General features: G+C 38.2%; 5 protein-coding genes across 6 annotated transcripts; 2 read left to right on the top strand and 3 right to left on the bottom strand.

Annotated features, from left to right (window-relative positions):
• Positions 1-15,038: 15,038 nt before the first annotated feature.
• LOC145779914 (uncharacterized) lies at positions 15,039-27,143 on the bottom strand. Its single transcript, XM_082591587.1, has 12 exons — positions 25,680-27,143; positions 25,259-25,479; positions 24,391-24,538; positions 23,355-23,438; positions 22,767-22,904; positions 22,415-22,547; positions 22,111-22,330; positions 20,706-21,863; positions 20,076-20,238; positions 17,929-18,737; positions 16,099-16,271; positions 15,039-15,786 (listed from the first exon to the last, which is right to left on the bottom strand). Exons 1-12 carry the CDS (start codon positions 25,888-25,890, stop codon positions 15,510-15,512), a joined length of 3,735 nt encoding a protein of 1,244 aa, XP_082447713.1. The 5' UTR covers positions 25,891-27,143; the 3' UTR covers positions 15,039-15,509.
• A 15,211-nt stretch (positions 27,144-42,354) lies between these two features.
• On the top strand, positions 42,355-43,948 carry LOC145780154 (uncharacterized). Its single transcript, XM_082591864.1, has 4 exons — positions 42,355-42,532; positions 43,014-43,065; positions 43,192-43,339; positions 43,649-43,948. The coding sequence occupies exons 1-4, from the start codon at positions 42,355-42,357 to the stop codon at positions 43,946-43,948; spliced, it is 678 nt and encodes a 225-aa protein (XP_082447990.1).
• Positions 43,949-69,849: 25,901 nt separating this feature from the next.
• On the top strand, positions 69,850-81,143 carry LOC145779644 (uncharacterized). Of its 2 annotated transcripts, XM_082591281.1 has the most exons (5): positions 69,850-70,007; positions 74,863-75,014; positions 77,481-77,567; positions 77,825-78,001; positions 78,108-79,077. In XM_082591281.1, exons 1-5 carry the CDS (start codon positions 69,976-69,978, stop codon positions 78,869-78,871), a joined length of 1,212 nt encoding a protein of 403 aa, XP_082447407.1. In that variant the 5' UTR covers positions 69,850-69,975; the 3' UTR covers positions 78,872-79,077. The 2 variants fall into 2 exon arrangements, with proteins under 2 accessions (XP_082447407.1, XP_082447408.1); XM_082591282.1 differs by lacking the exons at positions 77,481-77,567; positions 77,825-78,001; positions 78,108-79,077 and adding an exon at positions 80,365-81,143.
• A 658-nt stretch (positions 81,144-81,801) lies between these two features.
• LOC145779658 (vascular endothelial growth factor receptor kdr-like) lies at positions 81,802-95,219 on the bottom strand. The gene is made up of 12 exons (XM_082591297.1): positions 95,110-95,219; positions 94,384-94,493; positions 93,835-94,078; positions 90,791-90,904; positions 90,097-90,394; positions 89,753-89,906; positions 86,212-86,405; positions 85,427-85,567; positions 85,033-85,138; positions 84,449-84,601; positions 83,669-83,807; positions 81,802-83,331 (listed from the first exon to the last, which is right to left on the bottom strand). Exons 3-12 carry the CDS (start codon positions 94,016-94,018, stop codon positions 83,177-83,179), a joined length of 1,638 nt encoding a protein of 545 aa, XP_082447423.1. The 5' UTR covers positions 94,019-94,078; positions 94,384-94,493; positions 95,110-95,219; the 3' UTR covers positions 81,802-83,176.
• LOC145780153 (vascular endothelial growth factor receptor 1-like) lies at positions 95,102-100,311 on the bottom strand. Its single transcript, XM_082591863.1, has 9 exons — positions 100,308-100,311; positions 99,700-100,065; positions 99,123-99,268; positions 98,572-98,734; positions 98,316-98,470; positions 97,009-97,192; positions 96,446-96,760; positions 95,774-95,914; positions 95,102-95,226 (listed from the first exon to the last, which is right to left on the bottom strand). The coding sequence occupies exons 1-9, from the start codon at positions 100,309-100,311 to the stop codon at positions 95,102-95,104; spliced, it is 1,599 nt and encodes a 532-aa protein (XP_082447989.1).
• Between the last annotated feature and the right edge of the window lie 19,658 nt (positions 100,312-119,969).

The following is a 119,969-nucleotide window of genomic DNA, read 5'->3' as shown; positions in this document are numbered from 1 at the left end:
GGCGTAGCCAGAAAAAAAATTGGGGGGGGGGGGCAAATATTTGATGAATTGAAGAGAACGGCAAAGTGTTTGATTTAAGACATCCAGGGCCGTAGCCAGACCGCAGAGCAAGGAGGCCAACTTTTTTTTAAGGGGGGCCAAAAAAATTGAATCATTATAATTGTAGCTTAAGTTATTTTGGCAGCCGATTGTAGCATCGAATAGACAGCGATAGACACGTGTTTCACCCATGAGGCTGGGCTCATCAGTATCGCACCGTATTCTTGCCACTTGAGTAATCGACCGCCGCTTTACCAGTCAGTTTAACTCTTATCTTTGTGGAAAGAAAGAGCCAACAAAACCAGCAGGTGCCAGGGGTAGGTCAATGTGAAGAAAGGCGTTCTTCCCGGCTATCAGCACAAGGCTGATTACTCACTAGCACAGCGAGCTGCAGTGACGCTTCGCTAACCAGAACGGTGTAGCTTCCACGCCAGCCATTGAGTCCTCCAATTAAACGTTTAAGTTATTTTGGCAGCCGATTGTAGCATCGAATAGACAGCGATAGACACGTGTTTCGCCCATGAGGCTGGGCTCATCAGTATCGCACCGTATTCTTGCCACTTGAGTAATCGACCGCCGCTTTACCAGTCAGTTTAACTCTTATCTTTGTGGAAAGAAAGAGCCAACAAAACCAGCAGGTGCCAGGGGTAGGTCAATGTGAAGAAAGGCGTTCTGGCACCTGCTGGTTTTGTTGGCTCTTTCTTTCCACAAAGATAAGAGTTAAACTGACTGGTAAAGCGGCGGTCGATTACTCAAGTGGCAAGAATACGGTGCGATACTGATGAGCCCAGCCTCATGGGCGAAACATGTGTCTATCGCTGTCTATTCGATGCTACAATCGGCTGCCAAAATAACTTAAACGTTTAATTGGAGGTCTCAATGGCTGGCGTGGAAGCTACACCGTTCTGGTTAGCGAAGCGTCACTGCAGCTCGCTGTGCTAGTGAGTAATCAGCCTTGTGCTGATAGCCGGGAAGAACGCCTTTCTTCACATTGACCTACCCCTGGCACCTGCTGGTTTTGTTGGCTCTTTCTTTCCACAAAGATAAGAGTTAAACTGACTGGTAAAGCGGCGGTCGATTACTCAAGTGGCAAGAATACGGTGCGATACTGATGAGCCCAGCCTCATGGGAGAAACTCGTGATTAAAGTAAAATTAGTATAGTAAAAGGAGATATATATGTATGATCTTTGTGTTTTGTCTAGTTTAGCCTAGGATATTAAATATATAGAAGTGAAGAGAGTAGCCTACGTCAGCTGGATCAGTGGACTCTGCCTTAGGCTCCACTGATCTAGAGTGTTTACTTATATTTTGCTTTTTTTTCCTTTTTGAGGCAATCAGCTGGCTTCTTTTCCCTGAGGCTTTCTGCTGATTTCTTCAAAAAGGAAAAACTTTTATTTTGTTGTTGTGAAAAGGAAAGAAACGCCTTAAGCAGTTTCTTTCGAAAAGGTTGGCAGTTTTTTTGTAACTAATTAGAGCGCCAGCAGCGTTCTCACTGCCAACGTGGCAAAACCTGCAAGTGCTAGTTTATAATACTACAAACTGTTTAACTTTTGCTTTAAAAATTTTAACAAATACTCGTACACACAATTGTGATCTGAGAATTAAAGCAGTAGGCTATAGTAGCTCGAAACAATGATACCAAGCGAGCCATACAACTTCCAAAGAAGACTGATAGTGAAAGCTGAATGCCAAGGTTGGCTGAGCATAGACAATTTTATTAGCTTCTTCATGGAAGATGGCTTTCTAAGAAAATATTCTAAAGGACTTGAAGGAGTGCGCACGTTGAACCTAAAAGAACACCAATTTGTGATTACACACACTAAAGAGGAAAAAGAAAACCTGGAACAACTAGCAAAAGACCACCAAACTCCCACTGCTTACCAATTCCAAGGAACTACAATAACAATCACAGCGTGGAAGCCAAAACCACCCTGTGACATTATCACACTGTATCCAGTTCCAGTAGAGTGGCCGGTAGAACTTTCAAGAGACATTGCGAACGACTGTAAGTGGGGAAAACCCGAAAAAATCTTCTTTGGGAGATTTAAAAAGTTCCCAAACATAAAAAACGAATATGTTCATATCCACCTGAGGGATATAAACCTGGAAAACATCCCAGACAAAATCAAAGTACACGGTATATGGATATATATAACAAAGCCAGGAGAGGAGCATCTCCCCCTGTGTAGAATATGTAAAAAGCGAGGTCATTGGGCAGCAGATTGCGCCCAGTGCGATATATGCAAAAAGAAGGGGCACACAACCCAACAATGCCGAACGACACAAAAAATGAACAATACACCCCAACGTCATCTTTGTCGCTTCTGCAAAGGACTGGGCCACCTCGATGCAACATGTCCCATGAGAATATTGTGTGGGTATTGCCAACACCGAGGACATCAAGGTACGGAATGCCCAAAACGTGCCCTCCTAACTCAACAAAGAAACGCCGAAACAGAAAGTGGTACTACAAGCCCTAACACAGAAGGACCATCCTCAGATAGAGAGTCCACTGACATAGCATCAAACCCATGGGAAAAGAAAAGCACACGAAGGAAGAAAAAGAAAAAGAAAACAACACACAATCAACAAAGACATCCGATATCTAAAACAAGAAATGCACCTGAAAGTCACCATTCACCAACATCTACCTACATCAGACCTAATAAGCGACCTCTTGAAGATAGTCCGCCCTTAGAAAACAAGACCCAAAAAATAGATCCAAACTACTCAAAAAACTCATCCTCCGATTCAGAACAAAGCATAATGCCTCTGATGATTGACACATCATCCCAGAATCAGACAGATGAAAACCCTCTCACGCCATCAGAAAACGATGAAAAATCTACCCTTGAACCAAACAAAGAAGAAGAGCTGCCAAGAGACAACGAAAATACTTACTAACTATAATATTTAAAACGAATTTTTATTGAATCCTTTTATCGCCTAAAAACCGAAAAAAACAAAAGGTAATAATAATCATAGTGTTAAATAGCCTATAATATAGCCTAATGTGATTGTGCATCATACTTTTGACACCTAGTGAAATGCTTTCTGAGGCAGAGAGTCAAACTTGTCACATGCAAGTTAAAAAGCTTAAAATTTGCTCAATCAATATAAATGGAATTTCCAAAAAATTTACCAACATTATAAAATTCTTTAAGCTTCATAGACTCTCTGCCTTAGCTATTCAGGAAACTCATCGACTTTTACCTAAACAATTAGAAAATTGGGAAAAATTTTATAACATAAAACTTTTCTCAAACATATTCCCTGATTCTCCAAGCTTTCGTGCAGGAACTATGATAATACTAAAAAATGAAATATATCAAAAGGGTCAACCCAGACATACTATTTTAAAGAACAACCACCTTCACCAACTACATATCAATATTAATGGTGAAAATATGCATATTATCAATGCATACTTTCCACAAAATCATAAAGACAAAACATCACTATCAGAAATACTATCCACAAACTTACAAAAATGGAATGATGACAAAATAATACTACTTGGTGACTTTAACCTGATCACAGACCCTCTAGATACTGCAAACCCTCAATCCTTCTCAAACACCTACGACAAAAAGACATTTAAAACACTAGTAAATAATTTTCAACTAATAGACATATTTCGATACAAACATCCACACAAAGCAATCTATACATATTCACACCCAAAAGCAAAAACAAGAATAGATAGAATATATATAAACAACAATACCTTGAAGCACTTTGAAAACATTACACATCACACAAATTTGTACTCAGACCATAATAATGCACCAACCTTATCATTAAGCTATCACACACACATAAAATGGGATCAACACACATATAAAGTAAATAACTCCATCTTTCAACATCAACATGTAATATCCGAAATAGAAACAACATGGACCAATTGGACAATAAGAAAACCAAACTTTCAAAATACTCTTGAATGGTGGGATAAAGGAAAAGAAATACTTAAAAATAAGCTGATAGAGCTCTCACAGCAACTTGCAACGATGCAACGAGAAGCATATGACACAGCAAACCAACAACTCCAGATCTTAAACTCTAAGATTGAAGACGAATTTCATCCAAACCTAGTATCTGATCGAGCAAAATTTACCGATGTTATTGAACAATTTCACAATAACACGCAAAGAGGAGCACAAATTCGCTGTAAAATACCTCAAAACGATTCAGAGAAAACAAGCAAAGGATTCTTTCATCTTGAAACGAAAAGAGGTAAAAACAATACTATCACCGAACTACATACAGAGGACAATAAAGTTGTAACCAACAAAAATGACATCTTAACAGAAACACACAATTTTTACCATAAGTTATGGGGAATTGATGGAAAAATTGATCCAACTGAACAAGATGAATATCTAAACATTTTGAACCACACCACAATACATGCAGATGAAGCACAAGAAAATGAAAGACTAATAACAAAAGATGAAATTAAGATCGCAATTGATACATTAAATAAAAATTCAGCCCCCGGCTCGGATGGCCTCAGCGCAATCTTTTATCAAAAATGTTGGCACATTTTGAAATATGATTTGCTTGAAATGTATATCATACTAACTGTTTTCTAAAAAACACTATGACAGTAACGATGAGAGAAGCCATAGTTAAACTTTTTCACAAAAAAGGAGATAAATCATCGCTGAAAAATTGGAGACCAATCTCATTATTGAACACGGATTACAAAATTTTAAGCAAAATCCTAGCCAATAGAATCACCCCCTTAATGAAAACACTGATTCAACCCAACCAAAAATGTGGTCTACCGAACAGACGAATTGAACACGCTACAATGAATATTCAAGCAGCCATCGAAGCAGCAAAACTAAAAAAACAGAAAATTATATATAATGGTAACAGACTTTGAAAAAGCGTTTGACAGAGTGGAACATTCTTTTCTGTACAAAATACTGCAAAAAATTGGATTTAAGCCAGTGATGATTTCATACTTAACTCTTATATACTCAAACATCTCTAGTCGAGTTGAAATGAATGGAGCACTAACAAAAAAAATCGACATTAGGCGAGGCATCCGACAAGGATGCCCTCTGAGCATGCTCTTTTTTATAATATGCGCCGATGTACTCACACGCCGCATAGAGAGCAATGCATCAATAAAAGGCTTCTCCATAAATAAAAAAGCAGTAAAAATCGAACAATACGCAGACGACACAACGTTTATCACAAATAACCTTAATTCTATTACTGAAATACTTAAAGAATTAAAACTTTACCAACAAATGTCAGGACAAAAAATTAACGAAAACAAAACACAAATGCTTGTATCACAACCTGAGTTACAAAGTGAAGTACAGCAACATTACCCACATATTCAAATTCAAAATGAAATAAAAATCCTTGGAATCTGGCTAGGAAACAACAACAAAAAACTAGACACTCTTAACTGGGAAAAAGTGATAAAACAAACTGAAACGACTGCCAACATTCATAAATTTCGACCACTCTCCCTTCTAGGAAAAATCACCATAATAAATACTCTCCTCGTGCCTATATCTCTTCACATGGGAAGGGTTCTTTACCCACAAAAAAAGCATATCCAATCCTTAAACAAAATCTTATACAATTTTCTATGGTATCCATCTCCAATTGAGCAATTAAGCAGAACAAAAATCATTGCAGAAGTTAAAAACGGAGGATTAAGAATGATTGACATAGAAACAAAATTTCAAACCAGTAGAGCTGACAGAATTAGACACCTGTCCACACTCGATAAAGCTACAGAATTATGGCATGAGTGGGCAAAGTACAATCTAAACTATAAAATAAGGCACATCAACCAGGGTTGCCAGATACTCAAGCTATAGTAAGGCCAAATCCATTATAAAATAAGGCCAAAAAAAGGCCAAATTTTTTATTTACTTCTAAGGCTAAATAAACGCTAACAACTTAATTGAAATAATTTTTTGAAAATGCCATTTTACGATCAAATATGACAGATAATAATTTAGCACTGTCAGAGCATAATGACCGGTTCGTTTGCATAATTTGATTAATGAAAAATTACTGTAGTAGCAGATAAACTAGAAACCATTATTACTTCAATTCATGAACAGTGCTATTCCGAACATCTAGCTAAGCAATAAGCATGAATTTGTCTTATTGAGTATATGTACCAGGGATGTCTACAACTACAGGATTGGAAACTATTTTCAGTGCTATCATACATGACTACAGAAGAATTATTAAAATAAAACACTGTTTGTATCAACTAAAGAATATATAAAATTCAATTTTGCAATAACAATATAAGATATAGCCTTCACTCACATCAAAACTTATTTGATGTATAGAAGTTTAAAACCACGAATCTAAAAAATCAAAAATAAACGAATGCAAAGATTCCCTGTCGTTCTGTAGCATTTTGCGTATTGCAAACCGGATCAGAAGTAAACGTGGAGTGTTCAACAGTCAGTGAAATGTGTTGTCGTAGGCTTTTATAATAAACTTATTCACAGACCAACCCAGTACGAAATCAATACGTTTAAGATGTCATAAGAACTAAAACTAATACTCGGTTTTGAAATTATTTAGCAGCAAACAAAATACGACAAGATTGCACAAACGGAATGCAAACACATCACATTAACAAACAAGGCAAGTGTATACTTTACGGTTTACGGCGGGTGCAACTTAATAGAACCGTCCTGTCCACCGCTAACACATTCTCTACTCACTAATTAAAATTAAAACGAATATAGGTCAGGCTCTAAGTGATGATAAGTGATACTTTTATATTACAATTGAAATTGAATTTCCTTAAAATAATACTTTTTAAACCGGTCAAAACTTGCAGCCATAAAAAGGGCCAAATAAGGCCAGATTTTCTGGCCTTATTTGCATCAATTTTTTTAGGCCAACTGCAATTTAAAAAGGCCAGTTTTCTGGAATTTGGCCTAAAAAAAGTCCATCTGGCAACCCTGACATCAACCAAAAATTATATAACCTAAGTGAACCACACTCTGATTGCCCAAATTCGTTTTATTCTGATATTTTCCGCACTTTTCTCCAACTCCGAAAACACAATCTTGACTGGACTGATATATCATATAATACAATATACACAACCCTAAAAACACAAAAAGAAACTAAAACTGAAATTAAGAGCCAAAACAATGAACCAATAAGCTGGTCAGAAACGCTCCTTATGAAGAAAAATATCAAACCATACTTTTCAAACTCTGACATATCGATCTGCTATCGAATAGCACATTCAGCTTTTAAATGGGGCGATTTTTACAAACAATCTAACTCATGGCGTTGCAGCCAGAACAAAATTACTCAGTGCAAATTTTGCAAAATGGCTGTCGACAATATAAAACACCTGTTAACTGAATGTACCTTCACGAAATCAATTTGGAAAACAATAGAAAAGCTATATCATTCAATAACAAAACAAAAGATTAAGCTTACAACTGATATAATCCTATACAACCATTTTCCAAGCAGACAGGCAGACAACCTACTGATTCTGCTGATCCTAAATACAGTTAAGAGTACCATAATTAAAAAGAAAATTTCACTAGACATTGGAGATAAATATATGTGGGACAACAAAAAATTTACCAAAACAACCCTCTGGGTTATTAAAACAAAAATTAAAGAATATCTTCAAAATGACACCTCTGTAATACCGACGCCCCTTACAAACTCCCCACACTGTAGCATAAGTCGAACATGACAACCAAGAACCCACTGTTCTCGAAAGAATTCTGCTATTAATTGTTATCATTTGCAGTGTATGTACCTGACTTGTGAATTTTATGAAATGCGCTATAGTAAATGATACTTATTCACACATACCATCTGCATGTAGCATCATTGCACTACAAGAGAGCAATGAGGCAACATGCAGATCCTTCTTCGTTTATGCAATTGCATGCATTACATTATATTCCTACTTATTGATTTGTTTATTTTTGGCTACAAATGTGCGTTGTGGGACGCACAGTAACATAGACACTTTTATTGTGACTGGTAATGTGTTACCTACCTGCCTGCGCAATGCATCTGATTTAATGTCGAACACAACAACGCCTTTTGGCATATGCATGATAAGAATATCTTTTGGGCTACTATTGTATGAACGTACTTGTTAGATGACCGTTATTGTGGAGATAAAACACTAGCCTCAAACATAAAAGTGATATCATAGCTACAGTGAATTTCCAAATCTATCGCATGCCTTTGATCTCATATTACAGGTATAACTTATACTGTGCAACAGATTGGTATCAGTGATATGATTGCATTCACCAATTGCTTCTTTTGTATTGTTTACTGTACAACTGTTTTTACTTTTCAATAATAAAAAAAAAAAAAAAAAAAAAACCAGCCTCATGGGCGAAACACGTGTCTATCGCTGTCTATTCGATGCTACAATCGGCTGCCAAAATAACTTAAACGTTTAATTGGAGGTCTCAATGGCTGGCGTGGAAGCTACACCGTTCTGGTTAGCGAAGCGTCACTGCAGCTCGCTGTGCTAGTGAGTAATCAGCCTTGTGCTGATAGCCGGGAAGAACGCCTTTCTTCACATTGACCTACCCCTGGCACCTGCTGGTTTTGTTGGCTCTTTCTTTCCACAAAGATAAGAGTTAAACTGACTGGTAAAGCGGCGGTCGATTACTCAAGTGGCAAGAATACGGTGCGATACTGATGAGCCCAGCCTCATGGGCGAAACACGTGTCTATCGCTGTCTATTCGATGCTACAATCGGCTGCCAAAATAACTTAAACGTTTAATTGGAGGTCTCAATGGCTGGCGTGGAAGCTACACCGTTCTGGTTAGCGAAGCGTCACTGCAGCTCGCTGTGCTAGTGAGTAATCAGCCTTGTGCTGATAGCCGGGAAGAACGCCTTTCTTCACATAATTGTAGCTGTTGCTCGAGAATGTTGGGATTTTGCCAGGGGGTAAGAGCAAATTTTTTTAGGGGGGCGAGGGCCCCCCTGGCCCCCGGCTAGCTACGGGCCTGAAGACATCCCCACCTGATGTGCAATGGCGTATCCTGGTGGGTAAAGCAAGGGAAGCAATAAAGCTGGCGGGGAGTTTTTTGCAAAATTACACTCAAATAATGGATTATAGCGCTTTCTGGAAACACTTTCAGGGTAATATTTGTATGAAATTTATAAGCAGATAAACAGCTATACTATTAACTTATTAAAGGTAGCTGTTACACACGAACGGGCAAAAACTGCGGCTAAAATTAGAGAACACAAAAAATTCAGCTAACACAAAAACCCAACAGAGTAAGCGATTCTGAAATTGCTTCCACAGATTAGTTAAAAGAAGAGTAAATCGCGTAAACTTTGCGCGATTTACGATTTGCAAAATTTATTGGTGTCTTTCTGTGTATTTAAAACAAGTCCTGGGGCGTGTTAATAGCCAGATATCTTGAAAAACGATATAAATCTATACAACTTATATAATATTTTCAACAAATGCTTCAACTTCGGAATCCAAACTTTGAAAATTTGGGGGGGGCATGGCCCCTTTTGCCCCCCTGGCTACGCCTATAGTCAGCGCGTCACTTCTGGAACGTAGAAGCTTCAAGAGCAAGCGGCGCTGGTTCGACTGTCGGGGTCGAACGGTGCGCTTGAACAACGCACGTTAAGGACTGCTCTCCATTCAGCGGCATCTAATGGATGGAATAGTTCCCAGGCAACAAGACTTCAACAATCGGAAACTTTACTCCAGTGGCGGATTCAGAACGTAATTTATGGAAGGGCCTAGAAAATATCTTGGTGGGCCTTCACCAATAATGCCACGGCGGGCCAGCATACAAAATTAAAGTGGTATAGTTGTACAAATGTTAAAGTGGTATCATGCTGTTGCTGTGAAATAGTGATGCCACAGACAATTCAGTGCCATTTGGTTGTTCTTGTGTTAAAAATTAATATGTTTTTTTTTCATGAATCTGATTTTGGGTGGACCCACTGTCAATCTGGGTGGGCCTGTACCAATCAGGCCCACCCGGTAGATCCGCCCCTGCTTCACTCTGTCAATCTCGGTGACCGGGCCGCGAAATTTTTTTTCTCACGAGATTTCTGTCTCATTTAAGTTACATATTTTGGTAAAAGTTTGTATTAAAACCGTGTGAATGCAACAGTTTCTCGTTGGCACGGTTGGTTCAGTGGTTTCATCCTCTGCCTAGGGATCGTGAGAACGAGGGTTCGACGCCCGTCGAAGTCAAACTTTTTTTTTTATTAATTTTGCGGTCCACTTATAGAGCTTTTCAAAAAAAGTAGGGTTAGACAAAGCTTATATTTTATTATCATTGCAGAATTTCATTAGCAAATAGTTATTTCGCAATCTGATTTAACCAATCTTTCAAAATAACTTTCGGAAAATCTTACTTTTAGAGTGACTAGAATCAATGAGACAGAAATCTCGTGGGAAAAAAAATTCGCGTCAGTGATTCAAGCCTCTAGAAGTAGGTTATGCGAAACTGCCAGGATTAAGCTCTGCAAGAAGCTTTCCTAGTCCGAGGATAAAGATTCAATCAATCAATTAATAATTATTTGAAAAAGGTAGTTTCACGCTTAATTCTTTTCAAACTGAATTTCGGAGTTGGAGCAGGAGTCAATACTTTCGGAGTGGGAGCGGAGCCGGAGTAAAAAAAAGAGTGACTTCGTTCACTTCTGCTAGGCATGTGGTGAATGCAAAAGTTAATGAAGAAAGGTTATTAGTCAGATGATTAATTTGAATACGTCTTAACAAGATGTTATGTTTGAGCCTTGGTAGAGAGCTTGACTTGTTGTAGCCTACCAGATTATATAAGACTCAGTAACGTTAGCGGATTTAAACATTTTTTATTAAACTCACAAAAAAAATAAGAAAAAAACTACTAAATCCAACGTTTTTGATACCACATAGTGTCCTCATCAGGAATAATGATAGGCTACATCTAAAAGAAATAAGTGAATGTATTTGAAAATTTTACATTTTAAAGCTGTACAAACCATCTCTGTAGGGCCTACCCTACAAACGACACCTCTCAACAGCACCATCAACAACTGACAGACGAATTCAATGCAGGATAGCCTACACAAAATGGCGAGAGACAGATCACATGATATGCACATTGCACAACACTAAATAATAAGTTAGTTTTACTGCAGCCTGATGCTATTACTGCGCACAGATGTCCAATTCTGCAGTAAAATGTTGTATGGTGTGCAATACGCCTAAGCAAAATCACGCGTTTTGCCAAAGACAAAGGGGGCCCGGAGTGAGAGGGGGGCCCGGAATGACTCTTCGTACCCCTAGTGAAAATTTCTCTCAGAGGCCCTGCATTCAGAGCACTGTGCATTTGCATAAACACAGTGTCATACACTGACTCCAGTGGCGTAGCCAGGCGCGGATTTATGGGGGGGGCCCAGGGGGCCCGGGCCCCCCCCGAAATGTTGTGAGGAATTATTGTTGAAATTCTATGTATCCGCATCAAATTGTTTGATGTACGTCTAAACAGCTGATATTAGTCCCACGGCGGACTTAACTTATCTGGGGGGGGAGGTAATTTTTTGTTTGTTACGGTATAATTATGGTTAAAATCATCCATCGATCAGACTCCTTTATTCCGTTATACAACTGTAAATGCATTTTAATAGCAACATTTGTTGGAGCTGACTCAGCTGAAACCAATGCTGAACCAAATGACGTCAGTTGAAACAATCTGAAACCTTGAATGGCTGTTTTATAGTTTTTAGCCTTCATTATAATTTCAATCAATTGCCGTCTATGCTTGCAAACATACAAACATCCAATTGGTCATGGACACTGCATACAGGATTTTAAACCAGATTTCAAGTTTACTTTGCATGCTTAGCAATTATTTTTATTCAAACAAAATGTATTTTTTCAAACATTCACAATTGATGAAATGGCTGTTTCTTTTAATGTCTATTTTATTTTATGGCATATCGTATATGTCGTAGTATAGTGGCGTAGCCAAGGGGAGGGGGGTTACAACCCCCTTTGGCACGCGTGTGACATCACGATATTGAGAATGGTGCTTTCAGTCTCTATGTCTCTAAAACAAAGTTTTCCTAATTTTAAACGAAACTGCATTAAAAGAGCGAGTTTTGCCAATACTAAACATTCAAATATTTCAGCCAAGAATTAGCAACAAGAAAACATAGAGACTTAGGTTTATTACCGAAAAATCCGAAGAAAACATGATCTTATCCTTTTGCTATGCCACCAGACAGCACCATTTTACAGGAATATTTATACCCACATTTTTGTTGAAAATGCTCTCAGAATGCACCAAACTCAAAGTAATTTTTCAAAAATTTCTGGGGGCTGCCCCCCAGACCCCCCTCCGCTAGGTGTCGTCTTTGGCGAAGACGCCGACGGGCTTCGCCCGCCGGCCATCAAAAACCCCCTTTTCAAAATTCCTGGCTACGCTACAGTCGTAGTATCATTTTTCACATCTGTTTTATCTTTTTCTTTCTGTTTAATTGATTTTCAAATTTTCTGGCCCCCCCCGAAAAAAACTCCTAGATCCGCGCCTGGGCGTAGCCAAGGGGGGGGTTTTGGGGGTTACAACCCCCCCTTTGGCACGTGTGTGACGTCACGATATTGAGAATGATGCTTTCAGTCTAATAAAAAATTGCCTAGTTTTAAACAAAATTGCATTAAAAGAGCGAGTTTTGCTAATACCAAACATTCAAACATCTCAGCCAGGAATTAGCAACAAGAAAACACAGAGACTTATAGCTTTATTTCCGAAAAACGCCGAAGAAAACATCATCTTATCCTTTTGCTATGCTACCAGACAGCACCATTTTACAGGAATATTCGTACCCACATTTTTGTTGAAAATGCTCTCAGAATGCACCAAATTCAAAGTAATTTTTCAAAATTTTCTGGGGGAGGCCCCCCAGACCCCCCGCCGCTGGGTGGTCAAAACCCCCCCCTTTCAAAATTCTTGGCTACGCTACTGACTGACTCCAACGAGTCTCCTACAAGTCAGCGGTTGTGAACTGAGCAAGTGACAAATGAGCTAGCAAACATTTGAGCAAGTGGCTGAAGTTGGTAAATAAATGAACTGAGTAAGTAACTACTGAGCATTGAGCAAGCCATAACTTGGCATGTCACAATGTAGCAAATGCAATTTGACAAGCGATTGGTTTTGAATCTTTTTCCTCGGACTGACAAAGCCTTGATTGGTTATTCCTGGTAGTGTCACGTGCTTGTAGAGGCTCTTGATGCAGGGCCGGTTACCGAGATTGGCAGAGTGAAGTTTTCCGATTGTTGAAGTGTTGTTGCCGGGGAATTATTCCATTCATTAGGTGCTGCTGAATGGAGAACAGTCCTGAAATGCATTGCTCAAGCGCACACCCCGAGAGTCGAACCAGCGCCGCGTGTTCTTGAGCGATGACCAAGCAAGTCCGACGAAAGCACGTAAATCTCATTTGCTGATTTATCAGTAGCTGAAATGTAGCCTAATTGCCGAGTTAAAACACTTGCCTATAGTGGTCCGACGATCAACTCGTCTCCAACACCATCTGTCATTGCACATGACAGGGGAACTGTGTTCCGAAAGCTAGTGCAAACTGCTACGACCACAGCAAAACACGCCGCATCAGGCTAAAAGAGGGCGTTTGCATCTACGCTTGTGAAATAAACAACAATCATGCTGCTAAAAGCGAACAAAAGCTATTGCACCACCGGTACGGTAACTATAGTTTTGCTTTCTTGTTGTAGCGTAGCCTATGTGAGCAAGTCTACATCCTTGTTCAATGTTCATGCCAGTGCTCCACAGCATTTTTTACTTGCTACATGGCCTACTTGCAAACTTTTAAAGTTCGAAGGCATGTTTTTACCTCGACCATAGAAGAGCTTAATAAGGACTGTATCCTCACCTGGGCCCCATCGAAACTGGCTTCTGTCTGAAGATGGGTGTATTTTAGAGGTGTAGGCTATCCTCAATGGAAGCAAAAAGAAGCATTGCTTCCGCTGTCAAAATTGGAAGATGATTGATTGAATCTTTATCCTCGGAGTGGGAAAGCTTCTTTGAGAGCTTAATCCTGGCAGTTTCGCATAGTTGTAGAGGCTTTGAATCACTGACGCAGGCCCGATCACCGAGATTGACAAAGTGAAGTTTCCGATTGCTGAAGTCTTGTTAGGCTACTGGGAAATTAGCCTATTCCATTCATTCACTAGTGATGGAATTTGAGCCACCCATTACATGGCCAAACACCAACACGCAGGCGATTGAAATCAAGAAAAAGTTTTCTTGCTTCAGTTGTTCCACTGGGTCAAGATGAGATTGCCGCCAATGTGCGGGTCCAACTGTGGAAGGAGCTGGCAGCCGGGCTGCGAATTTTTTTTCCCACGTACTTTCTGTCTCATTTACATATTTTCATAAAAGTTTGTATTAAAACCGTAAGAATGCAACATTTTTTCGTTGGCACGGTTGGTTCAGTGGTTTCATCCTCTGCCTAGTGTTCGTGAAAACGGGGGTTCGACGCCCTTCGAAGTCGAACTTTTTTTTCTTCTTGAAATTAATTTTTGCGGTGCACAAGAGCTTTTTAAAAAAAGTAGGGTTAGGGAAAGCTTATACAGTATTTTATTATCATTGCAGAATTTTATTGGTAAATAGTTATTTCGCAATCTGAATCAACCAATCTCTCAAAACACTTTTGGAAAATCTTACTTTTAGAGTGACTAAAATCATGAGACAGAAAGCTCGTGGGAAAAAAAATCGCAGCCGGGCTGACACCCGCCAATATGGACCATCATACTCAGTTTGCTCTAGCAAGTTGTTCAATAGTCTCCCTCATCTCAAGCATATCAATCAGTTCTTCAGTCTTAGTCTCCATTCTGGTTTTTACTCCACCCATTGCCCTTTCCGTTTTGCCTTCGATTATTTTATACTTATTTACCTACAGGGTGACCACAGGTAGCATCATAACTTAAGCACAGAAAATAATATTTAATTTGCTGTCGCAATGGACGAGGTGTGGAAAGAAAGATTTCGCTCTCGACAGACAGGTTAGGACCAACATGAAGACTAATTCATGGCCTGCATAATCAAATTTGGTTGATGATGAAACACTGCTGCAAATTTTGAACAAACCTTTGCAACCAGTTCAAGGTGGATGTGAAAGTTTTGCAAACGTTAAAATGGTCTTCAAGTTACATTTTAAAGAAGACTGTTTAATTTCAAAAAATACTTGGCCACAAAAACCTGAAACAATCGGGCAACACTGGTCAAGGGTACAAAGCAAGCAAGTGATGTTCGATGACGTGGCATTGAAGCGTATCTTGTATTTCTTAAACGAATAAGAAATGAAGTTTTTAAAAACGTTGTTAAAAGAATTCTCCACGCAGATGTGGAGATATTACTTAGCTGTTAATTTACAAACCGAAAATAAGAAAAGGTAAAACATATCAAATCTGAAAAACGAAATGGTTTTCATTCATCCGTCGCCCTTTTTTTCAATATCGAAATCTTGGCTATTGCACTCAATGCTCAGTTTCGGTGCAGACGACACAAAGACGGTTTCGTCTTCTTGAGTAGACCTCATCAGTTCTTGAAATTTCGCCATAAAATCAACACTGTTTTCGCTCATTAAACACTGCATTTGTAAATCGGTTTCTGTATCACTGAAGAATGAACTTGTTGCAACTCCGCTGCTTTCTCCTTGTAGTCCAAGTCGTTTTGATAAGTGGTGTAACGTGCTGTCCAACGAGTCCCTAAAAGTTGTACAGTAATACAAGCATTAAGCACGCAACTTTTCATTCAAGAGAAAAAGTAAAAACATTAACACTTCGTTTGTGCATCTCCTCAGTTTATGAATCACAAAAGTCGGATTATAAAAAAAGCTCAAAGCTTAACAAATTAAAATTGTAGCACAGTACCGGTACCAAGCAAAATCGCATCATCCACGATTATGTTGCGTTCTTTATTTGAAATAATGATTAGAATAATAAGCCGGTGTCTGCAACAGTGTAATACAGCGTTTTTCCACAACTACGCAATGCCAGGTGTTTTGAAATTGTACGTACTCATTGTCACTCGGAAGAATCCGCTGTGGGGTGTTGAGAGTAGCAAAACCACTCAGTCCATCTCGACTATTGGAATTGATAGACCATGGGTGCACAGGAGAAAGCTTCTGTGGGGTTTCAGGAAGATCTAAAGTTGGCATTGACAAGGATGGTGTGCCTGTGTTTTCCTGCGCCTGTTGATATTAGACACAAAAGTGTATATAGGCCACTTTGCGCTTATTCAATACCGCTGGCAGAGCAGTCACGTTGTTGTTTAAAAGTTTGCTTGAAAATCATAAAAGCAGTGATCGTACAATACAAAAATAAGTCAATTGCTTCTATAGAATATATTCTAACGCTTCGGCCCAAATTCTCACGCCCGGCAGCCAAAATAAAAAGTTCGTTAAAATTCGTGTTTTTAAAAACTCGTTAATTAATATCGTGTTTTGCGTTCACTCCGAAGGTAAGGACAGCGCAAACCAGGTGCTGAAACACTGCAACAGTTGTATTTTGCATTTGCACTTGTATTTAAATACACTGCTTCAAAGCAGGTTAGAGCTGGTCTTCGAGGTCGATGCTCAGCCTTTTTGCAAAACTTATATCAGCAACATTTCTCGTCGTCAGCAACATTTCTCGTCGGTGTGTGACTTTGCCTTGTTTGTGAAAAAAAGTTGTGAAAGCGAGTAAAAAAAAAAGTTTGAAATATTAACGGAGTGGAGAAATAATTGCCTTGTGCAAGCAGGCGACCAATCGTGGCCTTCCATGGCGGTAACTTCGGGAACCATTTCACAAATTCTCAGCGGCCATGACCGTCGGGAGCTTAGAGGCCTGCGCATCAAACTTTTCACAACACATATGTTGCATTGTTGCTTAACTGTGCAGAGCGCGACTTACTGGGAAAGATAGTAAAACTTTAGTTGTGAGAAGTACATGGAAAAAAGTGCATTTTCTTGTCCGCCTTTAAACAGAACGCATCAGGTGACATATACTTTTTCAAATGCGTTAAATTTTTTCAAAAGCTCTATCTTTTATGTGGTAGGGTAGAATTTAGCAACTGGACAAGCGAATGCAAAGAGTCTACTTTAGATTTCGTGAAAAGTTCATCCGTTAATTTTTGATTGTGTCAGTTGACTATAGATTGAAAATGTTACATTTACTGTACAGTGTACTACTGTACAATGTACAATACATCTACTCTATTTCCACTTTCACTCAAATAATGAAACTTAGACGACAAAATTGTGTCACAAACCATAGAATACGTAATTCTTAAAAAATGTGAGGCCTAACAGAAATCTAGCCAAGACATTTCACTATCCCCGTGGCTACTAATGAAGTTCTTACGGCAGCTGTTTCCTGTTAGTTTAGATGTTGTCTTTCCGCAAAGGTAAGCATTCAATTGATTGACAAAAGCAGCCGGTGAGAACTATGTGGCATGAATTAGTGGTGGGATACTTATGTTCGTGTTCAGCTTCATGGGCGAAACACGTGTCTATCGCTGTCAATTCTTGCTACACTCGACCGCCGAGAAACACAGCCGTTGCCTGTCGCCTTTGCAACATTATTAAACAAAAAGGAAATTCTTATAAAGCTTTCGCTCTGACACTTTTGCTTTGATAGACGTAAAAGCCATATTCTAGCGTGGTACCGAGTAAAAAAATATTGAAATATGTAGCTTTACACTTGTTAAGAAAACTACACCTTAGTTGACTAAGTAGCAGGAAAAAACACGCAAAAAAGCCACAGTTTATAACATAGAGTTGATACAATCAAAACCTTATCTTTTCATAACCGCAACTGTTACGTGAGGTAATCAGTACGGTCATTTCAAATCAAGTAAAAAAAACTTACGCAAGTTTCCGAACCAGCTTGAGAATTGGGTGCAAACTCTTTGCTTTTTTCGAAAATATTTTCAACAAAAGATTCCAACATTGAATCTACGCTGGGAGTAGGTGGTCGTCCTGGCAGAGCAACATCATTTCTAATAAATGCAGAATCAGCTTGAAAAGAATCTCTGGAGTCAGCAGTATCTTCCAGTGCTGCTTCCGTTAATGAACGACTCGCAGTTGTCACCGAGTCGGTAGCAGTTGCAAGAGAAGCGGTTTGATGTGTCTCTTTTTCTTGGCTAATGTTTTCGCTGAAATTTGATGCCAAGGGACCTAAAGACAATCCGGCTTCATCAACGGCCATTTTTAATAAATTCTGATTTGAATTTAAAGTCTGAGCTGGTTCTTGTGGATTTTGAATTTTTAAACCAAGTGCTCCTCCAAAACCTTGGCTTGATCCATTCCACTGGGAAGACGACGATTGGGAAGAGCTGGATGTGTATATTCCACACGTCGGGATCGTTGCTCCCACAGAATCAACATTAGATTGCACCTGATTGACCGAGTATGTACTGACAGCTGTTGCAAAGCCAACTTTATTACCACCGGTTGAGTCAATGGATAATGTCATCATTTTTCGAACGGCTCCAGCACTTGGCATCATCGCTCTTTGGACAATGAAGGGTTTGCGCATACTTCGGTTTTTATTTTGCGGACGAAACAAGTCAATGCGTCTGTTCAAGGCCTCCATTTGCTTTCGGAATTGAACGTCGCCCAGCCGAACTTGGATGCCTTGTGTATGTTTGACATCTGATCGACTAGATGATAGCGCATCTGCAAAAGAGAACAAATTGAAACATGATAGTCTTTCAGCATAGCTTCGTGAGGAGACATCAAGCAACTTACAAAACAAAATAACGGAACATCTTCAGTTCCTATATTGGAAAACATGTTAATTGGGATGGTACAAAGAAAACGAACAAAACAATGGCGAAAAATAAAATATTTTGTGACATCAAGCAAAATACCCGACTGAAAAGCAGGTCAGAACTACTAACAAAATAGACGGACGCAGACACTACGGAACCAGACAAACATCACCTTCTACAGACGATACGTTGACGACACATTCTTGCTGACCGGCAATAAAAGAGAAGCTCTCACCATCACAAATGCCCTCAATCAAGCTAACCAGCTATTAACTTCGAAATGAAACCACCAACAGCAGACAACGCCATCTCACTACTGAACTTCACCATAAAAATCGACAGAAACGGCGCAATCAACCACTAGTTCTACTAGAAAAAAGCAAAGACAAAACTACTCTCAGACTTCGACTCGGCCCTACCCACAAGAACCAAGAAAACCATACTCCTAAACGAAAAACAGAGAAGGATAGGAATGGTATGTTCCACAGTCCACACCCAACAGAGCAACACCACACTTGACGGAATTGGAGAAGACAACGTAAACTCCAAAGACTTTCTTAAGCAACCACCCAGACGACGACGACGACACCAGCAAAAAAGACAAAACTTTAAAACCCCGAAACACCATTATAACCTAATGCACTTTGAATTTCCGTGTATTAGCGCCGATGTCGACAGTAAAGCAAGTCTTCAAAGATCTGGATTTGCCAGTCCGCCTCTTTCGACGCTCACGAACCCTCCGAAACGCCCTTCAAAAACGACAAAAATCCGAACTTTGCCGGCCACAAGACTGCCCACTACGGAACGACATGTGTACCACCAAGAACTGTGTTTACAAGATCATATGCAAGAAATACAGGAAAAGCTACATAGGCAGCACGATACGCCCACTCTACTCCCGCCTAAAAATTCTGTCTTTAATCATCAACAACAGTGCCTCACTGACTTTGAATTAATCATTGCCAGAGAGAACGACGCGGTGCAATTGCGCTTCAAAGAGGCCGTTTTCATAAGTAGACAGAGTCCAAAGACCAACAACCGTACCGAAAGGGAAGAACTATGTCACCTAATCTATTTTTCAACTGATTTAACAAAACTTTACAACACATAAACTCAACGGACAGCATTCAAGACAGCTAACAATAACAACACAATCTCAACCATTTTTTTCGAGAAGTTTTACAATGTGAAGTATTAGCAATGTCCAAAAAGCGTGTCTGCGGAGTGCTTCAAGCTAACCAACCTGGGTTTTTTCTTTTTCGAGAAGGAACGTTCGGAACAGCAAACGAGGCAGTTGAACTGGATGAAATTGGAGTTGAAAACTTACTGGTACCTCGACCGTGCGTTTTTTTATGGGAGGCATTTGACACTGGAACCGTGCAACCTCCGATCATCGAAGAATGATTCTGAAAATTTTAAATTGCAAAAAATATGAGCTTAAATTGAACCACAAAAAGTATTAAAAAAAAAACTCTGCATAAAATGATATAACTTGATGACAGTAATATGGTTCGGTGTCACAATTGGCACCAGAGTCTTAAATTCCATGTGCACCAACAAGATCTTTATTTTTACACGCGACATTTAATAAGGCATCTGACGAATTAGAAATGAGTGCATTGCAGATATTGGTGAGAATATTATTCAGAATGAAATAACTGATAAAATTACTAATAAAAAGATGATGTGAATTGGATATGAAAACGCACAAACGATTACACGTTGTGGTGGGATAAATTTATAACTCAACACCAATTACCACATTCTGAATATATTCATGGCTGTTGTTGAAACATATGAATCTATCAAAAGTTACATAGAATTAGCCTTGAAAGTGAATAATTACCTCCAAGTTATTCTATGCATTACGCACCTTTTCTGCAATATTACATTGCACCCCAACGCTAACACTGTTTTTCTCTTTCTTTGCAGTGCTTTTAGTTTGTTCTTTGTGTAATGAATTTTGCTTTGTGTTTTCCGGCGTTTCTTTGTGAAGCTTTATAAGTAGCAGCGTGGCTGCTTGAATTAAGGCTGTCACACCAGGAGATATCCTTTCACGACAGTTCACTTTGAGATTTTGATGATCAGTTTTCTGCTTATGCTTTTTCCAGCAGTAACATAACTTAAAGCTTCCTGGCTTTCCAAGCATCAGAAAAACTTCAGCCAAAGTTATTTCTCCGACGTTCTCAGAACTCCACGACTTTTGTATCGCATGCTTTATCCTTTCTGGTGGGCTTTCTAGTTTTTCTGGAGAATCTTTGCTTTCAAGATCGGGATTCGACGCATTGCGACTTATTTCTGGTAGCGGAAAAGGTATAAAATCTAATGCTTGGGAAGTGTGAGGCGGGGGCGTTGAACCATCGTGGCAATATTCATCAATGGAAATGTCCTCTACCTTTGAAACAACTTTTTTTGGTGTCGAACTATCACTGCCACTTAAATTGTCAATCTTTTTATCAAGGCTATGTTGGCAGTCAGTCACCATCACTTCCTCGTTACTAATATCGTTTGTGAGACTGTTCTGAGAGATACTTTCATTCGAATCAGCGGAATCTGCGGCAGGAAAAATTTCTTCGTCGTAATTTTCGACACAGATTTCGAGCTCTTGTTCAAACGCGTTGTGAAAGCCATTACTTTGACCCGAAGTGGAAATTGAACCAGCTTTATCTTTACTTGTACAACGAGAGGGATCACTTTCTGAAGTGTTCATGTTTGGCTGATGGTCCAACTTCGGAGCTAATTCATCTTCTTGTGAAACAGGGTTGTTATCAATATTTCGAACCATCGAATCTACATTTGAACATATTTGATCGCTTGTATGATTGGTCAATATTGCGTTATCTTCTGCATCAGACAAGCGATCAATAAATCCACCTTCATCTTCAGAGCTCACGCACATTTCAGTAGGGATTGCCAGAGAGTTATCTGACGGCTCGGGATTACTTAAAAACTTCTTTTTCCTTTTGACAGGAGGCTTCGCAGTTTTGTGCATCGCGTATGAAACAACACAATGTGTCTTCGTGGCCATAACCTGAGAAAACATTCTAGTATAAATAAACTTGTTTTCGTCAACATGCTCTTAAATGCCTGGGGAACAGCCTCAATCAAGTTTCATGCTCTCTGCTTTATTTCTTGAAATAACATTGTTGGATTCGGTGGTGTATTTATGATGGCAAAGAAAAAAAACAATGGTTTGAAGTATTTCTTGCAATTATTTTTGCTATGATTTACATTATTGCATCTTTTAGTACAGCATATACCACTGTCAATATACCAACCTCATGTACATGAATGCGGGCCTTCACAGACGCTTCTGGAGGAATATGGATTTCTAAAACATCGGAGTCTTTGCTGGAAAACGAGGAGTGGTTTTGATCCAAAACGTCGTGATGATATCCTTCATCCGCTACTTGAAACATTTTGTCGCTCAATGACCGCCATTTTTTTGAAAGGTGTATCAACAGGTAAGAAAGCTGGCAATCTAGAGGAACACTAAACCTGAAAAGTGCAATTGAGGTAGTTTATTTCATCATGTGTTAAAAGGTATTTAGAAAGCTCTACAACATACTATTGACTACCTACCGAACTCTCGGGTTATGGGCCAACAAGTGCACATGGTTCCACGCACACATTGTGAGAGGATACATTTCGAGATTAACACGCAAAGGAAGCTTTATGCGACGTGTTTCCATCACACTAGACTTTTTGATGGCATCTGTCAAAAATAAACACAAAAGTAATATTATATGATCGTTGCAACAAGTTAGAAGCTAATTAAAGTAAGATAAAGACGTAAGGCTATAAAATAGACGGATTCTTTTTCTCTACATGCACATTGCACGTACGTGTATAATTGTATTTTTACAGATCACCGGAGAAACTATTTTAAGGGGCATATCATTAAATTTATAAGTCAGTGCTCAACTTAAGCTACCTTCTTTGTCGTGCATCCGCTTCAGAGCTTTGCACGATGGTGTTTTGATCCGGTAAGTTTTCCCTTTAATCCGAACACTGGTTGAACCGATATTAATCAGTTCATTCAATTTGATAATCCCCTTTTTTTTCAGTAAGTCTGAAATCATAAAATTTAGACATTAACATGTAAAAATACTTGTTCAGTTGCACAAAAGTGTTTCAAATCAAAAACTAAGAACACCAGTGAACTTAAGAAAAAGCATCTTCAATCCGCCGCAAGCGACAAGGCAAAATTGACACTTTGTCAAGGTCGACAACGTGATTAGCAGCAGCGGCGTCTAGCGAATTCTTTCCACAGTACGTCGGAATAATGAATATCAATATTACAGATATTACCCATATTGAAAATGGCGTTCTTAGATCTGTCTGTATACATCTCACACAGTTTCGTACTTCTACGTAGTTGATTATTCGTATAAAAAAGTAAAACAACTTTGAAATATTTGTAAAACACGTTATAAAAAGTTTGGTGAAGCAATTTTACAATCAACTGAGTTTGTTGTTGTAAAACAATTGATTGCTGTATTGTTATTTTCAATAAACCTACATCCCCCAAGTTTCTTTCTCAGTTCTCCATAGTTGATTACCGCATAAAGCTCTTGTATTCCCTTGGTAATGTGGTTCAAAGATCCTGCAAACCATGAAGCGTATTAATGTACAGATCGTAAACAGAAGCTCTTTGATAAAGTTTCGGAATAAACCAAACCATGACCAAACACTACTTAACCTAAATTATAACGCTCACATCCTTTAACCTTCTAAACATGAAAACATGTATCACAGATTTCCTACCACCAAGTAGCCTTTACCAGGTCCTTACTACATCCATACTAAGTTATGTCCAAATAATAATAAAAAACATAAAACGTACAGTGCTAAAATCCCACAAAACCAATCAACCATATGACAGGTAATAAATAACGGAATGGCCCGTTTCGGTGAGTCCGATTCGGTGAGTCTGATCCCTTAACAGGGGATTTTTTCAATTTTTTTTTTTAATTATCGGGTACCGTAGCCTAATTATCATTGCCGTTTTAGGGTTAAGGGTTAGGGGTTAGGAACTCACCGAATCGGACTCACCGAATAGTAGCAGACCCAATAAATAACAATGACTGATAAAAGCAATTACCGTTAAGCTAAGATAAGCAGACAAGAGCAACACGGTTTATAACAAATTCATTGAGCAAGCGCATCAAGTGAGATTGCAAATTGAATGTTAGATCATACAGTAATGCTTGATGTGCAAAGCCTCGTGGTTTTGCTTGAAACGTACATAACCATTCCAATAAACGCACTAGTGATCCATACTTGGATGCACAGCATGTCACAAAGTCAACAATAAAAAGAAACAAAGGATATTGGTAAATTCTTATTTATATATTCAAAACTTTTTGACACATCTCTGTGGTGGCTTCCTCATCATGCGTAGTTTAAAATTTATTCATCATTTAAAAACGATATTACTAGTACCGTATTTATATAAAAGCTGTTCTGTAAAAATAACTGATTTTTAACAAGACTCAAAACAAAAAAATTATTAGCAAGCTGTTTACTATAATGGAGACAAAACATCTATTGCACACCTTCATCAACGAGAAGCTTGCTGATTGTGGTCCATGTGCGATAATACAAATGTCTAACTTGGTCTTTTGTTTTGATAACAGTTTCATCACCCCTCTTCTTGTGTTTTTGAGCAATAGTTTTTTGAATGGCATCGAAGTCCTTACCATGCTGAAAAACAAATATCTATTTTTACCAGAAACAACTACAAAGTATGTTTGTTGTCATTTGTATGAAGCAGAATGGAAGGACCTGAAATCAATTTCTTGTTAAATTATCAAGGGTGTGTAAACCAATTATTTTGTTGGAAGGGAAAAAGATGGGGTAGCCTATCCAAGATGATGTGATTGGCATCTGTTCCATCACACCACAATGACATCCAGCAAAGGCCCTCATGCCTCAATGTATCAAGCAACCACTAAAATAACTGATTTCTACATAATTTTAGGCGGTTTAGTGTTACTTAACCCGGTCACTGAAGTCTGGAACAAAGTGGAAGGAAGGAGAGATACCAAATAAAACTAGGTGGGATGTTATGTTCGATGCAGAGGTCAGCTCCTCAGACCAAGCATCCAACATGTTAAAATTAGTGAGATGGACTTTTCCAGCATGCCTTACAAAAGAGTGCCATGGTGGTAAGCGCTGATTAGTCGGGACTTGTAATATATGATTCATATGAGCACAAGCTTTATTGACTCATGATACTTGTGCTTCTATGCATGCATGAGCAAGTCAGCAAGTGGGATGTCAGACAGCATTGATAGGTATTGCTGTGGTGTTGGCAGTTAGCACCCAGAAACAATAGCAATAGAGATAATAACACAAAGTATCCACAAAAAAAAATCATAAAACATCTCAAAGCAAAAGAAAATTTTGCTTTACACTACTTACCACAGATACAGCTTCAAAGAAGTGATCTTTATCTTCCACGCTCCATTGCTCTCGGACTCTTTTCTTCTTATTGCAAGGTTGAGAAACTTGAGGTATATTTGCTGGTTGCCGTTTTGATTTTGGCTCCATGGAGCCTTGTTCATCAGGGTTAGGTTGAGAGACAAGTTTTGTATTTACCTGGACACCTTGCTGTGTAACTCCTTGGGAAGTAGAAGCGATTGCTACAACAAATTAAACCAAATCTGGAATTTGTAATGTTAATACTATTACTCTCAATAGCTATCAGCTAATTTACCAACTATAAACTTAACTCAATGTTTAAATGTAAATTTGTTACAAGTGTTAATCATACAACTGGTATAGGATGTAATCATCGTTGCTCATCTCAACAATTCAGTTTTTACTTCAGAAACTAACTTACCAGTAGAGCTAACATTTGATATAAATCTTTTTACTGGCTTCACTGTAGCCCTTAAAACAGGACCATCAGTATTTTTTCTTATTCCCACGTTGTTGTTCTTCCATCTCCACACACGACCCTTTTCAGGAGTTGTGCTGTTTTCATTACCATCCTGATTATCAATAGAAATGTTTTTTCCACCCTCTGCTCCACCACTCGTCTCGCACGACATTGCTCATTTATGTTAATTTATCACCATCACATTTGTGCATTGTGCTGTAGAAGAAATAACAAGTTATTTTTTCATGAATTTTCACAATGTTTATTTCAAAAGGTGCAAAATTGGACAACTACAGCATGACATACAAAACAAACTTGAGAGGTTTATATTATGTTATAGTTTTATCTTATAGTTATATCATACATTAATTTGAAAATGCTTAGTTCAATGCTTTGAATCTTGTTTGACTTTAAATTTTTCCAATTTGAGGTGTAGGTATAATTCAATTAATTGAGTAACAGTAACACTCATTTTAGTGATTTTAACAGCCTTAATGGTAATAGCAACAACAGTAGCGGTAACACAAAAGATGGCTTAGATCTCGGAATGGCCCGTTTCGGTGAGTTCCCTATTAATTTGGCAATTTTTTTAAATTTTGGAAATGAAATTATCGGGGTATCGTAGCCTAATTATCATTGTCGTTTTTACATCGTTTTAACGTCGCTAAACGTTGTTAAAAATTAAAATTTGTCATGTTTATGTCTATAAGTTAGTACTTTTGAATAGTTAAAATGATTAGTTTGGATCAACAAATGTGTGGCCAACAGCTTGGATTGAAAGGAAATTATCGGGTAGTGGTACCGTAACCTAGTTATCCCAACCAGCAAAAATTTGCTACAAGAACCCAGTTAGCCTAACAGTTCATTTTTACATTGTAGTAACAGAATGAAAAGGCTAACCACATGTGTGGCCTACCTACAGCTTGGATTGAATAGAAATTATCGGGTAGCCTACCATAGCCTAGTTATCCCGACCAGCAGAAATTTTTGTTTTTACGTTCTTTTAACGTCTTTAAACGTTGAAATCGTGTAGAAAATGCACAGCCACCAACCCTAGAAAAGAAAGCAAAAAATAAAAACTTTTATTTCGTCGATTGTAAAATAGACCTACAATTAACACTTGCAATTGAGCAACAAGGGCGATTTAACACAAAAGAAATGTTTTACTTTGAGAGTCTCGCATCCAAAAATTTGGTTGTGATGTCATGAAAGACTCAAAAAAATAAACATTGCAGGAAACCGGCTCAGTATGACCATGCGGATTCAGAAAAAAGCAAATAACAATAGAGATATAATTAAACGTAATAAAATACAGACATACTACTTCTGTTCAAATAAACTTTGTTCAATCAATTTCAATTTCCAAAAGTTTTGCAAAAGTTACAAGTGAAATAATTTTATAGCGATTTAAATGCAATTATACCGCACTGTATTTTCACCAAAAAGGTAGTGATAAAAATGCAAAAAAAATTGCAGTCAAAAGCAAATTAAGGAGAAAGATTATAGTTGCAACAATTTGTATAAAACATTAAAGCTACAGAAGTAAAGTAGTTTTGATGATACAAATTTTAGTACAAAAAATAAAAAGGCCTGGCAGCACTACTTATAAAAATATAGTTAGGCTAGGTCACGGGTCGGCAACCTTTAGCATTGAAAGAGCCATTTGGTCTCGTCTCCATTCAACTAAAACCTGCTCGGAGCCGCACCATCTAACTGACAGCTTACAGCAAAAACCTAACGCTTACAGGAAAGCCTTTTGTTCGAGTTATTCGGCCGCACCCTGTAGAACTGATTTGTAGTTACCATTCCAACAGCTGTCAACTTTTAACATGACTGGGCAACACAACTAATCGGTTCATGGTCATTGGTCAGATTATAAACATACACATATTCTTTTAATGATTTGTTTAACGCAGTTAATGTGATTTTTGCTCCTAAACGCATCCGTGTGAGCCAGAGCGCAGAGATAAAAGAGCTGCATGCGGCTCCGGAGCCGCAGGTTGCTGACCGCTGGGCTAGGTAATTTGATGACAAAAATAACTAATATATTCTAAGTTTGCATACAGACAGTGACATAGGATTCAAAGAACCCAATTAGCCTAACAGTTTGTATTTACATTGATTCAATGTCTGAATATTGAATAATATTCAATCGTTGAATTTGCAGAAGGTGTCGTTGGATTTTCAAAAAATTGCCAAATAGGGAAATCGCTGAAAAATGCTAGAGCTTGCCAAATCGGACTAGCCGAATCGGACTCGACGAATAGTAGCAGACCCCTTAGATCTACATGTTGCTCTGGGAGGCATGATTGAGAATCATCATCTAAAGTTGTATCTTCAATTAGCCTCATGCTTACACATACCATCGCAAATACATTAAACCAACTTTCCTGCAACTTCTGCACTGAGTGTGATTGTAATGGCAAAAAGCTTAGACCACACGAATATAGGAAATTTGAGATCAATGGCGTATCATATTAGAAACCCAGGGGCAGCTCTAGCAAGTAGGCCTAGTCTTAGGAGAAATGGAATTTCAACAAAATACAAGAATGTGCAGGTCAACATCACAGAACTGAAACCGCTTTTATACACCAGTAGGATCACTGTTTTTGTGCACTGAGCCTGTGATAAAAGTTTCCATAAATTGATGTCAAAGGTCAGCAAGTAGCTAGTAAATGGCAGAGGTGGGCACTAGGGTGGCATGAAAAAAACTTTTTTTTGAAATTGAAAAAGTGGCCCCTCCAAAAAGTTGGCAAATTGTCCAAAACCATCTGTTTCACTAAAAATTTTCAGTTGCTCCCTCTAGTGGCCGAGCAACATCGCACTAAAGGTCGCGAAAAGGTCAAATTTTTGGAAAGTGCTCTAACTTTGTAGCCGATGGTCATAGAGAACTAAAACTGGTATCAAAAGAAGCAGAAGAAGCATGTTTCTATTTGTCTTAAGAGAACATTTTGCCATAAAATGTCTAAAAATGAAGTTATTTTCAAAAAACTCTATTTTGAGGCATTATCACAGTCCTACAGGTTGTTAAAATGGGCAAGGGTTCCATAAGCATGCAAAAGTGAAAAGGATGATAAGATCTTGACCAGCCATAGTAATCAGGTAACCACCATCAAATTTGACAATTTTTTAGGTTGCATCAAGATTTTTCAATAGCTCCCTCTAGTGTTGAAGTAACAAAACATTGAAAATTATAGAAGTGAAAAAAACTGGAAATGTGAAGTTTTATGTAATTCTACTAACTTTTTACAAGTTGTCATAGAGAGTTAAATATAATTATGTAATTTTAACGACCTGTTCAAGAATCTATTCCCAACTCACACTTTCCAATTTTACCTAACAACATTCTTGAAGTACTCAGTAGTCAGTACCGACCAATACTATGGTTACAAAATTTGTTGGGCTGTAAAGTGCGGTGAGGTTGATGATGATTTAAGACTTCTTGAAGTTGGACCGCTAGTTCATTCCAGGTGGCTGACTTTGGCTTGCAGGATTCTCCGCTTTTACATAGCAACTGAAAATCCATCACTCAACTTAGTTATGCTGGCTCACTATTGTTTAAATATACATATATTTTCCAACTTGGTTTGAAATAAGACAGAAGCATAAATTGCAAGACGGGTCAAAAAATTTCTACAATCTCATGCATAGGATCATCAGTATTCCAAATCAAACACTGGTAGATATCTGTCTTAAAGTTGTTTAAAGAAATGGATTCTTTGCACACCCAGAAAATGTTTTGCTTGGCATGTTTGGTGACAATGATGAGGATCTTCGCAGAATGGCTGTTAATAAGATATGTGCACTTCGAACAAAAGGCACAATCAATCAATCAGTCATTTTATTTTTCGTCATTAACGCGTCCGGGACGAAAAAGATACTAACTACAAAAATCGATATAAACCTACCAGCACGTTAACGAACGGGAAAAGGTGGCAAAACCTTGAAAGGTTTAAAACGTGCCTGAATGAAAAATTATGTAGTAGGCTATATATCAGTAGTTAGCACGGCCACAAAACCCAAAAAAACAAATAGCAAAAACTAAAACAAAAACAGAGAGAAGCACACATGTAGTAATAAATGACAGCCTAATGAAAAGTGTTGTGGATTGAATTTGCCAGTTCCAATATTGATGTGGATGAGCAGTCATAATAATAATAATAGGATGGAAAAACATTGAAAATGACAATTTTTCAGGGGGATTTATGGAAGCAGCATCTAATTCAGCAGAATTTCCAATGATTCGTAAATTTTTTATACCCAAGATCAATTTTAAATCAAAAGGATTTTATAAAATGTTGAATTTGAATCTTCCTGATGTTTATGAACCTCCAGCAACACAAAAGCTTAGTTACAAAGCCATTAATGAGTTACGCTTTCAACCATTAAGTCTTCATCATCCTTGCCACAATCAAGCTGTTGAACGGCATGTCAAGCTGGTATCTGGAGCATCTGCCTCCACTACAAGTTTTGAGAGACGAGATGGAATGATTAGGCAAAGAATTCAATCCAGAAAATTGATGAAATCCTTTGACTCAAAACATCAGTTTGCAGTTTGATTGATTTGATGTCTTTTTGCCATTGTTTTCGACATTATGTCTTCTGTCTGAGTAGTGATCTCACTATGATATTAGTGATTATTAAGTTTGCAGTTTTTTTAGTTGTTTTAATTTGACCAACTAGGCTACTGCTTTTAGTGCTGTGTTTAATTAAAGCCAAACAAAAGAGCCGCATAAAAGAACGAATCACTGACTTTAACACCATTCGTCATAGCACATGACTGGGGAACTGTGTCCTGAAAGCTAGTGCAATCCATTACCACAGCGAACTCGCAGCATTAGGCAAAAACAGGTCGTTAAAATTACATAATTATATTTAACTCTCTATGACAACTTGTAAAAAGTTAGTAGAATTACATAAAACTTCACATTTCCAGTGTTTTTCACTTCTATAATTTTCAATGTTTTGTTACTTCAACACTAGAGGGAGCTATTGAAAAATCTTGATGCAACCTAAAAAATTGTCAAATTTGATGGTGGTTACCTGATTACTATGGCTGGTCAAGATCTTATCATCCTTTTCACTTTTGCATGCTTATGGAACCCTTGCCCATTTTAACAACCTGTAGGACTGTGATAATGCCTCAAAATAGAGTTTTTTGAAAATAACTTCATTTTTAGACATTTTATGGCAAAATGTTCTCTTAAGACAAATAGAAACATGCTTCTTCTGCTTCTTTTGATACCAGTTTTAGTTCTCTATGACCATCGGCTACAAAGTTAGAGCACTTTCCAAAAATTTGACCTTTTCGCGACCTTTAGTGCGATGTTGCTCGGCCACTAGAGGGAGCAACTGAAAATTTTTAGTGAAACAAATGGTTTTGGACAATTTGCCAACTTTTTGGAGGGGCCACTTTTTCGATTTCAAAAAAAAGTTTTTTTCAGCCCACCCTAGTGGGCACCCGCTACTTTTAAAGTAGCGCACTACCCGCTACCGCTACTTGGACCAAAATAGCGTGCGCTACCAGCTACCAATTTACAAAAGTAGCGCGCTACCCGCTACAGCTACTCAGACCAAAGTAGCGCACGCTACCGCTACTTTTGTCTAAAATGACACTACAGTAGGAAACACTCTTCAAGTCCCTAGTGAAGAAAAAATGACCTTGAAAACGAATGGTATCATTCGTTTAAACAGCCATTTTAATGTCGTTATGAAATTTATTGTTACGTATCTTTCAAAAACACAAGCATTTCAAAATGTGAGTCACTAAGTCCTGCCTGCTTTGGCTTAAGCACATCTTTTCCAACAGAGAAAAGTCTCTCCACCGCAGCACTGGAAGGAATGGGGGTGTTGTATTTAATGAACAGATGCTTTAACTCGGTATTCAAAAAGCTCAAGGACTTGCTCCTGTTCGAAAAAAGGCGTCCACAATTGCTGTTTCCTTCTTCACCGACGTTTCACAGGATGGCGCCAACACACCAAAAAAATTCATCCTTGGAGTCGTGACTGGTGTTGGTGTCACTCTTCTCGGTATCAACCTGGCTTGATGTCTCCCGCAACAGTCGAATTACATCTGTCTTGACTTTTTCTCGCAGTGCGTCAGCATCATCCGAGGAAACGTAGTGCAGAAATTGTAGCCACGACGTTTTGAAGGAGGGATGAAGACATGATGCCATAACGCATTTCATGTCGTTGAAGCACTTGTTGAATAGTTTCTTCACCCCTTCAAGGACTTTCACTCTCAACTCCTCACAGGTCACAAGATCACTGATCTCGGTCAACTTCTTCGCACAAATTGTAATGGTTGGAAGCAAGACTCCGTAATACGCCTTGGACTCGCCCTGAGGAATGTCTAATAAAGCCTGGCAGATAGGCTTCATCACACGAAGATATTCGTTTGATGAAGTCAGCTAGAAATAAATGAGCTGTTTAGAAATTAGATAAACTATGTTGTAACTTCTAAGTTGTAAGCAAAACACATCACACAAAATTGCCCTGTAATGATTTCTTTTAACAAAAACCATTGTGTAAGAAAATTTTATCAGCAACAAATATCTTAGCTAACCATTTGTTAACACTTAACAGTTTGCTTTAACCAATATAATACAATAAAACCTTATTTTTGAACATCTTAGCATAGGTGATGACTGATGAGGCAATGCTCACTGCACGTAGTCTATATAGACCATAATATGCAACTTTACTTAGACTATTATTAAAATTAAAATGAACATTATCGATTTCATACCTTGATCGCAGGTCCATACCATAAAACAAGATTCCCAAAAGACCGAAACTTTGCAACCAAACCAATTATATAGGCTATATAATATAACTGCTTGACCACGCCAGCGTTGGAAAAAAAACGAATATTTTTTTCACTTTAAATTAAAAAGTAGCGGGAGTGCGACTGATAAAAAGTAGCGCCTCTCCCGCTACCGCTACTTTGGAATAAAAATAGCGCCGCTACTGCAGCTGCTACTCCAACTTTTACCAAAAACGTAGTGCGCTACTGCCCACCTCTGGTAAATGGACAAACAAAAGTGTAACAATCAATGTATATACCTCCGGTAAACTGTAAGGTCTACGCTTGCCTGATTTGTTCATTTGCTTGTATTTCATTGGTGCAATTGTGCTGTATATATTATGTTTACTGGTCAAATAATTTCTGGAAAGACAAAGCCTATTGGTTTTAGTTCAATTGTGACATTTTAAACACATTGATTTCGTGCTGGATTAATCTGTGAAAACGTTTAACATGATACAACAGCACATTTCACTGGTCTGCAGGGGTAAAATGGGTACCTGGGATAAAACGGGTAATTATATTATTTTAATGGTTGCATCATTTGTTGTTGTTAAAATGTAGAGCTGCTTTCAGTGATAGTTATTTATACCAATAGCTATAATTTAGCACAAAAAAAGTGAGAAGAGTTTAATTAATCTATTTATTGATTTTGAAGTATTTTTTGTGCAAGACGCTTATTTGGGTATTGTTTAAAACTTTTATGCTGTGTGGAAAGTTCAAAGGTTAGCATCAAGATATTGCATTAATTACATTTAGAAGGTGTTCGGCCATCTTTCTGTCAGTTTTTTTGCTTTCTATGCACAGTTTACTTGGAAACCAGTATCGTATTTGTAGAAGACGGGGTAAAATGGGTATGCTTATGATACTTTGCAGAAAGAAATACACGGACCTACAAAAAGAAAAAAAAAAACAATGTGAGAAGTGGGCTCCATCCATTTGATCCTACTAAAGTACAGCCTCAAATTGTTAACAGCACTCAAGAGTAGAATCTTCTTCAACAGTCATCTCAGTCTCCAAGAAAGCTGCTTTGACAAACCATCATTAATACAATTACTCCTGCAACATCTGCTCAAATACAAGGTGCTCTAGCTAACTCCAAAAGGAAGAGAAAACGAGTACAGGCCAAGACTGAGGAAGTATTGACTGCAGATACCAGTCCTCGAAATTAGCGGCGGCACACGGCAATTGCCGTGGTAAATGCCGCCGCAAACGTCATAATGGCCATTCTGCTACGGCAATAAAAATGCCGTGGCAAAATGAGCATTTAATTCGGACAAAAATTGTTCAAAATTTCTTCCTGTTTGATTTACTCGCAGCGTGAGTTTAATCAGCAGAAACATTGCACCAAGACATCACCTCGAACTATTTTACTTGCTGTGAACACTCACACAGTCTTCAAAATTAGCATATTTTTACTTCGCAAAAACGTTGACGAGGCCAAACGGCAACAGTTGAAATTGCCTCGGCAATTGCTGTGAACGTTTATTACGAAAAAATTGTACCAAAACATGCAAAACGAGAAGAGAAAAAAATAATCGAATAGTCTATCACGACCGCACTGTTTGATTTGTTGTGATGTAATAATACCAAAAGTAGCGATAAAAGTATCAACGCGATACGCACGCTGTTACGGTGATTCACGTTATAACTCATTGGAAGGGGGAAAGTAAGTTAATTTTGGGTTGATTCAACGTTCGAGTCAGCACAAATCAATTTAATTTTCCCGGCGAGTTATATCGCGTAACAATGCCCAATAAGATATTTACGTTTGTTTTACATTAATTCGACATCTAGCGACATTAAATTATCATAAAATAACGTTAATTACTCAATCAGGTACCGATAACAAATCAATAGCTCCCTGCGAGAAGATCGCCTCGATTTACGTATGCAGTACACTAACATATTTTCGACACAATTAGGATACTGCGAGCAACACAAAGTCTGTTGGATAAAGAACTAGTCAGAATCGGAATCATCGGAGGATGAGGTTGTCGCGTCATCACTGGAATACTTGAAGACGCACAACTGCCCGTTCATGAACGTGTGGTGCCATATGATCGGAGGCATTACTTTTCTTTACTGCCGAAGAACCATTAATCCAATTTTGTACCACTTTTTATATTCGCGACGACACCGGTCAAAAATAAGCATTCGATGAAAGAATAACTTTTGCGTAACAATTAAGCCAGTATATATTTATAAGGTTGCAAACTTTTTACAGTTCACAAAAGCATTGTCAGCGTATAAAATAGCGTGCGTGATGCTCTGGGCTACCGCCGTGTGACACACGATGAAGAAGAAGCGCATAAAATTTTTTTTGATTAAAGCATACGGCAATTGCCACCGCAACCCAAGGTTTGTTGATTTGGCGACGGCAATGTTTTTGCCGTCGTAGATGGAAGCTAATTTCGAGGGCTGAGATACTGCTGCAAAACGCCTATTTATGGAAGAACAACAAAGAAAGGTAAAAAAACTGCAGTGGCAAGGAAACAGAAGTCGAATGAAGCTTGTTCCAGTCATCAATCGAAGAGTCAGAGGATAATATCACTCATTGCATCACATGTAATGGCCAGTGGGAGATGGATACTTCAAAAAATAAAGTTGCATGCATGATGTGTGTGATGAATGGACCTGTGTCTCTTGTCTTCCTTCTGACTTTAACATAGACACAGAGTACATTTACAGCCAATGCCACCAATAAACTTCTTGTCATTTGTATGGCAGTATGGTGTTTGTGTTGATATTTGATGTTAAATAACTTGTTACTGTACTTATTTTGTATATATGCTTGTGTTTGTGGTTCTTTTTCCAGTTTCCATGGTCTTTATTTTTCTGTAATACAACACTAAAACGAGTGATACTGAGTACATATACGTATGATATATGATACCCATTTTACCTCGAGGCCTGGCTAAAATGGGTACCAAAATGCAGGTTCAAACTGATAGGCCTACAAGGTATCTAAGTGAATATTTTTGAATATCATAAATATGACATATCAAATGTTACATCACAATTTTTTTTTAAATATTACTTTATCTGTTAGGATTTTATAAAATTAAAAAAAAAATCGGCCAAAATCCTACCCGTATTACGCCAGTAGACCTGATCTGGTTTTCATTACGCACAACAGTAGGCGATATTTGCGTTGTTGCATTCATTTATTCTTTCAATTCATCATTTTTTTCTAGCAGTGTAAATAGCCCATATTTTCATACAAAAAAAGTTTTGATGTGAGTGCTCATCTTACATTATGATTGTGAAATCAAGTTTTAAATTTTTTTAGTTAACAAAAACAGTATATATTTTATTTTGTTAATTCTCCTGTAGTCATAGTAGCCTAATTTGATGAGCCTACTGATGTATAGCACTCAATACAGTTTCCAATTCCCAGAGATGTACGTATGCGCCGCAAATTCTACGCCGCATACATGCGGCGTAGACTTTTTGTTTGCGCTAACGCTTGCGGCCACATTTTTTTGGATAGTTTGCGCTTGAGGATGCGCCGTAAAGTTTTCGCGGTTTTTTAGCGCATAGCGTCAACGCATACTTTTTAATGTCTTAGTTGTTGTTTGCAATTTTTTTTGTCAAACTGCAAAATGTTAACGTCTTGCAATTGCCCATTGTTCTAGTGTTGTGTCACAGTGTCATCTAGTGTTCAGTCAGCTGGAGTTTGTTTGTATATCGCACTACTGCCTTTGACGCTAGAGTCCCACGTGGAGACTGAAGTCTTGCAGAAAAAAAGAAAGAATTAGTTAAAACAACTTAGGCCTACTGAGAAATTACGGGTCAAAACAGGAATGTAATGTAAGCAAGCAAGTAGGTAGGTTGGTAATGTCGCTCCATGTAAAATGTAAACAATGACTTGGCTTCGTAGTGTGAAGTTTTTTTAGTCAAGCAGTGTTGAAGGCGTTTGTAAGCAATTGTGAGCACTTTAATTTATATTAGTTAAGTCTTGCATTTTGGGGCAAATCAGAAACTTCTCAGGCAATGAGCAGTGCAGCCTATGTATCTAAACAAACTCAAATATTTGGTCTCCGACCGTGATTGCTTGCATGATGTTGTACTCTGTATGTTATATGTAGTACATTACTTTGCCGATTATTCTTGTTGTAGACTAGGCTATGTAGCATAGACTGCGTAGTAATGTGTAGGCCTACATACAGTAGGCTATCAAGCTAAGGTAATTTTTACTTGACAATTTACACATTCTGTTGCGTAAGTATGTAATTATATATGTTTTGTAACTTGATGAGCAATTTAGCAAAACATGCATCCAGGGGCCAATTGTGAGAGGCTTTTGAGTAGCCTACTGCTAATAACACTAGTAATGCTAACTATCCCTGAATGCTAATAACAAAGAGTTGTGCAGTTCAGAATCTAAACTTGCTTGTGTCTGGCAGTTTTGTCTTCCATTAACCCACTTTTTAAAAATCTTATCAGAAAAAAGCATAGAGCTTACTGAGAGAATTATGGCATTAAAAGCAATATTAGTCTTATTCAAACGGAATTATTTTAAAAAGAGTGTTTTTTATAATGGATTTTTAGGGAGCGACAGTTAGTATATTACTAGGAGCGACAGTTAGTATAATACTAGAATTTTCTTGATAGGCATATGCTACAGTTTCTTACACTACACTATTGTATTCAGGGAATAACTTACGGTAATAGCCTACTAATCTCCAAGTGAAATGGAGCATGATAATACAAATCCATGGCCCTACATCAGGGGTTCCCAAACTTTCTGTTCATCGGTACCCTTTGGTCAATTTATAGATTTGCTCGTGTACCCCCAAAATTTTCTCATATTTTTGGCTTTAGAAAGTTTATTAGATATTGCAACAAATTAACAGTAGAGCTGCATTAGAAGACTGCATACATGATATTTTGTACCAATCAAAGCACACAAAGTTATTCATTACAATGTAATCCAAGGTTAAACAAACACTACAATCAATCAATCAAACAAACAATATATCGGCTGAATAAGCCCAGCAATCCTAGCTAATGTGATAGATGAGCTTGCTTTTTAGCAAAAAGCTTATTAATACGAGGTGAAACATTAGCAACAGCACAACGAAGATCATGTTCAGGTGTTTTGAGCTGTGATCTGTTTTTTGATTTGATTCCAAGCAGCACTGAAAATGTTGACTCACACAACCATGTTGATGGAAACAACAGCAATGCATGAATAGCAGGTTCCGCAATCGTTTTGTACGACTTGCACATCGTAAACCAAAAATCACTTAAATTTCTCTCAGAGTACACATCGCGTGCAAAGCCATCATGTTGGAGTTCAATCAGTTCCACTTGTATCCCTGTTCCAGCCTGCAGTGTCTGAGCGTTCGCGGTGAAAGGATTGAAAAAGTTGCCAGAGCAAACATTTCCCCGAATTTTCCCGAAGTTTCGCCAGAAATGCTTTGACTTTAGCTATGAATTCACACACTGTTAGGTCTTTTCCTTGGAGACTCGTGTTTAGCATATTCTGAGAATCAAAAATATCAACAAGGTAGGCAAGGATCAAAATAAAAAAATCATCCCCCAACGAAGTGACAAAATATTTACATTTGTTTGATTGTTTAAAAAATCGCAGCAATTCTTAATGTACCCTTTGAACAGTCAAAATGTACCCCTGGGGGTACATGTACCCCAGTTTGGGAACCCCTGCCCTACATGGAAAAGTATTTTAAGCTCTTCTTCGAAAGGCAAAAACTTATATTTTCAATGCCAGATGTGCCTTCCGGCCAAAAAGATAATTTCTTGTAACGAGAAATCGCGAAGTGGCTTGAAAAGTGTGTTGTTTCGAGTGGTTTATACCGTGTGAATGTTTGGCACCTAGCAAACAAAATGAGTATGCGCTAGAGTATGCGCTAACGCTGACGCCGCCAACTTTTTTTATAAGTTGCGTTGACGCATGCGGCGTATACTTTTTCGAACGTTTGCGTTTGCGCTGACGGCGTCAATATTTTTTGTATGCGCGTACATCACTGCCAATTCCATAGGCTACCGTAGTTATACATATCCCTGGTCAACATTAACACGACTTTGCAAATATATGTGAATAAAGTTACTTTTCTGTGTTTTAGGGGGGCAATCGCTCCCTCCTTGAATCCACCACTGTGCAAGCCCTACAGTAGAATCTGAATGTGAATTATTATAAATGTAATTTCCACATATCTACAAAAAAACTAGCCTACCATATAGTTATTACCTCAAGAATTCAGGGAATTCCAAAAATGGTAGTATATTTTATTCTTGAAGAACATAACACGGGTTACCTCAAGAATATGATGGTGCTAACTGATGCCCATCTCCAAGGTCAGCCCATCGTACTTTACTGCAACCCTTCATATTTGCATGGCCTACAACTTGTTGTAGCTGTTTTGTACAACACAAATTATTTTTTTCAGGTGAATGAAGCCTATTATTTTTAAGATCCCTGACTTGGATAATCTGCAGGGTTTTATTTAATCTTTTTGTTTTATCGCTTAAACCTTCTCTCCTTGCCACAAGTCATCATTCCATTTTCTTTCTGACATTCCACGAACCTCGATACTTTCTGAGCTAAACTAAACTTTATCATTCTATCCTGAAAAAGTTAGTCACGCTTGGTCAGACAGAGTCGAATCATGTCACTGTCTCACAAAATTTGAAATCGTTTTCTTTGCCCATGACGCTATCGTGGCTTTCGTATTGTTCCCGACAATTTTCACCAAATCAAACGTCATATAAAAACCGTTATGGTCTACTTAACCTAGCTGGCATCTTACGTCATGGAAATTGCTAGAAAATGTCCAAATATTGCACCATCGGTCGTAAGACCTGATGAAATATTGCATCACTACCTTTGAACAACGGTTTGAATTGCGTGACAATGTCTTTCATTATTGCGTCACAGTTACTGTCTACATGCATTTGAGATATCGCAAATTATTCTGGTCATTCGTAAAATTGTTTGTTGGAAGTCAGTCGCAAGTTTAACTGTTTGCTTGGTGCTTGCTTGCTGGACAAATTTTCCGTCTTTTATCTAAGTAGTTTGTTCTGTAGTGACAGTTTTTTAGAGGTGTACGGCGTTACATCTCGATTTCGATAGCCGCGGGCTAATTTTACAGAAATACAAGTTTGAATATACGTTTCAAAGGAGTGTTTCTTGTTCGGTCATTACATTCAGACGAACGGATTCGGGAATCTTATGTTACAATTTCCCACAAAGAGATTATGGTTTACCGCTGTGACCACGTATCGAGATGATGAACTCTTTATTTTGATCAACAGCGTACGAGTAGGCCTACAAAATAAGTGACATTGCGAGAAGAACACAATAGCCTAAACATAGCCAGGTCAGAAACTTCAAAGAACCGGCCTTCAACACGACGCAGCGGCGAGGACGGCCTGATATCATTTTGGGGTGGCGATGCACCCGAAAGGGAAGTCTACCAACTTAGGTTGCAGGGGGCAGGCAAAAGAAAAGTGTGGTTCGAAAATTTTATACGACTCGTCTACAAAATTTAGAATGGCGGAGAGGGCCAGCCCAAGTAGCAAAGATTGGCGTCTAGCCAGCTCCACGCTAGCGAAGTTATTGGCGACGCGCCAGCGATAATCGCCAGCCAGCCGCCATCGATCTGTTCATCGCATAACCGGCGTAACGCTGGCGAAATTCGACAATAAAGTCGGCTGTGCGTAAGCGCCTCGATGGCGAAAGTCGCTCAAGTTAGTTAACAACGCGCTGTCTGTACGCCTACGAATTTCGCTAAACTTACTGGCACGTTTTTCCGGCTGCGCGCACTGTCGCTGGACTGACGAATGTCGCCCTGATGAAGCCCCTTTTTTTTCGGCCACCAGCAGCAGCTGTTGTTTTGCGAAATTATTAAAACAAAACACTAAAACTTTTTGAAGCATTTTGTGTATTAATTGTCTTTTTGTGGTTAAAGCCAGACGCAATTCAAAAATGTAAAACAACGAAAACAATGAAGATTTTTAATACACTGACTTACCACAGCTCCATTTTCGTAACACAATGCAAAAAAATGTTTCAGTAATTAATGAATGGTGGTTTTTCTGATCATTTGTAATACAAATAACAAAACAATTTACAAGTCCAAGCCATGGGAGAGCAAAGCTAAAGACTATAAACATGAGGTTATTTGTAAAAGCCCAGCAGCTGCATAAGTGAATTTTGACAGTTTTCGCGAAACAATAATTTTTAAGCAAAAAATTCTATTAAAAAAAACTTTCTTGGTTTTCGAAACTATAATGAGTTTGATTAAAATGTTTGCTTGCAAGATTTACCCTAGGCCTAGGGTAGGGGTAAGTAAAATTTACTCCCGGTTAGAAACCAATTGTGTACTACGTACTACAGTATCATAACTATAAGCATATATTGTAGGCTAGGTATTGCAATACGTCAAAATCACAGTACTGGAAGAAAATACACAGCAACATCAAGAACACTACCATTGCTTCCACTGTACTCTCTGATGTAATAAAGATTAATACGAAGCTAGCAGAGAAATTCAGATTAATGAGTTTTTTGTGCTATCTGGCTTTGCTATCTGTCACCAGCCGCCTTCAAATTAGTCTGAGCGTAAAATGCGAAAATATAGGGCCGCCTGGAATAAATTGCGACCTTAACAAATTTGGTATCGTTGGAAAGCTTAATTCCTCTAGTTTAGGATTATCACTCTCCTCCAACCAGGGACCCTTGGCAAAAAAAGTTGTGGCCGTTTTTTAAGCAACATCTTGCGCCGCTAGTGGCGCAGCTAATCTAGCTATGTTTTCAGCAGAAACAGCAAGCCGTGTAAAATTCTGGCAGTCGAAGTTGCTCCGGTGACCACTGACCAGCTTATTAGCCATGTAGTGGTATCCATCTTGAACTCTGAGCGTTGCGCAAAAAGAAAAAAAAAATAGCCATGAGGTTTGTAAGTAACTAGGCAGTACTGAGTAGGTTTGGGACAGCAAAGATTCTTGATCTACCACTCTGCACTGGCTGCAGTACTAGCCTAAATATCACAGAACTGAGTACCGTACCAGGCAAGCCTACCGTAGTTTAATTTGTTTTGGGAACTGTTTGCAAGAACATCATTATCGGTACCGTAAGTTATGTCAGGTTATTCATTTAATTTGGTTTGCAACAGAAGTCAAAACGTTAGATAGGGTACCGGGCAGCAGGCGATACACATTACACAGGTGCACTAGGCCTATAACAGTGTACAGTACGGTATGCTGGGCTATGATGAAAGTTAAAGGAAACAGGTCTAAATGTTTTTTACATGCAGCATGTCTTATCATCTCTAGCTTATGTTAAATTTTTGAATTTACTGTTGTTCTTTTAGTTGACTTCTCTTTCATTTAACATCTTGGATTTTAAATGGCATTGCATGCAGGTGTGAAGTATTTGTACCAATGAATGCAGTATGGTAGTAGTAGTAGGCCACTGTTACCAGTGCACTGGTGCACAAACTGACAAAGGAAGGGTGTTTATTGAGACCTGGTAGCTTCTAGTGATATCCATGCAACAATACGTTTTCTGGTAATTGCACACACTATCAGTTAAATAAGGAGGCCAGCCTACCAGTAGGAGCTATGGTTCTTGTTACTTCTGAGACCACCTGTAAAGGCTATAACATATTCAGATATAGATTAAGTTTGAAAAAGCAAATGTTCTGTGTGGCCATTTTTTTCCTAGGTCTGATGTTAGTTTTCTCTCTTTACAGCTTTAAAGATTTTTATGAAATACCGGTAATGATTTCTAAGTTGTATAGCTTAGTTTATTAAACAGTTAGAATTGATAGACTAGTTTTCAGATGTTATGGAGATAATTGAATAATGGAAAATCAGAATCAAGCTTTTTATAATGAAAGTTTATGCATCAAATGCCAATCTCATAATTTATCAAAGCTACAAGAAGTGAAACGAGGTGGACTGAAGACATTAATCAGCTATGCACAAAACATTGGTGACAGTCATCTTTATCAATATCTAAAAGAAAAAGAAGAGAGCGAAAGTAGTTGTAAGGTGCATGAGGTGTGTCAAAAATTACTTGCTGTTTGCTCATGCTTGGAGTGGATGTGATACAACTTCTGCAATATATCAACAAGGTACCAATATAATTAATCAGCTTTGGTAGCAGTAGGCTACATTTTAATCTTGCTTTCAGTGTTTTATCTATAGTGTTTGTTACAGTGTTTTATATATTTCTGAACTGCTTAAACCATGCTTGTCTGAAAGTACATTTTTACCATTTTCTGATCAGCTTTTAAAAGATATGCAAGAATTCAGATGGCAGTCATTACCAAATCCACTCAATATTATTCTAATATTGTAATACTTTTATTTGGAATGCCAATGTATGGAGTGTATGCACACATTATTTGGTGACAATGATTAATTATGTCATCTGTCTTGTTGCTTAGGAAAGCTAAAGATGTTCAATTACCTGAAGAAGGAAGAATTTCAACAATATGCTGATGTATTTGGGTGATTAGATTCTACACGTGAGCAAATAGCTGATGCTGGAAGAGATTTGTTATTGAAAAGGTTAGTTACTGGGACTGTATTGGTGCACAGTTAATTAAATAAGAAGAAATGAAAATGTTGCTGAGTAGCCTACCAGTCTGAATGAGATTCACCGATAGTAATGCTATATTTTGTTGATCCATCAAGCTTTAGTGCAAAACCTGCCGATTCACTTGGCCAACTACGGTACGTCAAGTACATGCAGATGGTTGCAACAGCTTCCACTGTTCATCCTGAAAGATTGCCACCCACCGAAGCTGCAATTCGTTTTCATTCCTTCAGAGTACATTTGCAGGTGAAATAATAGTGCGTAGCCTAATGGTATTGTAACACAATACCCGTAATCATTTAGTATAAAAGCGTCTTTGCTCTATAGATTATACCACTTGAAGATATTTTTCAAAAATTGTTTATTGTCGGTAACTTCAAAATATTACAGCAAATTGCGCTATTAAACTGCGGTAAGGAAAAGATGCAAGTTATAGCAAAACAAGTTGCGTTATAATATGACTAGCATAAACATGTGGTGTAGGCTACTACAAATCAAAAATTTTATGGCAGCAAGACTTGATTTATCTAAGTTGATATAAAACTGTTGCTTCAGGTATGTCAGTGGAAGCATCTTGACACTGAAATCTTGGATCTCACACAATGGGGATGGAAAGCTGACGCAGCAGGTGCAGTTATGCCAATAAAGGCCAATTTAGATCCGGCACCAGAATGGCTATTGAACGTTGTACGATGCAAATGCAAAGAAGGAACAAAAACTCAATGTGGTACAATGTCTTGCAGCTGCAGAAAACATGGCTTAAAGTGCGTACAGCATGTGGAGAGTGTCGTGGGGAAACTTGTTGCAATCTCAGTTGCGTACAAGAAGACTGCCCTGAGGATTGCGACGGTTTGATCATGTTTCAATAAATGATCTGTTCTGCCAACAAATTAAAATCAAAATTTTACAAGTGCTCCAGTGATATTAAAAACGTTCTATTCCGTTCATATTGTACTCCAATGTATGCGTGTCATCTGTGGGAAAATTATCATCAACGTAACATTAATCGCCTGCGTGTTGCCTTCAATAATGCATTTAGAATTATACACAATTTGCCTAAACATTATAGCGTACGTGAACATCAAGTCTTGTGCAACATTATAACATTTGATGCATTACTTCGGAAATATGTTTTTTCTTTTGTTGGAAGATGCGAAGTATCCGAGTGGTTAGCGCGTTGGGCTCGCATTCGAGAGCCTGCATGTTCGACTCCAGCCACCCGCACTTGCCATTGTTTCTCTGGGCAAGAAACTTTACGATCATTGCCTCTACCCAGTGATCGATTTCGAGTAATGGGTAGTACCAAATTTAAGTCATAAGTAGAGTAGACAACCGGAAACAAACATTGCCGTCGGTTGCAGCGTGGGTCAGGTGTATGTCGGAAGGCGTACACCGATGCATAGCGCTCAAGTCCGCTTTCCCGCAATGCAGGATAAAGATAAACAAACAAACAAACTCTATTGTTGCCTCCCTGATGAGGTCCGATTGCCATCGTATATCAAATTATCGTCTTCATTATAATAATTCTATGTATGCTGATATCTAGTTATGATGGCTGCCATGTCATCTGATTGTTTTTATCGTTCTGAATACTTTCAGTTCTTCTAACTTGCAACACTACCGTACTATTGTCTGTAAACTTGTAACATTAGATAGCCTATTTAGTGAGATTTTGTGCATTTGCAGTTTGTGTATTATTTCGTTGTTGTTGTTCGTTATTTGTGCATTTGCAGTTTGTGTATTATTTCTTTGTTTTGTATATTGACAGCTTTGTCTGATGCAAATAAATATTATTATTTGTGTAGCCTATTGCCCAAATTTGAGCTACCGGAAAGATTCCACTGGATAGTTGAGCTGTACTCCTTAGACATGGCATATCCACTAGCAGTGTGAGTCGAATTTTCACCGTCGACAAGAACAATAGTTACACGCCTTGGGCACTGGCAGCAGTGACCGAGTGGTTAGCGCGTTGGGCTCGCATTCGAGAGCCTGCATGTTCGACTCCAGCCACCCGCACTTGCTGTTGTTTCTCTGGGCAAGAAACTTTACGATAATTGCCTCTACCCAGTGATCGATTTCGAGTAATGGGTAGTACCAAATTTAAGTCATAAGTAGAGTAGACAACCGGAAACAGACCTTGCAGTCGGCTGCAGCGTGGGTCAGGTGTACGTCGGAAGGCGTACACCGATGCATAGCGCTCAAGTCCGCTTTCCCGCAATGCAGGATAAAGATAATAAAACAAAAACACTCCACGGCATAATTATTGAAGTAGAGTTTTAAAAATTTTCGCATTTTTTGTATAATGCCCATAATATACTCTAGCCACTTGTAGCGTTTAGTTTCGTCATTATACCGGACCTGGGGTACAAATGCCCCCTTGAATCATTATATGAAGCTCCGTTATGTCTAAAAACGATTTTTTAGAACAAATGTATTAGATCTGCAATTATCAATGGGCTGAGAGTAATAGGTAAGCAATTTTAATTTGATGACGTCAGAGTGACGTCATTTAAATATAAATAATATTTTATCAAATGTGAGTTGTCTCTTTCTTATACACATAGGAAAAAAAGTTAAAAATGAGCCTAAAAACTTGTGCAAAAGGAAAAATACAGTTTCGCCACTAGCGGCGCAAGGTGCTGCTTCAAAAACGGCCATAACTTTTTTTGCCAAGGGTCTCTGATTGGAGGAGAGTGAAAATCTTAATCTAGAGGAGTTAAGCTTTCCAACGATACCTAGTTTGTTAAGGTCGCAATTTATTCCAGGTCAATACGTTTTACGCTTAGACTAAATACCGCTTCACTGCAGATTCGATATCTTTGTCCGTCGCCTTGGCTTGCCTTCGAATCACATCTGTAATAATACAAAATGAGCTCTCTGTGAAAACAATTTCGCTCACAACAACAACAACTTAATTACACTACTAACTCATTATTAGATAGCACATCTTATGATCGTGGATGAAATGTCGAAAATATGTAGTAAGAGTGACGCAGAATTAGGTCAGCACGTCATAATCACCACTGTTGTATTGAGCGGGAACATTTGCTGTTGTATGGAATATATCCAGCTGCGATTACCAGCGCTGTAGGTCTTGTTTGCAAAGTGTTAATCCGAAGTGCTAATTTACATTGGCTGGCAATATTGTCGTTTTTATATCGATTCAATGTTGTCGGACATTGAATCGTTGTTAAAAAGGAAAACTAGGTTAGTTGACATCCGAGGGAAAAACACGTGTCTTCATAGTTCAGAAATGTTCCCGCTGTGGGTTAGTGACTTCAAACCCTCAATGGTGACATCATAACGGAATAAATGGTCAGATTTTATGAAAGGCGGTATGCAGTTGAAACGATTTGCTGAGCTGCGAGCAGTTGAAACAATTTAGTGATCGTTAGATGGTCCCGCAATACCGGATTACAATCCCGATAAAGCAGTTATTGCGTGGTGTAACGATTCTATTGCAGGACGTCGCCCAGACTTCAACAACGCTAAGTTATCATTTTAATATTGTTGAAAGTTTAATTTTATTTGCTTGTGCTATCGTTACTTTGGCCTCCAAGCACGCAAATTTGGCCGCCGAGAAGGAGCTTTCGGTAGGCCACGATGGCTGCCGGAAAAAAACACGAGTTTTGAGGCCTGCCCTAGTCAACAATTTGGGTCGATCCTTTCCTGAAAAGCATAGGCTAACAATATATACTGCATCATGTTAGCATCAAAAAAGGTTTTGCCATTTTTTACATCATAATAATAAACCAGTAGAGTAGTAGACTACTATTTCTGGTGCTTTCGTGTGTATCTCTAGTTTTAGAAGCACTGTGAACACAAATCAACACAACACTTCAAAACTAACCGCAGCTATATCTTCTTAGAAACATCGTCCATTTTCCAGGAATAGGTTGAATGCCATTCTTTGCTGCGTTTGTCTGGTTGAATGGCGGTTACCAGGTTTCAGATCCAACTATTATGGACAATTGCCATAGCACCATCCTCTCCATCAAACTCTATTATATGATATTGTTCCATTTCTGTATCTTTCGTCCAAGAAAACCTTGTATCAATAATAGGCTATGAACAAAACTACAGTTAGTTAAGAATAAACCTGTGAACAAAACACATGTAAAACAAATAATTCGTCATATGGTTTGTTCCGATCTTAATTTTGTAATATAATATATACAAAAACTAAATTAGTAATACACAATCTATACAGCAACCAGTATATACCTGTGGTCACAGCGGTAAACCATAATCTCTTCGTGGGAAAATTTTAACATAAAGTTCCCGAATCCGTTCGTCTGTATATAATGACCGAAGAAACACACACTTGAACTTCTTTTCAATAAGTGTATTTCTGTAAAATTAGCCCGCGGCTATCGAAATCGAGATGCAACGCCTTACACCTCAAAACTGTCACTACGATACAGATTACTTGGATAAAAGACGGAGAATTTGTCCAGCTAGCAAGCACCAAATAAACCAGTTAAATGTGCGACCGACTTCCAACAAACAACTTCGAGAATGAATCAGAAAAATTTGTGATAACTCAAAGGCGACGCAACATTTCATGTTTAAACCGGTTTCAACAGGTTTGACCCAGGTCTTACGGACGATGGTGCAATTTTGGCTCATGTTTTAGGAATTTCCATGACGTAATATTCAGTAGACCCGAACGGTTTCTACATGACGTTTGACCAGGCGAACAACCGTCTGGAACATAGCGGCCCCTAGTTATGACAGTCTGACATGGCATAACTAAAAAAGAATTGACGACAATTGTGAGCCAATGAATAAAAACACATGATACACAAATTGTTTGAATCACTCACGTTTAAGTTAATACGCAAATACAAAGGACATGCAAAGAATGAACAGCAATAAGAATAAACACGACGATACATGAAATTGGTACCATAGGTATTAGGTACACGCAAAAAATGACGCTATATACAATGGTTGCGATAATAACCGACTGTTCTGGGCTCATACAAGTGTCGGCCACCGCAGACAAAACCAGGCTCAAACCCTAACACTTAGGTGTTCTTTACGGGGGCGAGGCACGAAATATCCCTCAACACATAGTCTACTTTCACTTTCCCCGTACTCTCATCATAGTTGCAGACGGCAACTTTAGCTCTACGAACCACAGGCTTCCCTTTCCTAATTTGTGGAACTACCTCATGCACCCTCCCAAGTTGATACTTCCCACGTTTACCAATGTCCTGTAGAGAACCTACCACTACAAGTTGACCAGGCTCCAAATTCTCGGCCATTTTTAGCCATTTTTTTCGGCCCTGAAGACCTGGCAAGTAAATCGATCCATTTACTCCAAAACTGCTGAGAAAGTGACAAATTGAACCGATAATCCCTTCTTAATTGGTCACGATCATGTGGTTGCCCAACAGCACAGTATGGGTCTAAGTATGGGGTCAAAAGTGAGGCAGGGGTGATGACAGTAAATTCCCTAGGGTCGTCACTCAAAGGTACCAAAGGGCGTTCGTTCACGATCCGAACGGCACTGCCAGAGTTTGCAAAATACCATCTCGGTAACAAAAAATCCTTAAGCAGGTCCAAAGAGCGAAGCCACGACTCCCACTCTTTAACAAAGCTATCAGGGACCTCGGTGACCCAATCAAACTTGTCTATCGCCAATTGCTGAAGTATAAGGCGTGCTTTTAGAAAAAATGGCGCTCCAAAGCCTAGCGGATCAAAATTTTGTCCAAGCTGACTGAGCATACTTCGACGCGTGTGTTTAGCTAAGGGCTTTAAGGAACATCCCAAGTAGCAAAGATTGGCGTCTAGCCAGCTCCACGCTAGCGAAGTTATTGGCGACGCGCCAGCGATAATCGCCAGCCAGCCGCCACCGATCTGCTCATCGCATAGCCGGCGTAACGCTGGCGAAATTCGACAATAAAGTCGGCTGTGCGTAAGCGCCTCGATCGCGAAAGTCGCTCAAGTTAGTTAACGGCGCGCTGTCTGTACGCCAACGAATTTCGCTAAACTTACTGGCACGTTTTTGCGGCTGCGCGCGCTGTCGCTGGACTGACGAATGTGGCCCTGCTGAAGCCCTTTTTTTTCGGCCACCAGCAGCAGCTGTTGTTTGCGAAATTATCAAAACAAAACACTAAAACTTTTTGAAGCATTTCGTGTATTAATTGTCTTTTTGTGGTTAAAGCGAGACGCAATTCAAGAATGTAAAACAACGAAAACAATGAAGATTTTTAATACACTGTCTTACCACAGCTCCATTTTCGTAACACAATGCTAAAAAATGTTTCAGTAATAATGAATGGCGGTTTTTCTGATCATTTGTAATACAAATAACAGAACAATTTACAAGTCCAAGCCATGTGAGAGCAAAGCTAAAGACTATAAACATGAGATTATTTGTAAAAGCCCAGCAGCTGTTAAGTGAATTTTGACAGTTTTCGCGAAACAATAATTTTTAAGCAAAAAATTCTATTAAAAAAAACTTTCTTGGTTTTCCAAACTATAATGAGTTTGATTAAAATGTTCGCTTGCAAGATTTACCTTAGGCCTAGGGTAGGGGTGAGTAAAATTTACTCCCGGTTAGAAACCAATTGTGTACTACATACGACAGTATCATAATTATATAAGCATAATTATATGATAGGTATTGCAATACGTCAAAATCACAGCACTGGAAGAAAATACACAGCAACATCAAGAACACTACTATTGCTTCCACTGTACTCTATGATGTAATAAAGACTAATACGTAGCCAGCAGGGAAATTCAAATTAATGAGTTTTTTGTGCTATCTGGCTTTGAGGGTTGCCAACACGGCAACCACAATTATAGGGAAGGGCCACCTGAACGACGACCATAACGCATTTTCGTTTGCACATCTGTTGTGGCTGTCATGCTGGCAACCTTCAAAGCCAGATAGCACAAAATTCAAACATCCACGTAGGATACATGCAGTATACCAACAATCATGAGTGATTATTGCGTTCCGACATCCATTAGGTAAATATAAAAAAAAAATGGGAACAGGTCGTTTTGACGCCAAAGAGCTTTGGTTCGGGGTAATGTTAGGGATTAGGACTGGCGGCAAAACACCCCTCCGAAAACACGTTTGAATAACAACATTAAAGATATTAATTAAATGATTAATAACATTAAACTCGACTTCACCACAAGAATTAATATTAGTGCATAGACGGCAGTGGCACAACAGTGTTTGGCAATAGCTTGTCGGGATAAGATTTTCCCGAATACAACTACTGTACGAAGGAAGCAAACCGAATTAAGAGGCACGCAAAAATAATAATTCGCAGCAAGATGTTAAAAGAGAACACTAAAAGGTCAACAGACAATCAAAAAACAGATAGCGTTCATGTATCGTCCGAATTTTTATCTGCGCCGGAAGTTTTGTTTGCCCGGTTCTTTTTTTTTTATTTCTCTCACCAGCCGCCTTCAAATACCCCTTCACTGCAGATTTGAAAACTTTGTCCGTCGCCTTGGCTTGCCTTCGAATCACATCTGTAATAATACAATATGAGCTCTCTGTGAAAACAATTTCGCTCACAACAACAACTTAATTACACTACTAACTCATTATTAGGGATCGAACCGATGGCAAGTGTCCTTAACCTGCATGAGGACATAAGCGGGGTTCATTGCAATTAAATGTACTGTATAAACCCCCCAATGACGTAGCAAGACGGGTAGTAATAAAACAAAATTGTAATTAGGGAACGTTCAAATATTACGTAACGCCTGCGACGGGGGGGGGGGGTATGTAAAGCGTTACGTTAGCGTCACATCGGTGGGGGAGAGGGTTTAATATAATTCATCAGTGATAATACTCAGCATTATTGAAATATCTTTTGTGATAAGGTGCTGCTGAAACCAGTGTTTTATCCTGCAACAACAACCACGCATGTGATATTGGGAAGGCATGGCTAAATAGTAGAAACTGATATATTACAGGACGTTGTCACATTTTAACGTTTATATTACAGAAAAATATTCCATTCCTTGATAAATCTTCCAATTTGTCAATCCTCAGTTGATTTGATTTATATTTAACTTCCATTCATAAAAACAAAGAAGCCTGGCATTTTCCACCATCGTACTGTAGTATGCATGGTGTTAGCAATAGCATTGCAGCACTTATTACTGACGGTAGCTCGTAAAACTACTTAAATATACAATTATATAAATACAAACTTACCAAATAACACTTTTTTATTTTCAAATCAAGAAAGGCAGTTTTTTCGTTTTTTTCCACTTCAATTAAACTGAGCGGCCAGATCGTCATTCATTAAAAGTCGCATAACTCTCCACACAGTTTCCGTACAATCATTTCCTCAAACCGTTATTTTCCATCGCTGTTAAATGAACATCCACACGTTACTCAATAGTCAGTTTAGAACTGAACAAGGTAACAAGCGAAGTCTAGATCGTGAACTCAAACCAAACAACCACACGTTCTGTATATTGGTTAATCGTTAGGTTATTCTTTAAAAATCATCATAAATTGGTTTAATAAACATGATTCTATTTTACAAACTAAAGTATTTCTGCACACAAAATGTATGTGGAAGCGTTTAGAGCAAAACAAACAAGTTTTAAAAATTGTAACTGAGCAGTTGAATAATTAAAAGCCCAGACAGCAAAATCTGTCATTTTTACATTGGTTCAATGTCCGCAGACGTCACATCAATGTAAAAATGACGGGTTTTGCTGTCTGGGAGGTTCTAATCTTTTTTGAGTAGCCTATGATTTACGGTCGTTATCACCTGCAAAGCGAAAACAAACATGTAACTAATATGACAACAGTTACTTTATAGGTGCAATAACAAATATTTTGTCAACACGTCATGTTAGAATTTAACTGATCGGTTGTTGCATGACATAAGGCTGGTGTAGCCATGTCGGAATATGATTGCATGTACCTATTCCGACATGGCCTACCACACATGTAGCTTGTGGCATAAAAGTGTATAACAAATGAGTACAGTGACTTACAATAGCTGCCAAAGCATCCGCATCTGCTTCTAACTTTTCCTCCAGATCAAAAAGAAAGCGTTTGTTAGCTTGCTTAAATCTTCATGTAATTAAGGTTAAAACACAATAAACTAGGACACAGTTCCCTCTTTCGACACTTTCTTACATGCTGTAGGCGTAACCGGGTACAGCAAAATAAGTGCAAAGTAAGCTTTATTGTACAGCAGTCTACCCAATAACTGAGCAAGCGCAAAAGAGTGAAAAGACAATTAATCAGACAAACAGGCTCTTCAAATCAAATCAACCGCGTGTTTGAAATGGCACGTGACTTCAATCAAGCGCAACTAAATGGTATGATGACGAAATTTTTCTAATCAAGCGCGAAGCTCAACCAACACCATCTGACGAAACTCGACTGCGCGTTGCCAGCGGAAAGCGAGCGAAAATCGAAAGCGCGTCTCTCGCTCGAAAGTCGACGGCGCAGAGCTAGCAGAAAACGCTCACATTGGCGACATCGAAAATCGTTAGCTGTAGGACAGCGCCTGACTGGCGAATATCGTCATGACTTTAAAGAAAAAAAATCATGACGATATTCGCCAGTGAGGCGCTGTCCTACAGCTAACGATTTTCGATGTCGCCAATGTGAGCGCTCGCCGCCCTGATGACGCCAGCTGCACGCCGACTATTGCTACCTGGGATGCGATACGCATCTCGTCAGACTCGGTTTGCCACACACAACCCAATGTCTTCGCTGATGGCAAAGTCATATTTTCAGTCTGAAAGTCAATGTCACGAATCAAAGGTGAAAGCATCTCATTATCCAAATTTGACAAGACAATCATAGCCTCCTTGTTAGCACTCCACTTACCAAGTTTAAACCCACGGCTATCAAACAAAGCAATTGATTCATGAGTGATTTGCTGAGCTTCCTCTAAGCTATCAGCCAGGCGCGGATTTATGGGGGGGGCCCAGGGGGCCCGGGCCCCCCCCGAAATGTTGCGAGGAATTATTGTTGAAATTCTATGTATCCGCATCAAATCGTTTGATATGCGTCTACACAACTGATATTAGTCCCACGGCAGACTTTACTTATCTGGGAGGGGGGGGGGGTAATTTTTTGTTATTATTATGGTTAAAATCATCCATCGATCAGACTCCTTTATTCCGTTATACAACTGTAAATGCATTTTAATAGCAACATTTGTTGGAGCTGACTCAGCTGAAACCAATGCTGAACCAAATGACGTCAGTTGAAACAATCTGAAACCTTGAATGGCTGTTTTATAGTTTTTAGCCTTCATTATAATTTCAATCAATTGCCGTCTATGCTTGCAAACATACAAACATCCAATTGGTCATGGACACTGCATACAGGGTTTTAAACCAGATTTCAAGTTTACTTTGCATGCTTAGCAATTTTTATTCAAGCAAAATGTATTTTTCAAACATTCACAATTGATGAAATGGCTGTTTCTTTTAATGTATATTTTATTTTATGGCATATCGTATATGTCGTAGTATAGTGGCGTAGCCAAGGGGAGGGGGGGTTACAACCCCCTCCCCCTTTGGCACGCGTGTGACATCACGATATTGAGAATAATGCTTTCAGTCTCTGTTTCTCTAAAATAAAGTTTTCCTAATTTTAAACGAAACTGCATTAAAAGAGCGAGTTTTGCCAATACCAAACATTTAAATATCTCAGCCAGGAATTAGCAACAAGAAAACATAGAGACTTAGGTTTATTACCGAAAAATCCGAAGAAAACATGATCTTATCACCATTTTACAGGAATATTTATACCCACATTTTTGTTGAAAATGCTCCCAGAATGCACCAAATTCAAAGCAATTTTTCAAAATTTTCTGGGGGCTGCCCCCCAGACCCCCGCCGCTGGGTGTCGCATTTGGCGAAGACGCCGACGGGCTTCGCCCGCCGGCCGTAAAAACCCCCCCTTTCAAAATTCCTGGCTACGCTACTGTCGTAGTATCATTGTTAATATCTGTTTTATCTTTTTCTTTCTGTTTAATTGATTTTCAAATTTTCTGGCCCCCCCCGAAAAAAACTCCTAGATCCGCGCCTGCTATCAGCCGAAAATATAAAATCATCCATGTACATATTATTTGCAATATTGCAGAGAGTCAATTCACCAGCACTGCTGGGATTCTGCTCGATCATTTTCTTTATAGCCAAGCAAGCGATATACGGGCTACTCTTTATTCCCCAAGGGTGTACACAAAAACGAAATGGTACCATCCTACCATTTTCAAGGTCATCATCTTCAAACCACAATATACGAAACAAATCCCTTTGCGACTCAGGTAACTTTATTTGAAAGAAGCATTTAGTCACATCAGCCATGAGACCAAATCTACCAAGCCGAAATCTAGCCAAGACATCTACCAGAGGGTTTAACAAGTCAGGACCCGAAAACATTACATCATTAACACAAGTTCCTCGGAATTCAGACTTGCCATCGTAAACAATGCGCTTTTTTAATTGTGACGTAACAAAGTATGGTAAATACCATTCAAATCCCTTGACATTTCCTGCTTCACCAGTACGCTCAATATAGCCATTTGATTTAAGATCTTTCATGGTGTCAGTAAGGAAATCACGAAGTTCAGGTTGTTTTAAAGCTTTCTTTCTTAAAGCAGCAACTCTATCTGACGCCAACACAAAATTGTTAGGTAGATCAATATCTTCCTTCAACGGAACAGGTATCTCAAATCGACCATCTTTCAACTCAATATTCGGTTCAACAAGTTCTCTAGCCAACTTATCATTGCGAGACAATTCACAGGTTTCATTTTGCAAGGTCAAATCCTGAATGACTTTATTCAGGTCTGCTATTTCCATATCGCGAGACTCAATTTTACGCTGAAAGCCAGAGATGACATCCGACTCTGAAGACGTCTGCACTCTGCACACTTTAGCAACGCTTTCATCTAAGGGTGACTTACCACCACAAGCCAACCAACCGAGAGGAGTGAGTAAAGCATGCGGTTCACTACGATTTTCACCAACACGTTCTTCTTTTGCCCACATCAAATAAGCGTTGTCGTTGCCAATCAGTACATCTACAGTACTACAATCATTCAAATGAAACATATTCACGTCATGAAAATGACGGAAACCATTTAAATCTTGTTTATGCGGTAAAGTTTTAACATCATCAGCCCAAGCTGGGTTAACCACCGAAGTTATATCACAAAACAGTTCATCTGTCTCTAACGACTGGATGTTGAGTTTGACAAGGTCAGCACAAGTAGCTTTCTGACCAGCCAGGGTATCCATTTTAAACGACGCTTTATCGTACGGTTTAAGATCAAGTTCACACACCAAGTCACTCGAAACAAACGTCAACTGCGAACCAGGATCATGCTGACAATACACCAACTTCGATTTGTCAGTCATTGGATTCAAAACACGAGCAGCAGTAACGCGGTTAAAGGCTGCTTTAACATTTCCAATCTTAACATTACGCACAGGAACTCTGGCACGAGCATCATCTTTCCCAACAGAATCCAGAGAATCATGTGACGTCACATAAAAATCATGCAGAAGAAAATAGTGTTTCCTATCGTTGTTAGGCCCACACTTACGACAGTTATTTGCATGAACGCAATCCCTAACCATATGCTGGCGCAAACAATTCAAGCATTTGCCAGCTTTCACAATGACATCTCTCCGATCTTTAGGTGTCAAGCGCAAAAATTCTTTACAATTAGACAAAAAATGATATTCAACTTGACCACGTGACGAACAACAAATGCATGCCGGTAGGGTTTTACGTCTGGCTTCACCACCGCGCGGTGCGCCAACAACAGTCGAGTACTGCGAACTCCCTGACATCACATCATCGTGGGGTTTTACGGACGTCTGCCTAACCGGACATGAAGGCAATTTTCCTTTGCCAAACTTTTTAAAATGCTGCGACTCACCAGAATCGCCCATTAGCATAATGCTAAAATCAGTCGACTTACGCGTTTCCTCTCGTACAACAAAATCGAACAAACTCTGAAAAGTAGGCTCATTAGTGCCACCATACTGATCACCTAAAAAGTCAAGATAACGCTGCTTAGCGTCAAACGGGAGTCGCTTAGCCAAATCCAAAACAAAACGTCCTTCCAATTTGTCACGCTGACCATAAGCTTGCGCGTAAAGCAAACACTGCGATAATTCATCTTTAAACTCTTTCAGATCACTGGAAGAGGTCGAAGTCAATTTGCTACCATAGCGATACTTTCTAATTTCCGGTTCTGCAAAAAGACCTCCACGAACCCCAAAACGCTGGGACAAGCGAGCTAACGACATTTCTATCCTGTCTTCCTCTGACAAGCCAGGGGTGTCAGAAACCAAATTAGCAATCGTTTGCGCAGCTGTTCTAACACAAGCTGCTTGTAACAAAGTCAAACAAGTCCCCTTAAAGGGCGAAGCTGCCATTAAGGCCGTAACACGATTTTTAAAGAAGATAAATGGCATATTATTACCATCGTAACCAATCAAGGCCGCCTTATCGAAAAACGTCCTACTATTTTGGTATTCAAAAAAGCAATCCTGCTGTTGAGAACTCGATTTAGCGGGAGAAGACAAGCTATATCCCTTAAGGGGCTGAGTGGGCTCAGTCACGTGCACAGCCCGATCACGATCCTCACACACGTTAAAATCAGGAGACGCGATACGCCTCTCACAACCACTCAAATTACGTGTAGCTGGGCGACCAAAACCTAGCGGCGCAGAAAACTGTGAAGGGGGCAAAGCATTACTACTAATGGCGGCCCCGTGACCTGTACGCTCTGGGGGAGGAGTTCGGTTGTAATTCGCAGACCTTGGCTCTACAGCATTCGGAAGACCCTTAGCCGCGGCCCCGAGACCTCCTGAAACAGCTGGAAAACGTGTGGATTGCCCTGGTCCACTCACAGGTTGAACGGGCGTTTGGAAAAGGTTATGTAAATTAAACTGCGATTGATGTTCATTTCTGGAATGCCTAGAAGAGCTCTTCTTAGAGCTACGCCGAGAGCCCACCTCTGATCGATATTCAGCTAAAACTACCTCTTTACGTTGTTCAGCCCTCAACTGAGCGTCTTTGAGTGCGAACTCAGCAGCTCTCGCGGCGGCCTCAGCTGCTCTCGCTTCGGCCTCAGCTCTCGCGGCAGCCTCAGTTCGTATGGCCTCAGCTCGCGCGGCAGCCTCAGCAGCTCTCGCTTCGGCCTCAGCTCTCGCGGCAGCCTCAGCTCGAATGGCCTCAGCTCTCGCGGCAGCCTCAGCAGCTCTCGCTTCGGCCTCAGCTCTCGCGGCAGCCTCAGCTCGAATGGCCTCAGCTCTCGCGGCAGCCTCAGCTGCTCTCGCTTCGGCCTCAGCTTGTATCTGGAGCTCCTCTCGTCTTAGCTGCAGGTTAATTTGTGCCACTATCCGAGACGAAGTCCTAGACATCCTAGTGCTTACATTTGAGGCGCTATCCTCAGGATGTATGTCAGCATCCAACATATCTGAGAACTCACTTTCTTTTTGTTCAAAGTTATTTTTTAACGAGTTAAATTCGGGATCTACCCTATCACGAAGTTCTGCCAAGATTGCAGAGTTAAAGATTTTAGTCAAAAGAGCATGGAAATGCCGTAATTCCTCTTCTAAAGTAGATAACTTAGATCTAAAAATTAACAGTTCCTGCTTATCACTCAAAGAACCTAGGGCTACAGAAAGTTTCCCAATTTGAGTCAAAATATCCCGTCTAAGATGCCGGGCCTCTCGAACTGACTTAGCCTCATCGTTAATGGGTCCCTCCCCAGAATGGCCTGCCCGACCGCAAAGAACATCATCAGGCTTAAACTCAGTCGAGTCTACGGCGGTCGAGTCCTTGTCGCCACCGAGTGTAGACATATTAAATGTTGGGGCTAAATTAACAATTAAAAAAAATTAAGTTACACAAACACACAAATTATTAGGCTACAGTAGTTATAAAAAACTTAACTGCAAAGACCGTAAAAATACAAAAAAGAATTTAAATGCACGATACCGTAGCTGTACGAGTATGAAGTCCTAAAGTCCACAAACTTGCTTGGATTCTTCCACTTGAATCTACAAGCACAGATGGATTGTCTTTTAATCTTCTTTCTTGCCAATGATTGTCAAAGTTATTTTTCTTCTGTACCAAACTGAGAAGAAATGTCTTTACTTTTCTTTGCTTCTGTAAGAGTGTAGACTACCAACCAACAAATCTTCTTTTATTATTTCTTGTACTTCTAATTAGTTCTTCTGCACTAGCTGACAACAAACACGTCGTTTAATTTTATGCCTTCAAGTGCTTCTTGGCCTACCAGCTAACAAATTCGTCGTTTATTTTTCTTGCTTTAATTTCTTCTTGGCCTACCAGCTAACAAGAACTCGTCTTTTATTTTTTATTTTTTGCTTTAATTTCTTCTTGACCTACCAACTGACAAAAATCGTCTTTTATTTTTTATGCTCACAGCGGTAAACCATAATCTCTTCGTGGGAAAATTTTAACATAAAGTTCCCGAATCCGTTCGTCTGTATATAATGACCGAAGAAACACACACTTGAACTTCTTTTCAATAAGTGTATTTCTGTAAAATTAGCCCGCGGCTATCGAAATCGAGATGCAACGCCTTACACCTCAAAACTGTCACTACGATACAGATTACTTGGATAAAAGACGGAGAATTTGTCCAGCTAGCAAGCACCAAATAAACCAGTTAAATGTGCGACCGACTTCCAACAAACAACTTCGAGAATGAATCAGAAAAATTTTTGTGATAACTCAAAGGCGACGCAACATTTCATGTTTAAACCGGTTTCAACAGGTTTGACCCAGGTCTTACGGACGATGGTGCAATTTTGGCTCATGTTTTAGGAATTTCCATGACGTAATATTCAGTAGACCCGAACGGTTTCTACATGACGTTTGACCAGGCGAACAACCGTCTGGAACAACCTGTACCACAGACTAACTTCAGACTTAGGTTTTTATTGCATTGTAGCACTAAAGTAATTGCATTACCGAAATCTCTATCAATGTGCCTAAAAACTTGCTGAAAAAACACGATAGCCTAATTTGTTTTGTAGCTATTTCCTTATCTACTTTTGCCTTAAGTTCATTGGTAGTTACATCTTAAATGCAATAAAACATGTTCATATAAATTACGTCTCACATTATTTAGTGGTTTACCGCAAGTGACTAGAATACTGAATACCAGACACCATCAAATCAACCACTTAGTGAATTTGTTAGCAACACAATTGCATATCGCAGTAACCTAACGACTAACTAACGAGGTCCCTAACCCTAAGCTTTATTACACAGCAGTCTACCCAATAACTGAGCAAACAGGTTTCCACTCAATCGCGTGTTTGAAATGGCACGTGACTTCAATCAAGCGCAGCTAAAACGGAATGAAGCGCGGCCTTTCGTAAGAAACTCGACAGCGCGTTGTCAGCAGAAAACGAGCAATAATCGAAAGCGCGTCTCTCGCACGAAAGTCGACCGCGCGAAGCCAGCAGAAAACGATGAACTTTGAAGAACAAAAGTCATGACGATATTCGCCATGCAGGCGCTGGCCTATCGCTAACGATTTTCGATGTCGCCAATGTGAGCGCTCGCCGCCCTGATGACGCCAGCTGCACGCCAACTATTGCTACCTGGGAGGGAGACAGGCTTAGCTTTGCATAAACGCAAAAAGGTCTGCCCTCGACAAAAAGTGTAGCCTATGTTTGAGCATTGAGCCAAGCATGTTTGAGAACACCAGTAGGCTACCGGCTGTAGCGCACCCAGCATGGGACTAAGGGGGCTCAAGCCCTCCCCAAACCGGCCACCAAAAATGCAGTTTTTGTATGTTTCCCATTTATACCTTTTTCTTACATGTTAGATACAGTGGCGTATATTTAGGGTGTTCAAGGTGTTCACTGAACACCCCAAGAAATCCAGAAAAAAAAAATTTCCATCGGTTGTCGATGTTCTTTACTTTCATGATATTCTAACATCTTGCTGCACGCTGATTGCTTTCTTTTCAATTGCAAAACTCGTCCCCTTCTAATTTTAATACTCCAACGTTTGAGGTCATTGCCTTTAATTTTTTTCGGTCATTACCTTTAAGCAGTGGCGTAGCTAGGGGAATGTGCCGGAATGTGCCGCCCGGGGCGGATTCAGATTTTGCCGCCCCTTCAAGAAAAAACATTTGAAAATGAAATGCGTTTTTTTATCAGATTATAATCAAAAATCGTAGTCTGAAAGTGCCGCCCCCAGTTGTGCCGCCCGGCGCAACCTTGATAACGTCATGAACAGCGTAGCTTCTGATTGGTTCGTGGTTTATTAGAAATCTGCTTGTTAAAGTGCCTACCGTGCAGTGTGCACTGACACTGACAGCTTGGCGAGTGCTATTTAAAATAAACAATTAAGAAAAATGATGTCACAACCCAGGTAGCAATAGTTGGCGTGCAGCTGGCGTCATCAGGGCGGCGAGCGCTCACATTGGCGACATCGAAAATCGTTAGCGGTAGGCCAGCGCCTGGATGGCGAATATCGTCATGACTTTTTTTCTTCAAAGTTCATCGTTTTCTGCTGGCTTCGCGCGGTCGACTTTCGTGCGAGAGACGCGCTTTCGATTTTTGCTCGTTTTCCGCTGACAACGCGCTGTCGAGTTTCTTACGAAAGGCCGCGCTTCATTCCGTTTTAGTTGCGCTTGATTGAAGTCACGTGCCATTTCAAACACGCGATTGATTTGATTCAGTTGAAGCCTGTTTGCTCAGTTATTGGGTAGACTGCTGTGTAATAAAGCTTAGGGTTAGGGACCTCGTTAGTTAGTCGTTAGGTTACTGCGATATGCAATTGTGTTGCTAACAAATTCACTAAGTGGTTGATTTGATGGTGTCTGGTATTCAGTATTCTAGTCACTTGCGGTAAACCACTAAATAATGTTACACGTAATTTATGTGAACATGTTTTATTGCATTTAAGATGTAACTACCAATGAACTTAAGGCAAAAGTAGATAAGGAAATAGCTACAAAACAAATTAGGCTATCGTGCTTTTTCAGCAGGTTTTTAGGCACATTGATAGAGATTTCGGTAATGCAATTACAGTACTTTAGTGCTACAATGCAATAAAAACCTAAGTCTGAAGTTAGTCTGTGGTACAGGTATATACTGGTTGCTGTATAGATTGTGTATTACTAATTTAATTTTTGTATATATTATATTACAAAATTAAGATCGGAACAAACCATGAGGAATTATTTGTTTTACATGTGCTTTGTTCACAGGTTTATTCTTAACTAACTGTAGTTTTGTTCATAGCCTATTATTGATACAAGGTTTTCTTGGACGAGAGATACAGAAATGGAACAATATCATATAATAGAGTTTGATGGAGAGAATGGCACTATGGCAATTATGCATAATAGTTGGATCTGATTCTGAAACCTGGTGACTGCCATTCAACCAGACAAACGCAGCAAAGAATGGCATTCAACCTATTCCTGGAAAATGGACGATGTTTCTAAGAAGATATAGCTGCGGTTAGTTTTGAAGTGTTGTGTTGATTTGTGTTCACAGTGCTTCTAAAACTAGAGATACACACGAAAGCACCAGAAATAGTAGTCTACTACTCTACTGGTTTATTATTATGATGTAAAAAATGGCAAAACCTTTTTTGATGCCAACATGATGCAGTATATATTGTTAGCCTAGCCTATGCTTTTCAGGAAAGGATCAACCCAAATTGTTAACTAGGGCAGGCCTCAAAACTCGTGTTTTTTTTCGGCAGCCATCGTGGCCTACCGAAAGCTCCTTCTCGGCGGCCAAATCTGCGTGCTTGGAGGCCAAAGTAACGATAGCACAAGCAAATAAAATTAAACTTGCAACAATGTTAAAATGATAACTTAGCGTTGTTGAAGTCTGGGCGACGTCCTGCAATAGAATCGTTGCACCACGCGATAACTGCTTTATCGGGATTGTAATCCGGTATTGCGGGACCATCTAACGACACTAAATTGTTTCAACTGCTCGCAGCTCAGTAAATTGTTTCAACTGCATACCGCCTTTCATAAAATCTGACCATTTATTCCGTTATGATGTCACCATTGAGGGTTTGAAGTCACTAACCCACAGCGGGAACATTTCTGAACTATGAAGACACGTGTATTCCCCTCGGATGTCAACTAACCTAGTTTTCCTTTTTAACAACGATTCAATGTCCGACAACATTGAATCGATATAAAAACGACAATATTGCCAGCCAATGTGAATTAGCACTTCGGATTAACACTTTGCAAGCAAGACCTACAGCGCTGGTAATCGCAGCTGGATATATTCCATACAACAGCAAATGTTCCCGCTCAATACACAGTGGTGATTATGACGCGCTGACCTAATTCTGCGTCATTCTTACTACATATTTTCGACATTTAATCCACGATCATAAGATGTGCTATCTAATAATGAGTTAGTAGTGTAATTAAGTTGTTGTTGTTGTGAGCGAAATTGTTTTCACAGAGAGCTCATTTTGTATTATTACAGATGTGATTCGAAGGCAAGCCAAGGCGACGGACAAAGATATCGAATCTGCAGTGAAGCGGTATTTGAAGGCGGCTGGTGACAGATAGCAAAGCCAGATAGCACAAAAAACTCATTAATCTGAATTTCTCTGCTAGCTTCGTATTAACCTTTATTACATCAGAGAGTACAGTGGAAGCAATGGTAGTGTTCTTGATGTTGCTGTGTATTTTCTTCCAGTGCTGTGATTTTGACGTATTGCAATACCTAGCCTACAATATATGCTTATAGTTATGATACTGTGGTACGTAGTACACAATTGGTTTCTAACCGGGAGTAAATTTTACTTACCCCTACCCTAGGCCTAGGGTAAATCTTGCAAGCAAACATTTTAATCAAACTCATTATAGTTTCGAAAACCAAGAAAGTTTTTTTTAATAGAATTTTTTGCTTAAAAATTATTGTTTCGCGAAAACTGTCAAAATTCACTTAACAGCTGCTGGGCTTTTACAAATAATCTCATGTTTATAGTCTTTAGCTTTGCTCTCCCATGGCTTGGACTTGTAAATTGTTTTGTTATTTGTATTACAAATGATCAGAAAAACCGCCATTCATTAATTACTGAAACATTTTTTAGCATTGCGTTACGAAAATGGAGCTGTGGTAAGTCAGTGTATTAAAAATCTTCATTGTTTTCGTTGTTTTACATTTTTGAATTGCGTCTCGCTTTAACCACAAAAAGACAATTAATACACAAAATGCTTCAAAAAGTTTTAGTGTTTTGTTTTGATAATTTCGCAAAACAACAGCTGGTGCTGGTGGCCGAAAAAAAGGAGGCTTCATCAGGGCGACATTCGTCAGTCCAGCGACAGTGCGCGCAGCCGGAAAAACGTGCCAGTAAGTTTAGCGAAATTCGTAGGTGTACAGACAGCGCGCCGTTAACTAACTTGAGCGACTTTCGCCATCGAGGTGCTTACGCACAGCCGACTTTATTGTTGAATTTCGCCAGCGTTACGCCGGTTATGCGATGAGCAGATCGGTGGCGGCTGGCTGGCGATTATCGCTGGCGCGTCGCCAATAACTTCGCTAGCGTGGAGCTGGCTAGACGCCAATCTTTGCTACTTGGGAAGGCAGCGAAAACAGCAATGGTTTTAATTCAGCCAGGCTGTTCACTCGCTGATCTGAACACCTTGGCGCGTCATTGGGGGAATCCCAGGCAGTAGCAAGTTTTAGCTTGTTGGATTAGAGTTTGAGGTGATCAGAGTTGGAAACAAGATAAGATAAAATGTTTTGTATGCACCCAATGCCAGTAAATTAGGACTAGCTTGTCTGAATCTGCAACAAAGCTTATGGCAACAGCCAATATCATTGATGCACCATTCTAAAACAACACATCTAATCGTTTTGTAATTAGAGTGTTTGTATGTTACTGGTATTGTACCTTATTGCTGAAACACCTTAATTATGTATTCAATAGGCGTTCAAACATTCAATAGGCGCTGTCAAATAAATATCTATTTTGTATTCTTCTCCATTCCGACAACATTATTTTTGTCAGTTCTGTTCATGTTCAGAATTTGTGCTGAAAATGCTTTCATCAAATTCAATGTTAATTTTAAAAATTTTCTGGGAGAGGCCCCCCAGACCCCCCGCTGTTGCTTTGCCGTCACTGAACACCCTGTCAAAGTGATCACGGTACGCCACTGGTTAGATATTAATAAGACACAGCAATTGCCTACAACAGGGCTGAGCATTCCAACAATATATTTTACATATTTACAAATAGTTTTAGCAGTCGAACGTTTTCGGCTTAACTTAAGCCCTCATCAGGAACCTGAATATATTTTTAAAAATGCAACAAATTTCAACTTCTTCAAGGTAAAATTATATTAGGAAAAGGCAACTACATGAATAACTACAAAAGAAATTGCACCACAGGGAACGTGATACCTAGGCTAGCTACCGTAGGCTACATCAAGTAAATGTTGAGGAGAATAGACGCGCCTCCAGCAAATAAGTTACGGTAATTGTTTGTTTAAATTTGGGTTGTAGCATTTGATTAAGCTTTCTGAAATTTGGTGTCAAATTGTGACTTGCCTTTGCATAAAATTTAAAATGAGTCAGCAGAGAATTTTTGATCTGTACAAAAAGAACACTCCGTGATATGGTTTTTGATGGCACTTTTAAAGTTCAGATGCTCTCGTGGTTAAATATCTGGTGGACACCGATGTACCGTACGTCAATGCCAAATCACACGGACATGTAAAACTGTATACGAAATTTGAGCAGAGAGACGAAAACGTCTGGGACTTTAGTTGAAAATACGAACTAATTTTGAATGTTTTGTAAGTAGGAAAAACGTCCACATCAAATATATTGTTAACAAAATTAATGTTTTGTTTCAAACTGTTTTCGTGCAAGTTGTTGTTTTCGCACTTGTTTGTGTTGGTAAACAGAAAGCTAATTTTATTTTGTGATGCATGAGGAAAAAGTCGAGATCTATAGAAGATTGCGAGAGTAGACGTAGGAATGAGGATGCTGAAGGTGCTAGTAGCCAGTGCCTGATTAAGGGTCTGCTGGCCTGTAGGCACATTGTATAAGTGGCCCGAAATTTCCGAAAATCAGGGTGGCCAACTATAAACTATAAAACTTCTACTTTAAATTGCATACGAGTTGCTTACAATGACTCGTACAGAATTATCCACAGTTTGTCGAGATGCGACAGTGCTAGAGTGTATCAGGTACAGAACGACGTGTTAACATTTGATGCTCTATTAAGAAAAAATTGCTATGCATTTGTAGAACGTTGCAAAAGATCAATTAATCCACTGTTGCGCAATGTTATGTCTTCTGATTACTACTTTAATTCTACATTTTATATTCACTACTGTTCCAGACAATGGTTCACCTAATCAAACGTCATATAAAAAACCGTTCAAGTCTACTGAATATTACGTCATGAAAGTTGCTAGAAAATGTGCCAAAATTGCACCATCGTTCATAAGACTTGTGTCAAACCTGTTTGGGCCTGTTTCAGTTTGAAACCTGTTTAAACAGGAAATATTACATCAGCTTTAAACACCTGTTTGAATGAATTCATAATTGTCTTTCATTATTGCGTCACAGTACTGCATATGTGAGTTTGAGATATTGCTATCTATTCTGGTCATTCGTAAAATGATTGCTTGAAAGTTGGCCGCACATTTAACTGTTTGCTTAGTGCTTGCTAACTGGACAAAAGTTCCGTCTTTTATCCAAGTAATCTGTATCGTAGTGACAGTTTTTAGTGGTGTATCGCGTTGCACCCCATTTCGATAGCCGCGGGGTAATTTTACAGGAATACACTTATTGAATAGACGTTTCAAGGAGTGTTTCTTTTTCGGTCGATACATACAGACGAACGGATTCGGGAATCTTATGTTATAATTTTCCCACGAAGAGATTATGGTTTACCGCTGTGACCAACTACAACAGTATTTTGTACGTTGTTTGATGTAGCCTGCTTGATGTTGTGGTAGTCTGATATTTTGTGTGATGACTGATAAAAATTTGAATTCTATGGACTTTGAGTCTGATTGCAAATAAATAAATAAATAAATAAAAAAAAAAAAATTAGAATTATCAGTGTTGCCAAATCATTGTCACAAAGATCGTTGTTGCGACTATAATAATCAATCAATCAATGTTTTATTTGTCAGTAACAAGAACATAGGTACATGTTTGAAATATGCAATTAATATAGCTTACACAATGCAAAGTTACACAAGTTCCCATACCGACAGGGAGACAACGAGACGACCATACGGTCTACAAGTCAATTGCCACCCTATAACACAGAGTAGGCTACCGTGCAAAAACTTGGTCATATGCCTAAATAACAACTTTGCGCATTTTTGCGATTGAAAACGCGTTAACTAATTTTTGGAAGTCAATCTTACGGAGTAGATCGCTTTCAATACACAAAAGTCCCAGTGTACCAAGACGTTGTTGACACATTGTTGATCGTTTAACGTCTTCAATTCGTTTCAGTTGTGAAAACGAGCGTTTTCCCGAGCAATTCGTAGCCATTAATAGAGACAAGTACATTCTAAGTGCTACTTCAGAGTTCGGAAATGCATTATAAACACCAGTTTAACGATTTTTGCAACCTTTAATTCATCTGGAAAAACAGAGCTGTTAAGATAAATACTTATTAGTTTAGAAAATAATTATTTTGAAAACATGACTAAATTTCTACTGATTTTAAAGTGGCCTGGATTTTTGACTGGCCTGTAGGCACGTGCCTACTTTGCCTAATGGTTAATCCGGCATTGCTAGTAGCATGGGTTCACTAGGCCAACTTGTAATCTGATTGAGAAAACAAATCCTGATGTATCGGCAACCGGTGGGTTGTGGGCCGTGAGTGTCTTTAAATAATTAATCAAAGGAATGGGTATTGACCTATTGTCACTGTCACTACTGTCGCAAATCACGCGGCCGACATTTCTGAATTAGCTCCCCCCTAAAAAAATTTCTGGCTGCGCTACTGGCTACCAGTAGCCTATTTGTAAAGGCCTACGCAGGGGGCATGATTGGGCCTACACCTACGACTGATTGCATCCAAGTCTTTCCAAACAAGCAGCAAGCTATTCTAAGATAGTGATAACCCATTGGAAGCCGAAACCAAAGATGAAAGTTCAGTGTCTTTGTGGTGTTGTTCTTGATGTCTTCTTTGTTTTTATCAATCAGTTGACAAATTTCATTCTACCCTCTGTTCCAGCATTATTTGACAGAGTTTAACTAATGATTTATGGTTTATGCAAAAAGTAGGCTACACTCAAAATGTCCAATTTTACAGTATTTTTTTTTAATTTTCAAGTAAAGGCTGGGAGATCCTTCAGGCCCTCACTGGGTGTTTTTGTCTTGGCTTGGTTTTGAATCTTTATCCTTGGACTGACAAAACCTTGATAGGTTATTCTTGGTAGTTTAGCATAGGCTACTTGTAGGCCTAGAGGTTTTTGACGCAGGGTCGATTACCAAGATTAACAGAGTGAAACTTCCGATTGTTGAAATGTTGTTGCCGGAGAATTATTCCATCCACTAAGTAACGCTGAATGGAGAGCAGCCCTTAGAATAGTCCCATGAATTCGTTAGAACAGTCCAAAGAATTCGTAGCTCAAGTACACATCCCGAGAGTCGAACCATCGCCGCTTGATCTTGAAGCTTTTTCGTTCACGGAGTTTTCTTAGTCCTGAAGCTTCTTCGTTAACGAAGTCACGCGCAAACCAACTGCGCTATCGTGGCGGACTGTGTTTTGTTTTCGTCGACTCGTTACCGGCGTACTGGTTGGTTAGGTTAGTTCTGAATCTTCATCCTCGGACTAGCAAAGCCTTTAGTAGGTTATTCCTGGTAGGCTACTAATGGTAGTTTTGCTCGGATGCAGGGCTTGAATAGGCTACCGAGATTGACCAAGTGAAGTTTTCCGATTGTTGAAGTGTTATTGTCGGAGAGTTATTCCATCCACTATGTGTCGCTGAATGGAGAACAGTCCTGAAATGCGTTGCTCATGCAAACACTCCGAGAGCCAAACCAGCGCCGCGTGATCTTGAGTTAATTGGGCGTGTAGGCTAAGCACGGCACGTAGGCTACTGACACGTGGAAATGTTACTTAATGTTAATGTTAGGCTAATACCGGTAACTGGAAATGTTACTTAATGGAAATGTTAGGCTAAGCACGGCACGTAGGCTATACTGACACGTGGAAATGTTACTTAATTTGCACCTCCCAAAATTTTGTGCTGATTTTTGCATGAACCTGTTGCATGAGATAAACTTTTACCAGATCTCTAAAATTTTCTTATTACGCCTACCGATATAATTATTCAAAGCAAACCAAACGATGACGACAATTATTAACTAGTAGAAAGAGTAAGACATAGCGATGACAACAGTCACAGTCACTAAACAGATGAATGTTCATCTGATGAACATGTCCTGACTTGTGGCAAGTATAGGCTTACAGTTAAAAATTTTACAAATAGCAGTGAGAATTAGATATAATTATAAGCAGCCATGGTTCAACCTTCTTTGCAGTTCAGCAGCAGTAGGCTAGGCCACTTGGAAACGAAAACTGCAGTTCAGAGCACGTCATCTGCAAGCTTTCTTAAGCAAGGTTGCCAGGAGGCTTAAAAATTGGACAAGAATTGTTAGCTCTGTGGTTACCACGTTTGTTCGCCCCGTTAGCTCAGTACAGGGGCGCCGGAACGATTCTGGGAGTGCACTGTGCAGGATTATGAAAAAAGAGCACTTTTGTTCTTGAAAAACCAATTTTTTTAAAAGTTTCAAGATAAGATATAGCAATAATGCTTATACATCAGCTCATCATCGAGTAATGATAGCCTACAAGTGTCCAGTATACAAAGAACAATGACACCGGAGGGCATCATGCTGTGTTATGATGATGTAGGCTAATTACCTACTGTGATACAGAATTTGTGTTGTGAATATTATTTTGAGGCAGAAATGCTATAAAAGCTAATACCGGTAACTGAAATTTTTATATCGTATTGCAAAATGTGCAGTAGCTTACATGACCTTAAAAGGGCACCATTGCCCCCATCAACAGAAAAATTGAGGGCAGAGGAGCATCCGCCCCGCTTCCGGTGCCCCTGGCTCAGTGGTTACGCGCTCGGTTCAAGATCAAGCGGTGCTGGTTCTACTCTCGGGGTGTGCGCTTGAGCAACGCATTTCAGGACTTTTCTCCATTCAACGGCACATAGTGAATGTAATAATTCCCGGGCAACAACACTTCAACAATCGGAAAACTTCACTCTGGTAATCTCGGTAACCGGCCCTGCGTCAAAAGCCTCTACAAGTATGCGAAACTACCAGGAACCTATCAAGGCTTTGTCAGTCTAAAGATTCAAAAACCAATCCAAAAAAACATTAAATTGGCCTAATTTGTACTTTCTCAGCAGTCGAGTGTAGCAAGAACTCAGCGATGGACACGTGTTTCGCCCATGAGGTTGGGCTCATCAGTTCCGCACCACTAGTTCCTGCCACATAGTTCTCAACCGCTGCTTTTGTCAGTCAATTGAATTCTTACCTTTGTGGTTAGCGAAACACAATGCTTGCTGTTCTATAGTGAGTAGTTAGGTAGTGCTGACGCCAGGAAGATCGCTCCTTTTCAACTAATTTGTACTGCTAGAAATTATCCCCTCCAAAAATAAAGATACGGTTACCAGTCAGCTGGCATTCTTTATTACGTCATAAACGGCGTTTTTCTAAATATTAAAAAAATTGGGTAATTTTGTTACCACAGTTTGATTTGTTCAGTGACTGTGAGTTTGTGTACTGGTTTTGTTTACCGGTTGTATGTTATTCTGGTTGTGACTATTTGTTAATTCTAATTTCCTTTTGCCAAAAAAATGAATTACGACTGTGAACGACCAACATCCAGGTATGTTCATTGAATATCTTGAAGTATTGTGAATAGTGAATACCAGTGTTTACTTTTAAGGTACCGTACTTTTCTGTCAGCTAATCTATTCTTTTTTACGTTGAACCGACGCCTGCACATGTTAAATCAATGCAAAATCAGTTTAATTTTTGGTAGAAGATGGTTGTTAAGAAAAAACATGATTGAAATTTTGGAATTACATTACTAGGCCTAAAGAATAAATAATAGACTGTGGCTATATTTACACTATATAGTGTAATAATAGCCTCAGTAGTGTTGCCAGGTAAGGAATTCTGCCCTAATTTGAGAAAAATTTAAAGCTATTGAAAACAAAAAACTTGTACTTTGGAAATTTTTTAGTCCTGGGAATATCAAAACCCTAGCCTAATCTTATTCCTAACTCAAATCCTTACCTTGACCCTTCCTAACTTAAATCCTTACTCTGGCAACACCTGAATGTGTAAAAATAGTCACTTTTTAAATAATTTGATACCTTTTTTAGCAAACATTTGAAATACCAGTACTTATAAAATTGTGTTCCATCTGCATCTTGAATGCAAAATTTTTTAGTAGTACCGGTAATATAAGGATGCAACCTACTTCATCCTCTGAACATTTTGTTCCCCGATTTCGACTCCTGAAAAGATCGAGAGAAAATATAGAACAAAGTCGAAGTCTAATCAGAGTTCCCGCAAACATTTTAAAATTTTCCCTTAAATTAATCATTGAATTTTTATGGGCCACCACAAAATAAGTGTGACTTTTTGGTGTAACTAAATATTTATATGACTTTTTGGTTTAACTAAATATGGTTTAAATAAATAAAAATATTCCAAAATTCAGTAGGGACTTTAACGCTTCTGACAAAGTGTTTAGGCAGTGCTTCTCAATCTTTTCTGAGTCATGCCTTCCCAGACTGTGGCTCTAAAAGACCCTGGCTTCCTTGGGTGAAAACATCACAAAGCCACGCCAATGCTTCCTTTTTCGTAATAGACTACGGTACACCATTAAGTCAAGCGTATCCTTGATTGTTACGTTACAAGATTCACAAAAAATGATGCAATATGCCATAGGCGCCGACTTTTCAAAAAACCTTGGGGGGCGAGAAAGGTGATGACGTCATAACCATAATGCTATTTTACTGGATTAAAATAATCTTTGATTAAGCTTACCGTCTTGTTTATATTGACACCTAGATCGCAAACCGAATTTATTAGAACCGCTGCTTGAAACGATTAGTTTTACGCATACAGTACGCCTAGTCGTAATAATTTTGATATTATTAGCTCATAATTGGAACAGTTGGAAAACAAGCCGATTCATTTCCTTTTCGTGCGAGTGAATAACAACGACCAAGACAATGAAGTTATCGAAATAAAACGCAAAAAATCATGATCTCAAGCAGAGTGGAAACCCGCTATCAGTTTTATTAACCTCGTATCGCACGTTTTGCTAATTACTTACCTTCAAAGCGTTAACAACGGCGAAGTGTTTTCTCTTATGCTTTTTATCGAAAGTCAGTCTTTTATCGAATACCGTGTATCGCAAGTGATTTTCACCTCAAAAAGACAGGTTCAACTTATACACGGGACAAGCTGTTGTCCCCAGCTCGGCAGTTTTCAAAATTAACGCATTTTTGCTACGGCAAAATCATTGCCGACGTAGATTACGAAGTGTGAAATGGCGTCGGCCGAAGTAAAAGTTTTGAATACGTTTATTTGCAAAGATTCAAACTTAATTTTCAAATTTAATGATTCCTTGTCAATTCTAAACTTTATTCACTTGTTGAGCAATATACAAAGCTCACGAGACAAAACAGCAAAAAGAGCTGTTCTAGAGATCAATTTTTTTATTTTTGCGTGTAGGATATAATCGTTCTTATTACGTAACATTCCATGATCGTTGAAGTCGATGTCAAACCTTAGCGGCCGCATAAAACAATGATGTCAGGTTGGCTAGGTGATAATAGAGGTAAGAGACGTCGTTAATGCAGGCAATATCTGCGACCAAGACCATTAAACACCCTTTCTTTTATCGGTTTTCGATATAATTCTCACACATTGCGAACAAAACAATGCGTTCTGTTGAATCATAATTGATCTCACAGCGGGAAGACCTCGTTGAAAATAGCTCGTCTAATTTAGCTGGTTTACGTAATACTGCAGTGAACAGTTACGTGACTATTCCAGCAGCGTAAGTTACTCTACGCTCTACTTTGAAATTTCCATACGGTATGATTTCCAATCTGTATTCACGTAATTGTTCGGTGTGTCGTAGTTGCAGCTCAATAAAGTTTGCTAAAATCGATTTCATGTTTGAAGTCACAAAAAATCTAACGGACGTTTGGATAACTCGTGAAATGAGACTAATTATTCAACCTCGCATTCGCTTTTTCGCTACCACGCGTTTTGACTTTGAAGCTGCTCCTCACGAGCGGGAAGATAAGCAGTGTGTGACTGTGAGCGTGCGTGCGGTGTGCATGTCAGTAGTAATTCACGTTCCAGAGAAAGCCATGTGATCAGCTGCTGTTTTGCGGGCAATAGCGTCGCTTTCGGCATTCTCTAAGTCCGTTTAAATGATCTAAATCTCTCGTGAAGTATTTTATCTTTGAAACACCACTTGTAATAGCCATTTTTGTTGCCCCTCAACCATAAATTTACAGGGGGCGCCGCCCCTCGGCCCCCCAGGGAGTCGGCGCGTATGCAATATGCAGTGAGATAGAACATACCGTACAATGAAAATACAAGCTTTTAGCTAGCTTTGCTATACTAACACCTACATTGTGCTTTTTGTGTCACAATTCTATGTTTTTATCAATTAATGCATGTTATAGCCGGGTGCAACCTAGTTCGTACCCTGAACAGTTCGTACCCTCAGTTCGTACCCTGAAAAGATCGAGAGAAAAAATTCAAAAAGCTGAAGTTGCTGTTTGGAGTTTCCGCAAACAAACAAACTGAAAAGATCGATAGAAAAAAATAGAACAAAGCCGAAGTCGCTGATCGCAGTTTCCGTTTTTCCGCAGTTTCTGCAAACATTTTAAAATTTCCGGTAATGATCCTAAGAGTTTGCCGAAGTCGCTGATCGCAGTTTCCGTAAACGTTTTAAAAGAGTTAGGGTTGAGATCGGAGTTTCCGCAAACATTTTAAAATTTCTGGTAATGATCCTGAGAGTTTCTGTTTGTTTGCTGAAACTGCGATCAGCGACTTCAGCTTTGTGCTATTTTTTCTCTCGATCTTTCAAGAGGGAAAATTTTAAAATGTTTGCGGAAACTGAGTTCTGCAACTTCGACTATTTTAATTTTTTCTCTCGATCTTTTCAGGGTACAAACTGAAGGTATGAACTGTTCAGGGTACGAACTAGGTTGCATCCGTTATAGCGTAATTCATTAATGAAGCCTTTTATTGTGGCCCTCTGAGAACGCTCTATGGCCCCCTTGGGGGGCCAAGGGCCACAGTTGAGAACCCCTGCTTTAGGGGATGAAATAGGATGCACTCGTGATAAAATGTTGCAGCAAAATAATTTTTCAAAACGATATTGATGCAGTATAATAGGCAATCAGCTTGTAGATCAAAACTATTATAGAGGTTTTATAACCGTTTTAGGTACAGACATACCTGACTAGTAGCTACGTAAAGAATTATATTTTGGGGGGAAACCTATTTTGTACCCCGAACACGTCATCCCCCAATTTTGGCCCCTGAAAAGATCGAGAAAAAATACAACAGAGCCGAAGTTTTTGATAGGAGTTGCCGCAAACATTTCAAAAATTGTCTCTTAAAAAGATCAAGAGAAAAATGCAGAAGCGTCGAAGTCCCTGATCAGAGTTGCTGTTTCCAGGGTTGTCGAAACAGTTGACCACGCTAAGTATCTTGAAATAATAGTTGATAAACTGAATTTCAGGTTAGGCTTATCCAATTAAGATTGTAGCCCCTTCATTACAAATGGTCACAAGCTGCCACACTGGAATGATCTATTCACTTTCAACTAGCATTTCTAGACAAAATTACAAAGAAAAAGTCACACTTATTTTGTGGTTACCCATAAAAATTCAATGATTGATTTAAGGGGAAAATTTTAAAATGTTTGCGGAAACTCTGACCAGCGACTTCGACTTTGATCCATTTTTTCTCTCGGTCTTTTCAGTGGCCGAAATCGGGAGACAAAGTGTTCATGAGACAAAATAGATTGCATTCATATTTCGGCACATCTTAAACTTTTCAAGGTTTTACCACATTTTCCCGCTAGTACGGTACCATACTATCTTTTTTCACAATGTAGATACTAACAGCCTGTTTTACCCTGATGCAGCGAGTTCTCTGTGCGATTTGCACTAGCTTTTGGAACACAGTTTCCTAGTCATGTGCTATGATGAATGGTGTTGGAGTCGCGTGTAGTTGTTTTATGCTGTTTAGTGCTACTACCACAGCAAACTGGCAGCATCAGGCTAAAACAGAGCGATAGTACTGTATTTACATTGTAAAGACATATATATTAATCCAATTATATATTGTATTATATCCAGTAAAACATCCCATGTGGGGGCACCTTGACTTAGATAACCGCGTGGTTTTTTCGGTGCCTCCATGGTGTAGTTTCCATATAAAAAAAGCTATTTGTTATATCTCCTGATGTGTACTTTGAAAATGAATGTGGAGCTATGCCGAAAATAAACTTGATTGATTGATGAAAGTAAGCACTGATTGGTGATTAACTGATTATACTGTATATGCTGCTAAAAGCAAAACTCAATCTATTTTTATTCTGGCCGTGTTACTGATGAAAAATATAATGATGTGATAATACATTGTGTTGCAAACTTGCAAGACAGTCTGATCTTCTGACTAAATTTATTTAGGGTTATGCAACCACCTGGAGGAGGGACCAGCAACATATTTGGTGGAGCTGATACAACTGTTGCATCTACCAAAGCCAAGTCTAACAACCCAAGCTTTCAAAGTTCAGTTTTTTCAAAACATGAGGAAACTGGAAATCAGAAACTTACATCTGGTTAGTAAAACTGGATTATTTTTATTCAAACATTGATTTGTGTGGTACTGTAGTGGCAAGGCAACCATTTCTTTAGTGTTGATCTTGGTAATGTTAGCATAAGCAAATAATGAGAGGATAAAATTAAAATCTAGCAAATTTTTAAGAACACTTGTTTAATAGAAGCTGGGTCGTGCCATGCCAAATGAGCAAATAGGTTACACCACATGTCACAGATTTTATTGAAATTTGGCATACTTGTAGATGTCAAAGAAATATGAAGAATTCCAATTTTTTTAAAAATATTAGTGGAGTTATAGTCATTAAAAAAATCGTCATTTTTGCCTGTTCCGCTTCAGCGATTTTGTCCAATTTCTTGTCATATTTCTAATTTCTTAACCTATGATCATACAAAATGGCTGAAAATTGCAAGACAGACATTTTAAGACCCAAGGAATCCAAAAATATTATATATATATAGATTAAAAAGTTGTCAGAGAAATGCTTGATATGATTATAAAGGTTTCAATTTGCTACATGCATTTTTCGGAGACCAAACTTTGGGGGTCTATAAAAAATGGGGACAAAATTTAAGAACTGAAATTTACATGTTTTATACTTACACCAATGCTCTTTCATGTCAAACAAAAACTATGAATTAATTTTGATAACTGCTATGATGAAAGCTAAATTTTCTGAGACTTGCAAATTTTGTACTTTTTCACAATCTTTGTTCAAATTTCAATAAAATCTATGACATGTGGTGTAATTTTTCCAAAAAAATTGCTCATTTGGCGTGGAATGACGGTATGACCCAGCTCTAAATTATGAAAAAGGGAATTTTTTGGTATTGTACTGTATAATAATAATATCACTGCTGTAGCATGTGCATTATTATCAAACTATACATTTTTTTGTATCATACTCTATAACCTTGTATTTGTGTATATATCAGTTGAAAAGAAATGTATTTTTCTTTCCGGAATATATTTTTAGAATTCAAAGTTGATTCATTTATCATAATTTTAATCAATCACTGAATTTTGTCTATTCCTATCCCAATGTGCAAGGAGATTTCACCTAGGTATCATTCCATATTTTGTCTCCACATATATATATGTAACATAGTCTCCACATATGCAAAACCAGTTTTTTATTTTTTATAAATAAAAACAAAGAAATAAACAGGATGCGAAAAACAACATTAGCCTACCTTATTTCACTTCCGACACTCTTCCACGCTTATATATGAGTTGCCAAGAAAAAAAAGAATCACAAGCTTGCCACTCATAGTGAAATTCCAATAACTTTTTGCATTTTTGTGTGTGATTTTGTGTCAGCAAAGTTAATTGCTGATCATAAGTATTCAGGCCTCTAAGCACCCGGCCATGGCTGCCAAGAAGTCTTTAAATGGTCTACGCTTCCACAAGCTAACATTTCTCAAGTTTGTTGGTATTTGAAACTTTTTTTCTCCACCCACGTTTTTTGTGAAATTTTCTTATAACTCGGATTTGAAAACTTTTTATAAACAAGGCAAAGTTTTTCACAAACCGACGAAAAATATTGCTGATAAAAGTTTCACAAAACGGCTAAGCGTCAACTTAGAAAAACTTGAAGGTTAGCTCTAGTCTACACCTATTCGGGAAGCAGTAGACTCAAATACAACTGCAAAATATGTTTCAGGACCTTGTATACAATATACATAATAAATCAAATATAGTTATTACTATCTGAATCCTTAACAGCCTGTTTCACCTTTAACGGATCATCAGAAGGGTCTTATTCAAATAGAATTTTTCACAATTTTTTATTTCTTCACAATTTTCACAATTTTTCAAATAGATTCTATTTGAATAAGACCCTTCTGATGATTCGTTAAAGGTGAAACAGGCTGTTAAGGATTCTGATAGTAATAACTATATATATATATATATAATATAATATATATTTGATTTAATTCGCTCTGCTTTGCGTTTTTGCTTAGCATTGAGCACTTTTTGTAGTATTAATAGTTTTTATTGTTTTCAATATACCGTACATACATATACATAAAAAAATTAAAAGAGGACAATATACATAAAATAAAAAATTGTAAGATAAATTTGACTTTGCACTATAACTGTAACAACGCTCTGGACTGAAAAGTACAAACTGAACAAAGTTATAGTGTAAAGTCAAATTTATTTTACAATTTTTTATTTTATGTATATTGCAGGTTTCATTCCTGATGAGGACACACGTGCGTGTCGAAAACGTTTGAGTCATTATGTTATATATTTTGTTTTGTGTGTAATGCGTTATGTTAAACCCACTAAGGTTACTTTGTTTTGCTTGTCTATGGTTCAAAAATGCAAACTCTTTATCAAAGCCTTATCAAGAATGCATTGCAGCAGAACTACTTTCAGTGTCAGTCAGTTATGAAAAGGTATTCAAATAGTTTGTACTTCTCAGTTGTCTTTTCAACTGATCTTTAAAACACTATTTCAGTTCATGAAGGTTGTAAGCCAGAAATATCTACATTTAGAGAGGATGCATTTGGAGAAGGCAGAGAAGAATCAAAAGATTTTGTTGAAGGTTTGTTATCCAATTTATATTGTGTATGTATATTAAAGGCTATTATTTTCTGTAAGCAGTTTTTTTTTAGCATAAGTCTATCAGATTATTGAGAAGACCAAAAGCAGTGTTAGCAATACACTTGTAAAAGCAGCGCATGCATTCAAAGGAAGAAACCTTGATTAATCTTTTAAAACTGGCTCTTGCATTAAAGAGTATCGTATACTAAGCAGTGGTTAAGATAGAGGCAGCATTTATTTTTCGTCATATTATCACAGGTATGGCTTCCAGAAAAAGTACTGATACTTTCATTTATAACACAAATGAAAGACCAACAACGACACCTTTTCAGAATGTTAAAGTAACAGGGACTATACAGTCTACAGTGTTCAAGTATCTTGATTATCCTGAAAATGCGAATTACCAGCCAGGTGTAAGTCAAAGACCAAACACAGGTAGTAGGCTATATACTGTAAAACCAGAAGTGTCCGTATTCTGTAGCAGCTGTTTTTATTTCATGTGTATCATTTTCAATTCTAAACGAATTCGATGTATTTTCAGCTTTCAAACCAGCCACTAACAACACTAAGTCTAGCCTTTTTTGTGATAAAGAAAAACCTATAAATGAAGTAAAAGGAAGCTATCGAAAGCCTTTGTCAAGGAAGTCTACAGTTTTTGACGTAGCACCACAGCAAGTTGTCCTTCGTAAAGAAGTTAGTAAGACGTATCAGACTACCATGAATGAAAGTGAGTTTCCATCAAACGCGCTGTATCAAAAACGAGCACTGAAAGATTTTAACGACTCTTCTATGATCGGTAGCTCCTGTGATGTTGAAACTGACCACTTAAAACCTGTAGTAATGTCGTCTGACTTCAACGTTACGCCTTTGAGAGATACCGTTTATGCTTCAAGACGAAATGGCCATTCTCAGCCGCTTCCTGAAAATGGTGCAGGCATTTTTCATGGGCCAGATGATGACGCTCCAATTGCGAAACAGAGACAATCAGGTATGAATGCGAAATCTGACCCAAATAAAACAACAAACAACAGCTTGAAATCTGATGAGTTTAAAGTTAGCTGCGGTATGATGGAAGCACCTCAATCGCATTCATCTTTTCATCTCTGGTCATGTGACGGACACTCTTCTTGCAAGAATACCGAAAACGTAAAAATGAGGCAACATATGAAATCTAACGTTTTCTCTGCTAGCACCGACTCCGCTCAAGCTCCACTGTGGACTTCTGGTTTCTGTCAGTCAGTCTTGCCTTCTGACAGAAGATGCTCCAATGCCCGCAAAAACCAAAGTTCAAATATATTTTTTTGATCAAGAAATAACAGGAAGCATAATTTACTAGGGCATGCAAAAATTAATGAGTAGTAATTTTTGCAGTCCCCGTGTTATTTGTGTATGCAAACCTGCGTAGAATATATCTAAGATGAAACCGCCATTCATAATTTTACATTTTGAATGTCTGCATTTACGTGTAAATAATAATCAAAATACATGAAATAAACTTTTTGATGAAAGCATCTTGTGGTATTTTACAGGGAGCTGTTTTTGCCCTAACATACTGTAAATCCGGCGTTGGACATATGTTTTAAGGCTAGAAGTTTTGACAATAGGTTTTGAAGTCCCCACTCTGACGCAACTGTTTTACAACAATGCTGCACAGTTTCATACTGATGGTTTTTGAATGAAAACAACTTTATTAGAAATACAGGACTAGGCATCCCGTACACAAAATTGTCAATTTAAATAATCTTATACTAAAGGCGGCCGAGAGAAAGGAACTGGCCACCCTACTCTCGTTAGTGTCGAAGGCTTAGTATAATGAGTCTGAGACTCTGAGAACCTTATCTTCTCATCCCCCGATGTTTGGATTCGAGTATGGGACTCACCTTTACCTTAACATAAGTTTTGTGTTGTGATTGAAAAGTAAATATTTGTTGAATTGTGTTGCTTCTTAACCTTGCATGGTGTGATATAGTTATGTCTGTGTTGGCAGTAGGTTTTTGGTCTATGACTTTACGATGTGGTTCGAATGACACGATTCTTATGCCACCATGCCCGACAGGCGAGAGCTGTAATAGCTTCTCGTCGGAATGACGCGGTAGGGTGATAATTTCCATCCGAATGACGCGAGTCTTGTTTATTTCTTGTTTTTGATGCTGAGGTTGTGCTGTCACTGAATGTCTGGTTATACTGTAGGCCTACTACTTGTCGCAAGAGTATGTAAGCCAACTGAGCTCTTCATGAAGTAGCGGCGTAACGGATTAATTGGGGGAAGTCAGATTTACTGATAGTACACTCTACCGCTACTTGAATACTATCAAAAATTTACTTCAGAAAAATATCCACTGTCTATAGAGGTGCGAAATGAAAAATTAATTATTGGGACCTGTTCGATTTCTATTTTGTGACTTATAACTTGTCACATCTGTCTAGTGTTTATTGGTTTATGAGTTATTGATTAAAGTCAGATTGTTAAAAAAATGTTAATAGGGCTTTGGGAAGAGTTGGAGATTGAGCCTTGCCACTAAAACAGTGTAAGCGATGGCTCTGAACAACAGAAACATTAGGTGTAAGAAATAACCAAGACTCCTGTTATTCGGAATTTCGGATAAAAAGTCATTGTGGCTTCGTATTATTCGAGTTGAAGTCATTCGAACCACGTGATAAAGACTTGTTTCGATAAGTTTAAAGTAAATTAAGTGTGTTTCATTACAAAAAAAGATTGCTGCCTCCTCAGACGTGAGGAGTGCTCGTTTCATATTACGGCTTGTTTTACACCAGTACCTTAACTGCAATTTCGATAGCTGCCAGGCGTGATCCAATTACTGGGAAGATAATAGCCACTGACAACGGAAACAAAGATGATGCGGGAAAAAAGGAAGTCGAGCCAGAGGTGGCAGCGGAACCAGTACAAACTACCAAAACAAAAGAAGAAAAACCCGACACCTCAAAGTATGATCCTCATCTTGGCCCAGTGCGGAATATGTCTGGTGTTCGCTGTGCGCAACCCCCTGGCGGAAGGTCGTCTTTTACTTTCGGTTAAATATTGAAAGCAGGCAACATAATCAGTATTTTCATAATGGCAAGCATGTTTCACTTCAATGCAGAACCCAATCGTGTTTCCTATATCTCCTCTTTTGGTACTGTTTTCTATGTTTGTATTGTCGTAAGCTACTTCCCCACAGCTTAAGTTGAGGCGTGGTTGACTATTAGATTGATGTGCTCTATAAAATCTTAACTGCATTCTGTTAATCCGCTTTCGGTTCAAAAATGGGCTGCTGCTGATCGTAGAGTTGTTTGGGGTTAAATGTTCAAATAATTCAACGTAGTTCATGATCGAAGCTTCAGTTGCACCTATTTGCAGTGTTAGTGTGTTTGTCAGTGTTGTGTGCAGTTTGTCGAGATCGTATTCAATGATTTGGCGATCCATTTGTCTGCATTTTCTTCAACATCATTCAATTTGCATTAGAATTAATTGACTAACACCATGTGCTGACTGTAGAGTAAGTGATTTTGTGCCTAATTTGCTCAATAATTAATAAAATAAACAACAATAGTCTGACGAAAGTGATTCAATATTTTTGCAACAGCAAAAAGGCGAAGAAAGGTTCAGTTAAACAGAGATGTATATCAAAGACAGCTTTGAACTAACTGAAACTCCTGCCGACTACAGTTTTTCTCAATTTAGTAGAACAATGTAGCTCGGGTGATATTGTGTCCTGTTTCCATCGCAAATATATTTTAACCTGAAGATTAAATAGAAAAAAAAGCGATGCTGGAGCTGTAGTTGCTGAAATCTAGAGTTGTTATTTGAAAAACGGCTCTGCATCACATATATTCAATCGCCATCTCCGCTTGCAGTAGATTGCGCATCAACATGGGTTATCTGTCTCCAGTCACGGTTTTTAGCTATCTCGCCCAGTGTCGTCAAATTTTCGGTCCACGGCTGGATGTTGCATGCTATCGTCTTGGTGGTCTGCTTCTTTTTCTCTTTCCGTTAGGCCTAACTTTACCTTCCATGCAGGTTGTGCTGACTCCGCATTTTGATCTTTTAGTTTAGCCGAAAAATTTTAGAATTTTTGATCTTATTGTTGACTGCAATTGGGTGTAGCTTCGTTTTGCATTACACAAACAATGAAATTCCTACGAGTTTATTTGCGTAGGCCTACTGTTTTATTGGTCGTGAGTGACTAAAGACTGAGATGTTTAAGCCTGTTCGTTTCCTTCTGTGTTGCTTGGAGGTTAACTTTTATTAAAACTCAGAAACGACACATGTAATATATTTACAAACTCTCAATAAACACAGATGATCTTGCAAACATTAAACTGTACACAAAAAGCAAATATTATGTTGACGACGAATGTAAAAGGCGAATTGATTTTGAATTTACGGTGAGTTAATAATATTCAAAGGCAATTACAGTAGAATTCGCTTATAGTGACACCTGAAGGGACCACGGAAAAAGTGTCACCATAACCGAAGTGTCACTATAGCCGAATTCTACTCAACTGTTGCGAATGCAAACGGGACTTTGCAACAGGTGTCACTATAGGCGAATTCTACTGTACATGCTTCTACAAAGGAGGTATGTCCATTGTCCAACCACACATGTTAAACTTTCTGCAGTGTTTTGCAACAGTAGAAAAACATCCCTTGTCATAAGTATGCTATTTAGTAATTTTCAAATTTTTCCTGACATACTTTCTACATGTAGGCCTAGGTCAGAGGTGACGAACCTGCGGGCCGCATGCGGCCCGTCAAAGAATTTTGTGCGGCCCGCAAAACAATTTGACAATCGCTCACGCAAGACAAAAGACATCTCAAAGCTGTTTTATGCCTTCATTTTGTTTTATGCGTTTTATGAAAATCTTAGTATGCAGTTGAGAGTTGCCACATCGTCTGTTCGACCTAATATTGAACGCTTAGTCAAGAAAAAAAACTTTCCAAAAATCCCACTAAGCAAAAAAATTCAATGCTTCAATGTTATTTTTTAATATTTTATGCTTCAATGCTGCATTAGATAGCTTCAGCTGTATGATTCGCATGGGCTTTTGTTTGTTGTTTGAAAAAGAAATTTCATTAACTGGTTTGTTGTTTCGGAGCATAATGGTCGAAACATTTAGTCAACTTGAGCAAAAGGATAGAGCCAAGAAAAGAAGAAATCATACTCATATGAAAGCAAACGCTTCGAAAATTAAACTGTCTTCATTATCAGTGCAAGTAGGCGTACTGTTGCTCTATCCTTTTTGCTCAGGTTGATTTGTTTTTATTTTTTACTGTTGTATGTTTCGATTCTGCGTAAAATAATTTGAACTGTGTGGGTTTTATTACTTTCATCTGCCGTTTGTTACTTTTCATGAATAATATCTTGAGTCACTTCTAAAAGATTTCATAGTAGCCTAGGTTACGATTAAAAGTTGTGTGGCCCGATAACTCATGTGCAATTGACAAAGTGGCCCGCAACCACAAAAAGGTTCGTCACCCCTGGCCTAGATAGTATGCTATTGTTGCTTTTCCTCTTCTCTTTACAACATTTGACTCTTGGAGATTTTACGTTTCGTTTGGAAACATTGTTCAGTTTTCGCAACGTTGTGCTCGGTATTCTGAAAATGATGTCACACCAAATCCACTTGAGAAGCAACCACGTCGTCATACAAAGGAGGAGGTTCGCATAACGCCATTTTGTCGATTGATGTGTAATTCCCTGCCTCGGTATATGCCAGACTTCTATCTGTGCTGGCATACATTCCGCTGTCTTCCGATTGATTACCTAAAAACAGCAAAGTCAACAGTTTTCGTCTTTCAAATCAATCTTGAATCTTGACGCAGCTACAAGCTCGTTTAGATTTTTGTCTTGGGAGCTGTTCATAAAACTCGTCCGCAGTGAAGTCGGTTGCAAGTTGCGGATTTTTCTATGACTCAGTGTGTAGATTTTGGTAGGAAGGAGGGGTCATTTTTTGCAATTTTATGAGGACGTCTTTTATGGACAGTCCTTTAGTAAATACTGCTGGTAGGCTACTCAAATAGCTGATTAGGTCTTTAATTTTAACCAAAAACCAAGCTTATCGACAGAAAATTCGAAGAGTCGCTATAACATTATTATTTACCGTCTTCTGTCAGCAACTGGTCCAGGACGATGCTTTCTTGTGTTATTTCAATAAAGCTGTCCTCGTTGTCTTCGTGCGATTCTTCCACCATTGTGCTGGATGCTTCTGCACGCCCGTCAAACTTTCCCAGGACCCTGATCTATTAATATGAACGTGTTGTTTTAGTTTTATCGGTTTGTTTCGTAGAACAAAATTAAGACCAAAAATCGCTCTTGTAGTGTCAAGATATCCTTGGCTCTTGCAAAGGAAACCGAAAGTCTTAGCCACATATCAAATATGAATTTGACAAAGTGGCCACACGACGCATTCAAAATTTCTTTCTGATTCTATTTTTCTGATTGGTTCGTGAAACAGAAAGCTGTTTTGATTCATAATTCTTTTTTGTAGTTTCTGAATTATCCTATTCAGTATTCACTGTTTCCAAAGAAATTTCCAGGGCAAATTACACCAATTTTCTTTTTCATTTTTATACCAAACCTGGGATTTAACTACCTTGGCTTATGGTTCTTTCACCACCTTAACTTGCCTACATTCCATGAAACTGAGAATCTAAAATTGCAGCTGAATTTGTCTTCATCGAAGCAAAATAGAAGTTGCAGGATGTACAAAACTTTAAACTGAGTTCTGTAAAGTTTTAGGCGTTTATGTTTTGGGGATTTAGGCATGGTCCGGTAAACTTTTGCAATGCGTGTGATGGAGTTTGAACAAATCCATGATTTGCTTACTCTGATCTCAAAGGTCATATTGACATCGTTCAATTCTTGATCCAAAGTTACTTACTTCGACATCTGTGTAATCGTCAGATGCTGCTTTAGTTGGCGTTTTTTTGTTCAATTCAAATGTTTCTTCAGGGCTTTGCTGTGGTTTTACACCTCTAAGGGGTATTTTTCCTTCAACGTTTGTTGCAAATATTTTCATAATGTCCAAATAATCCTGAAACAAACAAAATTTCTACTGTTCGGAAGTCTGCGATTAGAATATTGTGGTAGCCCATTCACAACAATCTTGTAACCTACGAACAACCCTGCGAATGCGGTATGCCAAGGGTGACATAGCCTAAATTAGATTATTGTTGTTATGGCTTGGTTATTGTACAGTAATAGCAAACATGGGAAATTTTTTAATTCAAGTTTTGTTCATGTAGCCTATGGTCTGCATTCTTTTTCAACCTAAATCAAGAACTCAACATTGAGGCTTATCCATCACTTTTCTCAACATTTAGTCTACAGGTTTTGTTTGTCAAAGATAAAGTTAGCTCAATTAATTTTTTTTATCTTTGCAGCAACAATAGGGTAGGCCTATAGCCAAGTTTACGGACTAAACATGGAAATAAAGGTTTACACCAGCCTACGCCTTAAACTTACATGGCCGGCTTCGGTTTGCAGAACATCGCAAAGCTCTTCGCATAATTTAGTGAATGTGGGTCTCTCCTGCGGCGAATCAGCCCAGCAAGCAAGCATTGCTGAGTACCTATACACGACAGAAACATTAAAATCAAATTGAAAAGTTATGTAAAAAAAAAAAAAAAGGCTAGACCTAGCCTACCTTTGTAGCTTTGGTAGATCTATCTTATCTGGCTTGTAAGTGTTTGTATGTTTATTAAATCCAAATACTGTACAGTAAATTACTTCAAATTTTACAAAATTTCCCTGTTTTCAGTTTTATAAACGCCTGCGTGAACGAACTAATAAAACGTAGCTTAGGCCTGTAGCCTACATGCTTAATCATCAACTGCAGACAGTGGAGTCTATATCTTACATTGAATCATTGGAATATCTCGGCTTTCCCATACGTACTCCCCGGCGAAGCTTGTTGCAGAAATCTTCATCAATTTGTAATCCAGGATATGGCGACCCACCAAGACTAAATATCTCCCAAAGCAAAACTCCAAACGACCATCTAAAAAATTCAACTTTAACGGTCAATTTTAGCGCGGTAGCCTATGGGAACGTTCAAATATTACGTAACGCTTTTTTTCCGAATTTTTGACACCCCCCTCCCCCATGTAACGCCAACGTAACGCTTTTTTCAATCCCTCCCTCCCCCACGTAACGCTTTTTCACTACGAATTCAGCACAAAAAACTACCATTCCGTACTCGAAAGCGTTACGTAACGTTTTGCTTGAACCCCCTCCCCCCCCGATGTGACGCTAACGTAACGCTTTGCATAAACCCCCCCTCCCCCTCGAAGGCGTTACGTAATATTTGAACGTTCCCTATATCTACTGCATGGTAGCTCAATAATTGAGGGAATCTTTATTCTTGGACTAAAAAAGCTTGTTTGAATGCTTGATCTTGTCAATTTCGCTTACTTAAAGAGGCTTTGAACCACTGATGCAGGCCCGATCAAAGAGATTGACAGGATGAAGTTTCCGCTTGTTGTTTGTGAGTTATACCATCCACTAGTTGCCGCTAAACGGAGAGCTGTTCTTGATATGCGTTGCTCGAGTGCTCATTGTCCCATTACACAGTTTAAAGCGACAGTTTACTACACTTTTAGTCAAAAGTTGCAATCAAAGGTTGGTTTGGCGTAGCCTACTCACACATCACTTTTTGTCGTATAAAGCTTATCGAAAATTGATTCCGGAGCCATCCACTTCAATGGCAGTCTTGCTTCTCCTTGACGCACATAGTCTGGATCTTTATACACGTCACGCGCCAAACCGAAGTCGCATATTTTCACCACTTGGTAGTCAGAGAGCAAGATGTTGCGTGCAGCCAAGTCTCGATGAATGCACTGGAAGAGACCAACGGCAAATTTTAACGTCACAAAAGGCATCTATCATACCAGTGCCTTTTAACCTTTTTTCTGACACGCCCCCTTTAGAATGGATCACATGCAAGGCTTATGAGAGGGGTAGCCTACTGTGTATCCTTGAGGGGCCAGAAATTGTGATTATATAATTCACGCGAAAAAATATTTGGTTAAAACCATCCTAAACGACTAAATTCAATCATAAAAGTTGCTATTCTTTAGTCCTGGGGGGCATGTAATGTAGCAAAAGGGACCGGAAAGGTAATTGAGTGCATTGCGCGCAAATTAGGGGCCCAAAGTGGTGATTTAACGCTTTACGTGCAAAAATGGTCTGTTAAAGCACCCTAAATTACATCATAAAAGTTGGTTATTGTTGTGTCCTGGGGAGGGGAGAGGCTTAGCGTAGCAAAAGCAGGGTTGAAAAAAACCCGAGCTTTTTAAAAAAAGCCCAACACGCTATAGGTTTTTTTTAAAAAGCCCAACTATTTGAAAAAAGTAGTTTCATGCTTATTTCACTTCAAAATGAATTTCGAAGTTAGAGCAGTAGTCGAAGTCAATACTTTTGGAGCAGGAGCGGAGCCGGAGTCAAGAAAAGTGACTTCGTTCACCTCTGCTCGGCATGTGGTGAATGCAAAAGTCAATGAAGAAAGGTTATTGGTCAGATCAACGAGATGGTCAGATGATCAATCTAATTATGTTTTAACACGATGTTATGTTTGAACCTTGGTAGAGAGCTTGACTTGTTGTAACCAGATACTGTAGGCCTACATAACTTATAACACTCAGTAACGTTAACGGATTTAACAGTTTTTATTAATCACACAAAAAACTACTCAATCCAACGTTTTCGACACCACATAGTATCCTCATCAGGAATAATTATAGGCTAAGTTACATCTAAGAGAAATGACATGCATGATATGCAAATAATGCATAATTAGAAATGAAATAAGATGATATGCAACATAAGAATTTCTAACTGGAAAAATGCAACAAAAGAATTTCAAATTGGACTTTGTCTCATTTTTATGCATGTACTCTAAAAGGTCGTCGTTTATATTATAGTGTTCACATTTTTCTTAAGAGAAATGAATTTGAAAATTTTACATTAAAGCTGTAGCCTACAAGTGTTTGTATTTGCAAATATATTTTTAAAAATGCAGCAATTTTCCAAAAGTTTTGCCCACAATCGCGATATTTCTATAACTGGGAAACGACCCCTGCCTGCATCTCCATCTTCTCCTACGGCTATGTCCATGATCATTATGCTTACAGTTTCGACTTTTAAGCGGAGTTCAAAATGCAGTCCTGTGTTTGTTGATAGGCATATTAGGCTAAGTATGAACGTGTTGTAACGTTGCTTCAAGAGCCGTTTGCCCGTTTCATACGAATGCAACAATATTGGTTGGCGAGCTGCCTGTTCAACCGATCGATAGACAATTGTGAGATCCTATACGTCAGTCTCTTACAAACGCAAAGGTTAATCGGAAACGCAAATAGTTCGCTAGCCATGATTAACATGCCCAAGAAGTTACAGGTTTTGTATTCCATTGGCCAAACGCAAACTGGATTCAGAGTCAAAGCTAGACGCGTAGAATACCATGAAAAGGCCCCATCATAGCCTTCTCAGGCTACTGAGCTTAGAGTGATGAAAAGATAAGGTTTCCATCATACTAAGCCATCAGCACAAATGAGAGTAGGCAGTGCTGTATTCGAGGGTATACGGCAATATACTCAGTATACTCTCTGCTTTTTCGAGCAACTATTAGTATACCCTCTGGTTTTCCAAAGAGAGTGCCTATGCTGTCATCACTGATTCTTGACAACCACTAACTAACTACTTAACCCTTTGAGGACCAATGGTACACGAATGTACCATGAACTTAACCATTCCGTCGTCCAATTTTGATAATTCATGTTATGACTGAATAAAGATTAGTATTTGGCAAGTTGTGTATTATTTATTATTTTGCCAAATCTGACAGTAGGCTATAGGCTACCTTGTGCTTTTTTTACGAATAGCCTACAGCACTGAGAGTAGGGTGTGACAAGTTCCTTTCTCTCGGCTGCCTTTCCTTCAACACAACAACTATGCGCACCAAGCGTATTTCACCGTCGGTAGAGTGGTGCTTATCAACAACCAGCTTACGTCAGGTGCTGAACCAGATTTGCATTGTTGGGAAGTTTGCGCATTATCCCCTGCGCCATCGCACCGGTCCACCAAAGGAAAGTCAGCAAATTCAACTGGTAAACACTTTATAAGCATTGCAACGTACATTTTTGTAGCTAAAGCGTATCATTTTTATTATCACCATTGGTAGTGGTGGTTTAAACTAGTGTAACACGAGGCCGATCTTTTAACCACACAATAAGCCTACGCACGCAGGACTCATAGAATTGCCGCACGGTTAGCCTACACTTTGCAAGGTTACACCTACTAACACTGCGAGTTCTTTTCATGATTTTATCATTTACGTAATAAATCACCAGAAGTTTCGTGAAAGCATAAACAGAATTCCGATGCCCCTATTACCTACTATCAGGTTGTTTCTTGTTTAACATTGTCAGACCTATTTGTGGTGTATAAAATGGATCAATTTAACCTATAAGCATATTCGGCTAAACTGTAGTAACCCAGTCGGCTGCACGGCCGAGTGGTGAGAACCCTAGAACGGCAAACGAAAGGGCGCCGGTTCGACGCCGCTCAAGAGCATGCAGCTGTGTCTGTGGCAGGACACTTAAAGGCATACCTGAAGGTGGACACGAAGATTGGCTTCCTTGCCTTCCCGTCCACTTAATCTAGATCTTCAATCACCGGGCGTAAGCCTGGATACGACAAACAAACAACCTAACTCTGGCCTACCAAAATATCTTGTGCTTGCTTGCTTATAGGCTAGTTAACTTTCAAAAACTGGAAAGGCAAACAAGCGAAAATTGACGGCTACAAGAAACAGCCATTGTGTCACAGGGGGATATTTTTACCACGTATTTTTAAATTCCTGCCATGTATGAAACAATGGCTCATTGCGGGTGTTGTTGAGGAAGTTCTGATTTTGTTCTTGTTTGCTGTTTTCGCATCTGTATCAAATTGCAACTTTCCACACGCTTTATTTAAACTAAGCTGGGAAGCGCAACTCGTGTTACGATTTTAAGACAATAGGCTTTCCTACTTTAACAAGAAAAAATCTTTGTAGCCTAATATTTTGCAGGAAGGTCAAAAAAATATTATTTAAAGTTTTGTTTGTGGCCCGGGACTTAATTTGAGACAATACATTTTAAAGATGATGCTTCATGGTGATTTATAATACTAATTTGCAATGTAAAATTACCTTTTTAGAAGCAAGAAATTCCATTCCTCTGGATACTTGTAAGCTATATGAAAGCAAGTCAGTCAAAGTCAATGCAGTTTTTTTGTCGTTTTGGTCTTTTTGCTCTTCGGCGTTGGAGTTTTTACGCGAGCTTTTTTCGTTGCTTGTGTAATCACTGAAAACAAAAAAAACATGTTAGCTTACTTGAGAGAATGGTAAAAATTAATATGACAAAATCACTAAAAAAAGTATTTACAGCGAAGAGAAGGTTTTTCATTGCTCTAAGTTGCTATTGAGCAATAAAAAGTCTTCTCATCATAATTCAAATTCTGTACCACAAATCAACTCTTTAAAAAAATATTCACCGTGTTATTCTCATTGTGTCACTATCACTGGATCTGGTTGTATCTACTTCGCTAGTGCATGAAGTTCTGTTGCTGCAGTTGTTCGTCAACCAGTCAGAAGAACCAGTCTCTTCATCTATCACTGAGAATGCTCCATCATCTGCTGTTTCATTACTGAGAAGACCGGTCTTGTTAGTTTCCGCTTCATTTGCTTTTTCCCCTTGAGTGATCTGACTTCCAATATATCTGTCTCTACGCTCTCTCAAATATGCGGACAAGTTTCCATGACGGCAGTACTCGACAAGAATCATCAGTGGCCCTGGAAATTAAGGAAAATATTAAGGTATCCCTGTGTAAGTTCACGCAAATGTTTTTACGGTGCTAATTTTTACCGTTTTTAATAAGTAGAAGATTAAACTTACCATTATGTAATAGACTACTGTGAGTGACGAATAGATCGCGGTGAGCTTTTTTTGTTACAAGGACGCGTAAATTTTGAACCAATGGGTCTTTGATCACAGTCGTATTACCATGTTATCAAAAGTAAAAAATACCAACTTCATCCACTTTGCAGCCGTAGGTATTGGAAATTTCACTCGAAGTCAGTTCAAAAACTTATTATATCTCAAAAGAGAACACTTTTCAGTAAATTGAACCGAGCTTACTTCGATGATTACATTTAAATCTTATTTCTCAGTTTCTTCAATCTACAAACCTTCTTTCGTGGTGCAAGCTCCTAGTAAATTAACGATGTTGAGATGTGGCCCAAGATGGATCAGAATTTTAAGCTCCGACATGAGTGCATTGTATTCGCTACTTCGTGAGCCAACTGTTGCAAAACACGGTAATATAACCATTATATATAGTCACACTGTATATGAACTCACAAAAATTATTCCTTGTGAAAAAATTCCTTTCCGGTTAGGAACTAGGCGTACTGGTCTAGTGCTTTATCTGGTTTTAGCTTCGTTGGCGCAGGTTGCGCTTTATCAAGGATTATAGCAGAAATTCATAGCATTGCATCTAGATTATGTAAACTTCTTTACAAACAAAATGGCAGTAAATGTGCGAAATCAGCCTAAAGCGTCCTTAGAATAAGAAGAATACGTTTAGCTGGATGTGGTGTTGAGCACACAATCTTCCGTTTGAAATTCAATGCGCTAGCACCATGTATCAGTCAATCGACGTATGCAACTGGCTTTGATAAACTTTGGGGACTAAAATTTGTTTCAGATTTATTCCCACTTTAGAAGAGTGGCTGGTCGCATTTCTCGACCATCCTATCCAAGGCGTTTTCCAACATCATTATCTCCAAGTCCTCCTTTATGCAGTCTTTTGCTGTAATCTATATCCAGTGTTGTACGCGTCATTGAAATAATTTGACGGCGTCAGCGTCAGCGCGAATTGCTTAAAAGCTTTACGGCGTAAAGGACTGCGTAAGCTCTTAAAGAAATTGACGGCGTCAGCGTCAGCGCTAATTTCTAGCGCTATTTTTTGCCAGCGTCTCATAAAACGCAAATATTTCAACCAAGTTAAGGCTAACAATAGCTATAAATAAAGAGCAGGTATTATGTTTTGAGACTGTATTGTAATTAGCTGCTCAGCCTATTAGTTATTTCCTTTCAGAAAAACAAGCATTTCAAAACGTTTGTCTGACAATCTGCTGCGTATGGGACGCATATTCAGGGGCGCCGAAGCGATTTTTGACTGGAGGGGCAGGAGTATGAAATAAGGGCACTTTTGTTGCTGAAAGGCCAATTTTTTTTTTTAAGTTTTAAGATAAGATATAGCGATAATGCTCATCTATCAGCTCATTATCGAGTAATGATACAAGTATCCGCTACACAAAGAACAATGGCACGGAAAGGCATCATGCTATTTTATAATCATGTAATATAACTTACTGTGATGGAGAATTTTGTGTCGTGAATATTATTTTGAGGCAAAAATAAAACATTATAATTAGGCTAAAAGCGTATAGCATAAATTGTTATATTGCAAAGTGTGCAGTAGCTTACATGACCATAAAAGGGCACCATTGCCCCCTCTTCCCTCCCCATCCACAGAAATTTGAGGGCAGGGGGGCATCCGCTCCCCCTGCTCCACCCCCGGTTCCGGCGCCCCTGCGCATATTGTCCTTTCCAAGTGAAAACATGCGTTCCACACCAGCGCTGGTTGGTATTGGTGTGTTGTATTTCAAAAACAAGTTGAAAACGTTTAGTCGGAAAGATATCACCGTTCCAAGCGTGCTGTGATAGTTTAGCATGTATAAATCTTTTAACGAGGTCCACTGCACCAACATCGCTCTTTTCAGGGGCATAGAGCTTTTGAAATAAAGTATATTCAACGTCCGCGATGCCATTCATGGATTTTTCGCTTTCTGTCTTTGATCCCTCGTTCTCAATACATGGGTGATCACCATTTGGCGAACTTCTTCCGCATGTATTCCAAGGAGCCATTCCAACCAACGCAAAAACTGGTAATTCGGATAAGTCGCGCTGGCCAGAATACATTGTGAAACTCTTATTGTGAAACGAGATTTTCCATGGAAACAAAAAATGACGCTTAGCGCTTGACGCTTAAAATCGGCAAAATAGTTGACGGCGCTATCACTTCCGTCAACTGAAAAATAAATTGACGGCGCTAGCCTCAGCGTCAACAAAAAGTTGACGCCGTCAAATGACGCCGTCAATTTGACGGCGTCAACGTACAACACTGTCTATATCTTTTCTCTTCTCGGCTAAAATTTGGAATCCAAAACAAGTTGTAGATCTAACATGTTTGTGATGGGAGATATTTTCATTCATTAGATCTTTTATTTGAGTGTCTTTTGGAAGCTTATTGATCAGTCATGATAGATTGCTTTAGCAAGAAAATCTGCATTTCAAATTTTTTATTAATTTTGATCACAATAAGCGTGGAGAGGAAGAGGATGATGATATGGGCTTTTCACACTCTTGATGATCTCTGGCATTATCAAATGTTAAATTCTGCGTAATGCTCAGAGTGTAGGTAGTATAGGCTATTCGTTTATGCATCATAACCTACCAGTTAGCGTGTGATTCATTATTTCTAGCACCTGGTACAGTGCTCAGTGAACATTCATAAAATATACTTTACAAAAACGCGACTGGAGAGGAAGTCGTTCTACTTTCTACTGTTTCCGATCATTACTCCTGGAAACGCGACATATTAGCTGCAGTTTTGTGGCGCCATACCGAAGCAGTGCAGTATTTATTACAGGAAAACTTGGTGTCACCTACGCAAAATGCCTAACGTGGACTGATTTGTAGATGAGGCAAACCTGTCAATACATTGTATCAAGAGCGTTAAAAATAACTCGCAACCTTTTATAAATTAATTATAGGCGCCGAGGTAAGAATTGACTCCGAGTAGCTTATAAACTTTTCGACAGATTAAATAGGTCACACCAGCCCAAAGAAACATTTTGTGAAATTACGCCTATCGTTTGACGATTTAAGTTTAAAATTAAATTGTTAATTCTAATTGAGGAATGCAAATTTAAAAACGAACAGCCTAATTTTATCAGGTTGCATAACAATAAAAATATAGGTCCTGCAGGTGAAATTATATATATTTAATCAGAATTTATTGAATTTAGGCTGTTTTGTTAAGGTTTTTGTTTTCATTTGAGCCTCTCCTATAACATCGTCTAGCTTTTTACTACGCCAGATTGGTGTTTGCTTTTTATACTGTGTTTGAATAAGTTATAAATTAGAGCTTTGTAATTAGGCATACCTTTCAACATCTTGACAGCAATCGTTTTGCATGAAGAGGTTTTCTCAAGGTCAAACGCAGTGGCCTGGACTACGCATCCAAATGCACCTCGTCCAAGTGTTTTGCCGAATCGGAGTCTATCTCTTGGAAACTCCCACTTTTTAAGATCATATGACAAACATTGGGCTTGTTCCTCCAAGGGCATTTCCTTGGGATTAATGATGGGCGCTAAATACTGTTGTTCCAAACGCAACTGTTTCCTCAGCTGCAATGCAATGGTAAAACTTTATCCTGCAGAAAACTACAGCAAAGTAACATGCTGTACAGTACGTAAAAACAGAAATGCGCAAGTGGCTACAGTTGGCCTATGTTATAAAACAAAGTAAAATTTAAAAGGAATAGAAATATAAGAAAGATGAACTAAATATAGAACATGTAAAAACAAAAATACAAAATTATAAGGTTAAAAATAAATTATGTAGGCAATAACAACACACCGCGACAACCGTCAACGTTATTGTATCCAAACGTATGAGCCACTGATGATCGTCAATCCTATATCCACCTCACCTTTTTTACTTTTCGAGATTTGAATACAAACAGCCAGATGGTGCATAGAACGATGGTAATTAATACTGCTATGACTCCCACGATGACAATCGTGTACGTTTGCTGTGGATCTACAGAAAACCAATGAAAATTTTCAATGCCCTATAACGATTTACAATAAGTGGTATCATGGTGGTATCCTACTGTACCTACAACTAACATCTGTAACCAGAGGGGTACGCAGGAGAGGGCATTGATCCGTAGATTTAGTATTGCTTGGTTATTAACAACATTGTTATTGGCTTTGACAGTGCTGTCCAAAACATAATGAATGCCGTACTCTACTTTGTTAAATTACTGAAACTTTTTTTTAAAACTAAAGACAAAGCCCAATGGCCACTCCTCTGCGTACGCCACTGTTTATTATAACAAGCTAACACTTCAGTGGGGCAACTTTTGTTTTCTAGTTTGTACTGTATAAAACAAGATAAAACTTTTGAAAAATAGTAGGCGCATGGCCTACTATGCTAAGCTACAGCGTAGTAAAAACATATGAATGAAACTGTTGGCAAACTATAAAAATATTAGTTTTTATGTTGCAGATGTAGATTTTAAGCTCAGCTTTGTAAAAATAAGGATTCTAAATATAAAATTGGCTTGCACTGGCATCCGACTTTTCGCAAAAAAAATTACCCAGAAAAACTTAGTCTTTTCAAATTAGAAATAGACAAAAATGCATTTAGTCACCTTTTACGTGCACAATGGTACTGCTTGTATAAATACCGTGGTCATTGTAAGCTTCGCATGTGTAGTTGCCTTCATCACTAAACTTAACATTTGGGAGCTCCAGCTCAGGAGTGGCATCTGTGCAACAAACTCAGTTTAAATATATGCCAAAACTAGGATTGCAGGTGAAAGTTGAGTTGTTTTTATTTCTAAACGCCACAGCGAAAACAGCATGTCAAACATAGCAAAAATCCAGAAAAAAGAAGAAGCGACAAAACGCAAACGTTAAGATGTGCTTAAAGATCGAAATAAGTTGTGGATTTAAAAAAAAATGATAAGCTTACGGTCACAATGCTTTCAGAAAATTTTTAAATAGAACAAAATAAAATGAGAAACAAAATAATTATCAAACATAGAATATTTTGAAGATTTGTATAAATAGAAAATTGCAATGACTATCGGTCCTGGAGCGTTATCGTAGTTAAACAAGGCCAAACACAAGTTTTTACTTAGCTGGGCATTTAAGTCAACAATGAAAAACAATGAAAATCTAATTCAACAATGAAAAACAATGAAAGTCTAAGTCAACAATGATAAATAATCTTATCGAATAGACATATTTTTATTTCAAATGCGAATGGTTATTTTACATAAGTTACAACTTGATTATAGCCTAATTAATTACCAAACAATTCGAAATCATCATGGAACCAGCGATATCTCGGTTCTGGCACTCCATCGCATTCACAAGACAAGATGAAACCTTCTCCCACCACAGCAAGGAAAACGTCATCCAGGGGGACAATAATTTGCGGTGGTTGTAATTCTTCAAGTAAAAGTTGATGGTCAGGTTCCTCATTAGAAAATACATTAGACTACAGCGAAAATTTCCCATAATGTTTCTTGTTCGTGCATTGAAACTGCCTGTTGACTTTTCTTACGATACAGCTTATTTTGTAAGATGAATAATCTAATTTTGAAGGATTTGATTTAAGCGTGCATTTAGCCAAAGCTTTAATTAAAACTGGTAAAATAAACTGCATAATTTCCCTGTTATATCCAGTTTCATAGTCCCACTTTTCTGATGCTTTAATAAAATATTTCTAAATAGGCCAGTTCATCACAAATTTAGCAATCATTTAACTTTTTCAACAGCCTACCATTAGAAATAAAAAGTTATAAAATTTAGCTAAACAGTTTCTGACAAGCAATGCATTTCGCTGACTAACTTACAAACTCTAGGTTATAAATAGACTACAAGTTGAGAAAGCTTTGATTTGTGATGTTGTTGTTGATGGTTCTAGTGACAAAATTGACTTTCTAAATTGAATAAAAGTTTACAAAAGATTAAACTCACCTATAACATTCAGTTTAATTGTTACTTTCTTTACCATTCTTGACGTTTTTATTTTCAACGTGTAATTTCCGTTGTCAGAAATACTCAAATTGCGGATGACAAATTCACTTCCGCTTATTTCTATTTTTTGCGCTGCCATTCCTGCAGTGTATACAGTTTCTTTCAAACGAATCGTCTCATTTATAAACCATTGAAATGTTGGCTTGGGAAAGGCGTCAACTTTGAAGCACAAATCAGCGTTTTGCCCAGTAACAGCATAGATAGTCCCATCGTCCAGCATTGTAGGATAGTTTATGATTGTTATAAATGGAGACTCTGTAAAACAATAGAATATGCCGCGTTCAAATCATCGTGTCATCACTTTCATACAAAATGATTTAAGGAGTAAATTGGTTCCACTTCTATTATAAACATGTCATAGCCAGCTGTCAAGGTTGGTTTTTAAGCCCTAACAATTTTTGACATCTAGAAGCATCATAAACGCTTTTTTACATAACGAATATGGCCTAACCACGGATTGATAAAAGTAAACAAAGTGTTTTATGCTAATTAATAACATTTACCATAAACTGAAACAGTCGATTGCGTGGTCTTGTTTTTCTGACTAGTTACCACGGTGCAAGTATAGCTTCCAGAATCAATTATTCTTGCTTTCTTGATGGTCAATTTGCTCCATCCAATTACTGAGTCTTTACCAATTTTTGGTAAATCGCTTTTGTCAATGGGATCTTCATAACCAAATTCCAACTGCAAAAATAAAATTTCTCGTTGGGGTAAACATTTCTAAGTAGTGAGCACCTCAAATTAAAAAAAATATTATTTTTCAAATTTTTCATTAGCCCCCATGAAAAAGGCTTATGGCCCACTAGGGGGCCATGGCCCCCAGGTTGGGAACTCCTGCACTAAACAAAGAAAATTTTTACAAAAAGAATTGAATAAAAAAAAAAGCTAAACTTTTGTTGTGAAGTGGGTTATAACTGCTATTGCAGCAATGTTTTAGCTTAATGTCAATTGTAACTGAAAGAAATAATATTGCAAGCTTTTCTATGACGCCTGTTTTTTCGGTAAAGCAGATTTGCTTTAAATGAAATCAATTGATCAAATTAAAAAGCATTAGAATCACCGTGACATTACCGTTAAAATTACCAAATTTTATAATAAAAGTCTTTGTTTACCTTCTTTTACCTTGTAAATGATACAAGTTTGATAATGCACTAAAAAGACGTTTTAAGCAGTGTGTAGAGTGTAGCCTGTGTTGGACTTTGAAATTGGACGGAAACTCGTGTATTTTTAGAAATCAATTTTCAGCAACATTAAGGTAAATATATTCGATCTCAAGACAATTGACTTTTCAAGAATGTACATGCGATGTTGTGCGATCCACTTCGTCTATGTTTCCATTTGTCTCACATCATAGCAAATGAAAGACTTTTCAAGGAACGAGATTCGTTTATAAATTTATGCTCGATCAAAGTTGCATATTTCACTAAGAAATTTTTAGCTCGCATCGTTGCACAAGGTAGGTGCGGTTTGAACTAAGCTTACAATTTTCACAACCTAACTTCACAAAAACAACGATTGCAAGTGTAATTAACTTTCGTAAATGTTTAAAGACAGAAATTATCGCAAGCGTTGAAACAGATTATTTCAAACCTTCAAAACCATAATGACTGTATAAGTGTATAACTAACTTAATTGTAGCTTATTTTTAACAAAAAAATTGTAGCCTAAATAAGCCTGTTTGGAAATTGACCAATGAGGTTATCCAGAGGTAAACCTAATTGACCACTTTCCCTAAACATAAATTGTAATCAACCTTTGTTCTGTATACAGCAATGACTAAAATATTGCTGTAGTTAGTGCTACGTACTTTTGCATTTGGTTTGACTCTTGGAGTATTCCATACAAAGTTTACTCTACCGCCTCTCTGGACAGAAACCTCACAAGTAATTTGGATTTCATCATCTTGAAAAACGCGAGATTTTTCCGCAAACATGACGATCTCCCCAATCTTTGGAGCTATATCTGACATACGACAGAAATTTTATAGTCACAAAAAACAATCTGATCACAAGAACATGAAAATTAGTAGCCTAAAAGTTAGAGCATTTTAATGAGATTGTTACCTTTGCTTCGCAATACGTTCACCATGATCCGGCGCTTATCGGAGACAATCAAACTCCGTTTTAATGAAGAGTTTTTAAAGAGCTTTGCTTGACACAACCACAGCATGGTGTCGTAGTCAGTAGCATTCTTGATGACATAGCCAATGGAAAAGTCATAAGATACCTGCAAAAATAAAAACAAATTTCTAGACATCATCATCATTAAGTTCCTTCCTCTCGTCGAGGATTGGAGGCAATGAAGCACCAAGTTTCTCTGTTGTGAGATTTTTCTACTGCAGTTTTGTAATTAAATCCTGACCAGTCTTCATTATCGTTAGTCCAAATTCTTGGTAGTCTGCCCTTATTGCGAATCATGTGGCCAAAATATTTTAATTTTCTTGATTTAATTGTTTGTATAATTTCCATGTTGGTTTGTATTCTGGATAGTACTTCTTTGTTTGTGATTTTATTCTTCCATGAAATTTTAAGCATTCTTCTATAAATCTACATTTCAAATGCCTCAAATAAATTCATATTTCACCAATATGTAAAACTTTAAATCTTAAACTCACTCTGCTAAAGTCTAGTTCTTGTGAACTTCCTACTCTTCTATAAGTGACCAATGCATTTTTATGAGTTGCCCTGCATGGGAGAAGAATATCTTCTCCAAACTCCACATCAATGAACAACGGGGCATCAAGGAGCAAAGAAGAAGGACCTAAGATGTCAAACAAGTCATGTATATTTTATAATGACAATAGTTTCGTTTCTACTTTCTAGCAGTAGTTGCAACTTTCATTGGATGAATGCGAAAGTAAAAACAGAAATATGCAAGTCGTTTTATTGCTTCCCTCACGTTACGCGCACTATGACAATGCGCAATGCGCATCCTCAGAGCGAAGATTATCATGGTGAGTGAAACGTCAGTGAAGCAATAAACCTACTTTCACTTTCGCATTCATCAGATGAACGTTGCAACTACTGCTAAAACGATAATATTCCAGGTAAACACCTAAACTTTTCATTATTCAACAATAATTTCATCAATAACATTGAGAGAATGTTGCAACATGAAAGAATTAGCCATTGTAAAAGCTTTTGTCAATACATGTTTAAAAAATACATTTGAGTCCTATATAAACTACTTACTATAAACATACACATACACCCTTTTGATCCACTTTTGTTCCCGTGAGTAAGTGCGTGCCAACGTTATATTGGCAGCAAAAGAGACGTTGGCTTGTTTCCCATTTCGCCGATACAAACAAGTATAGTATCCAGTATCAGCCGCAACAGTTTTGCCTATGATGATTGTTTTCTTGTAGTATAATATATCCTTCTCTATATCTATGCTATTTTTCAGAACTTGTAGTCGTTTGCTTGTGGCAACGCTGCTAGGTACATTCCATCGTATTCCGAAAAGAGATGTGGTTGTTACTTCGGCCATGCACTTAAGCTTCAAACTTTCTCCCGCATGGATCTGTTTCGTTTTAGTTGATTTTGCTTCGCGGTTACCTGTATAACAATTCTGTATATTACCATAAGCTGCAAAAAAATATAACCTACTCACTGCTGTTCTTATAATTCCTGATTGCTATTATTCAGAATACGTAGCTACATTTTTTAAAACAACTGATGTACTCAGTTAATACTCTGTAAAATGATCTTTCGGACAATCTGTTGAAGGAATACGTTAAAAACCATTGACTATCATAATCTGGATAATTAATAAAATTTCAGAGCTTTCGTCTTCTCACCCATGTGTTAAAGACTGCAATAAAATTTACCGATTCCGTGATCAGTTATAGTTGGGTACTTGGGTAGTCTAACAATCAAGGAAGTAACTGAATCTGACAAGACTGGGTTTAAATATATCGGAAAGGTAGCCTACTGTAGCAGGCTTACCACGACGAAAAGTTTATTAAAGATATGAGATTAGTTAATTTATACAAATAGACTGCAAATACTACTTCAAACTTAAAAACAGTTTATCGCTAAAAATGCACTTGATGAAAAAAACAAAAACTAAAAAAAAGAAACAATGTTTAAAAAAATGGCAATCTTGCAGAACTCAGCCTAAAGCAAAATAATAACAAACTTACCGTAAAAAAGAAATAACCAAAGTATTTGCACAAAGTTGAAAACTTTCATATTTCAAGACACCGTATTTTAAAACTTTCCTTACTGAAGCAAATAATTAGTTTGTATTTGTTCTCGAAAATTCAAAACAAGGTATTCTAATAAATATAAAATATCCCATTTACAAATTCAAATAGTCTATGAAAGCCAAACTTTGCTGCAATGAAATGAGAGTGAAAAAGTAGAGGAAATATTACTACATGCGCTCCCAGGTTCTTTTTTTCTCTACTCTACATGAATCAAACCTTGTCCCAAAAGGTCATCTTGCAAAAGGTGAAAAAAGCATTTGGCGTATGTCGGCGAGCAGGAAACTATTGTGAGCGTGATACGATCAAAGAAATTTTTTCCCGTTTTTCAAAAAGTACAATTCCACATTATCCTACATAAATTTGCAGCAAACTTACGTTATAGTAATTCTTACAAAGCGTTTACGTTTTCTTCAAGTCATGCTTTAGTCGATTTGGTAGTGTAGGAAACTGCAATGCCACATGCATGAAATCGCCAATAATTTTATTTGTTGTTTACGCTTTCGGCCACTTTTATTCACAATGTTATTGTAGGAAAAGAACCTTTTCTGTTGACACATTTTCCAGCAGAAAACAGACAGTTTATGCCACAAGAATGTAGCGATAAACTAGTAACATCAGCTTGCAACACAATACCTCATTCACATGTTATTTCTCATAGCCTATTCTTGTTTTCACATTTATAAACTGTCAAAAATGAGTTGTGGACAAAACGCTTTCCATTATTCAAAATTATAAAGATTTCTTGCCCATTGCATGCATGACAATACAACGAATTTTTCTAAAGATTTCATCTGTAAAGAATTGTTTATATAGAATAGTGGTGTTGAGCAGGGGCTTCGAGAGGGGGAGGTAATTAGGGTAACTTTCCCGCCAAGCGCAACATTGTAATGGAAAAACGAGTAGGTTTTTGTTGTTTTAATTTTGAGGAGGGCCCATTTTTCATACTAAAATGAAAATGTACCAATTTAAAAATAAACAAATTTTTGAATGAAATGTGTAGTTCCAAGTGTTTTTTTTTCAATTATTATAGATGCTACTTTAGATGTTTCTCATCAAGAACAAATTCTTCTCGTATTAAGGTAGGCTATGTTAAACCACTTCAAGTAGAGTAGAATCCCATGCTATTTCTGCAGCCTACTGATTTCTGTATCGCTGAACAGTTTCTATTAATTAACTTGAAAACTGGTGCTGCTTTGGTTAAGCGTTGATTATTTTTGCTTGACCAACTTAACCTCAAGTTTAAAAACTGCATTGGCCAGGTTGATAATAATGAATCCAACAAGAAAGGTGTTCAAGCAAGATTAAATTTACGGCATCACATAAAGAGCAGTCGAGGCCATTGATTAGAAAAATCACCGCACAAAGGCTTGAAAAATATCTAGCTGATCTTGACTCTATCCTTCAAACTCCAACCGCAATAAGCAGTAATAGTATTGAATGGCTTATTGCTAAAATGATCTCATCAGGTAAACCTTGGATATCTAATCGTATCTTAAAGCTTATCAAAAAACAAAATAAACTTTTTCGAAAATTTCTCAAAAATAAGGATCCCACAATACACAGTGAATAGCCTATAGGCTAAGCAATTTCGTAACAAATTAACTCGCATAAAAACTAAAGCGAAAAAGGCTTATTTACAAAGAAATATTCAAATTGGGTAAGAGTTCCTCAGATACTTGGAAGACTATATCAACAAGATAATACGTAAACAAAACAAAACTAATGAATTACCATCCAAAATCTCTCTTAACAATCACACAACTACAGAAAAACCAGAAGAAATCTGCGAGGAAATGAATAACTATTTTGTGAATATTGGTCATAAATTAGCCAAAGGTAAACAAATAAGCACAAATTACAGAAATACTCTAAAAAATGGACGGTCTAGCCCTGTTACTTCCGTCAGCCTGCAACCAACAGATAATAACGAAGTAATAAATATAATTGATGACCTCAAGCATAACAAGTCCCCAGGATACGATGACATTCCCTTGACTATTATAAAGAGCTTCAAGTTCTTAATAGCTCCTTATCTTACCCGAGCCTTCAATAACTGTATGGTTAGTGGACACTATCCTGAACAGGGGCGGATCCAGGGGGGCGATTGGGGCGATCGCCCCCCGTAAAACCTAAGAAAGTAGCTTTATTCTTCATTTATATGTACACGATTTGGAAAATAACATATCGAAAGCAATGCTGAATAAGTCTTTCGCCATGTTCAAAGATTAGGTTAGGCTATAAGGTACGTTATAATAATAACATAGTAGCCTATAAGGCTATTACTTCCTCACAGAGTCTAATTACCGAACGAAATTACTAAAATTTAAAAAGTTTCTAAACTTTTTGCTGGCACTGTTCATCATTACACTCTTTTGTCATATATCTGTGTTTATGTTGTGTCTACCACTTAGCAGTTGTTTCAGAAGAAGAGTCTGGATTTATCTGCAGCTACAAGACTTGTCAGAGATTTAGAAAGCATTCTCAAAGCCCGGTGTGAAAATTGTGATGATGAATACTGTAGTTTATTCCAAAAAGCATCCCAAGTTTTGTCAAATTTGGACATTACCGTTACCTTACCTCGAATTAATCAACGACAAGTTCACAGAACAAATGTTCCATCTTCGTTACCAGAGCAATACTACAAAAGGTCGATCTATATTCCAATGTTGGAATCCTTCATACTTGACTTGGAAACAAAATTTCCAGCTGAGACTTTAGTATCTTGTCACCTAACATCATTGCTACCACGAAATTGCTCAAGTATCGACCCGATAGCATTGACAAAAGTCATTTACAATGCCTACAACGGCTTGATACATCATATATATAGTGTGGAATCTGCTCTGTGTTCAGAGATCCAACTATGGAAGGAAAAGTGGCAAACCTAACTGTTTCGGCGACTGCTGCAGTCTTACCGATGACTGTGGAAGAAGCTTTACAGCCGTGTGATGAAGATGTGTACACAATCGTACACTCTCAGTCTCTTCTAAAAATGCTATTAACCTTGCCAGTCAGCGTAGCATCAGCCGAAAGAAGCTTTTCATCTCTTCGGTCGTTGAAAACCTGGCTGAGGAACAACATCGGCGAGGAAAGACTGAATGGATTGGTCTTACTATACCAGCATCGGGACATTTTAATTGACACAGACTCTGTGATAAATCGATTTGCCAACAATAGAAACCGCAAACTTGACTTTGTGTTGTAGGCCTAGTCAAAGGTACGACACCTGTTAGTAATAGTATTACTCGTACCGGCAAAGCAGCCTTTTTATTTTCGTTTTATTTGTGAAGTCCACAGAAATAGTTGTTTCTGTTATTGTTAGTTTCTTTCTTTGTTTGGAGCAGCGACCGTGCATGACACGTTAGGAAGACTATATCCCTTGGTTGTCATTTCACTATGTTTAAATGCCATTCTATAGTTGTGTTTGGAAAAACGTCACTTGTTTTGTACAAGCTCAATTGGTTAGCGCGTCACTTCTGGAACGAAGAAACTTCAAGATCAATAGCGGCGTTGGTTCGACTCTCGGGGTGTGCGCTTGAGCAACGCACGTTAAGGACTGCTCTCCATTCAGCGGCGTCTAACGGATGGAATAATTCCCCGGCAACAAGACTTCAACAATCGGAAACTTCACTCTGTCAATCTCGGTGACTGGGCCTGCGTCAGTGATTCAAAGCCTCTACAAGTATGCGAAACTGCCAGGATTAAGCTCTTCAAGAAGCTTTCCCAGTCCGAGAATAAAGATTCAATCAATCAATCAATTGTAGTGTTTCGCTGGTCCAAAATAAAAATTTACAATTGATACATAGCCTATAGTGGCGATTATATGGGGGTGGAGCATGACCCAGTGTTTTGACCTGGCCCCCAGTTTTGTTGCTCATTATGTTGAATGTATGCATAACCTTTCCTCATTGCTTTTTATAACAATTTAAAACTTGTCAGAGGAATAAAACCTCGAAGTTATGCAGTAGGTCTATAACAACCTCAATGTCTGTATCAATAATATACTGTGACATTGCGAAGACGGAATTAGGCTACCTGTTACTATCTTTCCGTGGTCAATTTTTAAATTGCTGTGAAACAATCAAGAGTGAAACCTTCAGTCTCAACTATAAATGCGGCTAGGTTGTTCAGGCTTCAACTTGACATGGCAAGAGCACATCAGCTTTTCATCCCTCCCTTTTGTAAACAACAGCATTGTTAAGGGTTTTTTAGAATTTCTCATATTTTGTGTTCGAAATGCTCTCAGGACGCACCAAATTCAACCTAAATTTTCTAGGGAAGACCCCGTCGTTGTTTGTGCCTGGCTGATCGCTTTCCTGAATGTCAATGACATCGCCCCCCCTAACGTTAATACCTGGATCCACCCCTGATCCTGAAGCTTTGAAAATAGCCAAAGTCATACCTATCTATAAATCAGGCTCCAAGCAGGAACCTCAGAATTACAGACCGATATCGATTTTATCCCCTTTCAACAAAATATTTGAGACAATCATTCACAAATGCTTGGCTAATTTCTGGGAAAAATATAAACTCTTCTCCCCTTTGCAATTTGGATTTCGGAAAAACTACTCAACCAATTTAGCAATTACTCACTTCTATGAAGATATCATAAATGAACTAAACAACAATCACATTGTGTGCTCAGTGTTTATAGATCTCAAAAAAGCATTCGATACAGTTAATCACGAAATCTTAATTGACAAGTTGAATCATTATGGCGTGAGGGGAAACGTTAAAAACCTTATCCATTCATATCTAACCAATAGGCAGCAATATGTACATGGCGGGTCTTCTCGCTCAAAAATCAAGTCTTCTCGCTCAAATATTACTATTGGAGTTCCTCAGGGCAGTGTACTTGGCCCCTTTTTGTTTTCAGTTTACATAAACGATCTTCCCGATGCAACTAATTTGAAAACTCTACTCTATGCTGATGACACAGTTCTCTATTTGGCTCAAAAAACTACCAGCAACCTCCAGCCGATAATGAATAAAGAATTATGCAAACTCTACACTTGGCTTGATAACAATCAGTTGACACTCAACTTGAGTAAAACTGACTACATACTCTTTAACAATAAAAAGACTACACTCTCCGATATGCAAATTAAATTAAATGGTACAATAATTAAGGAAGTTGACCACATGCGCTACTTAGGAATCACAATTGATAACAAACTCAAATGGAATAAACACATTGATAGCCTCTCGAAAAAACTATTTTCTTCTTCAGGCGTACTGAGTAAACTTAGAAAATTTACTTCTAGAAAAGTTCTCATCAATATTTATTATAGCATTGTACACTCGCACCTACAATATGGAATTATCAAACTGGGGATGCGCACCCACAAAATACTTGAATAGAATTCAAGTTAGACAAAATAAGATAATTAAAATCGTTACAGGAGCATTTGAAATGAAAACTAAATCACTGCCACTCTATCAAGAAAATAAAATACTAACTGTTAATTCTACTTATAAACTAGAAATAAGCAAATTTATGTACAAATTTTATCATAATAAACTACCGGAAAACTTCAAAACTTTCTTTACACATGTATCAGCTATTCATTCGTATAACACCCGACGTTCAAGCTCCAATTCACTTTATACTAAACAGACAAATACCCAATTATTTCAAAAAAGTTTAAAACGCATGGGAATCAAGGTATGGGACAGTTTACCTCAAAATATGAAAAAAAACATGAAAAAAGGCTTCAAATTTTTCAATAAAATGTGCAAAAAACACTTCTTCAATAATCAAGAGCTATAAAAACGACATCCACTACCTGACTATGTTAATTGTTATTATTTTTTGTAGTATCTGTATTTGTTTTTTGTTTTTTTCTGTTCTTCCTTCTTCTTTTTTGTGTCAATTTGCTACAATTTTTAAATACGCAATACTTTCTTTCGTATAACTATTTGTATGAGAGAGTGCAGACTCGACGACCTCCTACGCCTTCAGGGCTACGGTCTTTCGCACTCTCTCATTGGATGCACACTGTCAGTTTTTGTTTTATGTATGTTTCGGCGTTTCGCATCCAAACAAAAATAAAATGACCATCCATCCATCCAAATGAAGTAAAGTTTTCCTGCCTATTTTCTGCTTATGGATGTCACTGCTTAAATGTAGTTGGAGTTCATGGTGTACAAGGTTGTCATATCATTTTTGGAGTAATTGATCGACTGCAAGCTTATGTCATTTCCAATAAGTATTTTCCAATATGTCATTTCCAAATAGTAGCCCAGCCAGATAGGGGAAATTTTAAAGAAAGCTGTCCCTTATCCAAGCAGCCTACTCAAGCAGTTACGAACACTGGCGCCAACTTACGGGGTTACGAGGTGGCCACGCCACCCCATAACCGCTGTGGCGGGGTGGCAGCCACCCCGTTTAGATTACATTACTTACTGCAAATAAATGTAATTTGAACAGACGTTTAAACCTTTTTTTGATCATTGGTTTTCGCTTCAAGTCAACGTAAAGCCAGAGGTGAACCAATACAGTATGGCGAAGAAAATGATTGTTTTTGTCACAAGCATGATACTCGCGTAACATCAAGCAAGCTACGTGAAGATTACGCAACACGTGGCTACGAGTTTTTTTCTTGTTGTTGTTGCGATCGTTTATTTGTTACTTGTCATAAGTCATTGTTACATTTGTTAGGTTTACAATGGGATTTATTAATCAATAAAATACGATCTTTCCATTGCCTTCCTCAAAAATCTGTTTTGAAAAATTTTAAACTGCTCATAATATCGCTATAAATTATGACAGCTATAAAATACTTGGAAATAAAATTATCTCGATGATTGATAGCTCCACCCCCTAGGCCCCTAAATGAATATCTATTTTCAAATTTCATTAAAAAAAAATGCAATGTTTGAAACTTTTTGAGTTTTATTTAAAAAGTGCACTTAGTAAAGTAGCAGTTTTAACGTTCTGCAAATTTACACGTAAATTACATGATTCTATTCGAGGAAAGCTACACCTACACCCCCTGCCTATTCCCAATAATAAAAGCAACCTTTTTCAATTACTCAAGATTTTGCATTTTGAATTATTTTCCGATTTCAGTTGGAGTGTACTGTCATCTACTTCATGCTTTAATTTCTACTTTGTTATCTACTTCATGCAGTAATATTGCGTGTCAATGCGTGACAAACTGTGAGGCGGGAATTTATTGGTCTGACATAGGAGTTGCTTGTTACATCATAGAAAAAATTACGAAAAGTCGTCCAGTAAAAGTTTTCACTGACATTCTAGGTTTATTCAGCTTAAAGATGCCACCGAAAAAGCGTTCAAAATTGCAGCCCTCCATTGAGTCATTTTTTGTTGCGTCTAGTCAGGATTTTAGCCAGCATGAAAGTGACCAAACGCCTGAACGAAACGAAAGTGTGCCACTGCCAAAAGGCGTTAGCACGATCAGGGAGGTGGAAGATTATCGTTGCTTACCACCACCTGCGAGGTAGAGCGATCGTTTAGTGCATTCAGGCGCATAAAAACCTGCTTGCGATCTACCATGACGCAACAGCGATAGACCGATCCATCGCCTAGCAACGCTCAGCCAATCAGAGCGAAGGAGAGCAAGCTATTTTTGCTAGCCCATTATCTAGCATTGCTTTTATGCAGTTTCCGTCACATTTATGCTGTGATTTTTTAGAAGTACCGTAGAATTTTCTTCTGCGGTACTTGCAGGTTTGACAGCAAATACCTATTTGAGATGTCTTAGAAAACTTAAAATCGGAAACCTGCTGCAAATAGTGCTTTCTAAGACACAGTTTACCTGGGTTGTTAGAGCCATGCAGTGTTATCATGGGTTGGAATAGTTGATCATATTTTTATAGAAGAAGTTATATAGCCTGGATGGTGTGCTGTGCTACAACTGCTACGTTGTTTGTTTGAGTTGTTACAATTCACTGGAGTGAAAAATTAATCTATAGGCCAAATCTTTTAAATGAAACCCATTTCTTAGCCTGCAAAGAGTCAAAAGTGGCTGATTTTCCAAAGACAATTTCAAACATTTTTCTTTGCATTCTTTGTATTTAATGGCACTTGTGGCATTTTGCGTCAAAAAATCAGACAAGGTTTTAAATTGCACGTGACTTAAACCAGTATAATATGCAAACAATTCACTAACAGGAGAATTTAAAATGGATCTTACACTAAAAAATGACCCTTTTTGCAATTGTAGCAAAAGAAGAGATTGCGATTCATGTTGCATTTTTAGAGCACAAAGTTCTTCTTTCAAAGCTTGATTTTCAGTTATCAGCTTGCATGATTCTGCAATGAATAGCATAGCCTGGTTGTTTAAATTCAATGGTTGCATAAGATAAAAAAAAATGAACTGAAACATATAATACCAATAGCCTATACTAGCCTACCGTAAGCTACCAGTAATTAATTCATACAAATCATGAAATAAACCATAGCCCAACCCATTGCAAAATGACTAAATGAGATGTCATGGATAATTGTAACCTACTAGGCTATTGTTTTGTGCTTCTGAAATACTTTTTTGTTTCTTTTGTACATGGTCATCTTATTCACTGTTCATTGCATCATTATGCAATGCATAGGCCTAATGCAATGCAATAATGCATCATGCAAGCTGATAACTGAAAATCAAGCTTTGAAAGAAGAACTTTGTGCTCTAAAAATGCAACATGAATCGCAATCTCTTTTGCTACAATTGCAAGAAGGGTCATTTTTTAGTGCAAGATCCATTTTAAATTTTCCTGTTAGTGAATTGTTTGCATATTATACTGGTTTAAGTCACGTGCAATTTAAAACCTTGTCTGATTTTTTGACGCAAAATGCCACAAGTGCCATTAAATACAAAGAAAGCAAAGAAAAATGTTTGAAATTGTCTTTGGAAAATCAGCCACTTTTGACTCTTTGCAGGCTAAGAAATGGGTTTCATTTAAAAGATTTGGCCTATAGATTAATTTTTCACTCCAGTGAATTGTAACAACTCAAACAAACAACGTAGCAGTTGCAGCACAGCACACCATCCAGGCTATATAACTTCTTCTATAAAAATATAATCAACTATTCAACCCATTGATAACACTGCATGGCTTTGACAACCCAGGTAAACTGTGTCTTAGAAAGCACTATTTGCAGCAGGTTTCCGATTTTAAGTTTTCTAAGACATCTCAAATAGGTATTTGCTGTCAAACCTGCAAGTACCGCAGAAGAAAATTCTACTTCTAAAAAATCACAGCATAAATGTGACGGAAACTGCATAAAAGCAATGCTAGATAATGGGCTAGCAAAAATAGCTTGCTCTCCTTCGCTCTGATTGGCTGAGCGTTGCTAGGCGATGGATCGGTCTATTGAACCACATCCTAATTTTAAATGCTTATCAAGCTGAAGCTTCACGGTTACAACTTGACCAGTTGATTAACAGTTGGATTGACAGAGCTGCTGTTCGCAAAAATATTTTGCCAAATGTTAAGTGTCAGAGCAGCAACGTAACAATAAAATTCGCGACATACCTCCTGTGCTTTGTTTTAAAGTTGCTTTGTAAATTATCAAGCTACAAATCAGGTGTGAAAAGACAATTGCATCTACGACACACGCTTAGTAAAAATCAAACAAATACATGCAGTTTGAAAGTTTTTAGGTTGCCATATTGTGCTATCCGCCACCCCGTGCAAAAATAAAAGTCGGCGCCTATGGTTACGAATCTACACAATCATGTGGATTATACCCCTAAATGAGATTCACTCCACTAACCAAATCATACAGCAATAAAGAACTGTTCAATGAACAATCAGCTAATCAATTCATAGAAACAAAAGGAAAATGTAGGCCTAATCAAAGTTAGAGAAAGCTGAGAAGAGTAGGCTACTCCCAAGCTTAAGTTGTTGCAGGAATTATGAATTCAAAAGAAAAGAAAATTTTTTTTTCTGGGTCGGAAGGCTCCAACAACTCCGCTTCACCAGCTCAATTATACAAACGAAATTTATTCTGCCGTATGTTGCAAAGGGTTCGCTAGCTGTTGGCAGTCAACAAATGTATCAACAACCTCAAACCTAACATCAATAAGTTCGAAGTTCTATGGAAATCATCGTGTGTGTACTGCGTAATGTGCAGTTACGGGCATGTAGAACAAATTTAAACAAGTTGCATAACAATTATTATTATGAGGTAGGATGACGTAACGGATAAGGCGTTGTCTTTCCAATTGTGCGAACCTGGTTCGACACCCGGCTTAGCTGGTTGTTGATAAACGCCGTTGATCTCTACCCAGAGTGTAATGAATTGGGTGAAAGATTGCTAAAGGAAAAACGGCCAAAAAAAAGAAACCGGCCACCCTACTTCCGTTAGTTTGGAACGCTTCGCGTAATGCCAATCTTTTCTTTTCATTCTTTAATGCTCAGTAACTGAGTATGGGAACTTTACAACAACTAGGCTACATTTTGAATGCGTTCGTATTTTTGAGTTAAAGCTACACAGCAAACTTGAACTATAAACACCACCCCATAAGCTACTCAAGAAAATCATTGATTGTAACTTTTGAAACATTTTTCCAAGTATTTTTGTTGCTTTGAAATTGTTTTTACATACAATGGTTGCAAGTTGAAACCGTGGTTTAAGCACACAGAAATTTATACAGAATTGTTTACGCTCCACCATGACTCAAAACCGATTGAACAGCTTATGCATGTTGTGCATCAAATCAGGCATTTCAATATCTTTATTATTTGATTCTGTGATCCATAACTTTGCATTGCAACAGGTCTGAAATGGATTGAATGCTTTGTTGAGATGTGTTCATTGCCGAAATGCATGGGGCAACATTTTTAACACGTTTGCAACAAAAACAGCAATCTTGATTTTGCTGTCACCCATATTAGGTCTAAGCTGCTTTGCAATAACTAAATAATTATGAATTGTAATCGTGCAGTAGGCTACCTAATTGCAAAGAAAGACTTGTCTAAAAACAATCAACGGTTGAAACATTTGATTTCCTATTATTGTCATTTCGTGAGAAAACAACTCACAGTTGCAGCATTGCGAGGTAGGCCTAATGGTTTAATTGCTGTGAGAAAGCATTGATAAGGAGAGCAGGAAGTTATTGTGAAGCTGTTGGGTTCTTTGGATTACCTAATACCTACAGTTACAGACTTAAGCCATACTCCTAGCCTACCAACGGTCACTCCTAATTAGTAGCCGACTACTTACAGTGCCCAAGCCAGATTGGTGGCCATTTGGTTTTGCCTTGACTCATTTTACATGAGCTAGACTGCCAGATTACTTGACATCTTGGCTACAGTAGGCGGCAAAGGCTACAGTAACAGACCATATCTCAAAAAACGCGGGATAACATGCCCACTTTGTGTTCTGTACTTGGAGTTTTTGTCGAATACAGCAACAATACAAAATTCAAAACAGGTGTCCGCCTACTGACATGTTTGGGTGTTCATCAGGACAACTTTCGTTTGTAGCACTAGTTGCAACGTTCATCTGATTGAACGTTGCAACTAGTGCTACAAACAAGTTGTCCGCCCCGATAGCTCAGTTGCTTAACGCGTGACTTTGTCAACGAAAAAGCTTCAAAATCAAGCGACGCTGGCTTGACTCTCGGGTTGTGCAAATTCTAAGGTCTGCTCTCCTTTCAGCGACACCTAATGGATAGAATAATTCTCGCGCTATAACACTTCAACAATCGGAAACTCCATTCTGTCCATCTCGGTACGGTAACCGGCCCTGCGTTAAAAGACTCTACGAGTATGCGAAACTATCAAGGTTTTGTCAGTCCGAAGATAAAGATTCAAAACCATACCAGTCAACAGAATAAGTTATACCTACAGTAAATGTAGGCGAAAACGCAAAAACCATTCGAATAAAATAAAAGCCTAATGTTGCACCTCTACAAAACGGAGTTGTTTGTTTGTTTGTTTATCTTTATCCTGCATTGCGGGAAAGCGGATTTGAGCGCTATGCATCGGTGTACGCCTTCCGACATACACCTGACCCACGCTGCAGCCGACGGCAATGTCTGTTTCCGGTTGTCTATTCTACTTATGACTTAAATTTGGTACTACCCATTACTCGAAATCGATCATTAGGTAGAGGCAATTATCGTAAAGTTTCTTGCCCAGAGAAACAACAGCAAGTGCGGGTGGCTGGAGTCGAACATGCAGGCTCTCGACTGCGAGCCCAACGCGCTAACCACTCGGCCACGGCTGCGTTGAGCTAGTCCCCTAAAGTCTACAGCGAAATCCGTCATTTTTGACGTAATTTGTTGTCTAGGCAAGTTGTATAATTGTGATATGAAAAGGGATAATCGCTTTCAACTTATGTGAAATTTCATAGTAGGCTAATGTTTAATGTACCGTAGGCTAATTGTTTTCAAACTGTAGATCAAACAGGGCTACTCAACTAATGTTAGCAAAGGTTCATTTTGACAAGTTGAATATTTTTGCTGTCCGGTGAATATTTCATAATAAATGCAACCACGAAAATTAAACAACCAGTAGCCTACGAGCACCGAAACACTTTTCAGGTAATATGTGTAACACGACTTGGATTTTTGTCTGACAAAAACAAAGAAATAAAAAGAAAAAATGTATTGTGTTTCTTTGTAGTGTAGCTGTGTGGATCGCACAGCAGAGAAGACGGCAAGCGTTGGGGGGTCTGGAGGCGAAGCCCCCAACTCCTTGGATAATCACAAAAAATTGCTTTTCCCTTATGGAAATCTGTTTAAAGGAGCTCTAAAATGTGGCAATGAGGTTATTCTTCCAAAAGCCCGAGGTCCACCTTCAACACCCAGAAGGTCCGGATTCGGACCGCGGTCCGCCAGTTGAGTAGCCCTGCTGTAGACTATTGGTTTACATTAAGGTAGGTCAAATTTTTTGTTTACTGTTTGTCTTTTGTCACGAGAAAGCAGCACTGACTTTCAGGATTGGATGGTGTTTTTTAAGTTTTGGCTTGACATTCTGTTTTATTTGATGGCTGTCAAAACCTCTACGGACTGTCTAGTTGAGGGTGGTCACTTGTCATTCGTCATACAAAACACATATTGAAAAGCTTGGTGTTTTGCAAAATAAAATAGTTAGCCTAATGCTGTTGCGAGAGTCACATTCTTTTACAAACAACTCGATTCGATATCCTAAAGTTAAAAGATCTGTAAAGCTACAATTTTGAAATTGCGAGTTTATGCACCGGCTTACTCATAATTTATTACTAATACCGGTAGGTATTTTCTAAAACTACTTTAAAAAATACAACGTAGCCTAATTCATAACCTGACTCACTCGATATTCGACCAATTTAAATTAGGCAACTATTATTGTCGATACAGAACTATTAATCTGCAAAGCTTTATAAAATAGCTACTCTGGGATAAAATTCGGAATAGTATGCCGGTTGAAATTCGCAAATTTTCCTATGATTTTAATTTCTTATCATCTCCTACATCTTCACAGTGAAGAAGACTTAGTGAAGACTGTTACGGCCAATCTCTATGCAAATCAAACGTCATATAAAACCGTTCAGGTCTACTGAATCTTACGTCATGGAATTTTTCCTAAAAATGAGCCAAAATTGCACCATCGTTCGTAAGACTTGTGTCAAACCTGTTTAAACATGAAATATTGCATCATCACCTTTGAACACCTGTTTGAATTGCGTGACAATGTCTTTCACTATTACGTCACAGTACTGCGTACGTGAGTTTGAGATATTGATATCTATTCTGGTCATTCGTGAAATGGTTGCTTGAGAGTTAGTCGCATGTTTAACTGTTTTGCTTAGTGCTTGTCAGCTGGACGAAAATTTCCGTCTTTTATCTAAGTAGTTTGTATTGTAGCGACAGGTTTTAGTGGCGTACCGTGTTGCGTCCCATTTCGACAGCCAGGTGGCTAATTTTACAGAAATACAATTTTGAATAGACGTTTCAGAAGAGTGTTTCTATTTCGGTCATTACATACAGATGAACGGATTCGGGAATCTTATGTTACAATTTTCCCACGAAGAGATTATGGTTTACCGCTGTGACCAAAGACTAGTGAAGACTTTACTATTATTTAGGCTACTCACTTTTTTCAATTACTCTATTAGGCCTATTTGGCATTATGGGGCTGATTTGACTTTGGGGTGTGCGTTTGAGCAACGCATTTCAAGGACAGTTCTCCATTCAGCAAAACCTAGTGAATAGAATAATAATAGGCTACAAATACACTACGGTAGGCTACTTTAACAACAATAGAAGAAACTTCACTCGGTCAATCTCGATAACCATGCCTGATTCCGTAATAGCCTACAAAGCCTCTTTAAGTAGACCCATGCGAAACTGCCAGGATTAAGCTCAAGCCGCTGAAGGAAATTGCTAGCCATGTAACAGTTTTTGTTAAACCTGTATTTTAACTACAGTAGGCTATTACGATGATGATAGATCTAGACCAGTGGTTCTCAACTTTTTTTCTTTCGTGGCCCATTTTTGTTTGCATAAAAGTTCTGTGGCCCATTCAGTCTTTATGTAAGAAAAAAAATTACAAAAAGATTTATTAAAAAAAAGCAGCAGAACATTGCCTTTGGAATGTTGCTAGAATCCCCTTGTTGAATCCAGGCGCTGACGCTTCACACTAGGCTATCTTCTTTTCGTTAAAAAAAGTTCACAGCTTCATCCTTGTAATTTGGATGAACTTTTTCCAGGTGAAGTTTCAGTTTTGATGGCCTCAATGAATGATGACAAAGAACTTTACAACATAGGCCTAATACACATTGTCCTTTTTCTTCTCTGTTTTTAAAAATTGATGTAGGCCTACATAGGTACTGAATGTAATTTTCATCAAACTTAAAGCTTCCAGTGTTGTCAATTCCTTCCCAAAATAATCCATAATATAAAATGCTGCACGTACTAAAAAGCGGATCTGCAGAAGTTCAACAAAGCTACCGCTTATAAAGATGGCTTAATTGTAATCACAAATTAGTCTATTACATCATAAAGTGTTGTAAAACCTGAGTTGATGTAAAACTGTATGCCACTTTGTACCTAAAAACAGCAGCATCATTCATTGTAACTAAACAAACACACAAGTGTAAAATTGACTATAGTGACAAAAATGAATCAAAATGTTTCAATAAATCTTTCAATTTTTTAAATATGTCTGTGGCCCACCTCAAAATGCTTCTATGGCCCACTGGTTGAGAACCGCTGATCTAGACCAATCGGGCTACTTTTCCAGGCGCCAAAAATTCGCGTTGGGCGCGCTTTGTTTCGCTGGCGCCCAATTAGACTACTTTTTAAAAAAAAATACAATGTAACTTTTGTGTAAAATTTGTATCATGTTTAGGATTTGTACCCGATTCGTAGTTATTTCATTGAGGAGCAGCGTTTTAGAAGACCTCGGTCAGGCAGGGTTACCAATTTGGTATATAAAGGTGCCAATTTTCATTAATGTGAATGTGTAGGCTTTATCTGGCAACCTAAGTGATCCAGGTTTCCATGAAAATGCAGTCGACATCAGTTCCAGTGCTTCCACTTTGAAGGATTTTATCCCGAAATCGGGATTTTTCAACGCTTCGAAGGATAAAAAAGGGATTTGAAGAAAAAAAGGATTTTTTAGGGATTTTTAACAATTTTACAAGGAATTTTTGTCTTAAAAAGGGAATTGTTGTTTTTAGCAATTTTGAAGAAAATTTTATTTATATTCCCTTTCAAAAGTTCTAAAAACGACTGGAATAACGATGATCAGCTGGTTTCCATCGTCACTCGCCATCCGGAACCCCTCTTACTCCCTGTCCCATCCTCGCCTTTCTATCGCTTGATTTCTTTTATCGCCACTTTGGGAATTAGACGCAAGGATGCCAGAGCTTGGTTTTTCCACCTAGATCTGGGTTTTTTTGACCACATCTGGGTTTTAAATTTTTTTATTTCAAATTGAGGCAAATCTAGGTTTTTTTGGTTTTTAACTTTGTACAAAGCTTGCACGGTATTAAGACACTGGGATCTTCAATAAATGGTCCACACTGCAACACAAAAATGATGGTTGTTTGTGGTATTCAGGCTTAGGCTACACCTGGTGGTTGAAGATTTGGCGGTGTCGAACCGGCGCCCTTTCGATTGCCGTTTTAGGGCTCTCACCACTCGGCTATGCAGCCGACACAAAAATGATAAGGTACCGGTAATGTTTTTTGCATCAGCTACTGCAGTTAGTGAGGCACAGGATGGAAGGAAGGAAGAAATGATCCAACTTTATGAAAATGTGGATGACTAATATTGGAGTAGTATTTGTGTTACTGAACATTTATTTATTGTGAATTTGAGTTATTCTTTTCAACATTATGTTCAAATGAAAAAGGCTAAGCAGGGTTTATTGCTAAGAACCAAGTTATCGTATAGTTGTACACCAAACTGTAAGCAGTAAGCAAGCACAATGATTCTCCTCAGCTGCAGTCTACAACTCGCACAGCAAAAAGTTTAGTTCAAAAGTCAAAACTAACCTCAATGGCTAGCCTATACACTCATACATCTAGTCAGTTTTAGAAATTTTGGTTAAACACACACTGAACCTTGCTAGCTAGACGCTTTACCATGAAGGCAATTTTGAACAAAAATCTTTGCTGTGAGCCTATATAGGCCTACCAAGCTCTTGTTTTTGTATATATATTAACTACCATACCAGCATAAGCATGTATATTGTATAATTATATATACGATTGTACGTGTCATTATTTGTAGCTTTCTGAGGCTTCTGTGTAATGATTTAAAATGGTGCTGAAAGCACACACAGTTTTTTTTAACCGCTTTACTACATATTTTCTGGACCTGGGTTTTTTTGCCTTATCTGGGTTTTTTTTAGCACACAATCTAAGTTTATTGGAAATTTGTCGCTGGCATCCCTGATTAGACGTGATTGCAGACTGTAGTGAGAGAGTTAGTTCTCAATTCTTTGAGTTAAAATTAGGTAATCCGTTGATTTACAGTTGAAGTTGAGTAGCAATACCAAAGTTCACTGAGGTTCGACGTACAGTTAGGTATGATAAGCTTAGGCTAGTGATATGTTTAGAAAAGTTAGTTTTTGCCTATGCTAATTGATGGTGTCATAATAATAGAGGCTATGTAGCCTATACAACATGTATAGATAGTGTACACAGTCAGACCAACGGGAAAACTAAACTAAACACAAAAATAAATTTGTTAATGGATGGATAATTCGTTAAAACTGGACATTTACCACCTGTACATTTTTGCTGTTAGGGATAGGTTAGGAGTCCAGGTAGGAAAGATGAGAGTGGTAATTGGTAAATGATGTCCAGGACTCCAGGTGGTAAATGTCCCAGAACCGACTAACTGACAAGCAGTTTTTTGGCTGGACAGTGAACAAAGGAAGTAAACCATGTTATTGTAAAATATGGGCTGCTTTTGTGCAGCCTACTGTTCTAATAAAACAACGTTGCTTCGACATACTGGTGCTACTGAATAAAATCGAGATTAAAATAGCTTTAACTGAGATTATATTATAATAACTTTAAAGTTGTATTAGCACCTTTTTTAACCTAAATAACGTTAAAAATAACCTCGTCTATAAAGGAAATTTTGAAAGATTTCCGACTGAGGAAAAAGGGATTTTTCAGGACAAAAAAGGAAATTAAAAAGGATTTATCAATTGTCAGAAGTGGAAGCACTGATCAGTTCAGTTTCAGTTTGATTTGATTTCTGAGACCATCACAACGAAAAACAATATATGTCAAACATAGCAAGGGTTTAGAAAAAGGTAGAAGCGACAAAACGCAGACGCTATAACGTGCATGATGCCAAAGCAGAATAATCAGTTTAAAATATGGCATGGTCGCAACACTTTAATAAAATTTTTACGAATTTAGAAAGATGAGAAAAAAAAGACCAGAGTAGGCTAGTGATTTTTTTTAACAATTTATATGAGTAAAAACCTTGGGGGGTTGTTGATCAACCTTGTTGATCAACCTTGGGGGGTTGTCAAAAGTGTTGATGGTCTTAAGGAGAACACTCTTGATGCGTTAGCTTATCACAAAAAGCAATTAAACCATTTTTTGCATTAAGGTACTTGTTTGTAGTTCTTTTAACAAACAGTTGAGTAAATGCATGGTTGCCAATTTGGGGTGCAACCTAGTTCGTACCTTGAACCATTCGTACAGTCAGTTCGTACCATAAAAAGATGGCAGTGGCTATTTGACCGGCGCCGGTCTTTGAATCTGAAACACTATTTGACCGTCATCACGTCATTCTACAGTCACTTTTTTTTCTTTTTCTCTTTCAAAGCAAAAGACGAGAAGCGCCTATATAAGTTCTAAATCCGACCATTTTATTCAACTCGTTACTTGGCGCGTGCGATACGTCGCCTGCTCCTATGTTGGAGGGACTGAGTTCGATACTACCCGGAAGCGTTTTTTTTTTTATTTATTTTTTTTAACTAAATTTTGACCCGAAGTGCATTTTTGCAGTCAATTTTTAATTTGAGTTGCATTACATTTACATACCATTACCATTTTTTTAAAAGAAGCATTGTATATAACTAACTTGTTGAGAGCAAAAATGTAATTCTTCCTTCGGCAAACACGGTCAGATCAATCAATCAATCATTTTATTTTTCGTCATTAACGCGTCCGGGACGAAAAAGATACTAACTACAAACATCGATATAGACCTACCAGCACGTTAATGAACGGGAAAAGGTGGCAAAACCTTGAAAGGTTTAAAACGTGCCTGAATGAAAAATTATGCAGTAGGCTATAGTTAGCACGGCCACAAACGGAAAATTACCCAGAGAAATTCTCAAATTCCAGCAAATTAAAAAAACTCTAACTTTATTACTCACATTTGAAAAGACATAAAAAATTGAGCTGTAGACAACTCAAATTAAAAATTGACTACAAAAATGCATTTCGGGTCAAAATTTAGTTAAAAAAAAATAAATAGAAAAAGGAACGCTTCCGGGTAGTATCGAACTCAGTCCCACTAGCATAGGAGCCGACGACGTATCGCACGCGCTACGTAACGAGTTGAGTGAAGTTGTCAGATTTAGAACTTATACGTGCTTCTCGTCTTTCGCTTTGAAAGAGAAAAAGAAAAAAAGTGCCTATATAGTGACGTCATGACTGGTTAAATAGTGTTTCAGATTCAAAGACCGGCGCCGGTCGAATAGCCACTGCCTAAAAAGATCGAGAAAAAAAATTAAAAAAAGCCGAAGTCGCTGATCGCAGTTTAATAGCACAAAACCGAAGTCGCTGATCGGAGTTTCCCCAAACAATTTGAAACAAAC

The sequence above is a fragment of the Aplidium turbinatum genome, chromosome 11 (assembly GCF_918807975.1).
Source record: "Aplidium turbinatum chromosome 11, kaAplTurb1.1, whole genome shotgun sequence".
NCBI classification, from domain to species: Eukaryota; Metazoa; Chordata; class Ascidiacea; order Aplousobranchia; family Polyclinidae; genus Aplidium; species Aplidium turbinatum.
Note: the sequence above shows the minus strand (reverse complement) of the source record. Positions and strands in the feature narration are given on the sequence as shown.

Coding starts and splice junctions, on each gene's coding strand:
- LOC145779914 (XM_082591587.1), bottom strand. CDS start 25,890: ATGTCGTGCGAGACGAGTGGTGGAGCAGAGGGTGGAAAAAACATTTCT. Junction 22,905..23,354: donor GAGAAAGAAACTTGGGGGAT/GTAGGTTTATTG, acceptor TTATGATTTCAG/ACTTACTGAAAAAAAAGGGG. Junction 22,548..22,766: donor GCGGATGCACGACAAAGAAG/GTAGCTTAAGTT, acceptor TATTTTTGACAG/ATGCCATCAAAAAGTCTAGT.
- LOC145780154 (XM_082591864.1), top strand. CDS start 42,355: ATGGAAAATCAGAATCAAGCTTTTTATAATGAAAGTTTATGCATCAAA. Junction 42,533..43,013: donor AGAAAAAGAAGAGAGCGAAA/GTAGTTGTAAGG, acceptor TTGGGTGATTAG/ATTCTACACGTGAGCAAATA. Junction 43,340..43,648: donor CCTTCAGAGTACATTTGCAG/GTGAAATAATAG, acceptor CTGTTGCTTCAG/GTATGTCAGTGGAAGCATCT.
- LOC145779644 (XM_082591281.1), top strand. CDS start 69,976: ATGAATTACGACTGTGAACGACCAACATCCAG. Junction 70,008..74,862: donor TGTGAACGACCAACATCCAG/GTATGTTCATTG, acceptor AAATTTATTTAG/GGTTATGCAACCACCTGGAG. Junction 77,568..77,824: donor ATCAAAAGATTTTGTTGAAG/GTTTGTTATCCA, acceptor ATATTATCACAG/GTATGGCTTCCAGAAAAAGT.
- LOC145779658 (XM_082591297.1), bottom strand. CDS start 94,018: ATGCCCTTGGAGGAACAAGCCCAATGTTTGTCATATGATCTTAAAAAG. Junction 85,139..85,426: donor AGATATTCCAATGATTCAAT/GTAAGATATAGA, acceptor TGTCGTGTATAG/GTACTCAGCAATGCTTGCTT. Junction 83,808..84,448: donor ACGATTACACAGATGTCGAA/GTAAGTAACTTT, acceptor TCATATTAATAG/ATCAGGGTCCTGGGAAAGTT.
- LOC145780153 (XM_082591863.1), bottom strand. Junction 96,761..97,008: donor ATCGACTGTTTCAGTTTATG/GTAAATGTTATT, acceptor ATTGTTTTACAG/AGTCTCCATTTATAACAATC. Junction 95,915..96,445: donor AATTAAACTGAATGTTATAG/GTGAGTTTAATC, acceptor TTTTACTTGAAG/AATTACAACCACCGCAAATT.